The 110,257-nt window shown below is 32.2% G+C and overlaps 1 protein-coding gene across 7 annotated transcripts; it reads right to left on the reverse strand.

Moving 5' to 3' along the window:
- Nucleotides 1-7,847: 7,847 nt before the first annotated feature.
- DZIP1 (DAZ interacting zinc finger protein 1) lies at nucleotides 7,848-95,887 on the reverse strand. 7 transcript variants are annotated; one of them, XM_076448293.1, is made up of 21 exons: nucleotides 95,790-95,887; nucleotides 90,008-90,181; nucleotides 88,685-88,782; nucleotides 86,147-86,218; nucleotides 79,966-80,172; nucleotides 73,285-73,485; nucleotides 58,882-58,965; nucleotides 50,596-50,823; nucleotides 46,095-46,202; nucleotides 41,805-41,978; nucleotides 39,699-39,756; nucleotides 37,891-37,930; nucleotides 36,264-36,399; nucleotides 33,610-33,687; nucleotides 28,679-28,769; nucleotides 27,632-27,782; nucleotides 24,209-24,355; nucleotides 18,896-19,106; nucleotides 16,133-16,206; nucleotides 12,378-12,463; nucleotides 7,848-8,204 (listed from the first exon to the last, which is right to left on the reverse strand). In XM_076448293.1, exons 2-21 carry the CDS (start codon nucleotides 90,117-90,119, stop codon nucleotides 8,083-8,085), a joined length of 2,478 nt encoding a protein of 825 aa, XP_076304408.1. In that variant the 5' UTR covers nucleotides 90,120-90,181; nucleotides 95,790-95,887; the 3' UTR covers nucleotides 7,848-8,082. The 7 variants fall into 7 exon arrangements, 6 of the variants coding, with proteins under 6 accessions (XP_076304408.1, XP_076304407.1, XP_076304403.1 ...); XM_076448292.1 differs by having other exon boundaries at nucleotides 18,896-19,103; nucleotides 73,285-73,503; XM_076448288.1 differs by having other exon boundaries at nucleotides 73,285-73,503.
- Between the last annotated feature and the right edge of the window lie 14,370 nt (nucleotides 95,888-110,257).

A 110,257-nucleotide genomic window follows, 5' to 3' on the forward strand; every position in this document is an offset into this window, starting at 1 on the left:
GTGGCTTGTTCTGGAAAGTTAGGTTTGAAGATGCTTTAACTCAGTTCAGATAGTAAACAAGACTAACTTGGTTAATCTTTTGTTCAACACTTCATTTACTAAGATTACATTCCAGAATGAATGGATATTTCATTATTTATCTAACTTGTTAATATTACACACAAACAGAGAGACTAGTGCTACAAATGACTCTTAAACGTCATTGAAAAATAAAAAAGGTCATAACCTCAATTCACTTGACTGCCAGTGGAAAATATATACATCTAGCTTAACATACTACAAGTGACCTTGTAGGCTATTTTCGTATGAAAAGAAAAGTACTACTTTAGGTTGGTTCGTTGGTTGATTTGATGTTTTATAGCACAAAGAAGCTAGGCTATCTGCGCCAAACATCCGGTAAAAAGTTAAAAGTAAATTTAGTAAAATTCATAAAAGGAAATTAAGGTAAAACAAAACAAAGTTTAAAAACATACACACAAATTGCATAAAACCAATGTTAACATCTTAGTCTACAACGTTAAGAGAAAACCTACAGTAATTCAAGTTGTAAAGGACTTTCTGTAGTGTAACTGTAATTATCATAACTCGCCAGGAAGACCAACAGATAAGTACAAAAACAACCGTCAGTTACCTGAAATTGGCCTTTCCAGTCCTGGTTCCGAGTTATTTGACGTTATGGCTATTTTCAAAAAGGAAAGTAATAAGTTTTAAAAGACTTGTAGCAAAATTATAATAATAACATCCCAGGATGACTAACGGGTAGTTCAAACGGCAGCATTAGTCACCTGAAATTGGTCTTTCCAATCCTGGTTTTGAGTTATTTAATGTCACGGCCAGTTTCTAATTTCAAATTGAACTAGATCAGCTGTGATTATTTAAAAGGGAGCCACATTAAAAAAGGTGTAATGTATAAATTAAAAAACTTAAATAGTGTTAAAAAGAGTAATGCCCTTTAAAAAACTAAAAACATTACCAAGGTGGACAGTATCACCATCACCAATAACACTGTCTAACGTTATGGACAAACCTTGGGACAGAACATGTTTAAAATGGTACCATCGTTGAGAGTCGTAACGATGACAAGAAAGTAGAATGTGGCTTATTGTGATCTGAGTGTTACACAAACTACACATTGGTGCATTAGTTCCAAATAAAAGAAAACGATGGTTTAAAAAACTGTGACCAATGCATAGTCTAGTTAGAACTACTTCCTCTTTCAGACCCTTACCGAAGCAAGACGGCCAAAGTCCAATATAAGGTTTTATTCGGAAAAGCTTGTTTTCGCGTTGCTCACTCCAAGTCGACTGCCAGCTGGCAGTTTGTATGGGATAGGCACAGCGGTGATAGTGCCAGAGCAGAGAGACTTAGCTGCGGTTGTGGCGAGCTCGTTCCCGCGAATACCAACGTGGCCCAGTATCCAGAAAAAACTGGATAAAAGTAGATGTTAAAGAGAAATGGGCCAGTCGGTTTTGAATATCGGCGAGAGCAGGGTGTGAAACAACGTGAAGCGATTCGAGGCGTAGTAACGAACTAAGCGAGTCAGTATAAATAGTGCAGTTTGAGTACTGCTTAGCTTCTATGTGATCCAGGGTAAGAGAAATAGCGTACAGTTCAGCAACGAAAACAGAAGCTGTAGAGGGGATTAGCAATGCAACCACCAAACCATGGCAGAGCCCACACAGTCATCTGATTTTGAACAATCTTTATAAATAAGAATGGAAAGATGGTTCGAAAAAATGTTCAGCAAATAGCAAACAGTATTTCCAATCATGTGTCTACTTTTTTCAGATGACTTAAAGATAGGTCACATTTGGGGACTGTAAGAAGCCATGGTGGGATGGGCTGACCAGTGGATGCAGCAATGTTATCCAAAGACAGACCCAATTCATCCAACTGCGCCTAAATACGAAGGCCAAAAGGAGCAATGGCAGACCATTTGTTCTGAAAAAGTATAGCCCACTGAGGAAAAAAAACACAACCCCAGGTGGGATGCTTTGGTAAGGAATGAAGTTTCGAAGCATATAGTAAAGATAGTTGCAAATGGCAGAGATGCAAAGAAGGTTCATAAGACTGTATAAGCTCTGAACTGGGGAAGTATGGAAAGCCCCAGTGCAGAGCCAAAGTTCTTGATAATAAATACGGTCTAGCATCTTCAAGGTCAATGGTCTGGCAGAACCAAAGACAAGTGATTCGGGTTTTGATCAAATAAGATCACGATATATATTCAGCATAGAACGTGGTACAAAAGTGGACACGGAGGATGTTCAGTGCTCTTGTACATTTGACCTGTAGCTGCTTGATGTGTAGTATAAAGGTCAGCTTATGGTCAAAGATAAGCCCCAAGAACTTTGTCTCAGGGACCACAGGCAGTACAACTTTACCAATACGGAGTTCAGGATCAGAGCGAATACCCCATTGGCAGCAAAAGTGCATGCAAACAGTTTTAGAGAGAGAGAAGTTAAAGCTGTTCACTGTGGTCCACTGCAGTAAACAATTGAGGGTAGTCTGTAGCTGCCGCTCAATATACCTCATGTTTGACGGCTGACATGAGATGTGTAAGTCGTCGACATACAGCCTGTTTGCAACAGTTAGAGGGAGTTGTTCAGTTATGGCATTAAATTTTATACTGAAAAGTGTGAGACTCAGAATACAGCCCTAAGGGACTCCAAGTTCCTGTAGAAAAGAACGGGAAAGTGTCAAATCCACACGAAATTGGAATCTCCTGGCCATTAAAAAAAGTTTTAATAAAAATGGGCAAATGACCATGTAATCCATATATATGGAGGTCTCAAAAAATGCCATACCTCCATGTTGTACTAAAAGTCTTCTCAGTGTCAAAGAATATTGATACAAGATATTGTTGTTTCAAAAAGGCTTCTCTGATTGACGTTTTAAGTCGAATCAGGTGGTCCATGTTGAAGCGTTGTTGTCGGAACCCACACTGGGTGGGCAAGAGGTTGTTTGATTCGAGAAACCAAACAAGACGAGCATTAACCATCTCTAAAGTCTTACAGAGACAGCTCGTCAGAGCAATTGGACGGTAGTTTGAAGGAATCTTGTGATCCTTCCCAGGCTCAGAGAAAGGTATAACAATAGCCTGATGCCAGGCATCAGAGCTGTGGTTAAAAACAATCAGAAGAATAGCAAGAGGAGCAGGAAATAGATGGCACAGCATATCATAAAGTATATCATCAGGTCCAACCAATGTATTGCCAGACCGATGAAGGGCCAGTTTGAGTTCCACCAGTGTAAAGGGACAATTATAGTCATAGAGGCAATCAGCTCAAAAGGAAAAAGGTGACTGCTCTGCCCAAATCTTGATAGCTAAGAAGGTGGAAGAAGAAGAAGTAGAAGTGCTAGATACCCAGCAAAAGCTTTCACCTAGAGTATTGGCAAAGCTCCAGGTATCAGCTACTTCCTGGTCATCAGAGAGCAAAAGCAAGAGGGGGACAGGATTATATTGCCCACTGGCCTTTCAAATCTTTACTCGTATGACTTTGGAACTGGTAGTAGAAGATATGCCAGTTGTGAACTTAATCCAAGATTCCTTCTGGCTTTGACGTCTTACCCACCAAGCATGTGCACGGGCCCACTGGAAAGCGATGCGGTTTGAGTGTGGGATAGATACGAAAAAATACTCCAGGCCCGTTTTTGAGCCTTCTGTGCCATGTGGCAGGCAGGATTTTACCAGGGATGAGAATATAGTGGAAAACGTGTTGAGGTTTTAGGAATACATTGAGATGCTTGTATAATACAGTCACTTACTGCTACCACACAGTCGTCTATTACAATTCTGCAAGAGCAGTGAAAGAGGGCCAGTTTGCCTGATCCAGCTTCCACCGGGGCATGCAGGTCAGGTAGCATCAACCACGGCCAGTCTCTCTCAAGATTATAGGAAAATGATAACTGCTTCGTGGATTATTGTCAACCCTCCATGAAAAATGGGAGAATAATGAAGGAGAGCAAATTGAGAGATCAATAGCAATAGAGGACTGACTAGGTGCATGAAAATAAGTAGAAGAACCAGAATTGAAAAGAGGAAGGTTTTGATTAGAGAGCATACACTCAACAGAACAGCCCCTCCTGTAAATATCAGCACTTCCCCAGAGGAGAGCTAGTTCATTTGAATGACATAGAATATGTACTAGTGGAAAAGGAACTTCAAGAACTTTCTTAAATAAGGTGTTAGAAGTAAGATTTGGTTTTAAATTTCATGGAAAGCTATATGAGGGCTATCTGCATTAGCCATCCCTAATTTAGCAGTGTAAGAAAAGAGGGAAGGCAGCTAGTCATCACTACCCAATGCCAACTCTTGGGCTACTCTCTTACCAACAAATAGTGGGATTGACTGTCACATTATAACACCTCCACAGTTGAAAGGACAAGCATGTTTGGTGTGTTTAAAGAATGTTAGTGTAAATAAATTCAGAAATACTACAAGAGGGTAGAAAATAGTGTGTGTATACGTATACCACAATTAATTAAGTATATAATGCAATACATTAAGGGTCAAGATGAAGAGGTGTTTGTGTAGAGGTGAAGGGCAAGATTAAAATTTTTGGCATTAAAATGATGAAAGTGAAAATTTCACTGATGTATTCATGTCAGGGTTGAGGTTTTACAATTTCTATACTGACCCACCTCAGCAAATGCCTAAACATGAGTTCAATCTATGCAGAGTTTACCAATCTGATCAGTTCAAAAAAACGTTCATTTAAAGTAACTTATAATCTCTGTTACATTTGGTTAAAGAAAAAATAAAAGGACAACACTTAGAAACTCAAAGAAGTTTCATTTCACATGGTCTAACCAAAAAATTACAGCATACTGATAATTAGTTTCTAATTATTGTGTTGATGAGGGTTGACATGTACCATGAATGTTTCTAGAAAAAAGTAGTCACTAAAATATCAGGTGGAATTAATTAGTGTAGAAAAAAATATCCATTTCATAAACAAAATCAGTCAATAAAGTATTGGGAAACTTAAGTTAACAAAAATGATACTATAAAAGCAATCATTTAAAAGTTAAATCATAACAATATTATGAAACTATCAAAATCTCTTTGACAAAGATTTTTTCATCAACACTTGAAACTGTATTTGTGCTAAAAGATGACACTTGTACATTATGAAAAATGCAAGAATTGTTGACCAAGTAGGATAGGTTTTTAGAAATATTAAAAGGTTATCCATGAAGAATTTATTCAGTTGTAGTCTAGTACAAATCAAATAAATAGATATTTCTATATTTTTCATTTTATTAACATTACAGATACTTAAAAAAAATATTTTTCTGACTACTCTTTAACAGCCAGTTACATTTTTGTGGATGACATCCAAAGATTATTACACTTTTTTGAATGCAAGTAAATTTTTGAAAACTCTCTTTTGGTGGATTTAAATATGATATACAGGATAAGAGGTACCCATTTCTGTAAAAGAAATTACAAACTATGGACAATTTCTGCTATTACATTAATTGCATTAAAAATAAAAGGAGAAAAAGAACAGATTGAGCTGAATGACATTTTATAAAGAAGTTAAAAGTCACATGAGCATTTTTAAATACTATAATACTATTCTGGTTGGTAATAGCTACCCATGTGTTACTCTGTACTTCTTTTTTAGTTATGTTCCTATCAAATGGTTTTGTTTGTTTTTCAATTTTGCACAAAGCTACACAAGGGTTCTAGCTGTCCCTAATTTAGCAATGTAAGACTAGAGGGAATGCAGCTAGTAATCACCACCCACTGCCAATTCTTGGGATACTCTTTTTCCAATGAATAATGGGACTGACCATCACATTATAATACCCCACTACTGAAAGGGTGAGCATGTTTGAAATGATGGGAATTTGAACCCATGAGCCTCAGACTGGGAGTTGAGCACCCTAACAATCTGGCCATCCTGGGCTCCTATTAAATAGATATTTAATGTCAAAGATTCATAATATGCAAATGTATCAAATGGAAACACAAACACACATCAGAAATATATATATATATATATATATAATACAGAATTCAGTATATGTTACTAACTTCAAAAAATATCAGTTAAGTGTCAATTTCATTTATAAGCATAAATAATCTATTCTTTTATAAATAATACATTTCCCATAGAAGAAACAAGTATGACAGCTTGGATTAATAATATTTGCTACCTTATTATTTTGTTACTTGTAAATTTTACCATGAAACCAATGAAACATAAATTAAATTTTGTACAAACTTTTGACTTTATTTACAAAAGAAATCCTATCTAAGATTGATAAAAAAAATGAATGTGATAATTACATAAAAGTTGAGCCATTTGTGTTTGAGCACCATAACAATGCAAATAAGATAGTATGGATGGTGGCATTTCCATCATCTCTACATAATAATTGCAAAGGTACACAGTGTAGTTGAATGTTAACAGACAAAAATAGAATAAACTCAGTTATAAAAGTTGAGCTATTTGTGTTTGAGCTTATACGAGGTCTGTTAAAAAATTACGCGGACTGTTTGAATTGTGCGACTCCAGTTAATTCCAGGGGAATCAGCTTGGTGTCGCTGGGTTTGCACAGATCAGCTGATTACGACGCCATTTCCTGGTTTCAGATATCTTCATTTGTGTATTAGCTACGCGGTTTTAAGTGAAGTGTGATTTTCTCGTTTGGCGGATTTCAGAATGAATGACCTGAAGGAGCAACGACTTGCTGTGAAATTTGTGTTAAACTTGGAAAATCTGCGACTGAAACTTTTGCTATGCTTAACACGGCTTACGGTGATGTTGCTAGGAAGCGTACGGCATGTTTCAAGTGGCATGAACGTTTTAAGGATGGTCGACAGTCCATTGAAGATGATGAGTGTCCTGGACGTCCTTCCACGTCAACTGACGACCCACACGTCGACAAAATCAACACCCTGGTGCAGGCAACTCGACACCTGACTGTCAGGGAGCTTGCTGAAGAGTGTGGGATATCAGTTGGATCTTGTTACGAGATTTTGACCGAAAAATTGAAGATGCATCGCATTGCTGCGAAATTCAGCCCTCAGAACTCGTGAGTTTTTGGCCAAACACTCAATCACTGTTCTTCCCAACCCCCCTACTCACCTGACCTTGCTCCTTGCGATTTTTTCTTGTTCCCCAAACTCAAAAGACCCTTGAAAGGAAGAAGATTTGAGACGATTCCCAAGATTAAGGCAAATGTGACGAAGGAGCTGGAGGACATTACAAAAGAAGCGTACCAGGATTGTTTCAACAAGTGGAAACACCGTTGGGATAAGTGTGTGCGTTGGGGAGGAGAGTACTTGAAGGGATCCCAGACCTGTAACTTCTAAATGAAGTACATTTTGTTTTATGACGTCAGTCCGCTTATTTTTTGAACAGCCCTCGTATACTGATACCTAATATGTTTTGAAACAAAATTTTGACATTTGATAATGTATAAAAAACTAACAAAAGTATTATACATTTTAAAAAAATATTTAGATTTGATATTTTCTCAAAACAGAGCTTATGATTGTGTAGTTAAAATTTCACTTGTGCTGTCTTTTGCTATGCTTGTTTAAAAACTGTTTATTATTATGAACAGTAAATTTGAAGATAAAACTTAAAGCAAAGTACCTGTTATTTTCAGTACTTGATAAAGATTTTGGCAAGTAGTTTTCAATGGAAAAAAAATTACAATTAGTTTGTTCTCATAAATTTAACAATTTTGGAAAGCTAACAATTTATTTACAATTGAAAACATTTAAGTGGATAAGCTACATTTATATTAAATTTTCTTCTCTTAGCTGCAAAATCTAATGACTTTTGCATCTGATTTGACCTAAAGAATAAAAATGATCACTGGAAATGTTTGTACAAGTTGTAAGCACAATTTTTAATAAATCTTATTTAAATACAAATGTTTGAACACAGATGATGATTAATTTTAATTTTCATCCTATAAAGTCATCCCAAATATTTTGATAATGATGAAACTTGTAAAGCAAATATCAATGTATATTACATTTAAACAGTCTTTAATGTTAAAAACAGGTAAAAAAAACAAAAGAAAAAACAGAAAATTATATCACAGTTTTGTATTAAGTTATTCAATCTCTTCTACAGAAAGATCATCATCACTTTCCCATGAAGTCACAGTAACAAGGGAACCTTTCCCTGTGGAAGAACTTGCTCCTGGGTTCTGTTCTTTTTTTCCAAGCAACAAATCTACAGAAAGTGTGCGTAATGAAATATAAAGCCTCAGAGAGATGCAATATTAGACTTAGCTATTTGAGTTGGGTAAAAATATTTTCCTAGTGAAAAACATACTGAATAACAACAATGTTTCAGGCCTAGGCTTTTCTAAAGGTAATGTTTAAATGATTACACACTATAAGACACCACTTAATGAATGACCTAGGCCCAAAAACGTTGTGAAAATTAATTTATTATTAAGTGAATTTCATCCATCTCTTCTATTAGTTTTCTCAATAAGATAATTTAAAAACACTTTTTAGTATATTTGGTGGAAAAGACATTTTGTTTGGAGAACTAGTCTACATTTTGATACATGTGTATTTCTTTCCAACTACATTCACTGAAGTAGAACTTAAATATCTTCTTTAAGCTAGTTTTAAGTTGTCTCAAGTTGAACTACAACATGTTTCAGCTAGTTTCTATTACATTAAATGATATAAAAAATTACTTGAAACAGATAATTATCATTTTACCATTGAAAATATTTTAAAAAATTTAGATTTGTATACCATATAATAAGTGCTACAATCTACCAACTGTAATATACACATAAAAGTATAACACAAATGTCTGAGAAAAATAAAAACAACACATAATAACTTTATACTTAATTCCTAAGATTATCTGTTTTTCTTAAAATTCTTCTTATTAAACTTATAGTAGTGATACATCAATATTTAAACTACTGAAACAAGCCCTTCTGATCTAAGGCAATACAATTTTTTTAAAAATTTGCATGTAATATAATTGTTTTTTTATCTTAGATTGACATAATTCAAAACTATAGAAAGAAAAAAGTTTAGAAATTATTAAAATGGCTAAATAACACCAAGTAAAACAAATGTTTTGCCATAAATACACCACCATCATTAACAGAATAATCACACACACAAATTTATTTTTAGAAACATATCCTAAATTTATGAATATTAATTCTATACTTTTATCTTTTCTACCACTAAATATGAATACAATTTTAAAATGATTTAGTTCTCATATGCACCACATAATATATTAGTGACAGTTTGTGGATATATTGGTTATAGTAGTTAAAAAGAGCTTTTCTCAGTATATATTAAGTAGGACAGTCCAAAATTGGGACAAGGAAGAAGACAACAACAACAGACAAAAATAAAGATTATTCTCTTTCTTATCCATTCAATATACAAATACTATTAACAAATGTTCTTTGCCACTTTTTGAGATAACCAGTAAGCTCATTTTCACTTGTATTATTTGAATAGTATTTAGTTAGCTTTATAGTCAAATTTCCACATATAAAAGGTATCTCACAAACACTGCCTACTGTCTGGAGACCAGGATAAGACTACGTTCAGTAAATAGAATATTATCTGAGCATGTCAAACTTTCAATTACAGAAGTAAAGAAAAAAAACTTTTCAAAAAGGAAGTAAATGTAGTGATGGCTAATATAAATGCTAAAAAAAACAATGCAAATAAGATAGTGGGGATGGTGGCATTTCCATCATCTCTACATAATAATAGCAAAGGTACACAGTGTAGTAGAATGTTAACAGACAAAAATAAGATACACTCAGTTCTAATTTAATAGTTATATATATTGCTATGTGGTAATTTTTGTCCATGCTATTATGTAATAATGACGATGCATATGTCATCCCTACTATCTTGTTTGCATTGTTTTAAGAGGATTGATATTAGCCATGATTACATTTACTTCTTTTAAAGTTTTTTTTTTTACTTGTTTTCTTTAATGCAGTGTTTTACAGACATAAGAAGGTTGTATTTAGAACCAAGATGTGAATACAATAAGGCTCCAACTGTAGTAATCAGTAGATGGTAATTCCTGTTTCACCCTGTACTTGCATTTTTTAAAGGAACACCAAATTTATTTAAGAAAACTAAATTCAATGAGTAGTAATAACATCGTTTAAGCTAGAATTATGATTTTTAAAAATTACTGCTAGTTATTAATAATGCTTATAAAAAAGGATACTCCATTTGAAACTATGTCACCTCACAATCTTTTTAGTTTTTTGAATTACCATGCAACAAAAAAGAAACAGAAAAATAAATTCTAACTTGTTATGATATTTACAGATATTCCCAAAACTTGTGATTCAGTCATTACACAAATATTACACATTTTATATTAATGAAAAGTTCTAATAACTTATTGAGGAGATATTTAAAATATCAGTTTGATGAACAATCCCAGCCATCCCTGTAATGCCTCCTGAACTTTATTATAAAATAAACTCATCAGCCCATTCACAATTTCTGTCACACAAAATTTATGTGACTCAAATAAACTAACACTTAACAGTCCCCATGGAAAAACATCTGAATATGTGCCACTGAATAAACTATTCTAATCAAAATTAACACTAGATATCAATAACTTGATAAAGTATGTATGTTTATTGTAATTATAAAATTTTGAAGAAATTAATTACAATACAATACAAAAAAATTTGTATCAGTATTCCTGTTTCAAAGTGACTTTCTTAATGTTCAGCTTTAGCCATCATAAAACAATTTCCTCTAATAATGATCTTTATTGTTGTCTATTAATCTATCATTATGGGATAACAAAAGAGATCATTGTAACTTTCCTAAATTTTGGCAAATTTCTTATTATTAATTAAACACTGCTATCTTATGTATGACACTGTGATTTCTACTGCAAACAGTACTTATAGCACAAATAGTAGCTCACTAACCCTTTAAACTCCTATAGTGTGTTATAATCAACAAAAACTTCAGGAGCACATTATGGCAGTTGATTTGATCAGTGCTTACAATAAAGTAGTGAGTATGCTTGAATGCAATATATTACCACTAAAACTGATTTAGTCCTAGAAGTGCTTCAGCTACAAAACTACTTGAGGCCAAGACATGTGTATATAAATTATGCTTCAGGAAATAGATGAGAAAGTTTAGAGGAACAGTTGCTTTAGATTACTTTTAGAAATGCAAGTAACAATATCCAGTATGATTAAATATATTTAAGATGACACAATACAGTGTCCTAAATACTACTTGTGATACAAAGAACTTGATAATAGTTTATACTGTAGAATTCCTTAAGTTACATTAAGGATAACTGATCTCACAGCATCACATCTGAAGAAAGGTCCACTTTTCAAAAGTGCTCAGGTTATTCTAGTTTTATCAAGACTTTTTTGGACCTACAAGTTTCTAGCACATCATGAATATATTAATAATGAAAACTGTTTAGTTCACTTTATATATGGAAGCACTAGCAATCTAGCTGATTTAACTGATTTTTTTCAAAGCTTCATTTCTGGCACTGCACTCATGTTGGAATACAGAATTAGAAATTACTCAATGTATTTACCTTTACAGTAATTTGATTTTGATAGCTCATAGTTGGAGTAACTTCTGCACTTTTTATTGAACATTTTCTTTCTACAGTGTTCATATCACAAGTGCAGTGTTTGACTTATTGATGAGAATCATCACAATGCATTCTGATCAAGACTTTGAAAACTCAATTTTTCTTCTGTTCTAAAAATCACTTTATAAATTGTGGGGAAACACCCATCCATCTGTTATTTTGTGCTTTACTTTCTGTAGCACCACATTAATTAACTTTAATTACAACTCTGAGTATCTAAATAAATACAATAGCACTATCTGTTCTGTTGTTTATAAATGTAAGTACTTTGCAGGATCATCATCAAAATGGCATGAAGGTTTAGATCTATACAAAATTTAGTTTTGAACTTTATGTATTGTAGTATTCATACATGTTTTTTACCACCACTTTGCCCCCTGTTGATGAGGGCAAATATGACATGAAGACTTGCTGGGTCCCTGTTTAAATACATGCAAATGTATGGTTTTGCATTTTATGTACTGCAGTGTTTTGGCTGTTTTTTAATTTTTTTACAATTACATACAAGAGAAGCAGCTTTTAGTGTCTTAAGACTCCAAATAGTTAATAATTACCTTCAAGACATCATCAAGGGATGTTGCAGTGGTATAGAGATATATCTTGCTGAAAGATAAGAAACTCAAAAGCTACACCTTTCATAATGCTTGTACTTTTTGCTGTTACTCCTATATGCATTAGGGTTCAATGTTAAAGTAATACATATACCATAATAAGATTATTACTATGTTTAAAGTTTTTCACCTTTCTTTGATGAGCTTGAATCCCAGCAACTACTGCTACCTGTGTTATTCAGACTTCCCATTTTTCTACTAACTAGTTCTTTATTCCTGTATGTATAAAAAACGTTTTTAATAATTGAGCTAAGCAATGACATAACAAGTCCCAAGTTCTAGAACTATAAGAAATCAAACATAACAATAAGCAATCAGGGATGCATTGTTAAAAAAATAAAATTAAGTACAGTGCAACCCCTCTAAAGCAGCCACCTTTGAGGCTGAGACAAACTGGCCTGATTAGTTGGGTTCCACTGCACATAATTATGAATTATGTAAACAAAAAAGGGACTGTGATTGAATGACCGCTTTCAAGGGGTGACTGAATCTGAGTGGTTCCACTGTATTATTAAAAATATTTTAATTAATATTTATATAAATTTAAAGAACAATTTTTAGATAGTTGCTTTTTACTGCACTAAGTGCAGTTAATGTTTATGTGTAAACCTATTAAAATATATCACCTAACAACAGATATGTGTACTAAAACCTTTGCTATTATTATACTGTTTATATGAGGGAGAAATATAGTGTAATACTGGGATCTGTGATTAATTACAGCAATGGAAAGATATAAAGGCATGTGAAACAATTAAGAAATGAGAGTTAAGGTACTGGTTGATCATATCAACATGTATAACATTAAAAACAAGTGCATATTTCATTAAACAGAAATTATTATGATATTATTTAAACACTATTGAGGTGAAACATCTAAGAAGAGATAATAATCTACTCAGTGTAATGTAATTTGTTCTCATATAACTATGCTACTATTAAGATGTAATGTGGAATAAAAAGAAATGCCACCATAGGAATATAGAGAATGAATTTGAGAGATATGTAACTGATATACCAAATTTACAAATACATCATCAAACAAATTACACAGTTAATACAGCTATGATCTATGTTTAATAAATATGATTAAATATTTTAAGTGTGAGAAAACATTAAATGAAAATCATGCTTACAAATGAAGCAACAATTAACCTAAAGTAATAATCACACCCAGTATTTTCTTACAAACTTTCAATAAAAGATTAGAATTATGCAGTAAATTAGTTACACCTATTTCAATGAAATATTTATACCAATTTATGTGTAAAAAAGATTGACCTATAAGGCTACGGCTTGAAACAGGTACTGTAACTAAATCACAAAATTCAATTTTTTGGAAAAATGCAATAAAAACATTTTCTTTCCTAGATACTATATTAAATGATATAGATTTGTAAGAATGTGAACACTTTATAGTAAAATACTCTCACTACTAATATGTACTTGCTATTGTATTGTGACACAATGAATGACTGAAAATGTCTGAATAACTTAACTTTTACACATTAAACCTTCAGCTTAATAACATGTTTTTCTGAACAGTTATGAAACGATTTTTTTGACACAATGAAAATATGAGTATGGTAATAATCATCCACAGAAAGTATAGAGCTGAGAGTTGGTGTTACCAATTACAACCACATTTTGTTATGGGAAATAAGAACAAATAACAGAAATTGACATTCTGCACACAAAACACAAATAACACATATAAAATTGATCCTATACTTTTAAAATTACTTGTGGAGTAAAAGTCTCTGTAAAGAATAAACTAAACTAGAACCCTTTAAACATACCAGAACAAAAACAATGTACAGAAGACAATAGCAGAGTAGTGTGTACATGACATGGCTCTGATAACATAACTGAAGTCACCAAAGGTTAACATTATATACTTCTAAACTGTTATTAATATGTGTCATGCATCAAAACTGTTAACTACAAAGTTTAGTAAACAATGACAAATAAAATACTTCAAACCAAAAATGATCTAAGTCACTTCACAACAACAGCAGTTAAGAGGCACATATGCAAAATATCTTAAAGAATATTATGAAATGGTGGTAAACAATCAATAGCTGCATTTAAAGATCTGTCCAAATTCACCAAACATGTTGGTTTCATTGCTAGTATTTGTTGCTGTTATTTGTCTAACCACATGACAACTATAAGCCTGTAGTATGCTGCCACAGACACATTCCCATCTTCTGATGTGAGGGATAAACTTTCTCTAAAAACCATTTGGCATGTTAAACTGTCAATCAACTTAGTACTGTGTCATTGTTTGGATGACTTAGAATCAACTGCAGCAAAATGCTTGTGTGTTACCAACGTAGGGGACCTTTGTTTTAATGCTTTTTAAACTCTTGAAGACTTCAAAGGTGCAATAACCTGTTAATGAAAAAATTATAATCTTACAATTCAAAACTGAGTTTGTGTAACAGCCTTTGGTGTAGTCAGATTACAATCTTCTGTAGCACAACTCCATACGTATGTCAATTGTAAATTACTGTCCATAAGTGTTGTTACTAAGGAGCAATTTCAGTAAGATTTTATGTAAAATGTTTCTTTTGTCAACATCTATACCTTTCCCTTGAAATTTTGGATGTTTATATTTTTTTAATGAAATTTCTGAAGGACATGTCTTTGAATGACTTTAATAATATAGTAAAAGGGGTAGGCCTACAGCATCTAATTCCACTAATTCCATACTACTAAATTCTATTCCATATAACTTCCATTTTTTAAATTACTTGCATGCCAATGGACTTTTGAGTTAATCAGTAAAAAGCTGGTAGTACAAGGGCACAGTGGATGACAGTATAAGAGGTAAAAAATGGTACTTTAAATGATGTAGCAGTGTAAATATTACACCAGTAAAGGAGGATAGTAGTGTAAAAGTTTAACAGCCATCTGGAAATTGATGGTTATTCTTACATCAGAAATGGCCAATCACAAGCAATAAGAACATTAAATATTCCAAACAAACATACAAAATAAGAAAAGTTTATAATTTCAGTACACCATATGTAAAGATGTATAATAGGTAAAATGTATCACAATACTACAAAGTTAAGCCAATAATTCAAAAACTACAGCTTTTCTTGACTATACTATGAATAATTATCTTACTTAAAAATTCCACATTCTTATTAATAAGACTATCTTATTTCCTCTTTCCTTGTTAACCTATCTAAAACTAACCAGAAGTATTAAAGAAAACAAGAGTGGATATAAATATTTCATCTATTTGAAATTATTTTAAAAAATATTAGCTTCAATTTATATATACATGCATATGTCAAACTACCTCTTCATGTTAATATCGCTGGAAATCTAATAATGGAGAAAAATAATTTAATGCTCAGAGCTAAGTGAGTATGTGTAACATCTTCAGGTTAACAAAGAGAAAATTACCTAAGAAGGTCAAAATGTTGTTCTTTGCTTTATTAATAAAAACGTTAATACCCATACCAGCCATCTTGAGATACATTTTTACTTCAAGTGGGTTTCTGATCATTACAAATGATTTGTAAGTTTGTTTTGTTTCAATGTTCATGCAAAACTACACAAAGGCTATATGTTCTAGCCATCTTAATTTAATAGTGAAAGACTTAAGGTAAAACAGCTACTCTACCACCAGTATATATTGGGATTCACTGTAACATTGTAATGTCTCAATGGCTGAAAGGGCAAACACATCTGGAGGAACAGGAATTTGAACCTGTGACCTGCAGATTGCAAATCAAGTACACTAACCACCTAATCATGGTTTTTGTTACATATGACTTACAAACGTCTCAATGTTTAATTTATTTTCCGGAGTTATGTACAAAGCTAGTAAATAAATACTTCAGTTTATACACAATTTTTTGAACTTACTGTTTTTTGCTGTTTGTTTCAACACTTTCTTCTGACAAATCAGATGGATCATCATGATCACTTGTTTGGTTTCTCTGGATATGCAAAAAAAACAAACAAGATCAATAAAAGGATGACAAAAATCTTTAGTTTATTTTTAATGTTTTATGAACACAATTACTCACTGTGATGACTAAATGCATGCAACCGGTTTCAAATAGTCTGGAAAGTGTGTGATCTACAAATCTTTCCTCATAAAGTGAGGAACATATGAATGACAAAATATAGTTAATCTTTCAGTTAATAATTTTTGCTTGATTTTTGTTAGGGTTTGCAAAACATATTTAAAAAAACAAACATGAAACAGTGTGTACAGTGCAAATTATTTAAAACTAACGTTCCAAAATTCTAACTACAGTAGTCCATATACCTCTATATATTATTTAAGTTTCATTGCTTAAGACACAAGGCACATTCAAAGTTTTTAGCTACCTTTTAAAGACAACTAGAAGAGTACATATTGTCTATCAGAACATGTGGCTTACTCTATAAATTACCTGAATTTTATTAAATATTTTAAACTCTATTTCATTGGTTTTCAGACATGTACAAATAAAGATATAGTTTCTAGTTGATTTCTGTCTATTATTCATAAGATAAAACAGTTCAAAACTGACTGATACAAATCTCATGTTTTTGATCCTATAAACGAATAAAATATAAATCTGTTGTCATTTCAGATTGCTAAACTTAGTTTTGACTTTCAATTTTTGAAAAATAAAGAACAGGATTCAACAACCTATTTTTTACTTTTTGCCTCATTAATATTTAGCTCTTTTTAAACACTTACTTGACTTAAAAAATACTACAAACAACTTAAACTAGACATACCATAGCAGCTACACTGATGGTTGCCTAGACCATGTTTCTATATTTAGATGCTTCATTTATCTATGCCTGTAACATATATTGTTTTAAAGGTACATGCAGCAAAAATATGGTATTATCATTATAATAACTGAGGCTCTTTGAATCATACTTAGAGCAATTGAATTTGATATATTCACAAAAGTGACGCAAATTCTTACTAACGTAACTGTGCCCTATTCTTTTCAATAGGCATATTTTTTTGGTTACTGCTCTATTTTTGCATTTGTCTTAAATTTGTGCTAATAGCAATGAATGGTGTAAAAGTTTGGAACTTTAGAAGCCATTAACTCCAAAATTAAGGATGAAATTGGTAACTTTGTGAGAGTCAAAATGTTGTACAAAACTCTTTAAAATAACATTTCTATTATTTTTTAAAACCCTACCTAAAAGCTATGGAATGTTAGAACTGAAGGATTTGTTTATTTATTACAATATTAACCAAATAAACTATAAACAAATGAATAAATATTAAAGACTCAATTGAATGATTAATTTTCTGAAATCATTCTTCAATTTTCACTCTAGATCAGGTATAAACAACTCAAAAGTTTTTGAAAACACCAATATTTAAAGGATTTAAACATCACAAAAAATGAAAATACAGCAAGCAAATTTTTTACAATAAAAGTGTTTTGAAACATTTCAAAAAAGTGGATTTAGAAACTTAAAATTAGACTTGATTATATATGGTTGACTTCCTCATGACAACATTTTTTCCTACATTAAAATGTCTAATGATGTCATCAAGGCTTGCATTTGGAATTACTTTGTGTAAACAAGTATCACATTTTAATGATGCTGACACTTCTATTCATCTTTATTTTCGAAAAGTGTGACTCAACATGAATATTGCATAAATCGCTCTGTTGACCTCTTGATACCTGTTATGTTTCAGGTGCATATCCCTACTGTGAAAGTACTGTTGTAAACTAGTACACACAAGATAATATAATTGTTTACTACCTTCTTTCTTATATGGATAGACTCCTATTTGACTCTCGTGGAGCCATGTATAGATTACTAAATTATGTATCCATAGAAAATGCATGTATGCTATAAAAATAGTTTTTTAATTTTCAATCTGTATATATGGATTACAGATTAAATTTCCCATTGTGAAAATCTGTCAATACGATAAAATAATTTGGATTGTCATTGTTTAGACTAACAAGTGTTCATTGTGCAAGATTTTTTTTTTAGCAGCACTACTGTATATTACAACAGAAATATATTTTAATAAGATTTTTTATATAAGTTCTCTTAAATGTAACATATGATAACGAAAACACTACAACATAATTACCTTTACTATTTAACGACAAACTCTGCAAAATACTTCAAGGCATTAGTTTTAGGGCTGTTAAAATTTTAACACCACATTCTTTATTCAGTCCTTCAGGATGTTTAAAAAAAACTGTATAAAAATACTTCACCTACACTATATGTCTGCTACATTCATTGCCAACAATGCATTTCACTCAATAAATGGCTCATTTGGTTGGCTGGAACACAACACGGTAGCTGTTCGAACACTATATATATACATATCTCTGATGTTTGTTACAACCATTCTTATATCATTAACGTCTTTTTTTAAGTTGACAAAGCATAATCATAATTAATTATTGTCATAAGACATTAGTATTAGGCCGATAATATTTTTAAACACTACTATCTTGTGTCACAGCCAGCTTAATGAGGTCTGTATTAGGCAAAATGAATCATTGACAATGAATATAGGTGACACACTGTGTTAAATACTTTTATAAGTTCTTTTCCCTCTTGAAAATCCCAAGCAACACAGATTACTCTAAATGGAGAAAAAACTACAAAAATGCTTGAAATAATTCTTACTTGCATAAAAAGATGTTGATTCTTAGACTGTGGTTTTAATACGTCTACAGTACCACTAGGAGGTTGTTTCATTGAAAGACTTGAAATCATCTGCTCCATAACTTGAGTTATTTCTGCAACTTTTTGACCCCTACCTTCATGAACTGTGACAACATTTCGTTCAACTTTTCCCACAACAGGCTTTAGAGTGTCAGACAGGTCTTCTTCACTACTAGTAAAAGAAAAAGATTAATAACTGTTTACATATGAGTATTCATAAAACAGCATTATCAATGTAACCTGTTCTTATAAAACTGGCATTGCACAGCCTACAGTATAGTAAATACAGGACTAAACAATCGAGTAAAAACTCTGTAAGTACACTAAATACTTTGATTATATAAAATAAATAAAATTAACTTGAAATATCTAATTGGGAACTTATCATTTTTGCTGACCACTAACCAGCATCACAGGAATTTTGTGTCCAAATGAAATCAAGCTGCATAAGACTGTAAACAAACCACTTACAACAAAAACTTAATGACTCATATTTATCATGTTGAAAGATGTTTACATACAAGTTAGAAGCCCTTTACTCTGTTCTGTTAAGTACCTAAAAGTGATTTTATTATAGTTATTGTAAAAAAGCTTTTAAAATTAAATTTTTCTTCATTTAACAGATACTTAGTAAGCTTTTTTTTAACTACATTTATTTAACTTGAACTTAAGTCATAATAACAGATTGTAAGCTCTTAAGATTCAATTTAAAAGGGAGTTAAAACAATAAAAAAGACAGTATGGTTTGCAGTTGTTTCCTTAACTTGTATCTAACTGCTTGTTTGAAAATAATGGCCAATTAGTTGAAATCAGCTCATCAATTCAACCAATTGCAGCAACTTCAATCCTTGACCAAATTCAGTGAGAGTATATGCTGATTACAGCGATGATACCAATTGTCAACACCCAACAACAACACTTTATATTATAAAATAAATATGTATTTGTATTAAGATATTTTTCTTACAAAAGTTCTTTAAGCTGTGACATATGATACTTAAGTTTACAATGGCACTACAACATGATTACTAATATACTTTTTACAAAATCAATTATACTTGTCACAAGACATTAGTACAAGCCTATTACATTTTTAACACTTCATTCTTTATCATTTCATGTTTAGAAATACGTTGTACATGAAACCTAGTGTTACCTCATGGTTCAGATCATAATTTAATATACAAAATGTTGCATGTATGATCCTACTCTGGAATGTATTATTTTACATATTTTTTATTTTCAATTTTTGCAAGTGTATGCTTCTTTTTAAAACACAAATAATGTGCTGAACAAAAATAACAAATTCCAAAGTAAGCATTTTTGCATTTCATCTAAGATTTTTTCAAACTACATACAAGGTCTGTTAAAAAAATACGCGAACTGACGTCATAAAACAAAATGTACTTTATTTAGAAGTTACAGGTCTGGGACCCCTTTAAAGTACTCTCCTCCCCAACGCACAAACTTATCCCAACGGTGTTTCCACTTGTTGAAACAGTCCTGGTACGCTTCTTTTGTAATGTCCTCCAGCTCCTTCATCGCATTTGCCTTAATCTTGGAAATCGTCTCAAATCTTCTTCCTTTCAAGGGTCTTTTGAGTTTGGAAAACAAGAAAAAATCGCAAGGAGCAAGGTCAGGTGAGTAGGGGGGTGGGGAAGAACAGTGATCGAGTGTTTGGCCAAAAACTCACGAGTTCTGAGGGCTGAATTCCGCAGCAACGCGATGCATCTTCAATTTTTCAGTCAAAATCTCGTAACAAGATCCAACTGATATCCCACACTCTTCAGCAAGCTCCCTGACAGTCAGACGTCGATTTGCCCGCACCAGGGTGTTGATTTTGTCGACGTGTGGGTCGTCAGTTGACGTGGAAGGACATCCAGGACGCTCATCATCTTCAATGGACTGTTGACCATCCTTAAAACATTCATGCCACTTGAAACATGCCGTACGCTTCATAGCAACATCACCGTAAGTCGTGTTAAGCATAGCAAAAGTTTCAGTCGCAGATTTTCCAAGTTTAACACAAATTTCACAGCAAGTCGTTGCTCCTTCAGGTCATTCATTCTGAAATCCGCCAAACGAGAAAATCGCACTTCACTTAAAACCGCGTAGCTAATACACAAATGAAGATATCTGCAATCGGGAAATGGCGTCGTAATCAGCTGATGTGTGCGAACCTAGCAACACCAAGCGGATTCCCCTAGAACCAACTGGAGCCGCGCAATTCAAACAGTCCGCGTATTTTTTGAACAGCCCTCGTATTAAAAGTGGAACAGTGAATCTATTAGACATAGCTCAGATATGCTAATACCTCAGAAACAGCAAAATTATCTGTTCTAACTTTTTATATGACTTGGCCATTGGAGCTCCCATTCCTTTCAATATGGCATACATGAAGAGAAATAATTTATATTAAGATTTATTTGTAAAAAGTAGAATGAATCAACTATGATAACTGAAATCAAAAGTATACAAACATTTAAACTTATTAACCAATTTAAAGAGAGTAATTAAGAATTTCATTAAAGATTATAAAAACTTTATTCTAAACTATTTTCTATATGCTATTCCTAAATTCTACAAATATCTGATTACATTTAAATTTATTTCTAGTTTAATAAAAATAATTATTAAACAACCAGCCATTTTATTAAATAAGTTACTTAACATTTTATTTAATAAATTTAAAAATATAAATATTAAAAACAAAAAACACATTTTGGTTAATAAAAAATAATCAACCTATTTTTGAATACCTAAATAACTGTAAACAAGTGAAAAATATTCAAAAATTTGATTTTACCAAATTGTGTACCATGATTCTATTGAAATATTTAATTCATGTTATGAATTTATTAATAGAAGTTTTTGTAACCCTTTCATTGTACTGGGAGAAAGAAAATTCAGCTCCATACATACAAAAGATATATTAAGTTCCCACATTGATAATAATTATATATTTTTTCAATAACTAGGTATTTAAACAAGTAATAGGTTTTCCAATGGGAGTTAACTATAATACTTGTATTGCAAATTTATATCTTTATTTCTATGAGAATAAGTTTATTGAAAACTGTATAAACTCAGATATTTTTGCCTTAACTTACAGGTATGTAGATGATTTAATCAGTATAAATAATATAGAGATAAATAACTTTATTAACGCTATTTATCTACTTGAATTATAAATTGAAAATGTTTCAATTTCTAATGTAGGGGGCACATTACTTAGATCTTGAAATAAAAATAATGAAAACTAAATATTTTTATAAAACATTTCACTTTTCTAATATACGGTTTACCCTCTTTTAATTGTAATGTGCCATACTCTTCTAAGTATTACAATATCAAAACTATTCAGAATTTTGTAATATTTGTAATAAATTAAAATATTTCATTATTAATGTTGATACAATAATTTAGAAATTAATAATCAATGGATTTAATAAAGAAATACTAAATAAAATTATTAAAATATTTTGTAATAAATATAAGAATGTATTTAATAAACTTAAAGAAGTAAAAATTAAGAAGTTTTTTGCTGATAGGTCAGAGAAGCTTATTGCTAAGTACAAAGCACTGATACGAGCATTCAAAGAAAAAGACCATAATAACTTAATTCCATAAGAGATAGTGACAAGATTTAACTGTGGGATGAAATTATAAGTAGGTCACTAGGCATGAGTACTAAGCTCAGGTTAATATGCAAGAAAGAACAGGTTGGCTGGTTGGACTTATGAGAAGAGGGAATTTTATGGAATGGATGGTTTACATTTGAAATCTAAATTGTTTGCAAGAGCTATTAACTTAAATGTAAGAACAACTTTAAACTAAGATTATATAATGGAGAAAACAAAACCACAAAAGTAAAGAAAAAATAAAATGAGAGTGGTACAGTTTGAGAAGAAGGTAAAAAAAGTAGTTTTAATAGTAGGCTTGACAAAATAAAATTTATGACTTTAAAGCACTAATCAAAACAAAGAATTCTGATACAATGGTAATAAGTGAACACTAGCTAAATAGACAATTTTGATGACAGAAATTTTTTTGAAACACAAGGTTATAAAATGTAAATTTAAAGGGATAGAGTACTGAAAAAGAAAAGGAAGAGAAATGGCTTTATATACAAAATATGAGTAACATCCTGATCAAGTTGATAACATAAAAACAAATTGCAATGAGGCTGGTTTTTAGTGTTTTAGTTGGAGTTTATTACAGACTATTAGGTGAAACAGATGACATTAATGAGATACTATATAGGAAGATAAAGAATTCAAGTGTTAATAAGGAGATTTTAATTTTAGAAAATGAGTGAGTAAAATCATGGTGAAATACTGAATTTTAAAAACTGTTCAAGATGGTTTTCTTCATCAACTTGTTGTGGAACTACTATTGTTAACTTCTAATAAAGAAATGGTTGATAAGGCAGAGACTAAGAAAGATCTGGGTGCAAGTAATCATTGTTCAACTAGGTTTGATATTTTGTTGCATATGGAGATAACAAATAATAAGATTTTGGTTCCAAATATCAAAACAGCAAATATGAAAAGATGAGACAAAAATTATGTAGTGTAAATTAAGCAACTGAATTACTTGGAAAATAGTTTTAAAATAAATTCTTAAATAATTAAAGCCAGACAAGGTATCTGCTAGTAGAAAGACTAGATTGGGTAAAAAAGAATAATATAAAAACGAAAACATTATAAATGTAAAAAGTTTAAACTGACTGCAATGATGGAAGATTTTAATCATTATTGAAAATCAAGCAAGTCAACCAAATGAGAAAACAGGAGATCAAAAACATATATGAAAAAGGTTGACTGAAAATGTAAAAACTAATAGTAAGGTTTCTTCAGATACACAAAGGGTGAGCAAAATGTTGGAATGGGAATAGGGTCTTTGGATCATGATATAGAAAGGCTAACATCTATTGACTATTAGGCAGCTGAGGAATTTTTTACTTTTTAAATTTTTAAAAATAAAGATGTAAGCAATATTACTCTCCTCTATTATTAGATGGAAACAAGATCCAAAATGATCACTTTAATTCTGAGCTTGTTTAAAAAGCATTGGAAAGTTTATAGAATAATAAAGCTCTTCAAGCCAGATAATTTTTACCCAAGGGTTTTGAGAGAGGTTAAGGATTAGATATGTGAACCATTTGTTACATATATCTCATATACAGCCTCCAAATTAACAAGTTCATAGATCAGTAAGAATGCTTAGCTTTAAGTTTTACTGACAGTTAGTTAACATTTAGTACATCTACACCTCTCACTGTACATCCTCTCAGCCAATTTTGGAGAAGTTTTAGTCATATTCCATTTCTCAGAACTTTGATGGTGTGCTGATACTTTCATCCTAGTATCATAACTCTTGTCTAGTTCCTCTTCAGTTTCCTCACTTGTCTCCAATGAACTACAAGGAAAAATGGTACACAAAACTGGAAGTATCCATATTATTTACACACTGCCTGCTCTGGAAAACAGATAATTTATACTTAAGAAAATGTTGGTACCCAAATAAGCATAATCAACTAAAGTTATCTCAAATTCTTAAATCTTCTTTAAAAATGTTGCTCATAAAAACTCAAAAACTTTAATTTTACTGTAAATAACTGATTTGTATATTTATAATGAATTACTTTGCCAAATAATTGGTGACACTAACACCAATATGGAAAGTCAGTTCAATTAGTGTTTCAACTATTTTTCCTACTTACTGACTAGCTAAGTTTGTAAAGCACGCAGCAAAAACCATAAGTATCAAACTGAGAAATCATAATTAAAACTAGCTACATATACTCCAAAATGAAATGGCATATCTGTAATATAGTATGGTAACCTTAACCTTAAGTAACTCATTGTGAACACTTTTTATAGGTAAAATATGAACTACAGGAAAGTAAAGTATTAGTATTTGCATGTTACAATCCTCCTTTCCTTTATATTAGACTTGTTCACATAGAACTAATTTAAACTTTAATGTCAATTTTAAAATTTACAACTCAACCAACTGAAACCACAAGAAAATTACAACCTTCTGTCAAATTAGGCAGCAAGGAACACACATGATGATAACACATTAAACAAATAACCCATACACAAAATTTACAAATGTGAGAAACATCCACAACTACCACAAAATCTTCTAACCATACATGTACCAACAAACAATCTATAAAAATAAAAATCTTTTAGAATCATATCACAAAAATTATTTAATATGCACAAACTGACACTAAAAGCATGAGAAATATCAGCTTTTAGATATTTCTAAAATATCTAATGAATATATTATGTACAAACATAAAAACAGTTTATGTGAGTTTTTGGTATAACTAGAAGTACCAGCACGCTACCAGCCATGAAAATTCAAGAATCTCTGGCATCCTTGTTTTTATAACTAAAATTGAGTAAATAACATATTGTGAAAACTATGTTGCTGTGAAATTTCATAAATGGTTTGGAAAGTAAGAGTCACAAACATTTTAGTTTTCATATTCTTGACATTCATCTCCACTTGTGAGAACTATTAATGTTCTAGACATTATACCTTCTAGCATCAGCTGTTATAAATGTGAATTTCAATATATGATTGTGTACACAAATATACATACACTCTGCATCTTTTTCTCTAGATAGTGCAGAAAGCAAGGACTACAATAGCCTTTTGGCCTTTTATACCTCATTCAATCAGCCATTCAACCTAATGTGAGAACACCTCTCACTCCTAATCATAGTGTCAGATATCCACATGATTATTTAGTTGGCATTTCCTCTTCCTCAGAATTTTTGTGAACAGAAAGAAAGGCTTCAATGTTGTTTCCCTCTTTTGTTTTTGCTTTATTCACTCTTCACTTTCTAATGAAACCAATACTGCAGAAATATGTTAATAAAATACAGCTTTGACTGATAACTGTTTTCTACTTCCTTTTACATGTCACTCAAATGCCAAATCTCATTGTTCAACAGATTAAGTTACGTGTGTTTGTGTTTTTCTTATAGCAAAGCCACCTCGGGCTATCTGCTGTGCCCACCGAGGGGAATTAAGTTACAAAAGAATGAGATTAGATTCAGTCCAGCTAGATCTGAGTGTCCAATGACTCACTAAAGTATGCCCAAGCTAGACCTAGTCTTCTTGTTTAAACAGACTCTTACCATTTTATCACTTATTCAATTCTTTTTCTTGGTTCCTTTTTCCATATGTTGGTACAAGAGCACATGTACGTGTTGATGTGATTGAACACCACTCCTACTGTTTGACATGGCTGCTGTACTAAAGTATCCCTGGCCCCTTACATACTGTACTTCAATCCCTCTGTTATTCAGTAATTTTAAAATGGTAAGTGCAATCACTTCTCCTGTAGTTCTTGTAAATAGAAAAAAATCTGGTAAATCTTTCCCACACAGAATTACTACTACCAACAAACCTCAGACAGATTGACATTTGTTCTTTATTGTGGATCATCACTTCATGTTTACCTAAACATTTGAAATGAGTTGTTTCTGGATGAATTGTGACTAGTATGTATTATTTTTCTGTTGTTTATTCAAGTGTGACATTCATTGTGCCAATTCATTAACTTTAGCATTACTATAAAGTTCCTTTGGGTCTCCTTCTTTCTTCATCACCTCTTAAGTACCATAAATTGCTTTCCAAAGAATACAGCTGCCTCAATAATGTAAGCCAATACATTCTTATTTCATTTGGTGAGCTCCTCCTATTTTTCCTGTATGTGAATACTGGTACAACTACCTGTTTCTCATTAGTAACATTTATAAATGTTTCTGAATCAACAACAGCCTCAGAATGAAACTTTGATGATATGTGAGTGTCAAAAGCATCCAAACACTTGGTAAACAGCCAATTCACTAAAAATTATCAATTTTGTTTTTGTTTTCTCTTGGAAAATGGCATGATAAGAGTTGTTTATACTTGATAAAATCCTACAGTAAATTAAATATAAACACAAGCTTATATGGCTCTTGCAGGTTGGTGTGAGCCAGCCTATCTACCACAATTATCCTACCAATATAATAATACAAACAGAGCATGATGATGTCATATACATTATTTCATTACTATTATCACTTGTTTGTTGAATGTGATAAAATAAACAGATAAGTATAAACAGAAAAATGTATTCAATAATATTTCAAAAACAAAAATGATCTAAGTTGCATCACGTATAACACAGTACTGACTGTGACTGTTATCTTTTAGATCTAATGTTCATAACTGTAAAACACAAGTAACCACACAATGATCTTGTTTACTGTTGAAACAAACAATGTCTATATTGCTGATTCACCGTCAATAAGAACTGCAAAAGCACATTCTATTTGGGGAAATTAACAATAACTGACAATTTTAAAAAGACCATTTACTTAAAAAGGAGGAGTTTGTTTGAACACACAAACTCCCCCTGTATATGGACATACAATTCAAGTATTTTATCTGCCTTAGATTAATTGGTAGCATTATCAGTCAAAATATTAAAAAAATTAAATATATTTTTAAAAGAAACAATTTCTTAAATGTTTAAATGACTGAAAAATATCATGTTGGTTAAAAAAAATTGGTACATATGGCACAGTAAGAAAAGAATGAAAAGAAGTGTAAAATTTAAAACCCTCAAATAAACATATATACTAAAACACAGTTCCTTATTCATACTATGTTTAAGTTTACCTTTCAGAATTGGTCTTATGTTGAACATCTCCACAAGCACTTTTTGGTAGTGATTTAAGGGATGGTTCAGGTTTGTTGCTGCTTCCAACCTTGGATGCCACAGTGTCAAACATTTTCTTAAATGGGTTTTTAGAAGTTTTATTTGGAGTGACTATAGCAAATAATATACTGAATAGTTAATACTTTCATATGCATTGATAAGCATATCATAATATTTGGGAGAAAAGTTCTGTTCACTTCATAAAATTACTCTTCATATTTTATACGTTACAAGATTTAATAATACAAACATTGATAATGCTACTCAAAGAAAAAGTTCATAGAATTTGAAAAATATATTGTATAATAAAGTCACTACCAGAAAAGTATAAATACAGATCCACAGAACCAGAAATAAACAGAATCAATATTAACCACAATTCAAATGACATGATTTCTGAGAAAAACCACTGTTTTATCCTTTAGATACTATTTATGCTTAATGTTAATTCCATGGAAATGGGAAGAAGGTGGTGTAAATTTTATGTAAGTAAAAAGTAGGCCTTCTTCGAATTGTAAATCACTATGTGAAAAAAACAAAACTTTGGTATGTTGACTTCATACACAGTTCCACAAGTGAGTTATTACAACTTACATTATCAGTTTTTCCAGTAAATCATCATATAATTTTTATTATGTTGTAGTGAGATATCTTGTAATATTAAAATCCTTCTCATGAAGGACATATCAAATAAAAGAGTAAAGTTCAGGTTCTTTAGTTACACTTACACACATCTCAAACTAGCACTATACAGGAACAGAAAAATAAATGTAGATACACATCCACACCTACTCAATTTATTCTACTTATCAAACAGTAGAAATTAGTTTTCAAAGGTAAAATACATATTTATAAAATATTTCATTTTTAAATGTCCACATAAATATTAACCAATACCATTTTACATGTTTTAGATCACATAGGCTAATTATTTTTGAAATATAGGTAGTTTTTAAATGGTAAACACTAAGGTTAACTTCAGTTCACAATTAACCTATAAATATCACCATTTTTGGATGCTTCTTTGACTCGAGTCCTTGCTGCTTCATCCACAGTACTCTCATAGTGGTTTCGTACAGTATAAAAGTCATGATATGTCTATAAATAAATATATATAAAATTGAATTATTTTTTTATTACCAAAACAAGACATTATTTTTAACAAAATAGCAAAGAGCAGTATTGAATACCAGATTTTGCATTTTATTATTACTGTGAAAGTTACTGAATCAAAATGAATCAAACATGGAGGGGTCTACATTCTGTAGTAACAATGTAAAAATGAGAGTCTTGGAGATACATCTTTCTCTTTCAACACTGATAGTATGATAGCTGTGATTATGGACTAGTGTTTCACAACATCATTTCAACTACAGAAGACTTTTCTTTTCCTTGTTTTTGTTATTACTGAAGTCAATATTACAACATTCTTCTTTAGAATCTCACCAAAGTTCATCTAACATATTTGCATTCTTAACTTTTGGAGGCCCATTTGAGCACACCATAGTACAGAAGAGCCCATGTGAAGTACCTACAAACTGCATGCATGAATACCCACTTACACTTGCATCTTGCATATAAAACACCTCACTGGCTTGGATATGTGTGTGTGTGACTGGATGCTTTGTCTTGATTGAATAGACATCTAAGCTGTACAAATATGGTATTTTCTAACAGTATAGTGATGCCATAGCAGTAACTTTATAGTTTGTCTTGGCATTTTCTTTGACTCTTTTAATGATTCAGTTATCATTAATGCTGTAACCTTGGAAAAAAAACACTTTTGTCATATGCCAGCTACTGCTTAAACTTTTAACAAGTGGTCCTAGGTAGGTAGGTATTTCATGTTTATTGGCACAAAACTACTAGGCTATCTGTGCTGAACAAGATGTAGTATACTATAATGGTATATGGAAATGAAGGTAAAAATACATAAAATATGTAAAATTAAGACCTGCCAGGAAGACTGAAGCATTAAGTTCACACTTGCTATCAGTCACCTGAAGTTGGCCTTTCCAGTCCTGGGTTCACATTTCAACTAAAACGCAACAAGATAGTCCAAGCTATAAACCTAAATAGTCATAGGCTGTGAGGATGACCAGAGGCTATGTAACTGGATATACAAATGTTTACCACAGGTTATGTGTAACATTCTGAAAAATATTGTAATATTTTTAGACTTTATAGGGAAGTAGTTTTTTTATATAAATTGTATAGATTAAATAGTCAAGAAAAGGTATTTTCAATTTCCCCAATCAAAATTGTTTATCTTATAAATAACAGTACACCAATAAATATTAATTAATCTTTACACAGAAGTTTCAAATGTCTATAAAAAAAACTACGTACTTAAATATTTACATGTATAACAACTTATTACTGGTTTCTAATTATAATATTTTACCTATAATCTGAACATTTTCTGTAAAAATATTTAAAAAGAATTAACACAACATTCAAGTACTAGCATAAAAAGTCAAACAGTGGGACTATCTTCAAAGTATGAATGTATAACAAAAGCTCAAAATATCAAATTAACTTAGTTGAATAAGTTAAAAATAAAATAGATAGTCCATCTTTCTATGTATGGTTCCTTTCTCTCATGAAGAAAAATGAAGTGTAAACAAAAGAACAAACATGTAGTGCATGCATATATTATAAAATAAAATAAAAAAAGACTTTTCAGCAATATACAAGAATTATGTAAAACTTTGCCCTGTATTTATCTTTGTTGCATAACACTGCACATAGACTAGAAGCTATCATTATTATAAAAGACAAACTAAAAAGTTAAAAATTATATACCTCCAAAAATGTTTTGAAAGTTCAACTAAAGAAATTACACTCCTATGTTTAACATTCTGAAGTATATAAGATGAGAGATAACTCCTGCACACATTGACAAAATAGTAGTATAAAAAAGAAGGATTTTATTCTTTTTTGGATGTAGTTTGTACACAAAACTTAAAGGAACTATACATCAATTTCTAACTAGGCTTTGGATAGTTGACTGAGCAAAGTTGTCTATAACTAACATACTAAAATTACACATTAGAAAAAATTACAGTGAAAACATTATTCATATACTTGTATATTTATAAAACATATTGAATGAGTCTTTTATTGCAATTTTTATTTATAGGTATTCAATAGCTTTTTGTTTTATTGCTCAAATAAACTTATCTTATGTACCAAGTAACTGCTTTAACCCTAAAAATATACAGATGCATTCATTTCGTGGTGGTTTGTCTACAAGAGAATGGTTAAAAGCAAAGACTTCATTTTTCAGAGTAGAATAATAGGAGATATCCATCAAACAAAGAGAATAAAAAAGTTCTTACACAGGCTACTCAAAGAGTTCTGTTATTAGTCTACCAACTAAGGTAATTGATATGGTGTATGTTGGCCACAAGAAAAACTGATCTAGTAAGTGAAGATACAAGACAAAGTGACAAATTTGTTAAGTGCAACAGATATAAAAATGTATCCCAAAACATTAGTTCTTTCATTACTGGTAATAATTTAACTATTTATAATTATACCAGGCAAAAGAATTAGACAAATTTTTACATGTATATCAATTTTAATTTGCTTGTTTTAATGCAAAGCTACATAATGTTTTACCCACATTTTGTCCAACATGAGTAACTAAGCCTTGAATATTAATATTTTGAGTATTTAAACTTAGCATTGATCCATGGGGACCACAAGGTGGTCAAGAAACAGCCCCCCAAAAAATCATAAGCTATAAACAAGAGAAAAACATATTTGGTGCTGCTTAAAATGAGATATAATTGATGAAGTATGTAAATGCAGTCTGATGAGTCTTATTCACCCTGATCTGTACTGAGAGTAGCACACACATATGGAGAACACTATACAGAACAGTTCACTCTGCTTATGTATTTTTACTGCATGAGCTCATAGAGATGATGTATTAAATAGTTTGTTTGTTTTTGAATTTCATGCAAAGCTACATGAGGGCTATCTGCTCTGGCCATCCCTAACTTTGCAATGTAAGACTAGAGGAAAGGCAGCTATTCATCACCACCAACTGCCAACCCTTGGACTATTCTTTTACAATGAATAGTGGAATTCACCATTACATTATAATGCCCCCATGACTGATAGAGCAAGCATGTTTGGTGTGATTGGGATTCAAACCTGCAATCCTCATACTGGGAGTTGAGTACTATAACAATCTGGCCATCCTGGGCTCCTACTGAATAGTTATTTACTGTCAAAGATTCACACAATGCAAATGTATCAAAGGGAAACACAAATACACACCAGAGACAAATATACAGAATATAAATAAAGAATTTAGTACACGCTACTAACTTAAAAAAATATTAGTTAATAGTATATTACGAAGTTAAGTGTCAATTTCATTTGTAAACATGCATAATTTATTTTTTTACAAATAATACATTTCTCATAGAAGAAACATATGAGTCAAGCATCTTAACCATTTGGCCATGTTGGGCCTCGTAGGTATTAAATGGTATTGAGAAAATTTTCATTGTTGGTTTTGGGTCTTTTCATTCCTTTATAAAGGTAAATAACATATTATGTGTTCCTGAACACTGTTTTCAATCATGTCTACTTTATAATACTGTATTCCAATCTTGACTGACAAGGACTCTTCCAAAATGGTAGTGCAACTATCCCTTCAATTTGTGTGGAATAAAATTAAATGCCATAAGTGGTTAAGTACATTATATTAAAACAATTTCCAAAACACAAATCAGCACATCACATGAAAACCACAGCTAACATACAGTTACTGTGGAATGGAATGCATCAGAACTATATTTTGACATTTCTAAGATATTATTGCTTTGTTAGTTTTTGGAAAGATGTGTGATAGCCTCTTTCTGACTCACAAATATTCATACATTTAGATCATAAAGATCTAGATTGGGGATTTAGAATTGCTAAGATGGGGATATTCCTTGTACTTAATGGCATTTGTAAACAAACAAATGTGGATCAGAAAGAGGCCTCTAACTTAAAGTTATACCTCAACCATAGTAAAAAAATGTGGAATCTTGTAACAGGTGAGCAAAAGTAAGCTCAGTACTCCAAGCAACATATTCAAGAAGGATCTCTATCTGGAAACAAAATTACTGATAAATTGTCATCCTTTTACACTAAAGGAACTTGGAATGCATACAGAGATGTATGATGCACTTTGGCATGACATCACTTTTTGCAATGTAAACTATGCTGCAGAGTTATTGTCAAGATGAATACTTGTAAGACAATGACCGCACTTGTCAGCATAATTGTGAGAATAATGTAATAAAACTCCAAAATTGTTTTAATATAGCATACTCAACCTTCTATTTTCAGCAAAAAGTAACTATAAATCAGTTCTGATACACTACACTCCTCACTAAATGAGATACAGTTAAACAAAACACTTTTCAATATATTGTGATGTCTACGTAACACCAAATCCTTGCCAATTTCATGATGAATAGCAGTCCAAAATGATATTACATACAGGTTCCAAGTAAATGATCAGTTGGTACAGATGGATATGTTGGAACTAAACAGATATATCTAAGTTACAGAAAATAAAATCTTTAAAGTAATAAATTTATGATTGAAAACAATACTTGCTTTAGAATGTTGAACATAAAATGTAAATACATAAATACTGTTGTTAAAGATCACTTTGTTTTCATCATAATGATAAATTTAAGTAGAAGCTATCAGTCTCAAATGTTTAATTTATTTATAATATGCAGTATAAGTTGTATGGATAAAGTGGACTGAAAAATATTTATACACTTATTTTGTTTTTCTGTTTGCATTTCCAACTAATAAAATCAATGAACCTGTTAATTTTTATTTTACATCTTTGTATTACACATCTAAAACTTAGAATAACCTAATACAAAAGCAAGTTTTATCTTGATTAACATCTTACCTCTCTTAAAACTTTCCTGTTCTTCTTTAGTAAAGCTAACTTCTTTTTCAACATAGATGCTGACATGGAAGTAATATTCTGTGAACCAAATGATTTTTCTGTATGAATAACCTAAAATCAAATCTTAAACACAAGAAAACTATCAATGTTTTCAGTGAGGAAGCAAAATCTGTATCATCAAACAAATGACTTTTAAATTAATAAAAATTCTATACTTAATCTTTCAAAATCTCCTATAAAACTTAGAAACAAAATGACAATGTGATTTATTTAAAATGGTTTATGTATACATATATATTTATGTCTTATTACCTCACCATTGTGAATATGTCAGATTTAAAAGATTAGATTATTATTAACACATTAAAACTGCTACAAATGATAATGACTTGAACAAAATATAAAGTCGTAAGGAATAGGTAATAAGTTGCCTTCAAGCTTTTTAGCTTGATCTTTGGTCAACAAAGAGTTTATGCTACTAAATTGGAGACCTTATTAATTCCTAGGGAGAGGTGCTTATTACATTACTTAAAAATAAATCAAAACTTAAACTCTTTGTATAAACACAACATACTTTCAACTTATAATACTCATTTTACAAATACACTGATGGTTTAACAATAGGCTTCCTCTGCTTTTCTGATACTCATTGAAATATTCACAAAGAAATTTAAAAATATTGACCTGTGCATAACTGATAAGTCTATAAAACATTTGAAAATAGCAGATTTTTTTTATTATCTGGTCTAAACGTCAATTAAGCCATAACTCTCTCTTCACATAACTAAGAAGTAAACCTCTTTCCATGAACCACAATGTCTGTGAATGGAAAGAAAATGAAATATTTATTCCCAGACCAATCAGCCATCAAGTAAAATGCAGGCTCAAAAGCAACTGGGGAAAGAACAAAAACATCACATCTCAATGAACCAAATGAAGAAAACAAATTAAAGTCCACTTATCCTAAAGTAGCATCCTTTTGGTTTTTTTATTTTATTTAAAGACTGTGTTAATTACCAATGATTGGAACAGCATTTAATCAGGTAAGTTTGGTTTATTAAAGCAAGGCAACATTAGGCCATCTACTGCATTTACCATAGGGAATTTAACCCCAGATTCCAGCATTGCAGATCTGCAAACTATTCCCAAAAAGGGAATTGAAAAGCCAACAGACTAAAAGAATGTACAAGAAAAGCCAATATAAATTCTCTCCAGAACATCCAGGATCCCCCTCATTTGCAGCCTCAGAGCCTTCCAGAAGAACAACATTGAACTAAATATATGTCTTCATCTTACTACAAATAAAATCTTTGACAGTCTCAACCATGAGTGATTCTTTCCTTGTTTTTTGTGTAACACTAGATATCAGAGGTAGGATAGGAGAGACCTGTATGTTTTCATGCCAGAAATAATAACCTTGTTATTTATACAGTGCATTGGCTTTCCAAATGGATTTCTTTTAATAAAAAGCAACTATGTAACACAGAGAATGCTCAAAGTATCTCTGAATGATCTTAACGCTAGGAAACTGTAACGCTTTGTCTAGACAACTTGAAAACATTATCTGGATGAGGTACTTATGTTCAGTACCAGGATGGAGGGTGCACTGATGTGAGTGAAGATGTTACTAGACAAATATCTCAAAGCTAGTTAAGTGGGATATAAAAGACTAAAGCAGGAAAGAAGAAATCAGACCAGTACTTACGTAGCAAAAGGACGAAACCCTGGCAGTTGAGTAATAGTTGTAAGTGTGAGTTGACATACGTATATTTTGGAAAAAAAACTTTTGGTACCCAGTTAGGAAGTTTTAGAGGTTATGCTAAAGAAAAACAAAAATTTTTAAATAAAGGTATCTTTATTCCTGTTATGAAATTCCACTTTCACAAACAGACCTAGTAACTTTTCAGATAATCTTTAATAGAAATACTGTATTAAAAGATTTGGAAATTTCATGAAGATACACACAATTACGTAGAAGTTAGAGTAATCATTAATCCTTCTGTAACGGCTCAGTCCAGATGACTAGCTCCACATACCTAACAGTTAATAGTTGCAAAAATTGTCTGAAGCTTCCAGAAAACTTACAGGAAAACTGGTTTTCCAGGTATTTACAGATGTACCAGTTAGTGAAATAAAAATTTACCTCCTGTGTTTACATCACTGAGGACTACAAACTTTTAATATTATTTATGGAAAGTATTAAAATATGATTTCATATGAAAAGTGAAAACATGTAACTTAAGATAACATGGAGAGAAACAATAAATCTAAAGTAACATTAAACAGTAAAATGGAAACATATGATATACAGAGAAATAAAACCTGGAGTAATGCTAATGAAATAACATATAATATTTTCATCAACAAGCATCTTTGTCCTTTTATATATATATATATATCTTTCAAATACATATACCACATGATAGTGATTACATAGCACATCAGTTTTTGACTTACCTTTCTGGTATAACTCCAAAAGAAAGAGGAATCGATGTATGTATAAAAACAGCACATAAGTCAGGAAGCAGTTGAATATAAAGTATTTCTAATTATAACAATACACTTGAAAACATATGATCAAATGGACATAAAAAATTATTGTATGAATAAGATATTGTAGAAAATGTACTTTAAGTCAAACACCTAAAATATACCTTTTTAACACCTCGTTTGTGCAGCATTTCTTCTACATCCTCCTCTAAATCACATTTCAATTGTTCTAAAAGACTGGGATTCTTTTGAAGAGCACAAAAAAGTCTTTCACTTCTGATAAAACCATACTGATTTTCCCTGCTCATAACCACATATAAAGTTAATCAACAGATGTAGCCAGAATTAAATTTAGAAAAAAAGACATTAATACAAGAGTAAATTGATAACCTTATGTCTGTACAGGGTTATGTTACAATTTAAATAATACAATCTAACATATAAACAAAATACTGAGCATTCACTTAGAAGTTTAACTGAAAGATCTTTCATAAGTCAAGTGAGATATTTCTTACTTTCAGAAACTAAACTAAAAGAAAAGAGATAACTCTACAGTTAAATAATCTTTCATAATAGTTATTTTTCGGTATACATATTTTATACTAATTTGTAAATGTTACTGCATCCAATGCAATGTTTTGATACTGCCTGATTTTAAACAGATTATAATGTGTAGAAAAAAACTTCGTCTTATTATGTTAAAACAAAACTGAACAATACTTATAACTATAATACTATGTATCATATTTCTGACTAGATTCATTAAGGATTTACAGAAATTCGCAGATGTACTGAGAAAAAAATTGTATTATACAGAAGTACACATAATGTAGTTGTACAGCTTCTCCACTTTGTGCTTCATAACTCAAGATAATTATGTGCTAATATTACCCAAGAGTAGTAGAAAATTCACTTATGGTTGAATTCACAATCATACAATCTATATCAATTTATCTATCTCATTAACTCTAAGTATATCCTCAAATTACATTTTACATGTGTATTTATAGCTCGACGAAAGTATAGAACTTTTGACACACTGGGATATTGTAACACAATATTATTCAATCAAAGGAAGAAAAACTTAGAAGAACTGAATTACACATCATACAATTCATACACAGTAGCATTAATAAAGCTATGCTAAATTATAACATCTAAAAATAACTAAATTTCACATAATTTCTATTTTTAAATGGAAAGTTGTGTGTATCTAACAGAGAGAATAATCAAACACTTATATTAGATGAACATAATTATCTTCAATATTATGCCATAATACTAGTCATTAACAAGTAGCAAAGACTGAACTGCTCTTTACATAAAACAATACCTGTACAACCCTAGTGTGGCTTCAAGATCAGACTAAGAAATCAGAATAAATATACTATAAGCAATATTCTTACTCTTAACAAAATTTGAAATAATGTTTAATAATAAAAAAGCTTCATTCTAACTATCTTCATGTTTCTAAAGAGGTACTTAAATGTTTTACATTTAAGAATGTTAGTAATGGTGTATCAGATGGGCATATTTCTTCAAGTTTTATTTTTTACCTATTATTATTATTATTATTATTACTCTTACTGTGTATTACAAATAGATGTACACTATTGGTACATTAAGTCTTTTCACTTATCCCATTCATCCTTCAACTGAGTTTATATTTATTCTAATATGGCAATAACTTGAAAATTAAAAACATGACCAACTCACAAGACATTCAACTTTTATCAATAAGTTATCTACACAACTTTATGTTAAAAGAAGTATTTATTTATTATGACTTACCTTTCTTTTTCAGATATTTGGGGAGTTTTAGGTAGTGATACTACAAAATGGATAGAGAAACATCAGTCAAAGAAAAGATCGTAAATTCTTCTAGTCAGTAAGATACTACAAACTGCTACTAGAAATTAAATTTCAAAAAGTTCATAATTATGCACTTTTAAGATTTCTATAGTGACAGTTAACTGTTGTTCAGATGATACAAGATGCTAAGAATAATGACATCTAATATACTTTAAGAATTTACATTTAATTATTAGAGACAATGTTAAGGAGGCAAAGTACTTTTAAAGATACAGATTTGAAATTTTGAGTTGTATGTCCAGAGAAGGTTTTGCTTCTTTATCAATGCACTGTTAGTTTTAAATCTTTCTAATCACTCTGTTTAAGTTTATTAAAAGTTACTTCAAATTGGTCTGTTTTTCACTACCCTAAATAACAACTGGATGAAATTTTCAGTTTTTTTCCTTTAAATACTATGTCAAATAAAATTAAATAAAAAATTATTAGAGAAGCATTAATTTCAACAGTTTGTTGATATTTTTACACTTCTATAACACATTTAACCTATAACACAAACAATCAAATATGCAGATTAAACTGTCTTACTTTACATATTTTGTTCTGATTAAGAAAATTTCCTTCTATTCTGTTTGCAAACTTAATTTTTGGCTTCAATAGTTTAATATCCTTAATAAGCATTGTGACATTGAAAATTCAAACTAAGCAACTTTTTTACTGAATTTGTTTTCACTGTGAACCTTTAAACAACTAGAGAGACACCCAATTTGAGTTTCTTCTGTTTCTAAGTTAAATGAATGTTTATAGCTGGCTACATTATTTTCTTGCATTCAGTGCTGGGGTGGTATGTATAAAATACTGTGAAACACAGCTTGTTTAAGTCAATACAAAGAAACTAGCTTTATGGTTAATTACCAATGATTCAAAAAATGCTTCAAAGTTAATGATTCTTTCATCTGTTTTGCTGACTTTAGCTTTTGCCACAGGTTTGTAGGAACCAATTACATTACTTACCATTTCCTAGCAAAAGTGCCAAAAAACAGAAAAGGAGAGAAAACCACAGTTTAAACCTTATTTTCATGTTAAACAAATCAGGAGTCAAGTTCTATAGTCTCTTAAAAAGTCAATAATCATTGTGTTTTGTTACAGACATTGAATAAACAGGATACATGTTGTTAACCTACAGCTTCTTCACAAGAATCTCCAAGCTTTCTAAGTTGACTGTGATTGTCACCTGGTGATGCTATGGTAAACCCAGTGAGAAAATGTAGTTCACAATAAACATTTCACCTTTGTTACTTGACTGCAATTGTTATTTGATGATATCATCATAAACCCAGAGATATAATGAAGTTCACAATAAACATTTATATTCTCAAGATGGCTGATACAGGTATTAAAACTTTAATTAAAATAAAGTACAGAACAGTAAATAAATATTTACTGCTTAAAAAATAAATAAATATTTAAATATTTAAAATAAATATTTCTTCTTTGTTATTTGTCTGTGAATGTTATCTGATGATGACATGGTAAAACCCAGTGATAAAATGTACATCTTTAAAACTTCCAGTTTAATATATAAAGGTCCTTACACTTTTTAATTTCAATTTTTATTATAGATAGAAAAAGTCTTGAAATTTAAGCATATAACAATTTCAATAGCTATTCATGTACTATTTAGTACTTTTTATCCACATAATTATGCAGTTTAGAAATGTCTTGTTACTTATTTAACCTACAATGTACAAGTTTTTATCTATACAATTATATAATTTGAATTGTTTTACCTTTTCTAGGAGGAGGAGTTGGAGGACTTTTTACAGGTGAAACAAACTGTGATAAGGCCTATAAATACAGAAAATAAAAAGATTACCAAATTATACAGAGATGGTGTAGACTTAAAAAAAAATGTTAATAACAATGGCCATCTTAATCAGACTACACTACTTGAATTTGATGTAATTTACAAACTTTTACAGTTAAGTACATGATTTGTTTTGGTATATCATAAAACCTTTTTACAGTTCTCCTAGTAAGATAAGTGTGTATTGAGTAAGTTCTGTAGACTTTTTTAATGTATCCTGAAATAAATATTAGTTATTTTATACAAATTAGATTTCTTCTTTACTGGGAAAGAAAAGAATCGTACTTAACCAAATATCAAAAGAAGATAAGCAATTTAAGAACTCCAAATTAGACACATACTAAAAAACATACAAGTGGGAAACTAAAAAAAGACTCATCAGCCAGACTAAAGTTTCACTTTTTTGCACATTGAAAAGTTTTTATATTTACTTAAGTTAAATAGCTGTAAAGAATCTAATTCTAATACTTTGGAGAGTTTTGTAACATTAAGCTATAATACAAAATAATAATGTGACTAAATGTAAGATTTTCTTTTATAAGTACATTCTGCAAAATGTTTTTAACACAAGTCTCACCCTACTAAACTTTTATTACTTCTTATGTCTCTGTTTCAGTCTGAGTAGTATTTATCCTATCCCATAATGTCAAACCTAAAGTAATTGATGAAAAGTAAATCTGGTTAGATTACATTTTGTTAGTGGCACACCTGTGGTCCTCAAATACAGTTTTAAGTAAATTTCAAGATTTCAAAATCCGAAAGTTAAGATTGAAAAAAATCAAATATTGGCTGCAACTTCACACATTGACAGATTACATGTAACTCACCATCTAACTTGTCAGACAAATCTTGACGTGTACACTGAACCACTGACACTCAAAGTGCAAGTGCAAATCTAGCAAATCTACAGTTTTAATAATTGAATCACTGGAAAACTTTATATAAGGCTCTTGTGGTAACTAAGATTTTACCTGAGAACACTAGCCTGATTTTAAAAAAACACAAGAAGTTTGTGAATTATGTGATTATGAGAAAAGGCATGATGTTGAATTCAAAATTTAAAAAAAGTTAGAACATTTTTTTCTGAAGCATCATGAAAGCCAAATTATACACACACAAACAAAAAATAATAATTGCAAAGTGGAAGGACCATGAAGAATTCTAAAATGACTATGCAAATTATTTAGTTGGAAAGTGAGATATCTTTGAGAGAAATTGATGAGCATAATAAAACTGAACACACACAGCCACAGCAGGTTAAAGAAGGTAACAAGAGCAATGCATATTCTCTCTGCAGATGACCAACTGGAAGAAGGGCACAAAAATATGAAAGTATTTTTGCTTGATGCAACAGTTCTCTACACACTCTCAACCAAATTTAGTACATTCCAAGATAATAACTTCAAATATTTTAAGAATTCTGTAGATCATATATAATATACATACTATAGGTAAGTAAAATATGAAGTATTTGAAAAATACAATCCTCTTTGGTGGAGGAACCCACAAGGCATTTTTTAAATGAATATAAAACAAAATGCTAGGTTCTTTAAGATGTACAAAATTCAAATGGCAGTCTAGCTGTCATATTATCCTCATGAAGTTAATTTCAAAGTACACGTGATCAACACACTATTACCTACATAACCCATCAGAAAGTTTTATAAGTATAACTATATAATATTTATACTTATTTTATAATGTAAAAAATGTGCATACTTTCTAGATACTACAATGTCTTTTGTATACAATGATATACAATGAGGTATTTTAACACTATTTACAATAGATTTTGAAACCTAAAATTTAGAATTATAAACCCTGGAATGTAATGATAAGCAACTGAAGGGGGTGATAATAGTGCAATAACAAGTATAATTTGAAATATTTTAATCTATAAAAGAACATACTTTTGTGTCTATGAATAGCTCAAGTAAGGATACTTAATCATTCTATATGAACATTCATACAACTATTCAATAATTTATTCATTTTTTCAAACAAAGTTAAAACTGGTTAAGTTGCTCACAGGTTTAGTAGCTAATTCATGTATTTGCTTTTCTTGATTTTTCAAACGCATTTCCTGTTTGCGGGATCTTTCCAACAACTTCCGAATCTGGTGTTCATTGTGTTCTTCTTGGTTACCTGTCTGTTGTCTTTCTTTTTGCAAGTGCTTTACACTTTGTTCTAAAGCATTGTTGAGCTAACAAGAAAAGATTCATCTTGACTAAATCAAAATATAAAACAATTAACAATGAAAATTCATTTTACTTTTCTAATGTTTGTATTTCTGTAAGGTAGAGACCTGTTACAGATACAGAAGAAATTGTACGGTGTTAAACATGTATGACAGGAGTAACAATTCATAACACTTAACACTCAAGGTCATCAATATTTATGTCAGGAACAACAAATTTCTGCAATTATACATTTTTTTACTTTATTTATTCTAGTACAACTTTGAATTTACTGTATCATATGTGTTATGACTTAAAGTGTTGCATTACATACATTTAATGAGTCATTATAGTGCTTCATAATGCCAATTACACAGAAATTTACCCAAAACTAACAAAACATTCAGACAAAAACCACCTTACAAAACAAACTTATTCTCAAAAAAACATTTAAAACCTTCCTTTTCAATAGTTAAAAACATTCAAACATTGATAATAAATAAAGTGATTTTACAATTGTAGACAAAGTCATAATTTGCTCGTTTGTTTATATTATTATTACTGTTTCACTAGCTTACAGCAAAATCAAGTGGATATTTTGCACCACAACCAAGAGATATACTACATGAAACACTATGAATGCCCATGACCTATTTAAAAGTTGATTATTTCTTATTGAAAACTGATTTACATGGTTATAAATATATAAGAGATGCAATGTTGTTCTGAACTGCTCTTTTCATACTTGACACATTAAACGTGTTGACATGAAACCTCAGGTACAAAGCTACCTGACTCAGTAAATAATTATTTTAAGGCATAAAGCTTCACTTAAAGTGATGTTTTAAAAGTATTTATTTTACTTGAAAAGGGTGTTATCCTACTGATAAAATGTCATATTCAGTGAGAGTTTGTGTCTTACTCTAGGCATACATTTGCCCACTGTTGCTCATTAAAAATAGCCAACATACAAGCTAATTAAAGACTGAGAATTTAAAATCTACAAATAGGGTTCTTAAAAAACAAGCAACCAAAGTTTGAAATCTATTACTGACAGCGTGCTCAAGATACAAATCCATATTATGATTCCACAATAAATTTATTGCACATGATACCTACCACAATGTGGTATTGCGTAAAAACTAAGAAAATAGTTTTAAAACAAATCCAACCTCTTAATTTTGTTGTGTTGTGAAGTTTTCAAAGTACTTCACTTTACACCATCAAAAAATCTGGTGTTTTCCTAGCATGTGCATTAGTTGAAAACTAAAACTTGTGCATTTTCTAGTGCATTAAGTGGAAACTGACACATGAAAAATTCCACATTTTGCTGTTATATATCATTACTTAAGTTGCTATTGTTCATCATTAATAAGATTTGCTGCCTCTGTGTAGATTTCTTCAACTGTATTTCAGCAAGTTATAACAGTCAACATTACTATAGTATATGTTCCTACTCAGATGACTAATTATTCTATCTACTGTTTATTATACCAAGCTGAAATCATGAGTGCTCACATTCAGTATTTATTACCACTGCATACAGCACTATTTGATAAAGCTATTGCTACTTTTAAATAGTTGGTGTTAAGGTACCAGTTACAAATGTAGTAAATAACTGGCAAGTTACACTAACTGTGTTGCTATTCTCTATTTTGCAATCATTATTTGTGTCACCTTATTCTAGTAAGCACTTGTTCACATTGGGTTGTTGAAAGACATGCATGTGTTATGTACACTTAACAAGGTAAGTATATTACTGTATCTCTTTACATTAATTTGCATTCTATTATCTTAGCAAAACCATTATTCCAATCTGATGAGATTGCTTTATTGTTATTTGTCTTTTGTTATATTATACCATGACAATGATGGAGGCTGGTCATTAAATCTGTGATGGTGCAATCTTCGCCTTCAGGACAGAACTTTAAGAACATTACATTTTGTTTGTTGTGTCTGCATACCAGTACGTGTGTTTATTCTTTGTTGTCAATTTTGTATTTATTTGAAATTAGTTCAGTGTCGTGTGGAAAAAAGGAAATGCAGCAGAAAACTTTCAAAACATGTGTAACATTAAACTAAATGTGCATGTATGTATGTGTGCAATTTGAAATTTATTCTCCATAAACAGCCATTACAAAAAAAACACTTTAAGAAACAAAGTTAGTAAAAACTATTAATGTAAAAAAAAGAGTATAGATTGTCAAAAATTAATAGAAACAAGTTGAATCCAACTGTAAATTATATGTGCTGTAGACATGAAGATAAAATAGGGATTTCAAACTTAATAAAATAATGTAAAAACTATTTCTGGCCTTGTTTCTTTACTTTTTATTAAAGCCCCTAGTTACAAGCATGAAAATATAATCTTTGCATTCTGATTGAACTTGTTTCTGTAATTTTTAACAATATTTATTCTCCTTTTCAAATTCACAATTTCAACAAAACTTGTGCAAGTATATGTACACAAAATCATTAAAAAATTAATCTATCTGGTAAATCAATAGATGTAAACATATCAGATTACATAAGTCAATAAATTTGTATTTTTTAAACAAATAGTTCCAAAGGCCACAGGAGTCTAATAACAGATCAGAAATGATCTTTTTAATACAATATATAAAATGTTATGCATTATGATTGAAGCATTTTTAGTGTTCAATAAATGAATACATACTTGGCCTACACAAGTATGCATTTATCTTTGTTTGTTATGTTATTTTTTTAAGCTTACAACTTCTTATTACAGACTAAATGAATACAGCAATTTTGATTGTCATTCACTGCTTAATAAAAGCAAAATGTTGTTCAGTTTACATGAGTATCTTGTGGGATAGTGAGAGGGGGGGGAAGTAGATTTTTAAAAAAAACTTCACACTCGTGTAATACCGTATTTTCCGCCTAATAAGCCGAATTTCTGGCCTTAAATTTTGTACCTGATTTTTGGGGGTCAGCTTATTGGCCGATCACTCCTTTCGGAAATTTCTTCTTCTTAGGAAGTGTTTTTCTTTTGAAAATTACCATAGGCAGTAATTTTGTCCCATCAGCAAAGCACGTTAAGACTACAGTGAAACGTTGTTTCTGGAATTTCACTGGTTACCTAATTACAGTGAGTGGAGCCAATAACGAATGACATATTGATTCCATCTCTAACTCAATACGACACGTTCTGCTTTACTACAGAACGCCAATGATCACACACAACATGCATGCTGACGCTGAAACGAGACTAAGAAATCATTTTGAAGAAACTTGTCACTTCTTAAAAATGGCTTCAGCTTATTGGTCGGTAATAAGCAAAAACCCTCATTTTCAGAGCTGAAAATTGGCCTCGGCTTATTCGGCTTATTAATCGGAAAATATGGTAATTAAAGAACAGTAAATTGTAAACAAAAACACATGTAAAGTGGAATAAATACAACTTGTACACTGTGTATCTATACACAGAAGTGATGAACATTTTATTCATATTAAACCTTTACTCTACTGCTTGCCATGATAATAAAATATGCATCAATAAGACAAATACTAAGCATCAAAAAATTAGAGTAACGTTTTAAGATTATAAAACTACAAGAAGCTGTAAAAATTAGTTAAAAATAAGTATAAAAAAACTCATGTATGCAATAAGTTCTACAATTTACTTTCTTGTTATAAAAGTTCTCTTCCAGGAGAGTAACAGCTATCAAGATGTCACAAAGGATTAAACTGCATGTTATGGTGAAAGGATTTTATTCAACAGAAAAAATGAATAATAATTAAATCACAGCTTTTGCCCCATTATTTTTTGCAAAACATTCCAATTCAGTTGTCATTTTTATTACTACTATTTTAACTTCTCTTACAATTAATGAACAGAAGGTTGTATTTATTAAAATCAGGTTAAGTCAGAAGAGTTGGCAGAAACACAAAATTGATAAAACCTACAGAACAGAAAGGTATTTAGTAGCTTGTAAGAGAATTAGTTTGTATTTAAATGAAATTGCTTAATATTCTGATGTTATGATTAATGTTAATAAGCATGCAATAAGAAAGTTGAACCTGTTTACATTCAACAAAATACACAAATATTTATAACCTCAAATAACAATAAACTAAACTTATCAAAAAATAAATCTTTTTTCACCATATTATAACTTACTTTTTTCAAGTTCCAGTGCATGTTGTTGCGTAACTTGTCTTAACTTTGCTCGCCATTGTTTTTCCTGATTTTTTATGGTTTCTTCAAGCTGTTTTTGAACTTGAATTAACTAAAAATGGGAATTTAAAGAACCAGTTATTCTCTACTAAGCCTATTCTATGTCTTTATTTAGAATTTTTATCATTACATTAACTCACTGCAGAAACATTGAAAACTTTGAATAATATGGCTAATGTCACAATATTAAATAATATTGTATTATTAACAATACTAGAAATTTTTGGTAGTGTTTTCTATAGTTAATTGTATTCTAAAGGCGTACATATAAACTCAGTAAATTTCATTTTGTTTAAAAAAAGCAAAGGTTAATTTTTCAATTTAAATGTTATTATATCTTGCTTAATAAAACTTCTATCTACATTTCTTTTTTCATATGCTTTTATATATACAAACACATCTCTTAAATGCTTGGATTGTTACAGATATTTGGTAGTTGGCTTATTAAGGCATTCTGCCACACATTAGTACCTATGCAACGACCAGATAATTGAAATTTCCAAATACCAAGAAAATCATAAACTAAACCCCAGTATATTCTACAGGTAGTAGAAAGAAGTTATAAACAAGCTACACCAAGAAAAGTTTGTTAACTAAGAACCTTATTAATGCAGAAAGTGAAGTAATTGTAGAATGATATACAAGTTCTACATTTCTTTAAGCAATCATCTTAAGCTTTATCAAACTAACTGAACGTATTTAATCCCTCTTTTGTTGTAGAATTATTCATCATTAACACTAATTTTTAAAAGAAACTCTACATCACATTTTTTAAACATATTGTTTTCTTACTAGTACGTGTTTATCAATCAGTTGTAAGGAATACTATTTCATAAACACAGGTATTTTGTTTTGAATTCTTGAAATACTATGCTCAAACAAGTATATCACATTTATCATTTACAAGAATTTGAAATTAACTTTCTTTTCTCACTGACAAATACGTGCTACGTACTTCAAAAAAAGCTTTCAAAAGTGCCAGCTACACTAGAAAAAAACAAACTATACTAAATACAAAAATACTACCATTTATTTACAAGAAAATTTGCAGACTATGTGCAGCCCTATTTTGGAAATTTATTAGTATAATTTTCATGTGTATCATCTCTAAAAACATTTATTTCAGCAAGATCACAAAGTTTGTCTGTGAAACTGTTAACCAAATCACCATCATTTATTGCCTATTTTTTCTGTTTGTCACTTTCTTTGTCCTTCAGAACTATTGATAACAATCCTCATAAGCTGGTTGAAACGTTCTTAAGCTATCCTCCATCAAAATCATCCAGGCTTATATGTTGGTACATAGGCAATGGATGAATGGCAACAAAAAGACTGCTAGTAAAAGAAATCAGTACTTGTGTTCTGAGAATGTAGCAATGCCCCTTGGATCAACATGTTCTCCATCATAAATGGGTAATTCAATTTAGTTTAATGGTTTCCAGCATCCCCACTACAGAAACTGTTTCAACATCAATGCTACCAGTTTGCTTGTCACTCACCTAAGACAGTCTCAATGGCACAGCCAAAATAATGTAGAATTGGACTGAAATGAACAGCAACATGTTTAATTTCTTCTATGTCATGAAGATGAAGATTCTGATCAGAACAATACATTTGTTAAAACACATTTATTGTTATAAAATTTACCTCAGTTTGGTCATAATTAGAGCATTTCTCAAAGATATCACTGATGGTTAACAGTAATTTGTTTTTGACACAAGGCCATAGAAGATAAGTATTTTATTTCAGTTTTATTAAATTTCCACAGATATATGCTAAAAACATAAATAAATCCAAGGATTGAATTTCTTGAGCTTCAAAAATTGTTTGAAATTTCAAGGAGAAATTATTATTACAAAGGTTTCCAATGAATATGAAAATGCAGATATTGAAATATATAGAAACTGATAACAATATCTTCAATAATTTACAACAAGCACAGACTGGTTTTATTAGGTTAAACAACTGTGGAAAATGTTCATGTGTATTGAAGTAGACCTAATACTGTGGGGTTTCATTATTTTCTATAGAATATCTTTATTGTTTAATAAAAGTAATTTAAAAATTATTGATGTACTAGTTAAATACCGATAACAAAGAATATCATCAAAAATACTGTGTGCATATCTATATATGTATATATAAATAAATAAATGTGTGTGTATGCCACTTCTAGTAAAGCTTACAACTGTAATGTAAAGCACCACATTAACAACATAAATAATTATTTTTCTATGTTCTATAATTTTTCTTAAGCAGGTCATTAAAATTAAGGTGATGATAAAATTTCACAAATTCTTTGATTTTTGAAGAATTGATTTATGTTTTATATCACCTTTTATATTAAAAAATGAAGCATTCTCATAACAGGGCACATACAGCTCATTTTATGTTAATGAATTACATTACACACAAGCTAGTAAGAGCTGCTCACCTGTGCCTTTTGAAACATTCTTATTATTATTAATTATTCTACTTAATCTTAATTAACCTAAAAAGATCCCCATTTTTACATTTTAGTTAATTTTATAATTATGCATAAAGAACATACATAAAGAGCAAGAAATAAAATACTTAACCAACCTTCTTTTTTCTTGCTGTTGATTGTTAAAGATTGTTTATAGTATTGCACTTAAGTTTTATTTAATTAAATAATGCATCAAACAATATAGATTAATATCATCCAAAAAGTAGACAAATTTCTTTACATCTTAAAAATTTTCTGGCTTTCTAATTATGAGATATTATGAGCCATTACAAACTCACCCAAGCTAGCCATTAACTTTCTCATGGGAACGATGTCAGTACTCTGAGTGAAATTAATATTTAACCATTCAGAACATAAAATTGTACGGTATTTCACAGATGAAAACCTCGACTTTCTATTGGTTATAGGTAATATGTAATTAAGCATAAGAGAAAACTATTAACACATTATGAAATAGAGGATGTGACTGGTTGGTGTGACAGGAGGGGTTTGATTTTTTGAGTAGCTCTGTAACCAAACAATATTAAGATTATAAAAGAATATGGTTTATCTGACCAATGACAATATATGGAGAGCAGTTTATGCTTAATTTCATATATTTCCAAGGGGTGGTAGAAAAAATAAGGAAGATGACATTCTAAAGAGAAAATGTCATGTATGTCACACTAAGGGAAATTAAGGACTGTTTTTTATATTGCCTTGTAGAATTAAGAATTTAAAATTTATATACTATGAAAATTTGGTTTATTAGCTAAGATTTTATGTTACTCTTATTGGTATAACAAACAAAAAGTTTATTCAAATTTTGAATGTAAGTCACTAAAACCTAATATCATGCACAACAAAAAATGCCTGTGACAATAGGGTTAAAGGTTAAAATAAGTACTATCAATCTTGAAATTTAATTTCCAATAAAGAACAAATAAATAAACAACTGCAGCTTTCATATAGTTCAAAAAAGATAAAGTAACAGCTAGAATAACCAGTATGAAAGATTAGATATCAGTTAAAAATTCAATTATCAAGTACCGACTACCAGCCAGTTTCACTGGTAAGGTCTTTATATTAATGATCCAAAAGCATATGAGACCTAGCCTGGCAGTGGATGATATTCTCGGGTACTTGAAATTGATAAACTAGTCACTTTTTCAATGCATAACTATTGCCAGGTCTGTATCCAACCTTCTGGAAATAGTAACTGGTGATTGATACTTTTTCCATTATTTTATTTTTATTTGTTCTTGCAAAAGAAGCAATAGAATAAAATGTATAAAACAATTATAATGAATCAAAATGAAATACAGCAAAATAGGAAAAACCCAGAAATTCAAATAAAGTAGTAGTGAATACTATGAGAAAAAATCACATTACACAATTATCAAACACACACACTGATTAATCTATTTGAATCAAACACGTCAAATCTGAACAGTATTTGAAAAAGGATGCAAAAGTAACTATGTATTTTGTTTCAACTTAACTCTTACAAATTATGTTTATTTATCAAAAACTAATAAATTTTCTGTGTTAATTCCTCAATTTAATTTTAGATAATAAAGTTACAAAATGCCAATGTTTGAAACATTGTTTCACATTTTTTTCCATTATTTGTTTGTAGCTGCCACAATTTTTATCTTGCTGTATTTATTTTTCCTATGTATTTTCCAGTTTTATTACACTGAAATAAAATTTAAGGATCTTTCCAGGTCTGGGAGAGCTAAAAGTGTACATTTCCACCTTTTTGAACCTAGGAGAACCATGAATTTTGAAAAATTATTTAGATTTCAAAAAATTAAGAAAACACGTTTGGATGATCTTACTAAAACTATATTTGAAATATAAATACATAAGTGACCAAAAATAAAACATTTAGCACAGTTCATAAAAATTACCAACTGGACTTATTTTATTATTTCCAAATAATAAAGTTCTTCTGTTTCTTACCCCCACCCCTTACCTGTAATTGAAGTTGCTCTTTCAAGAGACTTGTCTCTTCTCTTTGTTTGTTCAATTCTTCATTTACTTTCATATTTTCTGCATCAACCAACATACCCAAATTAGAAGGAGGAGTAAGAGTATTGTACTTGGCACGCAGCTCCATCAAAGCTTGTTCTGATATCAGATGTTTTTCATTTAGGTCTTGCATTTCTTTTAAAAACATCTCTTTCACACTTTCCAACTCTTTCTAGAAAACACAAATTTTATCCTATCAGTGAAAAGGAAATCTCAGATAAGTTACAATGACAGCTATCACCAAAACTTCTTGTTTAATGTATAACTGATCACTAAACAATGCAGGCTTTTTGTATTGTTCTAAACATCACTGCATAATCTCTCATGATCAACTGTAATTACCATAATAAAACAAGTTATAAACATGTGACAAATGTCAAAACCTCTCCCAAATCAAATATGAGCTACACAGGTTAGTCTACAATACTGTTAAAATTACATAGTTGCATTAAACTTCAAAACAGCCACTGTTCCTAATTCACATAAAATTGATTTAGTATCATATTAAGTGAATACAGTAGATCACTATAACTTGATAATAGGTAAATATTTATGTTTCTACAGATCCAAAGATAACAGTGTGATGATATTAATATAATTTTTATTTTTATTGAACTAGTGTTGGATCTCTTTATTCAGATTCATTTACTTTGTCTAAACTTTCATGCAGATGCTCTGCATGTAATTAGTTTTCTCAGCAAACATACACTACTCCTCTTATTAAGGTAAAAGCTACATACCAAAAATGTTTATTGTATAGAAACTAGGCTACTCTATAGGGCTAATGCAAGCATACTTCAAGGAGTGATACAGATACTGTTGAAATATGTTTTAGGAAGATCTTTCCATTAAATATATTTATTAGAATAGTCACTAATGTCGATAGCCTAAAGGGTTTGTGAGATACTGTACTAAAATAGTGGTTTGGCATAAAATTGAGACGTGCACTAAAACTTTGCTCTCACATAAAAATGAGTTATCTCCTTTATTCCTTCTTTTTTTTTTTTACTTCAAGTCCTATTTTTGATCCAGTATTTGTTTGATATAGAAACTATTCTAGCAGCTAGTAGAAGTCACAAATGAAATTAGAGGTCTGTCAGTCAAATGAAAAGCTTTCATTTATATGAATCTTTGTACTTCCTCTGAAGTCTGTGTATAAATTAAATTCTAAGTGTAGCATTTTGTGATCCAAATTTTCACACATACACAAAATATTTCCAAAAAGGAATCTAGAAGCAATAAATCAGCAGGGTACTGGTGAAAGTCTGCTAACTAAGGCAATTACAAATTTCTAAAGTCTGATAAAACTACAGGGTAGCCCGTAAGTCCCTACCCAACCATATGTTATTATGTTATATTCAATTACGCATGTAGGCAGCTGTTACCATGGCATTTGGAACAATAACCCCTGCTATGTTGAGGAAAATGTCTCACAGAACATGGCGTCGCATAATATTATGCAGAGAGAATGAGGGACAGCACACTGGATACATAAGATATATGTTCTTGAACTTCAGTTTTCCTTGACTAAAGGTGAGAAAGTCCACATTTGATATATTCCCAATAAAATATGATATTTGTTTACACCTTAGTAAATCACTGTTTATTTGTCTATTATTTTCTCTGCTCTAACTTTACCCAACATTAGTCAATTTGCTCATGAGTATACCTAGTGAATATTTTTTATTATTATTTTTCACCACCTTACCTGTTTTAATCTAATAAGTTTCTAATGTTTACATTTTAGTTACTTTTATAATAATAAACAAACAATGAATAATATTCACCTGGTTATATTTTTTGCTGTTGATTATCAATTAAACTCTACATTTTAAACTAATGGTACTACTACACTAAAATTTTACTTAATACTGCACCAAAGAGCACAAAATAATAACATGGAAAAAAGCAGACAGTGGCTTTCTAATTATCAGAAAAAGAGATGTTAAAAATTCAGCTATACTCATTGATATGTTTAAAATGGGAATAACATTTGAACTGGAAAAAAATAATTCTCTATACAGCAAACAACATATCATAATCCTTTGACAGATCAAAATCTTGGCTTTCTGTTGGTTATAAATAATGTAGTATTAAATGTCAGAAAAGTATTGACAACTTGTGAAAGAAAGGGTGTGATGGCAGGTGTGTGGCAAAATGGGGCTGATTTTCTAGTTTAGGGCTCCATAATCAAAGAATATTATGCGTTGCCTGAGTAGTAACTATGTCATAATGAATAACTTAGCATTATATTATGCACTTCTTATAGGAATGGCAAATAAATGTGACCAAGAAAGCAAGCGTTATGACTGAGGATGTTTCAGAAAAATATTTCATTATATAATTAAGACCTAAAGAATATTAAAATATGGTTCAATGCCAACTTTATTTGTACACTGTGGAAATAGATTAGTTTAATAAAGCTTTGAAAGCAACACAATAAACAGAAATGGAGATTTTAAAATGTTCAACAGTTTCACTGAGCCAATAGTGTTACTACTGTTTATAGTTAATATGTAAGTTTTGTTTTTTGTTGCTACATGTTAAAGTACTATAAAAACCATTATCTAATGTTTTTGTGTTATGTTTAAGAATAAACATTTAGAAAGAAATTCCAAACAAATGAAGAGATAAATGAATGAAGCCTACTCATATGTAAAAGCTAGTATGAATGTATCACATACATTACTCTCCTATAGTAGATATTTCTAATCTGAAACAGCAAGTTTCTCCAAGTTCTAATTGTGGAACATACTACTGTATTTGTTTGAATGTAATGTACCCTTGAATACAATGCAAACCCAAATTTGAAAGGTAAAATTGATTTTTTTTTTTTTTTTTTTTTTTACATATCTGTTGTACAAAATGTATTGAATTGTTTCTAAATAAAGTATCAATGTATTAAATATTTTTTGGGAATATTTAACTAAAACTTTTTAACATGTAAATATTAAGAAATGTATTGAAAATTTTATATGTGGTAATACACTAATCTAACCATTCATCTTCACATAAATCTTCATCATTGCCACAATTGTCACTACCATCTAATTCACCACATTAATTGGATTTATTTCCTTGTACTGTTGCTTCAACCACTTCCGATTCCTACATCATGTCATCATCTATCCCACCCTTGGTATTAGATATGCAATATTTTTGGAAACCTTTAATCTTGCTTTAATGACCTTTGGATGTAAAAGCTAGTAAAATACCTAACAAAATTAAACTTGCACAAATATAATATGCAATCAATCTTTTTAAGTTATTTGGAGGTAAAAATGTGCATAATATTCAGGCACATACAGTAAATTTATTAAGATTCTGTGCAAAATTCAGCCTTACATGTAACTTTTTTTATATATTTTGACCTGTCACTGTCCCCAGGATAATTGTTGTAAAGTTGGTATGACCATGTGTACTTGTAACTTTAACACAAAACAGAGATGCATCAGTGTTTTATGGCCTATTTTCTGATTGATAAGCTACAGAGTGAAAGTAGCATATGAATGTTGTTTTGTCACTTTTAAAAACATTTAATTTAAAGGTTGAGAAGAGCAGTCATTTTTTTCCTGAAGTAGTCAAGAACGTCTTCTGCAGGGTTGTACAAGATTCACCATGTTTCAAGCCCTGCTCAGCCACCTCCCATCCAGCTCCAGGCTTTGCAATGGGCAGTCAGACTCTTAATTATAGAAATGGTTCCATCTTTTTGGGTTTGTAGGCTTCCTTTGAATCTCAGAAGTTTTGGGATGATGACACATGCTATTCCTTCAGTAGTCCCAGTGTAACTAATAGATCTACGACTTCAATCCAATAGATCTCCAAATTGCTTTCGTTAGGAACAACATTTTAGTTTTTGAATGGTGATTGGTTTTCTTTAACTCTAAACAAACAATCATGTGTGTTTGTATGTGTGTGCACAAATGTGTTTATCTCTTCACAAGTATCTCTTCAGGGATGACGTGTGCATATTAAAGGTCAGGTTACCTAGGGTACATAAACAGAGTATCAATTTTCATTCTGCATCAATAATTTAGATTTTCTTGCTGTCCAACAAGCAATAGTGCAAGGTCTAGATCTCTTGCAGCAGAATATCCTCATGAGACATTTCATCAATTTACTCTCATGGAAATTGTTTTTTTTTGTTTGTTTTTTTTTGAATTTCGCACAAAGCTACTCGAGGGCTATCTGTGCTCATGGAAATATGTATTATCAGGGCTTTTTGCAAAGTGTGGTTCTCGCTCTACAAGACTTATTCCAGGGTTAATGAATTTCTTAGATTGTCAATATCAGACCTTACTTTCTCCTGACCAAATGGATTCTCTATTGAGGTTTTCCAGTATATTTGCTCTCAGTTTAGGCCTCCTTTTGTGGTGATAGTCTTGGCTCTGTTTTTTTTTGGAATCCTTTGGTTTCTCAAGATTCCCCAAATAGAAGTGGATTTACAAATATCCATGTTGCATATTCTGGTCCTTACAGATAAAAAAAAAAATCTGAGTTACCTTTCATCAGATTTAGCATTTTTATGCCTTTTGCTGTCCATTTAATTTATCCAATGGGGTACACTTTATAGACTAGTATTTGAACTTTTCCTAGTGCTTCTCTCTTATATTCTTTATATGATGTGGCAACTTTCTTCTGGGGGTTTTCCACTACCCACCATGGCTGTTTTAATAATATCTGCTAGGTTATAAGAAGGGGTTACTTTTGTCATAATCTTGTCTCTTTATTTTCCAGGGTTTCTTATATTCTACTTTCACCAGATCCCACTGTTTGGCAAGATGCCCAGACAAGTGTGCTTTTATCAATCTAATTCTGTACTAATAACCAACTGACTATTCTTATTACCAGTTGCATCAGGCTCTGTAAAAATATGGTGTTCCATAAGATCAGCTATAAAGGTCAGTTTGTTTTTAAAAACTTAGGAAACTTGGTTCACCTACTGCACTGTTGCTCAGGACTCGTGCACAACCCTCCAAATTCTACTAGTGGAGGTAGTGTGTGCTTACTACATCCAGTTTCCAGTTGTTGGAGTAGTGGACAGAGGATTTTCCTCTGGTGTGAGTGTGTTTTTCCACTCTTGGAGAAGAGGGTGAAGTTGGAGACCCTCCTACCTGGGTCCCTGGATGTTTTTCCTCGATGTCAGTAAGAGTGGCAACAGCCTATTTGTAATACTGAATGTGAAGTGGTCCCATTCCAGTTCCTTTGCTGGGCATAACATTCCATGTCCTCTCCATAATTGTGTGGGCAAGAGGAATGCTCCTTGCCCATTCATTCGGGGAATGAGGACGAATGTTCATAATTCCAGGCCAGATGACTTCTGTTCCTTTGTTTGAGTAAGGCATACACAATCCTGTCATTCCAAGCCTGAAGTATTGCCTTTCAGCCTTCTTCAGGTGGAGAAGGAAGTTTGTCCACTTCAGTGTTGCTTACTTTCACGTAGTGATACCAGTCTTTCAGAATGCATCAATTTATGGCAACAAGTTGGGATCTAATCAAAATTACATATTTATATAATATTATATATATCCAACTGCCTCAGCCTGTAATATGGGATATAGGGACCAAGACCTCTTAATTCCAATCCCAAGTTGTAGAGCTCTGGCTATCTGGTAGGGTCTGGCTTATAATGATAATCAGTCATGTTCCATGAACTGTATTCTGGGTAAATAGCACACCCATTCTGGATGTAGTACAGTTTCCCCACTTGTGTACCACTCTTATTTTGATACATCCCTGTTCTATACAAATGCTTTCTCTATAACTAATGCCTGCATTGGCTCCTCCACCATCTCAGTTTGGAATTCTAACTGTAATGTCAGAGGATTGTAAGTATGTTTTGGAAGTTAACACTTTCCTAAAATGTATTTCCAATAATACTTACCTCAGCTGATGCTCCCCTGCTTCTCCTCCCCACTAAAAGTTAGTAACTGTGAAATTATGTTGTGTAAAAATTTGCAGTAACACCTAGAAATATTCCATCCATCAAAGTCCCAACAACTGAAGCCTGCAAGATAGCTTTAGAACTTTATATCCAAGACCCCAACCCATTGATTGATATCCCCAGCAACCAATTAGCAACTCTTATAAAATTCACTACTGCCAAAACTTATTTTATGTCCAATAACCAAAAGTACCGACAAATAAATGGCCTAAGCATGGAAAATCCCATGTTACCAGTTTTAGCCAACATTTTTATGACAGATTTAATTTCAAGCTATCAATTCAGCCTTACACCCACCATTATACTGGTACAGGTATGTTGATGATACAATTGTTGGATTCACATCTACAGAACACATGCTTAGTTTTTTTCAACTACGTTAACTCTATTCACCCCAACATTAAGTTCACCTGTGAACAGGAAAAAACTAACCAAATAGCATTTCTTAACCTCAAAATCACGAGAACTGATAAAAACTTCAAAACAGAAATCCACAGAAAAATCACCCATACTGAATTATACATTCCCTGGGATTTAGCACATGAAACAAAACAAAAACTCAACATATTAAGAAATCAAATAAACACAGCCACAAAACTATGCTCACCCAAAAAAATTAACAACCAAATAATCAAAATAAAACAACATTTCACCAACATCAGCAAATTTCCTCAAAAAACTGTGGAAAAAATTATACGTACACACCTAGACCAACAATGAACAAAACAATAAATCAAGATACAACAAAGTACAAAACCTTATACTGCTGCATACCATATGTTCCCAACATCAGCAAAAAAATAACCGACATTTGGAAAAAACTAATAACAAAACACAACATTCTAGTACACACCAAATTTATTCAAAAAACCAGGTTCAAAACTAAAGTCCATACTATGTAAAAATTATACTGATAAACACAACCCCATTATAAATGAGTGAGGGCTATAAATTCAATACCAGGATAGAAAACACATTGACATGGGTGAAGAGATTTTCAAATTAGATATTGCAATCTAATTGCAAACATCAAGCAATAGCTATAGCATTGCCATAAATAAATGGGATTAGAAATACATTTTCCATTCAGTAAAATGTTAACTTTCACCTTACAATTTATTTTACTTTCTAATTTAACATATCACAATGCAATCATCCTTTCCATTTGTACTATTGCTCATTTTCTCATTTTCTACAGCAAATACAGTTTATAATTTTTTTGCTTTAAACTTCAACTCTATATCTTGTCCTTTTTTAATCCAACTGCAACAGTTCACTGCATTCTTTTCCTTCCATACATTAATTTCACAATCACCTCGTTTTTGCAAAAAAATCAGGTGACTATGCAGGTTCATCCTTGTTGGACCTTAGGAACTCTATGGTATAATACAAAAATATGTTACTAATTTAAAAAAAATTAGAATTATGTAACAATTTTCACATGGAGATGGTCCTTTGATAAATCGGAATGATTTATACCTGTTTTTCAAGAAAAGAAACATATTACCCCATGGCATAAATAAAGTCAAAATTATTTGCTCTGATGGTGAAAAAGATCTACTACTAATCAGTTGTACCAAATGGGATTCATATATTGTTGTTTTCAGCAGCCCCAGAAAGAATTCTAAAATTCATTGCTGAAATAACTGAGTTTCAAATTGTTTAAAGTCAAAATGTTGTCTATTTCATGCATTTAAAGAAATGAGCTAGATTTCTAGTGCACCAATCATTTTAAGAATTTTGTATTCCATAGAAAAGTTACTAAGGTTATCTTCTAATATTTTTAGTTACTGAACAGAGGGAGAGCAACCAGTCAGTATCATCCTGCCACTCACTATCCATGCTGAAGGACTGACATACCCTCTCTTACAGTGTTACCATAGTTTAAAGAGTGGGGAATATTTAGAAGTATCATAAAGATTCTCACATGGGTTACCAGCTCTAAAGTCCAAAGTTCTACTATAGAACAAATCTTAAGAAGTTCAGGTTTGGTCTTTGAGAAATAATAAAATGTATGTTATATAAATTACTTAATAAAAGTTGGAAGTGTATAAATACAGAAAAAAATCTTGCCATATTTACATTTCTTTTAAAAAAGAAATTACTTTCAAAATCAAAATGTAATGTCATTAATAAAAAATTACAATACAAAAAATGAAAAATCATATTTTATATAGATTGTTTTAAATTAACTCACAGAACAAAATGTTGCTGGTTATATGATAGGATTTAAGTAAGATCTAGTTAATGACTCCCAGTAAAGTCACACAAACAAAACAGAAATACCTTCTGAATTTCCTGTTGTTGTTCCTTCCAAAATTCAATTTCTTTTTTAACTTCTTCCTTTCTAGCAATAGTTTCTTGTTCTGCCTGTTACATTACACAAAAACTTTTGATTTTCACATGCAGTGGTTCAAAAGACACTTTTATCTATATACCCTCATACTGCCTTTTATACCATTTATGTTACCATACAAATACACAATACACTAAAAGAACAAGGGTTAAAGCCATAGAATTCATACTTAAGTTTCATTTTTTCTAAATAAATCAAAACAAAAATAAATTTTTTTTTTCTGCAGAAAATATTATTTATAGGCTGATGAAACTATTTCAATATAGCACTAACTTAGAATTCTTGCATATGACACTTAGTTTTACTGTGTAATAAGAAAAATGTTTCAAAAGTCTATCTGAAGACTTATCCTTAGAGAACAATTCATAATAGTGATAGTCTATATATTATTGTATCACTTCCTATGGGAAGTTCTCCAAACACAGAAGTAAATGCCTTGTTTTTGCAACCCATACTGGGTGGGTGAAAGGAAACTGTTTGATTCAAAGAACCAAACAAGTTGAGCATTAACCATCCCCTCTCCAAGATCTTACAGAAACAACTCGTCAATGGTTGATTGGTTGGTTTGATGTTTTATGGTAAAAAGCAGCTTGGCTATCTGCACCAAACATCTTGTAAAAAGTTAAGATTAAAGTAAATTTAGTAAATTTCATTAAAGGAAATTAATGTAAAATAAAAGAAAGTTTAAAAAACCATAAATAGCATTAAAACCAATGTTTACATCTAGTCTACAGCAGTAAGAGAAAAACTACAGTAATACAAGTTGTAAAGGACTTTCTGTAGCATAATTGTAATTATTATAAGTCATCAAGAAGAATAACAGGTAAGTTAAAAAACCACTGTTAGTCACCTGAAGTTTGCCTTTCCAGTACTGGTTCCAAGTTATTTGATGTTATGGCCTTTTTCAGAAAGTAATAAAAGTTTTAAAAGACTTGCAGAAAAATGTTAACTCGCCAGGATGACTAACAGGTAGTTCAAACAGCAGCATTAATCACCTGAAGTTGGCCCTTCCAGTCCTGGTTTCAAGTTATTTAACATTACGACCATTTTTAATTTCAAATCGAACTAGATGTACTTTGATTCTTAAAAGGGAATCATATTAAAAATGTCTAATCTATAAATTAAAAATTTAAATAGCATTAAAAAAGATTAAAGGCCTTTAAAAACCAAAAAAAATCATTTCCAAGGTGGACAATGTCACCATCACCAATAACACTGTCTAATGTTATGAATAAAACTTGTGTCAGAACATGTTTAAAATGGTGCCATCATTTACAGTCATAATGATGGCCAGACATTAAAATGTGGCTTAGTGTGACCTGAGTGTTACACAGACAACACATTGGTACATCAGTCCCAGATAAAAGAAAACAATGAGTGATCTAGTTAGAACAACTTCCTCTTTCCATTCCTTATGGAAGCAAGATGGCCAAAATTCAATACAGGGTTTTATTTGGAAAAGCTTGTTTTCATATTGCTCACTCCAAGTCAACTGCAACTAGCACAGAGCCAAACACTGAAAACAGGATGTCTACGTATGGAACAGGCACAGCAGTGATAGTGCCACGGTAGATTGATTTAGCTGCAGTGTCGATGAACTCATTCCCGAGAATACCAATGTGGCCTGGTATCCACAAAAACTGGATAGAAGTTGTTGTTAAAGAGAAATAGACCAGTCGGTTTTCAATTTTGGTAAAAACAGGGTGTGAACTGTGGTGAAGCAATTCCAGGGCTAGTAGAGAATTAAGCAAGTCAGTATAAATAGTGCAGTTTAAGTACTGCTTAGCTTCTATGTGATCCAGGACAAGAGATATGGCATACAACAGCGAACACAGAAGCTGTAGATTGGATTCTGCAAGCAACCAACGAGCCACAAAGAACCATGGCAAAGCCAATACAGTTATGTGATTTCGAACCATCTGTACAGATAGCAATGGAGGGATGATTTGAAAGATGTTCAGTGAATAACAGACAGTATTTGCAATTGGGAGTGTCTGCTTTTCCCAGATGACTTAAAGATAGGTCACATTTGGGGACTATAAGAAGGCATGGTGGGATGGGCTGACCAGTGGATACAGCAATACTATTCAAGAACAGACTCAATTCATCCGACTGCACCTGAATACAAAGGCCAAAAGGAGCAATGACATATCTTCTGTTTTGAAAAAGTATGGCCCACTAAGGAAGGAAAACACAGCTCTAGGTTGGATACTTTGGTGAGGAACAAAGTTTCAAAGCATATAGTAAAGACTGTTGCAAATGGTGGAGGTGCAAAGGTTAATGAGACTATGTATAAGCTCTGAACTGGAAAAGTGCAAAAAGCCACAGTGCAGAGCCTAAATCCTTGATGATGAATGAGGTCCAGCATCTTTAAGACCTAGGTCCTGGCAAAGCCATAGACCAGTGATCCATAGTCGAGTTTTGATATATCTCTAGCATAGACCACCGATCTACTCCACAAGTGGCAGAAGAAAGGACACAGAGGAAGTTCAGTGCTCTTGTACATCTGACCCATAGCTGCTCGATGCATGGTATAAAGGTCAGCTTATGGTCAAAGATAAACCCAAAGAACTTTGTCTGAAGGATCATAGGCAGCACAACTTCACTAATACAGAGTTCAGTATCAGGGTGAATACACTGTTGGCAGTAAACGTGCATGCAAATGGTTTTACAGAGAGAGAAGTTAACGCCATTTACTGTGGCCCATTTCAGTAAATGAACGAGAGCAGTCTGTAGCTGCCGCTCAATATAGCTCATGTTCGACAACTGACATGAGATGTGAAAGTTGTTGACATAGAGCCCGTTTGCAACAGTAGGAGGGAGTTCTTCAGTGATGGCATTAATCTTTATACTGAAAAGTGTGACACTCAAAACACAGTCCTGAGGGACTCCAAGTTTCTGTAGAAAAGAACGGGAAATTAATCAAACCCACACAAACTTGGAATCTCCTGTTCATTAAAAAATTTTAGAAAAACGGGCAAATGGCCACATAACCCATATATATGGAGGTCTCATAAAATGCCATACCTCCCTGTTGCAGCATAAGCCTTCTCAATTTCAAAGAATATTGATACAAGATGTTGTCATTTGAGAAAGGCTTCTCTAAGTGATGTTTCAAGTTGAATCAGATGGTCCACAGTGGAACACTGTCATCACAACCCACACTGGGTGGGCGAGAGAAGGTTGTTTGATTCGAGGAACCGAACAAGATGAGCACTAACCATACTCTCTGAGGTCTTACAGAGATAGCTCATAAAAGCAACTGAACTGTAGTTTGAAGGAATCTTGGGATTCTTCCCAGGCTAAGGAAAAGGTAGGACAATAGCCTGGCATCATGCATCAGGAAAAACATTCTCCTGCCAGATCCAGTTGAAAACAATCAGAAGAATAGCAAGAAAAGCAGAAGGTAAAAATGCCAGACCAATAAAGGGCAAGTTTGAGTTCCACCAGTGTAAAGGGAAGATTATAGTCATAGAGACAATCAGCATGAGAGGAAAGAGGTGATCACTCTACCCAAGTCTTGATGGCTAAGAAGGTGGAGGAAGAACCAGAAGTACCAGATACCCAGGAAAAGCTTTCACCTAGAGTATTGGCGATGCTCCAGGTATGAGCTACTTCCTGGCCATTAGAGAGCAAGACTGAGAGAAGAGAGGGACAGAATTATATTGCCCACTGACTTCTCAAATCTTGTCCCATGTGACTTTGGAACTGGTGGTAGAAGATATGCTGGCTATGAAATTAATCCAAGATTCCTTCTGGCTTTGACGTTACCCACCAAGCATGTGCACGAGCCTACTCAAAAGCGATGCAGTTCAAGAGTGTGGGATATCTATGGAAAGTATCCCAGGCCCATTTTTGAGCCTTCCATGCCATGTGGCAGGCAAGATTCCACCATGGACAAGGATATAGTGGAAAGCGTGTCAGGGTTTTATGAATACACTGAGCAGCTGCTTGTATAATACAGTCAGTTACTGCTCCCACAGTCATCTATTGATGGCTTATAGACAATGGCAGGATCAAGTTCTGTGAGAGCATTGAAGGAGGGCCAGTTTTCCTGATCCAGCTTCCACCGAGTCACGCTGGTCAGGTGGTATCGACCCTGGCCAGTCCCTCTCAAAATTATAGAAAAATTATAACTGCCTCATGGATTACTGTCAACCATCCATGAAAAATGGGAGAATAATGAAGGGGAGCAAATTGAGAAATTAATAGCAGTAAAGGACTGACTAGGTGCATAAAAATAAGTTGAAGAATCTATACTGAAAAGAGAAAGGTTGTGATCAGTGAGCATAATCTCTAAGAAGCAACCCTTCCTATCAATATCAGCACTTCCTCAGAGGGGATGATGTTTATTAAAGCCCTTCAGGATTAAAAACGGAGATGGCAATTGTTCAATGAGAGCATCAAGGCCTGATTGATCATAGGTCTCTCTTGGCAACAGGTAGAAAGAACAAACAGTGATGGTATAACCCAAAAAAACACAATGGCTAGGACCTCCAAGAGTGTATCAAGTGGCAAAGACAGGGTAGGCACATGCTGATCAACTAACAGTGCCACCACTCCATGCACTCGTCCATCACACAGTCTGTCATTTCTGTACAAAGAAAACCACTGAAAGGTGACTGTATCAGCAGGTTTCAGAAATGTTTCCTGTAAGGAAACACATACAGAATGGTAGGAAGCAATCAGTGTTTTGATGTCATCCAGATTAGAATGTAAACTTCGAGAGCTCCATTGTATCAAGGAAGCCATTTTTATTTATGTGTAGGCAAATTGGGTGGAGAATATTTCTGTTTACGACCATGACTTTTTTCTTTACTGTTAGAGGAGGATTACAGTGACTGAGGATGATAATTTTGCATTTTAATGTGGGAGAAGATGTACCCAAGGAAATGCCTGTACCTGGAACCAAAGGAAGTGGATCTTGGAATTTGCTAGAATGTATGTTAGGGACAGAGATGGGTGTTGAAATTGATTCAAGATTTTTAACCATGGAGGTCAAATGACTTTTCATTTGGTTTGAGAATGATTCTTTCGGAGGCACAGAAAGATCTGTCTGCACTCCCATTATAGTAGTGGAATGAAATACGGCAGCATACATCCAAGATGAAGTGGTTGACAGCAACTTTCAAGCCTCAGTGTAAGTAATGTTACAAATCATTTTCAAATGCTACACCTATTTTTCTTACAATCACTCAGAGCAAGAACAAAAGTAGGATGGGTGAGAGACATTGCAATTGATGCAATGAGGGACTGTTTCACACTCACAGGCATCATGGTTCTTGTCACAACAAGGAGAACATGTCAAGGAACCATGACATAATGTCTTCAAGTGACCGAACCGCCAACACTGGAAATATCTGAGAGGATTCAGAATGTATGGCCATACCTTGCAATTAAGATAACCTGCCTTGATGATGGCAGGTGGGTGTGGTGATGTAAATGTCAGAATGAGGACACTGGTAGGCATCGTAATTCCATCTTTGCAAGTGGAGATACACCTCACTGCAGAAATTCCTTGAGTGGAGAAGCCAGTAAGAATCTCTGAGTTGAGGATTTTCTTCAAATTCTCTCAACAATAACTCCTTGTGATGAATTAAAAGTAGCAAGAGGAGTTCACAGTGTTGAGATGTGAATGTTTCCACCAATATGTCACCAAATCAAAGCTTCTTTACTGACTTTGGAGAGCCAGCAAGTCCCTCTAGTTCCTTCTGAATGAAAAAGGGAGACATTTGCACTAAAGGTTTGTCTGAAAGAGAATGCAGTATAAGAAGGTGGGATGCAACAGGTGTTACAGATGTTGAAGACTGCTGCTCAGAATCTTCAAGATGTATTCGTTTACCTATGGAGTGTTTTTCATTATTTTATTTAAGTTTTATTTTAAAGAATCCATAATAAACAAGGAATATTTCAGTTCCCACTGACCCCACCCACCATGGAGCCCTACAAGGAAATGCACTACAATGCCAAATAAGGACACTGCAGTAACCCCAGGTTTTCGTGAGCACCATACCTAAATACCAGCATCAGATACAATGTCCACAACACCTCTTGAGAACATCCAACACTGGTACTTGGTTGACCCTAGCACAAGTGGACCAGCCGATTGACCCAAGAGGGCCCACCCCAAGACTGCTCGTTAACAAAGCGGTGTGCTGAAGTTGGTCCCCTCAATCAACCACCAGGATCATCTCCTCTCCTTCACAAGTCACCATGCACAATAAACACATGGATGGATGTTTAGATACCAGAGGAGGTATACTGAAAGAACAGAACCTTACCTGGAAGGTCCCCTTCACCACGTACAGGAATCCACATCAAGGGGACAACTCGTCAAAGCAACTGAAGGTAGTTAGGAAAAGTGAGAGCAATAGCATAGCATCAAGCATCAGGAAAACATTCTTCTGCCATGTGGTTAAAAACAACCAAAAAAATAGTAAGAGAGGCAGAAGAAATATGGCATAGTATCTTGTAATGAATATCTTCAGGTTTAACTGATGTATTGGCAGAGTGATGAAGAGTAATTTTGAGTTCCATCAGCATAAATGGGTGCTTATAGTCAGAGAAATGATCAGCCTTAAAGGAAAGAGGCAATCTCTCCACCTGCATTTTGATGACTAAGAAAGTGGGGGATGAAGCACAAGTGCTAGATGCACAGGAAAAGCTTTTGCCAAGAGTATTGGCAATGATCTAGACATCAGCAACTTCCTGGTGGTAGAAGAGATGCTACAGATGTATTTAATCCAAGATTCCTTCTGGCTTTGGCATCTGATCTGCTGAGCATGTGCATGGGCCTGCTGAAAAGTAATGCAGTTTACAAGTGTGGGAATACCTACAGAAGGTATCCCAAGCCCATTTTTGAGCCTTCCATGTTATGTAACAGGCAGGATCCCACCACAAATGAGGATACTGTGGTAAACATGTCGATGTTTCAGGAATACACTGAGCAGCTGCCTGGACAATACAGTCAGTAACTAGTGCCATGCAATAGTCTATTGATGGTTTACAAAAGATGGCAGGATCAGGTTCCAAGAAAGCAGTAAAAGACAGCCAATTGGCCTTGCCCAACTTTCATCAAGGCAAACTAGTCAGGTGGCATCAATCACAGCCAGTCTCTCTCAAAATCACTGTTCCATGGGTTATTGTCAACACTCCAAGATAAGTAAGAGAGAGATGAAGAGGAGCAGTTAGTGAGATCAACAGCAGTAAAAACATGACTAGGTGCATGAAAATAAGTATAAGAACCAGTACTGAAGAAATGTTGTGATCCAAGAGCATAAGCTCTATGGAATGACCTGTACCATCAATATCAGCATTACCCTAGAAGGAATTATGTCCATTAAAATCCACCAGGATTAAAAAGAGAGACAGTAACTGCTGAAAGAGGTCATTAAGGTATTTTCAGGAGCCAGGTAGATAAAAGAAATAGTGATAGTACAACCTGAGGAAACATGGATGGCTACAGCCTCCAAGGGTGTGTCATGTGGCAAAGATAGAGTGGACATGTGCTGAACAACCAGCAGGGCCACACCTCCAAACACTTATCTATCACACAACCTGTCATTTCTGTACAGGTTTCAGAAATGAATTCCTGTTATGTAAGAATCAATCAAATCCTCAAAGTCACCTATGTTTAAAGAAAAACCCTGACAGTTCCACTGGACCAAAGTGGCCGTTTTCATTTATGTGAGGAGAATGGGGCAGGGATCCTTCTGTTTACAACCACATTTTTTTTCTTTATTCGATGAAGATCTATCAAACTCCATGGACAATAATTTCCAAACCTCTGGGTAGGAGATATTATTTAAAGTCTTCACACCTTGCACATTTTTCTCCTCCCCTCCTTTAGGACAAGAAATAAAACAAAAGAGGTGTGGAGCACTACAGTTAACACAGTGTGGTTCCAGTTTGCACTCATAAGCATTGTGGTCTTTGCTACCACAACATGTACATTTTAAAGAACCATGACATGATGTTTTTGAGTGACCAAACCAAACCACTGGCACTTGAAACATCTGAAAGGGTTGAAAATACAGTAAAATGTGTCATAGGCAGAATTGCACAGGACAGAGTAAAATTGCTGGCTTTGATATAGTGAACATGCATTTTGTTAATTATATATAATTTTTGAGTGGAAAATTATACTTGCTTGACAAAGAGAAGTAAGACATTTGTAAATAAAGTTATTTATTGTTTATGCTCTATTTAACAGAATAAGAACAAAAATAGGCATTCAAAATATACACAAGTACACAAAATCTAAAACTTATTTGAAGAAAGTGTCCAATTTCCACTTTTTTTCATTTTTTTAATGGGCTTTCTCATGTTGTTAAAAGAGAATGTTAATTTTACAGCCTTTTCATAGCGTTCATTTTCCCCCTCCATTTTTGCATACAAGTTGACAGCATTAATATAACTTAACACTCGTGATGATATATGAATTTCTATTTCCTCGCTATCTTTTGCATTTTGTTCATCTTCTGAATCTCTCACACTGTTACCATTTTGCAATTCTATTATAAATTTTAATCAATTTCATCAGTTTCTGTTAAAACATTCTTGTCAGCGTTCACAAAACTTTCCACATTCACAGAATCATCTGCATCAATTTTCTCAATCAGAGTTTGGATTTCACCAAAATCATCGTAACAACTTCTCCACAATCTCTGCCATTATCATGAATAAATCCACAGTTTTGAAAGCACTTTATTATGCATTTGATTGAATGACTTTAAAATGCAATTGCATCTAATACATCAATTTTCATGGTAATTTCAGATGCTCTCTTATAGTCGTCTATGTTTGCAATAATATGCTGAAGCATCAATTTTATGTATTTAAATTTTATACACTGTATAATTCCATAATATAGTGGCTGTAGAACTGATGCTGTACATGGAGGTAGAAAGACTAAACAAACATTTGAAAGTTGAACTTCTGGATCACAAATTGCATTGTCTTGTAAAAGCAGAATATTTGCATTTTCTTGTTTCGTTCTTTTGTTTAACTTAACTGCAAAATTAATGAGGGCATAAAAAACAACAGAATATATTTAATCAATACTACAAAATATCTAAGAATTTATTAATATTTAAATAAATTACTTATTAAATAAGAAATTAATATTTAATCAAAAACACTTTTTCCACCTTACTCAAGTTCTAATCCTACTTGTTGATAGATAAGGTAGGTGAAAGATAGTTTTGCATCCAGGTTACACAGGTTCCACCATATAGAAGGCCTTTTATAAGATAAATCCTAAAATAATGCAGCAAAATTTGATATTTCCATCTTGTATAAGTTTCTGCCCTATGCAGTTTCCAGCTTAGACAGGTATTACTGTACATGTCTGTACCTTACAGTTCAGATAACCTGCTTTGAATGTGGCAGGAGGATGTGGTGATGTAAACATCAATATTAGAACATTAGTAAGTACCATAATTCCATCTTTCCAAGTGAAAATTTGGCACACTACAGAAATGCCTTGGCTGGATAAATCAGGAGGGATCTCCAACTCTGGAATGTTCTTTAAATCTGTCTCAACTGTAACTCCTCTGGGAGAATTGACATTGCATAGGGAGTAGCCTCGATGGATATATCTCTGATGGGCTTCAATTTCAACAGGAGTTTGATATGTTATGGTGAAGATATTTGCACCAAAATGTCTCCAGAGTGCAACTTCTTTATTGACTTAGTGTAGCCAGCAAGTGCCTCTAATCCCTTTTGAATAAAGGAATCCTTAAGGAATCCTCAGATATAGAATGCATAATAAGAAACTGAGGTACAGAATCTGACTGTGATGGTCACTGTCTTCCATGCATGGTCATTTTCTGATGATCTGTTTTATTCAATTTTTCATTTTTAGTTATTTTTTCATAAATGGAGGTATCTATAATAAAGGCAATACATTTCAGTACCCACTCACCATGGAGCCCAACAAGGGGATGCACTACAATGCCAAACAAGGACACTGCAGCAATGCCAGGGTTTCGAGAGCACTATACCCAAACACAATGTTCACAACACCCACTGAGAACAATCAACTCTGGTACTTGGTTGACCCTAGCCTAAGTGAACCAGCCAAAGGACCCTGGGGGGGTCCACATCAAGGCTACCCATCTACAGGAATTTAAGGCCAAAGTGGTGTGTTGAAGTTGAGCCCCTCAACCACCAGGATCCTCTCCTCCCCTTTACAGGTCACCATGCACGGCAAACACGTGGGTGGACATTTAGATCCCAGAGAAAATAAACAGAGATTACAAAACTTTCTCTGATAGGTCCTCTCACCACATACAGGAAGCCACCTTGAGGAGGCCTTTAGCAAACTCCCACCTAATTTCACATGATTTCTTATGAATTGTACAACTGCATAATGATGTCATTATGAAGTAAAAACCCTCTAGCAACAGAGAGGCAGAAACACACCTCCATACACAAAGGTTCCCCCTATGCATTTGTACTCAAACATCATTCTTTAATTGGTGGAAATGTGTGTGAAGAGGTTAGTATATACCTAAAATACATCTTCAGGTATGGAAAATGTTAACTACTGATATGATACCACACCTCTTCACACAGTTTAGCTAGAAGTTTACAATGAAGTAGTGGAGGGACCAGTGCAAAGATTTATTTAGATGAGCTATTTTCAGAAAGCACCAAGAGAAAAACTATGCAGTATAACACCTAATGATAAAGGCTCCATAAGGACACAATGGTGGGATACTGCATTTCACTTTATTCAGAGCATTCTCTTCACTTGAGACAGAAAGGAGAAAGAAGCAAGTAATCCCCATATGTTGCAGATAAGGTAAAATAAAAACATGGTCATCCAAGTACTTGCATACAAGACACTGCAGAGCCAATATGTGTAGCATGGTTGTGGTGCTTAGGTTGTATGTTGTGTGTTCACCTTAACTCTACTGTCAGACATTACTGTACAGAAACTAGCTGTAGAAACAAGGCACAACAGTTATGCCACAGAGATTGGTATTTTATGTGCACACCTCAACTTGACCGAATAGATATGAGCAACAACATGTGGAAACAGTATCTGCACGTTTATCCCATTTCAACTGAACAGACAACACCTCCAGGTGGAAGGTAGAGTATCACAATGCATGCTCACTTCCACTCTATTGAACACTTGCAGGTTGTAGAAGGAGAACAATGGATTGAGATGTGTGCTTGTCTGAACTCTACTGAACTAGATCTGCCTGGAAGATGAAGGCATGTCATAGTGAGTGTTTACCTCAACTTAACAGGCACAGACTGCAGGAGGTGGGCACAAATGGCATGTATTGTATGTATAGCTCTATGAGGGGTGACCTGTACTACACTGACAGTATTACCATCACCCTCTTCCCTACCTATTGCATTGGTATTCAACTGTATGTCAATAAAACATATGAACCCAATGGGCAAGTATCCTCTATGTCCTTCCACCCCAGCATCTCAGAACTAGTAAGTAAGAAGGGTCTCCTGTACTTTACTCCACAAGAAAAGAGGAGAGAATTTGTGGTGGGAAACCCAAATAAAATTCTTGGAACCTCCCAGTCCTTCAGTCTAGAAATATCTTTTTACTGAAAGTAGTGTAATAGGTGGCTTAAAACCCTATTTTGAAAAGCCAGCAAATGCAAAACACTCAATTGTACTGTAATAAGATCACTACACCCAATAGACTCACATCTGTGGTGAATTAGGTCCAAAATGCAAGAAATTAAGTAGACAGAAAATAACTAAAAATGCACTATAGCAATAGTAATAAAATATAGGCACATCTAATGAAAGCATCAATAGATTCTGAGGAAGGAGAAGGAATATAAAGTACATCAGTAAATCACAATAACTGAACAAGAAGACATACATCAGACCTAGCTCATGATCAGTGAAGACATTTTGCAATCTGGTCAAGTGGAGCGCAAGGTCATTTTAACATAATTCCAGACATAAAATAACAATACACAATATAACATAGAGGAATAAACTAGGAATACAACTAGGAATGAAGCAAAACTTTCCAGTGGCATGTCTGCTAAGAATATAGTCTTTAACAAGACGTTAAAAATACAGATGGAATCCCAGCTACCCATAAAATAACAAGATACAAGAGAAAACAAAATTTTATCTAAGGAAGACTGCTTATATACAAATTTAAGTAGCAGATTAATTCTTAATTTGCTCTAACTATTGAAACCAAAAACTCTTTCATTTAAAAGAAACTATAAAATTCTCTTACACAAGTGTTAGGCTTTCTTTAATATTCAGAACAAATACACTTCCTTTTTCTATTCTATTTTTACAAACCAAAAGTTATTTTCTTCTACTAGTAGGAATGCTTAATTAAGTTTTATAAAACTTACAACATACTTGTATTATTTAGTTCTGTTTCAAAAAATATCTAAAATTTTATACATATATCATTCTACACATTAAGAAATCTAAAATTTCATAGAGACACTGTTTCAAAAAACAATAAAAATAATTCCTCAGGTTTCAGAATTAATTTTTTTTTTAATTTTGATTGCAAATTTCCATTTCAAAAATACAATCAGTTTCGTATTTCTTTTTTGCTTTCATTTACCAACTGCAGTGGTCACCAATTCCAGCTGTAAAACATCAAAAAGAACATCAAAAACTGACAAAGATTTATTCATGGCCTATGATATGGCCTGTCACAGAGGCATAAAATCAAACCAGGTAACAAACAATATTCTTAGTTGAAATTAATTCATATCTAATAAATACAGATTTTTAAAATAAACAACTTTTTTTTATTTATCCAAGTTGTCTTAATGTGATAAACTTAACAATAACATAAAATTAATGAGAATCTGAGTCAACATTTCAAGTCACTATAATATTCTGCCATCATATACTGTACTCCCTAAACCTAATTAGGTTAACAAAAACACACATTAGGGAGTAAATATAAATATTAAGAAATAAAAACTTATAAATAAAATATTACCAGATATGATTTATTCTGAAGTCCTTTAAACTTCCCATTACATTACACTGTTCTACCCTATACAAGCTCAGTCTTGTCACTCTTTCATGAAACCATAACTTACTTCTCACACCACTTTATTCTGTATATAATTACATAAATAGCTTATAAAATGCTTATAATAGTTGGCTATTTTCAAAGCATGGTATCATTAGTAATTGTTTACTCCCTTGCCATGAAGCCATAAAAGGATACATACCACAAAAAGATAAACAAATTACATGCATAACAATGCATTGATAATCACTATCTCAAAGAAAGATAGTTTCATTGCAAATATAAATATATTTTAAAAATTCTAAAATCAATCAATAATAGAGTTGTTTTTGGTAATACTTCTTGGAGCTATACAAAAATGTAAGTTTCAATATTTTTTTCATTTCTTGTTGCAAATTATACTTTAAAATGTTAATAAATTAACATTCTGTCAAATATTTTAAATAGTTTGAATTATTATTATATTTACTCAAATTTGGAAATTCTCCACATGACCCAGAGGGTTAAAATTAAATTGCATGGACATTAACTGAGAAACTGCAACTGTACTTGTTAAACTGTAAAAACAAATATATATATATATATATATATATATACAATTTGAAGAAATATCTAGTAAAGAATTTCACAGTGATAAAAGTTTTCATGAAGAAAAATTATTTTATTTGCAGTTTTCAATACTAATAAAACTTATGTTGTGAAATCTAGATCACATAGACAAATAAGATTTTTGTAGCTTTCTGTTTTATCAGTTGTTGAATAAGAGTTATTGCAATGACTGGACATGACTGTATCCCAATATTCAATATGTGTAACTACCATGATGTCATGACTTGTTTGCCACTGACTGTAAATCTAATTCACCTGAAAGGCTACACAATTGATCATTAAAATAGATGCATGAACACTTTCTGCCCCTCGTATGTTTGGTTATTTGTTTATAAACAGTTTATTTGTCATTCAATTTACATAAAAATTTATGTAGATGTGTATTAGTATAATATTTGTAATATACTATACTTTCATTATCCTAATCATGATACTTTTTAAGTCATGAGGAAAAAACCTACACACAATGCAAGGGTACAAACACTTTGTCATAACTGTATATGGACATACAACAGACAGTACTATTATATTGGAATTTCTTATAAATTTAATGTTTAGAGAAACCAAGTACATCTTGAATTAATTAAAAGCCTAACTGCTTACATTTTTATTTTTTAAATTTCAAAATGCTTTTTTTTGGAGAAGAAATTTTACTTCACGAAAAAAATTCTAGTTTACTGTTAATCTTAGAATGAAGACCACAGTTTGAGGTAATTAATACCTTAGCACAAAGACTGGCAAAAGAAGCTCTCTCCTTCTCTAACTCCTCTTGTGTTTCCTTAAGTCTATTGTGAATCTGATTTAGCTCCTTTTCAAGTTCTTCTATTTTGGGATCATTTACAATAACAGTTTGCGCAGTCTGCAGCTTATTCCCATGTCGTCTTCCATAATGACTTTGTAAGTATGCAGCAGAAACAAAGACCTTTGGGCAGAACTCACACTAATAAGAAAATAACATTAAAAACCTTGAAAATGTAAAAAAAAGTAACATATAGCTAAACCCACGAAAAATACAAATCTTTTGAAAGAGAAACACAAGTCATTATTCTATTACAGGAATTTTAAATACTTTGTCACAAAATAGAAAATAATTAACATTCTTATTATAAAAAATTAACACTTAATGTAAACATTTTTTGATAAGACATTATAAGTCACAATTAATGACAGAATTTATCTGATTTGTACACTGCACAGATTCAGTACCCAAAAAAAAAACATTTATAGTTAATAAAAGTAATTCTGCAAAAATGTTGTGTAATGGGTTGGTCATGTAAAAAAAATTAAAATGTGCATAAAACTATACTTCTATTATACACAAATTATATATGTACATACATATGCATTATTTGGTGTGTATAGCTACTTATCACACAATATTTTATACAGTTGACTTGTGTTCTTATCTTTTAATACTAAAATAATAATTTAGCTTTACTTATGCCACTCTCAGATAGGGCTACTGTATTTTTTGAAAGCTATATGTATTGGTGATAACCGTCACATGTATTAATGTCAATGATAATATTATAATTAAGTCTACCAGTTACACATATACTTTATGTTAATGTTAATTATGATATATACACATTAAAAGTATTCAATGATAAATATATCACGCATTTCAACTGGGCTTACACCACAATAAACTAGGTAAAATGACAAATCTGGAAGTTAATTTGTTTGGTGCATCATAAAACAATACCACACCTAATGAGTAACCTCCTATTAAATGATATTTCCTTTAACAATTAGTTCTTTAAAAGACAAGTGGTTAAGCTATTTGATTTTACATTAATTGACCCCCTACATGGAAATTGTAATGTTATGCTTATTTGTAATAACATAATCTAATCTGTAATAAATTCAAAGTAGCATGAGGTGTAACCTCAATAGGTATATCCTCAATTGCCTTTGAATGCAAGAGGAGTTCACTGTGTTGAGATGTGGATGTTTCCACCAATATGTCACCAGATCGAAGCTTCTTTACTGACTTTGGAGAGCCAACAAGTCCCATCTGAGTGAAAAAGGGAGACATTTGCCTTAAAGATTTGTCTGAAAGAGAATGTAAGATAAGAAAATGAGGTACAACAGGTGTTACAGATGTTGAAGATTGCTGCTCAGAATCTTCAAGACATGGTTGTTTACCTATGGACTCTTTTTTCATTATTTTATTTAAGTTTTTATTTGGAGGATCCATAATAAAAGAAAAGGAATATTTCAGTGCTCACTGATCCCACCCACCATGGAGCTCTACAAGGAAACACACTACAATGCCAAACAAGGACACTGTAGCAACGCTAGGGTTTCATGAGCACTATACCCAAACACCGGCATCAGATACAATGTCCACAACACCTGTTGAGAATATCCAACACTGGTACTTTGTTGACCCTAGCCGACTGACCCAGGAGTGGCTACCCTGAGGCTGCCCATCTACAGGAATTGAAGGCCAAAGTGGTGTGTTAGGGTTGGACCCCTCAACCACCAGGATCCTCTCCTCTCTTTCATGGGTTACCATGCACGGCAAACATGTGGGTGAGTGCTTAGATCCCAGAGGAGGTAAAATGAAAGAACACGTACATAACTATTGTTAATAACTATTGCCATTTCCTGCAATGATATTAACTTAATGATAGCTTGAAAAATCTAAAGCATGAATGGCCACTTTATTTGCTTGTATCATGAACAAGTGTGAGTAGGCATACTGGAAGTCTTCAGCTCCAGGACTCACGGACCGGTAATCCTGTCCTGGATGAACTAGGTTACTCTGTCTCTCAATACTTCTTTTGAAAAACCTACTCTGTAGAACACTTCCAGGAGAGCTTCTTCTGTTTCTATGTTGGCAATGATATTGCTTTTGGGTAATGTGTTGCATAGTCAATTACTGTCAGCATTTACTGGATGCCCTTGTCAGACACAGGTGCTAGTGGTCCAGGCATGCTTACAGTTACTCTGCTGAATGATTCTTCTATGAGAATCATCTCACCCAATGGCACCTTGGTTACCTGCACTCTAAGTACTGTCTTTTGGCAGATGTTACATAACCTGCAGGATCTTGTCACATCTCTGATGACCCCCAACCAAAACAAACTGCTGGAAAGTCTGTTTTCTATCTTCTTTGCTCCAAGATATATTTCCACAAATGATTTCATCACTTGAGTCGAGTCAAGTATTCTGTTGATACTATTATGTATTCAACCTCCCAAGTACAACAGCCTTGACAGCTACAGTACTGCACTTTCTCCTGGGCACTGTTCCAAAGCTTCTGCACTGAAGGGTCTCCACTCTGTGTTTCCTTCAAATTCCCATACAGTTACACTGGGATGTCACCTTTCAAGGCTTGAAGGGGCTCGATGCCTTGCTTGCATTTTCCTTTATTGAGCCCTTCTGATGACTGCCAATGCCTCATCAGACTCCTTTCTGTCTGATCCCTGCAAACTTCTACTGCTAAGTACATTATCAACCATCAAGTCACACATGGATGCCTTTATACACATTGCCTTAAGATCTCCCATATAGCATAGTATCCCCCCTCATTTATTCTTGCTGTGAGAAACTTTCTCAATGTTCCATAAATCAGCACACATGAATGTACCTTGCTCATCCTCTGGTCATCAGATACTAGAATGGTTCACACTGCTGCACCCATTTTTCTCATAGGACTTTCACTTTCTTGTCCATAATGTAGCCTTCACCTACTGATATGCTGTGCTTTGTTAGCACCTCTTGATATTTGTCACATGTTCTAATTACCACTGGCACTGTTGATGCATTTGCTGACTTGAGTAGGCTATCAATTTGCACTTTATAATCATGGTGATAGCACTTCCTTCTTGTGGTGAATCTGACAAGTTATCTCTACTCTGTTTCTTCTGGCAGCAGCATACATGGTGAAAGTTTCTCTTTTTTGTTTCTTGCCAGCTCCAGCTGGTTTATATTGAAATTTCTGCAGTTAATTGCTGGTGACAAACTTGCACTCACTTACAATGTGCCTCATTTTATAACATATCTTATTCCATTTGTTTGTTTATTTCTCACCATATTTTAAAAACAGTGATATGTTATAGATGCAAGTTATCATGAACTTTTCGTGTATTGAGAAATATGTCAATCCTCCAAAACTATCTTTGCACTTTGCCGTGTCAGTCCTCCTTGCAAATTACTGCTGTAGACATGTCACAAACTTACAGTTTCTCCAGTGTCAAGTTTGACTTCCCTGAACTTTTTGCAAAACCCTTCCACTGCCAGTTCATAACATTTCAACAAGGAAACTTTTAACTTATCACAGTCCTATGGAAATATGCCTGAGACAGAATGCCCAGTCCCTTTGTCTTAGTTCTGACTTTTGGCAACTTTTTCATACCTCTCCAAGAAAGTATTTGTGTAAACTTTAAATTCATCAAACCTGGGTAGCTTGGATTAGCTGGCCTTGACACTATTGGCATTCTTGGGTCTTTTGTCTTGCTGTAAGGTGAGACTGTAGATCTCAATTTTTGCTCTTATGCTGTTTTCAGTTTCTACTCTTTATTCTGATAATGACATAGTAAACATTGAAACATACAGTGTCCATATTTCAGAAATGGTTTTAATTGTGTATCAATTTTAATGTTTTGTGTTGTTAATTTACTGTTTTAAAATATTCAAAATAACAAAAGTTTTATATTGCAAAGTATTTTATACATGTCATACTTTGTGATGTAAGATTGGCTATTTTTACCTGTCAACTTCTGCCAAAACAAACAGCACCATTAGAGCAATTGAATGATATAAACACTCTTTGAATGGAAAAGTTTCAAACAAAATAAAAAGAAACTCAACTTTTTAGCTTTTCAACAGTACTGCAATAGGTTTTGTTTTGAAATTTCACAAAAAAAACTACATAATGGATTCTGTGCCATACTTCCTTAATTTTGAAATGATAGTCTAGAGGGAAGACAGCTAGTCAATAGTACCCAAAATTAGCTTAAGCTACACAACTCATATACTGCATCTGTAGTCCCAAATTATAAACCAAGTTTTTAGAACAACAGGATACAAACCATGGACCCTCAGATTAACAGATGAGCATGCTAAACATTAGGCTTGGCCAATAGTGCAATTGATTTTCTTATCTTAATTTAATACTTATCAGTATTTAAGACTATTTCAAAGACTATCTAGTTTATTACATAAACTTAAACTGTTTGGCTTACAAGGTGGTTTTCACACTTATTAGGGCACACAAGTTATCACTTAAAATTTATCAATGTATTTAAGGACATCATCCCCATTCTCAACCTGCAGTAAAAAATCCTTGCCTCGCAATACTTTAAGTACTTCATGGTTTTGGTCCTTCCACAGTAGCATAATTATCATTCTCATGCCTATAACATTATTCTTCATCTCTGCCTCACTGTCATTTCTCATCTGTATGGATTCATTCTTCACTACTTTCATCAAAAACAGCACTAGTTTCACCTAGTAGATGCCAAAATAGCTTTCATTTTGATATGAAGGGTGAACAGCATATGTATCAGGAAATTCAAGAGGAGCAGTTGACAGCAATTGATATAATAAATATGTACTTTAACTAAATCATGGGCTTTCTAATAAGTACTGCATCAATCCCAAACCATATTCAGCAATGAAAGTGTTGCAACATTTATACATGCACTGTGCTAATAACCCACACATAACAGTTATATCTGACAAACCTGTTTAGTGGCTAAACTACAATTTTTCTTAAATGTTTTCTTGCACTTTCTTTTAGCTTCTCCCAAATAATTTTGCAATGCTAAGTAGTAAAAGAACTTTCTACATTTTCAAATCTGCAAACAAGATATTGATTTTTCAAATTGACAACTTTCCCAACCTGTTTAAAGTGCATTTCCATCAAATTTCACCTAGTTGCATTATTTTTTCACATGTAAAATATTATGACATTCTTCAATACTTTTCCAGTTACCATTTACAAATTTTTATGTTCATGACAGCAATAAACACGAGATCAAAAAATTGGGTAAATACCTTTAAAATATATATATATATATAAGAATTCTAACACTTTTAACAGGCTGACATGCATCCTTCTTGTAAAGGACAGTGTAAAATTGTGTGTGATTGAATATTATGATAAGGTCAGGAGATACAGTTCCAAACTACTTACAAGTGTTTCTTCAGCTGTTTAATTTAAAAAACTACTATTTCCACAACAAAGTTGAATAAACAGCATATCATCATAAGTTCTTAATGTTTATAACTGAAACTACAAGTTGGAATGATTTATTGGAAAAAGAAATTTGTGTCATAAAGTTAGAAAACATGTATGAAACAAACTAAGAACTTATTTTCTCCTGCATGTAAGCTTAAATGAAGCTTTACAGGAACATCATGGCAAATACAATCAAATCATAATTAATATATACTGCACAGCACTATGAAGCAGCATACATATTATATGCAGACAATATGGTTCATCCTCAGATTTCCAGATAAAATCTTTCTGTAATACACATTTCCAAACCTGCACATTAACAATATATATCACTACTACTAATTGGATAGGTATATACTATTTTATTTATCCATTTTTACCTACTTGTTTAGGACAAATTTTAACTCTAGTTTACTCTTTGAAGCTACACTGGGATGTCACATTTCAAGGCTTGAAGGGGCTCGATGCCTTGCTTGCATTTTCCTTTATTGAGCCCTTCTCTGATGACTGCCAATACCTCATCAGACTCCTTTCTGTCTGATCCCTGCAAATTTCTACTGCTAAGTACATTATCAACCATCAAGTCACACATGGATGCCTTCATACACATGGCCTTAAGATCTCCCATATAGCATGGTATCCCCTCCTCATTTATTCTTGCTGTGAGAAACTTTCTCAATGTTCATAAATTAGCACACATGAATGTACCTTGCTCATCCTCTGGTCATCAGATACTAGAATGGTTCACACTGCTGCACCCATTTTCTGATAGGACTTTCACTTTCTTGACCTACTGATATGCTGTGCTTTGTTAGCACTTCTTGATATTTGTCACATGTTCTAATTACCACTGGCACTGTTGATGCATTTGCTGACTTGAGTAGGCTATCAATTTGCACTTTATAATCTTGGTGATAGCACTTCCTTCTTGTGGTGAATCTAACAAGTTATCTCTACTCTGTTTTTTCTGGCAGCAGCATACATGGTGAAAGTTTCTCTTTTTTGTTTCTTGCCAGCTCCAGCTGGTTTATACCGAAATTTAGTCAAGATAGCAACAGACATTTGCATGTTACAACCTAACAGTAATGTTTTATTATGATTAAATGTGTTAAAAAATATATCCCTTCCCCCCTTCTAATTCTGTGTGTGAGTGTGTGCGTTTGTACACATACTCAGAATGGAAAACATGTAAAAATAGTTTTTTACTTTGAAATACCCTGGTACAATTTCAGCTTGGAGATTCTGTTGATTCTGGAGAAGCATCTTCCTTCGTTTCTTGTTTTCTTTTCGAAGCTCCAGCAACTGCTTCTGATCATTAGCTCTAAGTGCTTGAAGCTCAGATAATTCTTTAGTTGTCTGTTCATGTTTTTCTTCAAGAACATGAAGTACTTCAGTTAAATATTCCTGAGAATGCTGCAAGCAAATTAAAACATTAGCACTATTTTTACACAAATGAAAACAAAGTATATCAAATTCAGCTTTCAGTGACCAAAGTTGGTTGTGTAATGAAGAAATTTAATTCAATACCTTTCAACAGAAAGAATAATTTTAAACTAAAGCTGTTAACTGTTTTGTAACACTTAAATAATTCTAATTTAATTTCTAAATTCTATTATGCATCATAGTTTGTCTTTCTGTAAAGAAAACTAAGGAAAAGTTTAAACAAATACCATATGTGCCTTATATTTCAATATGCATATCTTTCAATGTGTTAACACAGTACCAGGTAAAAGAAATAAAACTGTTAAGTATACAAATATAATAATCTTCAAAATTATAATTCTGAGACTACAGAAACTGTTCTCTACTAAAGAAGCTTCAACAATATTCAAAAATGATCAAACTCTTCTACACAGAAGTATTTTTCTCTACTAGATAAGGACCAACCATCAATGCAATTTACTGTTCTCTATAATTTAAATAAAGATTCAACTGACAATGACAGAAAAACGAGAAAGTAAAAAAAGCATGCTACTTCCATTTGCTAAGACAATTTCACAAAATACATTTTGTTTTACATTTCCCATAACTGTTTCCCATTTTCCAAGTGAATGGTTTTAAAACAATGTTTCATGAAATTTAATTATTTCTATACAAAAAACTTTTCTACAAAGAAAAAGATAATTATCTACAAAAAATAAAATAATTTGTATTATTTTTATACAATATACAAATAATAACAATTTATCCCTGAACTAAAACTAACCTTTACTGTAACCTAAGTTACAGTACATTTTAATAGAATAATGTACTAAAATGCAAGAAAAATATAATTAACACACACAAAACTTAAAACAAAAAGACATTTTCATTAATATAATACAAAACATAGTGTACTCACCAAGTAGTCACTATGGCAGTAACTGGTGAATTTTGTCTAAGCACTACTGAGCTTAAATTACTTAGTAGTGAAAAAAACAGCTTAGTAGCAAAAGGTACTTCAATATTATAACTCAGAAAAATAATGTATTAGCTATTTGAATTTCATATTAGTGAAAAATTGCTTCGTAACAAGCAAAAGTTTATTATGACTTTTACATAAATTTTCACTTCAGAGAAGTGTAAATGCAAATAAAAAAATGCCCATGAAGTTAATTACATTACAGTGAAAAAACATAATGAATGTTTTGTAACTCAAGAGACACCTATATCAAACAGGTTTTAAAACAGCATGTTGATTATATTGAATTAATATCTATATTGACTAGTTGCTCTACCAATGAACATTGTAATAACAAAAGTACTATTCTTCATTTCTAATGTTAGTCAATACAGAACTTTTAAGAGTCAAATTCAAAATACCATGTAAATATAACAACATACTTCTTCAGTAAAATTCTCTTACCTGTTTACATGTAAATGAACGATAAGCAACAAAAAATTCACGTCATCATTTTTACACTTACTTCTTTCTGCTTCTCATTCTATAGTCATGAGGGTAATTTGACACTGAATCAGTAATCAAATTGTTAGTTCTTTAATCTTGCATTCAATTTTTAAAACTGTGAAATGTATAATTCAAATGCTTAGCTCCATTCAATTTTTTAAAATGTGCAATATTCACCTTATGTGTAACTGAACACTTTCTTCAATCATGATTAGTATTAATCCCATGCATATACAGGATTGGTCCATTAGAAAATTAATACTTACTAAAATTCTAAATATCCTTAGTTTATCTTCACAAAATTTTGAGTAACTATTATAAGTATGCTGTACAAAAAAAATTCAGAATTTGTAATAAAGTGTTTCTACTTAAGAGTTTTTTATAAAATTACTTTAATCAACTTCCTCAGACTAGTCTGAATGCAAGGTGATTCTAAAGTAAAGAATCAATTTTTTTCATTTTCAGATTTTCAAATTTCATTTGCATAACTTCTAAATGAATCTGAAAAGTTTTTTCTTCAACAAAACTTCATATTTGATCTATTGTTTTCTCTCCTCTAAGATTATAAAAACTTGGCCCTTTTCACCAAAGCTGTAACCACCAAAAATAAATAGAAAATATATTTTTTCTAGATTGATTGCAGATTGCAAAATATTATGGTATTTATTTTAAACAGCCTAAGACTCATAACAATTTACTTGTCTAATCAAAGACACCTTACATGTGAAAAAAGGGCTGATTGCACAATTTAAAGAAATAAAATCAAAATTTGTTGTTAAACTGGTTGCTACACTTTTAACATTGATAACAATTTTACAGCAAATGTTCATTTGTTAGCCAGGCCACATCTTCTGTTCATCTTAAGGCATGATGGTGGGCAATATAAAATGTGCAGATTAACTGACTAATGAATGAATATTCGATGTTAAAAGTCTTATCAGTGTTATAAGTGTAGATACCAGTCAGATTAACATACTTAAATTTATTCCTTTAAGATACAAGCTCAATCGTTTTTGGCTACAACTTTTTTCATAACTAAGGTGTTTTTGATTACATATCATGACTTTTTTATTGACAGACACCAACAAGCCACAGAAAGTAAGAAAGTAACACTCAATAGTAACCACCATCAACATTATGACTGCAACTCTACTATTTGGAACAAACCTACACTTTATAGATCCATCCACATTATTTAAAAATATATGGTGGTAGTTTTTCTTTTTGAAACAATGTTAATAACTTGCTTCATAGTAATGAAGTGGAAATGAGATAAACAGTTTATTGTCACCACCCACATGTACTTGTCATAGTTGTATTAAGCATCATTACTTATATTAAGTGTTTAGATTAATATCATGTGATGCTAAATGCTCTTTAATTGGGAGAAGTTCAAAATTTTAGCAAATATGTGCTTAAAAGTTGACAATGAATAATAACTGTCCACTTATATGATTCTTTTGAAATCTTGAGCTAAAAACTGCTAATCTAGTTTACTTGACCTAACTAATACTTGTATACCTGCATGTGCTTTCATCACAGTTTTGTCATTTTAAGTTAGAAGTCTTTAATTTAAATGACAAAAAAAACTAAAAAACAGTCCATTTTTATTCTTAGGTGAAGCTGTAATAGAAATTTCAGATCAACAGCTCACGACTTTTTGTATAGGTATGCAACCTATGCCAAAATTTTGGTCCAAATTGAGCAGTGTTTCTTGAATAACATTTTAAGTGAGTTATAATTAAACTAGATTTGACACCCAAGTTTTGCAAATACACCAAATATGAAAAAGTCCATGAAAGTATTTTTTTTCTATCAGATCATGTTTCTGTTTTGTGGTGCAAAGAAAGAAAAAAAAAGGAACAAATTCAATCAAACTTGGAGATTTTATATATAATGTATTTCTTAATGGATTGCCTTGAAATTTGGTCTATGAAGTAAAAGTTCAGTAGAGCACTCCCACTAAAAATATGTGCAGTTTGGATTACCACAGTCCCAGATAAAGAAAGTGGATATTTTCTAAACTATCATTCCTACAGGTTTTTCTGACTACACAACACAATACCCTGTGTATTTAACTTCATTGAATTTTGTTTTATTGCAATTTGAGCCATACATAATTACCACAAATAACAATAAGTTATCCAGCTTAAGTGTGGAGAGTTTACCCTACACAAAATTTCAGGTTATGTCACATGGCATCTAAGTGTGTTCCTTATATATTACTTATGATGAAACAAAATTTTTTTTCATTTAATTTTTTTTAACCTAACAAGTTCTTAATTTTTACATTTTAGTTATTTTTATTGAAAAATACATATCAATAAATAAATATATGTAGACAAATAAGACATTTAATGATTACTTCAAAACTGAAGTCTTTTGTTCTTGGAAGCCAGTCCCTATTAATTCTTAACTTTTTCACTGAGTAGGTTTTCCAAAAAATAATTTATATAGCTTTCAAATATCATATTAAAACACAAAAAATGATTCAAAACAAAAATAAAAAACTCCAAAATGACTATATTTTATCTGGCTTTCTAGCTAACCCATAAAAATGATTTAAAAATTTCATTACTTACTAGAGAAAAAAAAAGAAGATAGAAGGTTCATATCTCACATTCTGACCTGTGAATATTTCTAACTGGTGTGTGTAACTGGTGCCTTTTACCAAAATAAAATAAAGACCTCATAATCAAGTATCTCACAAAATGGAGTTTCTTTTAGTTAACAAAAAAGTACCACTGGTAAATAAGCATGAAAAAACAAGTAATTTCCAAAATATGAAGAGTTGGGAGGAAACTTCTATGGAGATGGGGAAAGTGACAGATTTACTGATACCTGAGAAAAAAAAACAAAAAAGATAGGAGGTTCATGCCTCACATTCTGACCTGTGAATATTTCTAACTGGTGTATGTAATTGGTTATTGTTGTTGTTTGTAGTTATACACAAAGCTATACAATGGGCTAACTGTGTTCTGCCCACCACAAGTACTGAAACCCAATATTTTGCATTGTAAGTCTACAGACATACCATTATACCACTGGGAAGCAATTATTTAATTGGTAGACATTCTGAAACCCATGTAAGGAAAGACAGAATATTTAAAACAGAATTTAGAGTGAAAAGGCATCACATAACATAGAAAACTGAAGATTAAAAACATTTTTTTTTGAATTAAGAAATTAAAATTTAAATAATACTACACCTTGAATTATGCACTGTGTATTGGTGCAAAATCTACTGACATACATCAGAAATAAAGTTGTTTCATTAAATTTTGAATGTAACTCTGCAAATGGTTGCGATGTGTATTTTAACCACAACCCATGCAGGTAGGATAAACCCTTTCTGGAACAGAGAAGTGTGACCTATATCTCTAGACTGTTTCCTTTACGTAGGGGAAATACTTAATTATACTGTACAAAACTTACTAAACAGGCTTTAAAAAATGTATAATTACTACAAATAACAATAAACTATTCAGCTTGAGCATGGAGAGTTCACACTAAACAAAATTTCAGGCTACATCAAATGGCATCTAAGTATGTTCCTTAACCGTTACTCAAGGGGAATAAATACTTTTTTTCCATTCATTTTGACAATAAATCAATTTGCTTTATTATTCAAACCACATGCTGTGACATCAGGGGAAGGAAGCCTGTAATAATAAAGTTACTAAAATGAAAAGGAAACTCATATGAAAAGCAAGGAATGGATAATTATATTTTAAAACAAATATAAACCTATACTTCTGGGTGGGTAGACAAATTCTAAAAAAACTGAGTTCATTGTTTACAGGCAAGATTTAAGAAATTAAAATTGAATTTTTCTTTTTTGCAGATTACGTAAAATAATGTTGTAAAATGCCAATTCTAAAATACCTTAGTTAACTAAATTTATCATTGTTTCTCAAAATTTGAAATTTTTTGTGCACGTGTGCACTCAATATTAGAATGTTATGACAGGGTGAAAATTTTATCACTAAAATATGATTAAGTACATACAAAAATTCATTTTTATGAAACATTGCCTTAAAAATGAGAAACTGGACACTTAGTTTCTATACTATATTGTAAATTAATATTTTGCCTTTCCTTTTAAATCATGAAGCATAACGCTTTTATTTGATCAACCACATTAATAATTGTTTTTAAGCTAAATACAAGCTTAGGTTATAAGTTTATTTCTTATATTTAGTTTTTGTTTTTTTAGTTCTAAACCTATGTTATCAGAATAACTGTTCTGATTTATTTAGAATGATATTAGAGAAAATATAATTCCAGTCATTCACATAATTACAAAATACACTTTGTAATAAAAAGTAAATAAATAATGATCATTTGTACCATGTTTTTCTCACATTATAACCAAAAAAAATATGTATTTAAAATATTTTCTCACCTTACACACATTTATCAATTGTGAACTTCTATACCCTTTGTGAAAAATAGAAACAACATCCTCATTTTAAATGAAAAAATATTTGGTATGCTTACCAAAAGGTATTCAATCATGAGTTGGGCCAGCTTAAATAATTTCAAAAAATTGGGATCAACAGAACCAGGAATCTGCAAAGCATGTTTAATGTTATAAACCTGGTATATTAAAACATTGTTTTTAAACTGACAAACAATACTTCAAAGAAATGAACAACTATTCCCATTGAAGCTTTGACTGAGTTAAATATACATGTAAAAAGCATGAACTCAACATGACATAATAACATTGATTCCAGGAATACACCAAATATGTTAAACTAGCCAAAAGAACATATATACAGCTATGACTTGATTTGTATAAACTCCCAATAAGAAATTTCCTCAGGCTTTATGGGCTTGTGTAAAAACTAAGAAATTAAAAAGATAACCAAACAATTTGGTATAAGTGTATAGAGTAAAACACAAAGTATAGGAAATTTCACAATCACACATTTACAAACTATACTTTGAAAAAAAAAGTATAGTAATATTTATAAAGCAAATGGCTCACATAAAAAATACCAGTGCACCGTACCACTCATTTACTTTTGTAATTTCTAAAATGATATTTTGTAACACTATTTATTCACCATTCAAGAAAATTTACAAAGTGTCTAAACTTAATAAACTGAGATGCAATAATGTTTTTTAACTTAAAATATTATCCAATTTAAAAAATGAGCAAGTTTAATTCCTCTGTGAAATTATTTTTTGAGCATTCAGGTTATAGGTTTTTTTGGTCATAAAAATCTTAAAGCATATTTAATGTACATAGAAATCATTGGTGCAAAGGTTCAAATAAAGTTAACATCTTCCTTCCAATAGATACTCACCTTTCACATAGTTTTGCTATCTTGTTCAGGTCTTACACATATTCTGCCAAAAAAAGTTGAATGCCACTAGCCTTGTGAAAACTCCCACCTAATTTCTCATGAATATGAGCCATTGCATTATAATGTAATCATGCAGCAAAAACTCTCTACCAATGGAAAGGCAACATACCTCCATATATAATATCCTCTCCTTTGCTTGTGCACTTGTGAATCTTCATTCTTTAATGAGAAAAGTAAGAAATGTCTTCCAGAAATGGGTAGGTTTGTTTGTTTGTTTGTTTAAAATTAAGCACAAAGCTACACAATGGGCTATCTGTGCTCTGCCCACCACGGGTATCGAAACCCGGTTTTTAGTGTGTAAGTCCACAGACATACCACTGTGCCACTGGGGGGCGAAATGGGTAGGACAGGTGTAAATGTGTAAGGAGGCAAATATATATTGGAAATAAAATTTTAGATAAGGAAAATTTTAGCTTCAGAAATAAATACTCACAATTTAGCTAGAATCCCATGCTAAGATAGTTAAAAGACTGGTGTAAATATTATCAAAATGGGCTTCCTTCAGAAAGCATCTGAAGAAGTGGCACCCAAAGCCAGAAACTTCACGAGGGCACACCCATCCAAGATTGCATCTTGTCTCATCTTTGCTCATACAGGAAAGAGAGGCAGAGTCAGTATATAGCTGTTCAAGTGCCTACATGTGAGATGTTGGACAGCCAACAAGTGTAGTTAGGTTTTTATGAGACTCACTAAGACCATACCTCATATGCTTGATGGGTCAAAACCAACTGTGAGTGAAAGGCACTTGTGATGAATATCTGTGCTCACTCCCTCAGTCTTTATTGGCCCTATTACAACTGTGGAAGAATAGCACTGGATGAATTTGTTTCAGTATGAAACTTGCATATACCTCTACCTAACCATCAGTCTTTATGGACCTCTCAACAGCTGCAGGAAAAGGGCACCATATTGTTATTAGAGCACAGACACATTTATACAGAGCTCAGGAAAGAGGAATAGAAGACTGTAAGAGAGAAAGCTCAGAGTAGAGAAGGGAAACAAAGTGTCCAACCAAGAGTACACATCATGAAAGAGTTAGAAATGCAGAGGTTATTCTGCAGATAAAATATGAAGTAGCCAGAAAGGCAACTCATCAACAAGAATGAACCTCCAAGTGAAGGATATAATTGAGTACAGAAGTGTATAATTAGAAAACAAATAAAAAAAGCCTTAGGACAGAAGCCACAACAGTGATTGAAGCAAGGAAAGGTCATGAAAAGAATTTAGTAGAGCATTACCAAATTAACTAGCAGTAGAAACATAACTGGGAATGTGCCTGACAAATAGAGAGAAGGTTGAGTACACTGATCCCTATATCTCATGCTAATACTTCCAAACATTCACTTAAAAGATTTTAATAATAAATTTCACTTTTATCTACCTTATATTATGATGCACATTTCCTATATCTGCTGAAATGCATGAACTTTACAATGTACATTATTTTAAACAAAATATAAAATATTTCTTTCATACAAAAACTTAAAACAGAACTGTTACTTAAATGTTTTAAAAATTAATTTTAGTGTTACTAAGGTATATTCTTTCTCTTTTTAAGCAACTACATCATAAATTTACAAACACAAACAATCATGAACACACTAATCTTTCATGTAATTTTCATTCAGAAAAATGCAAATACATTTATGAAAGTTTAACTTACCACTTCGCTTTCTATGTTACAAAAAGTCACATTGGAAATATTTTCCTGCAGAGCTCTGAAATCTAAATTACGGACAACTTCATCTACATCAACTGATGCTGAAAAAAAAAAGTGTTATAACACAAGTACAAGTATTGAAGTAGAGATTGAGACAGCATTTGAGATCTAACAGTTCATTTAGTTACAAAGTAATACAAATAGGTACATGGTTTTGTTTTCAGTATGGTTTCAATATCAAATTTTTGAAGGAATTTACAACAGTATAGATAGAAACTGAATAAAACCAACTTTGTCCAGAATTATGTTTGGCATTTCAAATATGAGATGTGTATGTGTAAATATTCATAACACCTGTAGTTTATTATTTTGCACTTGATAGTGTACTATTTGTTAAAGTCACTGTACTACATAATTAAAATCTAAAATTTATTTTCCATTTTCCATTTGTAAAGTGATAGTATAAAACTAAAAATTTTCAGTACTATACAAATTTAACCAAATGATGGAGTACATGTAGAAATCAACATTTTAAGTTGTGTACACCTCAAATAAAGTGAACTTACTGCAGAAGTTTCACACACTGTAATAAACAAAATTAAAAGTAATTAAAAATATATACATATCATATAATATCTCTGAGAGTGCAGGGCTTGGAATTTTTTATTGCTAGGTATTTGAAAAAACAACAATAAAGATGTTGAACATACAGTGTCAATGTTAAATCCAGGGAAAGTTGATCACATATATTATTTTAGTCAGAGTATATCCATACACAGCTCTTTACTACAATACTTTTTTTGCAAGACTAGGTTAAGATTTTTAGACATCAATGAAAGTTTGAACATCTTGTGAAGAGAAAAAAATCATGGTTTGTAAAAATATTTAATTCTGTTTTTTTTTCTATGCTTATTTCTATCAATAATTCTTTGATTCCAAGTTTGGCATAAGACAAGCACTCCAAAGTTTATATGCAGTATTGTAGTCCTTTCTAAACACAGATTGAAATATAAAAAAAAAAAAAAATAGTCAATTACATTACAATAGTGTTAGTACAAAAGATTGTAAGCTGTGTGTTCTAAACAATATAGCCATTACAAGAGCATAATATATTCCATACATTAAGTATATTCTGAGGTAAAATAACATTTCTTTAAGGCCCCTTTCTACTGCAATGCTACATTTTATGTTAATTCTTAAATCCATATAATATAATCATTCAGAAACAGAAATTAAGTAAAGCTTAGGTCAGGTAAATACACATGCACCTACAAAAGTAAAACATTTTTATATGATATCATAAAGTATAAGGTTTTCTTTCTTTACCCAATTTTTTCCAATCAACATGTCCACATCTTTTCTGGAAAGATAATTGTGGTGTTGTAGATACTGAAACTCCAAAATATTTTAATGAAAGGTCATCTCTGCTGAAATCCATTTGTCGTGTTTACACTCTTTCATCAAACATTAACTTACTGTATTAATTTCATCCATCCGAACCTATTAAAAAATCAAAATATCTTCAAATAAAAAGTTACCTTTTTCTTGATATGTTGTAAAGAAAATACACACAAGTAACCTAAGAGATGCAGCTCATTATAACACCCTTTGCACCATAGCAACATTTCTTATGTTAAATAAGATTCAGTAAAATCTTTAACTCTTTCCTGCCAGAATGACATTTGTTTTCATTACAAATCCTTCTACTCATATAATATCCAATGCAAATTTGTTATACTAAAATATAAACTATAAGAGCACATAAAATCAACCTAATTTGGTGTGTTTTTGGGGAATCCCCATAAGTGTTTTTGTGAAATACCTGATTCCTCTAACAGGCTGAGTGAAAAGTTTTATGCTTATGCAAACCTCAGGGTGGGGATTATTCATTTGGCCTCATTTAAATGTTAATGACTCCAGCAGTTTAGAAAAAATAGTTTTCAGGAAATCTCCAAGATGGGGAGATAAATATTACTTTTGTGGAAACATCAAGACAAAGCTGATTCATGTCGTGTCATTTAAAGTCAGTGTGACAAACAATTTAGAAGTTACAAGACGCAGTATTAAATCTTACTATACATATATACAGGGTGTTCGGAAAGTCACTGTGTAGTTTCGTCTGTTAATAAATATATAAGTGCACAGTGTCTTTCCGAACACCCTGTATATTATGCACATCTCACATGCATGGTGCAATATTTCACTATTAGAACAATATCACACATTGAAAACTCAAATACCAACCAAATCAAAAGTAACCTTCCAAATCAGTATGTTGTAAAGATTACAAACTATCATTTGGTTAACTTTTCAACAATTAATAGCTTTAACTAAGGAATAATTCTGCTTACAATTATAACAAATGATAATCTTGTACATTTCATTTTTCAAAGCTTATACACATTACTTTTGACAATTAAATAACCATTACATAATAATAAAGAAACAAACTTCTGAAAAGTAGCCTATCTAAACTTCTAACAATTTCTAAAAAATAAATCATATAGCTTTCAGCCAAGTTTTTAAGAGAGGTATTGGTAGAAGTCCTTTCACACCTTTTCCACATAATTTATATTCTTGTACAAGACAATAACTAAACCTAGAAAGTACATTGTACAGCCCAAAATGTAATATGACCAGTTACGCAGTATAACAATAATCTTTGTATTCTATTCTCTAAAATTTTGCATACAAGTCCCAACAGCTGATTATAAATAACTCTATCATCCCTTTTTTCAGGGTTTGCCTGTTTCATGAAAAACTGATATTAAATATTGTCACAACACGCCGATAAGTCTATTTAATTTGGTAATTCAAATTATGGTTTGGGATTTTTGTTTTTCTTTGACTGTTGGTTTATCAAAACATCATATTCTTCAGTTTAGTAAACCTTGAGTCTGATGAGGTTTATATGAAGTCTTTGAAGAACTTGTATACAATTAGTGTAAGGCTTTGTAATATTTTCTTTCAAAGACAAGAACACTGTTTGTTTGTTTTTAAATTTTGCACAAAGCTACTCGAGGGCTGTCTGTGCTAGCCATCCCTAATCTAGCAGTGTAAGACTAGAGGGAAGGCAACTAGTCATCACTACCCACCGCCAACTCTTGGGCTACTCTTTTACCAACGAATAGTGGGACTGACCATCACATTATAATGCCCCCATAGCTGAAAGAGCAAGCATGTTTGGCGTGACCAGGATGCGAACCCGCAACCCTCAGATTACGAGTCGCATGCCTTAACACACTTAGCCATGCCAGGCCCAAGAAAACTGAACAGGTGTACATGTACACATTTTGGTACCTTTATTATTATCAAGGATATGGGTATCTACTTCAAAAGTAAAAGATCAATATTATATTACAATACTAAGTGACTATATTAAAAGTGATACTTTTATGAATATTTGTATAATTTATATAGATCTGAACATTATTAGTGAGTATGAAAGTCCGAAAACAATGTGTTTCGCTGTTAAACATGATCATTCCAAAAGTCATTCAAGTTACTTGCATCAGTTATGAACAACAAATTCCCAAAACACACAAGGGATTCCCCTAATCACATTTCCTAGAAGCTAAAATTTGCATTTATCCATACTCTGTTCTCTGATGCAAAATGAATATTCTGTCTTCTTTTTAACCTTTTTTGCAAATTACATATACATCTAATTTGTTAACAATTTACCACATAAGTCTTAAATTTTATAAGGATGTGCAATGTTACATTTAGCTTGATTTTATAATCTCTGTGTTTGTTTAAATTATGAAAATCTGAATGGCTTTCTGTAATATAGTTTGTTATTATGACTATTTACTACAACAGTAATTATTTCTAGAGTATAAAAATTAAATGAGAGACTGCAGACATGATAAATACAAGAAAAGCAGCCCTAATTAGTATTATCACAATCAAATTTTGAAGATCTTGTCAGTTTGTATCAACTAAAGATGGCATATTCATATTACAATGGTGTATATAAGCATACTGTATTTAAAACTGTTGTATTACTAACAGTTTCAACTGCTAGGCATGTTCTTTAAGATTGATTAGTTAAAAAATAATAATGAAAAGATCAGTCCATTTAATTATAATGCTTTCATTATAATTTTTTGACTATTAAATTTCATAAGTTCACTTAACATTTTGGCTCCCACACAACCTACTGGTGGGTTGTGATGATCTTCCAGTAAGACCCACACAACCCATCAATGAGTCATGCTCTATTTTCTTTTTAGAGGGTCACTTGGTGGCTGTGACACAATGGTTACATATGCACTCTTCCTAAAAAAAAGCAACTGTAAAATGACTAGTGGGACACTGGAAAGTATTAACAGAATAGGCTTGGGAGATAGCGTGATAACTAATATCCATTCAGTGGCTTTAAAATGGACCCAGTTTTTTTACCAATCTATTATCAATGCAGGTACAGATACAAATGAAGATTTAAGAAAAAATAAAAGCATCTAAAAAATTCTTTCTTCAAATTTTATTGTAAAAACTTGTAACTCATCAGAATCAAAAGTGAATGGCCAAAAGTCATTTCAGCATGTTCAATAACAAACTCATTTAAACACTTATCAATTCTACAGACTATGCTTTAGTATTTTGTTGATGGCTACAAATACAGTAAAAAGAAAAGGCACAATTAAAATCTTCCAGTCTTCCAAGACATAAGTACTAATGAATATAAACCATACTGATTACATTTCAAATATTTTCATTATTAACCATTACTAATCAAGTTTTCTGATAAATTCACAGTTAGACTTACTATGGTTTTGACTGTTCAAAAATATACTTTCAGAATAGAACTTATCTATAAATGACACATTTTAATGACATTTGATTTAACCTATATTCACACATAATTATACAGTTTGCAGAAAAAAATCATGAATATTCGATTGATTTACATAGACTTATGCATAGTTCTGTTATAAAAACTATTATCAAATATTAACTTGATAAACTGAATGTCCTCCTTAAAGATAAAATGATGTTAAAAAAGCAACAAAAACGTTATAGAGTAATTACTGAAAATTTCTTTGGTTATTCCTTGTGTTGCCAATTGAATTATTACTTGTAAAACCTTAAAGGAAAAAGAAATACAAGAAATAATTATATTCTCACAGAACTCAAGAACATTGTGGGGGCTTTAATCAGTGATGACGAGAAACCCACTTGTTGAGAAATTTATATGCAAAAACGGCTCGTTTGGGCTGAGAAAACACTTTACATAGAAGAACGAACAACGTTTGACCTTCTTCGGTCATCGTCAACCTTCACGATGACCGAAGAAGGTCGAAACGTTGTTCGCTCTTCTATGTAAAGTGTTTTCTCAGCCCAAACGAGCCGTTTTTGCATATAAATTGTGGGGGCTTTGTCATTCATCAAGATAATGGCCTAAAACTATTGGGGGCCTGAGAGACCTCCTTCATTAAGTTTTTCCTAAAATTAAAATGGTACTTGCTAATCTTAAATTTAATGAGAGCCCTGCTCACTGATAAGCTTAAATTCACAATAGATGCTGGCATAACAATTCCATCCATTTGCTAACTTCCTAATACACATAGTACTCATTTTATCTCTAGTCCTTTATTTGAATCCAACCTCATAAAAACATTTGTAATATCAAAATTAATAACACAATGTAACACAAATTTTGTTCCTGGATAGTATGTGTTATTTCTTAATTGTTTATGTTGCAAAAGTACAGAAAATGGCCATTATTCCCTTCAAACTTTGCTTTTGTGACCTGGATAATGAAATTTAGAAATTAACCTATTTTCTATGTGAAAACGAGCAAAAAAATTGCACATTTTCATTTACATAAGGTCTGAATAAAACAACATATGAATCAAGATTTACATGTATTTATACTAAAGTTATACAGAAATGAACAAAAAACATTTAGAAGTGAGTAGTTTTTGAGATTTGTGACTGTGATGTAAATTATTTTCACGTTATCAGCCCCTAAATATAGTCTCCCATCATGTTTTCATTATACGTCCCCCGATCACAAAAGCAAAGTTTGAAGAGGAAAATAGGTCTTTTTCATTTACTGTAGGCATAAACAACAGCAACTGGGAAATAACACTTTCTGCCCAAGAACAAGTAAAAATTTTGTTACATAGTGTAATTAAGTATAAAATATAAAACAGAATATAATTACTTGTATAAGTATGAAATCAAACATTTTCTGTTATTTGTAACTGCCATGCTGTTTGTACTTTACCAACCCTTAAATATTTTAATATAAGCTACAAGTGATCTTTTAAACATTTGTAAAGCTCGGTCCAGACATAAAAGCATAAAGTATGGCACACAATATTTAGTTTAGCAAACATTTCTTTTTTGTAGTTTTTACCTGCTATCATAAGTTTCCTTACCTTGTTTATTAAACACATATTGGTACACCACAAATTACAATATCAAGTTCTGGTGTGATAATGTCTTAATATACAAGTATTAAACCAGTCTATGACTGAATAAAAAAATAACATTTAAAGTTACATCTTATTAGCAAAAAGCTAAACAACATAATTATGTCTGTAGTGTCACTCATTGAATTTGGCACAGAGTATTATCAATACCATACAGAGTTGTAGCATTAGTTCCACAAGACAGATAAGAAAATACAAGTGACAATGACGACATCACAGTCACACTCAGTCATAACATTGAGTTGGGTACTTGTTTCTCAGCATTATCATTATTTTATTATATCACAAATTCAAGCTAATAGTTACGAATAGTATAACTACGTTACAATTAATGAACTGATGTTTGTGCAATACTAAAATTGTTATACTTTGTAACGTTATGAATGATAAAATTATGCTGCACCTATTATTCATTAATTTATAATACTTATATACGATACTGACACGTTGATGAAATAAAATCAATATTTAGAACTAAAATTTTAATTTTCAAAGAAGAAGTAAAATAATATTAACAAATGAACTATGTTTTCACGTTATAATTTCAAAATCAGTCATTCTTTAGAGCTTCAAACATTTTTTTAAACACCGCTATACACTTAAAATTTGCAATTTTTTATTTCAAACGCAAGAAATTGTAACATCATAACTTTAAATCAACACACCTTAAATCAGTTATACCCGAAGGTTAAATTTGATTGCAAATGCTCTTTCTCAAATTAATTCAGACCTCTAGCGACCTCTAACAATTATGGGCGCCTGTGTGTAAATATATAAATAAACACACACATCTATCAATCAAAAAAATGTTAGTTTTGTTGTTTGTTGTTAAAAGCATGTAACTATACAATGGGCTATTTGTGCTGTGCCAATCATGAATATCAAGACCAACCCTTTAGCGTTGTAAGTCTTCAGACTTCAAGTAATTGTTAGTCTAACCCTCTTAGTAACAAAACTACGATCACTCCGAACAGTTCAATATATTGAAAGTCCAATTTATAAGTTACAAGTTCTTTAAATCAAACAATTATTTATGTTTCAAATTTACTTACAACCCACTAAGACTTTGATATTCATTTAACCAGTATTTTTTCATGTCTAAGATTTATGATTTAAAAGGGTTATTTTTCATTACTTTTTACCAGTTCCAACCTCGATATTTCAATTTTGAGCAAGGCTAACCTTTACGACAGGCACTAAATTTGATGAATTGACAGCTTAATATAAAAGGCACTTAGCTAATGAATCGATACAACTTATTAATGTAAATATAAAATAATACATAAGCTTCTAAGCTTAAAGTTTTAAATGTGAAATAAGATTGGTAATTAGGGCATTTGACTCACAATCTACGATGCGTGCTGCCGGTTGCTAACCGTCGTCAAGGCAAAGCTCCAAATTACGGAGACTTTGTATTAGGATTATTGTATTAATACTTTGTATTAGGAGACTTAATATCTTTGCCTTAAATCAGTAAACAAGAGAAATAACTTTTGAATTGCCAGTTAATAATTAAGATTGACATTTGTAGCATGATATGATTTCTTATTCTAAATAATGTAATTTTGAAAGGGATAAGTAAAGAAAATGAGATTAATTAACAATTCTTAGCATGTCTCACAATGTAAAAATAAAAGATAAAAACTTGTTTAATATTTTAAGATGGATTGTTTGTAGTTAAATACAAAGCTACACAATGAACTATCCATACTGTGTAAAGAATTTTTTAATGAACTTGTTTTCATTCAAAACTCTAATGACCAAATTTAATACTGTTATGTGTGAAGGAGGTTGAATGTTAGTAAAGCCTGCATAGAAAATACATAAATTTAAATTAGAAGGCTGCATAAATATTCCTCCGACTAAGTCAGTACTTAATGAAAGCACCTTTGGCAGTAATTACTGTTCTCAGTTTTTTGCACAATAAATTTTTTACCCATTCCTCCAGGAAAAATTGTTCTAATTCTGAGAAGTTTGATGAACTGCAAGCTTTAGGTCTCGCTATGAAGTTTCTATTGGACTCAAGTCAAGACTTTAACTGGGCCACTCCAGGACATTCACTTTCTTTTTTTGAAACCACTCCAGTGTGACTTTGGTCATTATCCTGCTGAAATATAATTTTTCTACCAACTTTTAGATTCTTGGTTATCTCAAGCAAGCTTTCCTCTAACATTTGCCTATACTTTCTATAGTTCATCTCTTCCTCAGTCCTGACAAGCTTGCCACTCTCTGCTGATGAGAAGAATCCCCATAACATGAGACTGCCACCACCAGGCTTGACAGCTTAGATGTTTTCGACTGGGTGATGTGCTGTGTTAGGCAGATGTGCTTTGTCAGACGTATCACATTGAATTTAGACCAAAAGTTCACATTTTGTCTCATCTGACCACAAAACCTTCTGCTACATATCTGCTGCATCATTTAAATGCTTTGTCGCAAACTCTATGCGAGATTTAAGATGATTATTTTTCAGTAATGGCTTCTTTCTTTCCACTCGCCAATACAGGCAAGCTTTGTGTAGGGACTAGGATATATATTGTCGATATATAAACAACTTCCATCTCAAACATGGAATTTTGCACATCTTTCAAAGTCGATATTGGTTTCACAGTAGCATTCCTATCCAGTTTTCTGCTTAGTTTGAAGGGTGGTCTGGCCTGGGTAGTGACTAAGTAGTATGAAGCATATCATACTTTTTAATAATGGACTTCACCATATTCAAATCGATAATCAGAGGTTCTGACATTTCCTTGTAACCTTCTTCTGATATGTGGTTTTCTACCACTTTGTCCCCAACTTGTTTGGAGAGCTTCTTGGTCTTCATGGTTCGTTGGACGTATTGTGAGTTGTGGCTTGATCAGATGCGCTTACTATAAAGTCAATTTAAAACCACTCTGATTATACACAGACAGGGACAACTGTACTAATTTTGTGGCCTTTGAAACTAATATATTGCACCTTGATTGATTTAGGGTTACCATAGCAAAGGTGTTACATATTTATGTAATTAAGAATATTCTACTTTTCCTTCAAAATTTAACTTACATAATATCAGCGTTCTTTTAGCTTTCTCGGATTGGAGTAGATTGTGAAGAATCTAAATATAAAGTCCCATTTGAATGTTTTATAATTTTAAGTTGAGACAGCAACAAAATGTAGAAATTTTATAGGGAGGAAGCGTGTGAATACTTTTACAAGACATGTAACGCTTCATATCTAGCTCTGATGACCCGTAGAAAATAAAATCCAGATGATTTTTGTATTACTTTAATAGAGGCGTTCGTGCCATTCCTATATAGAGAATGTTAGTGTACTCTCCGATTAGCAGATGTGACTGACAAATCACATTATAAACATTAGAACACAGATGTATGTATATATCCATAAAGGGCAAGATTTAGTGGACGACTTGTTCTTTATTAATTGTTTAGTTTGAATTTCGTGCAAATCTACACGAGGGCTATCTATCCCTAATTTAGCAGTCTAAGACTAGAGGGAAGGCAGCTAGTCATCACCACCCACCGCCAACTCTTAAGCTATTCTTTTACCAACAAATAGTGGGATTGACTCTAACATAATAACGCCCCAACGGCTGAAAGAGCGAGCATGTTTGGTGTGACGGGGATTCGAACCTACGACCTTCGGATTACGGGTCGAATGCCTTAACCACCTGGCCATGCCGGGCAATTATTTAGTAAAGTATTCTTTATTTTTTTTCATTATACTTTTAGTAAACCGTGAGTGGATAACTAAACGTTTCATATACATATTATATAGAATTTATGAAAAACGACACATACACATGTGTATATATATATATATATACATATATACAACAAACAGAACTATAATTAACATTATGAAATGCGTCCATTAGTTAATCTTAGATAAAGATCCAAATTCGATGTAATGTATCATCACAAGCTGCAGATAGTGAAATGTTTGTTTGCTTTTTAAATTTCGTGCAAAGCTATTTGATGGCTATCTGCACTAGCTGTCTCTAATTTAGCAGTGTAAGATTAGAGGGAAGGCAGCTAGACATCACCACCCACCGCCAACTCTTGGGTTACTCTTTTACCAACGAATAGTGGGATTGACCGTCACATTATAACGTCCCCACGACTAAAAGGGCGAGTATGTTTGGTGCGACCTGAATTCAAACCCGCGACCTTCAGATTACTAGTCGAACGCCTTAACCCACCTGGACATGCCGTAGACTTGTCGCTGTACCAGCGGGGAACAAACCAAGTAGAATAACCATTTCCTAAACCTTACAATGAACCTGTGTTTAATTACAATTCATTCACCTGAAAAGTAAGAGTGAAGCCTCCTTAACACTCGATTCTGTACTTTCCCTACTAACTGGACTTGATGTTAATTGTATGATAACAGAGCCTACTATAGTTACAAGTACTCTTAATATGCACATTGGATGTTACTCGCTCTACGTTTTTCTTAGATATTGTAGAATATAGTATTGTTGGTGATGTGTATGCATCGCTGGTTTGAATGAAACATTCACAAATCCTCATTACAGACTCATTTCTGGAAACATTTTTCACGTACTTGATATCAATATAAAGGACGATATGTTCGACGTATTTCATTTTAATGTTTCTGTGAGAACATAAGAATTCCATAGTATCATGAATAATCCATTTATGATACCTATTATGGTTACCAAGTGGAAGGTGGTTTACTTTATAACGCTGGTAGTTAATGGCAACAGAGCTGAAGACGTAATGAGTAACCTGAATCATTCAGTTATATCATTTCTCAAAAGTGACCTTAGCCTTAAGTAAATCAGGTTTTAATCAGGCATAAGTTTAACGTCACATGTTAAACAACTTAAATTTTTTGGTTAAGTTGGAAAAGTTCAGAACCTGACTTGAGATGTAAAACAGCTTGCGCTACCCAATAAATGGAATGAAATGAGAAAAAAATTTTAAGATCATGCAATTGATATAAAATGTGACAGATATTCAAGAGTGTATACACTTTCTGTCTTTGATCTCAAACCTGATTCTGCTAGAAATTCTCACTTTAGTTCATTGAAACAGGAAAGTGTACGAATAAAAATACGTTTTGATAATATCTTACCCAACATTATAAATGTTCTTGCTTATGCAGAATTCCAATTAGTTTTAGATATTGATCAAATTAGAAACTTTATAACTGATAATTAAGAATCTATGAACATTATAGAGATTTATTTGATACTCACACAAGATTTGTATATGTGAAAGAAGCTTGGAGGTATCCTTGTCAGTAACCATGCAAGAAAACAAACTGGATCTGAGTCATGAACCTGGTGGCCACTGAGTCTGTATTTACTTTGGTCGAAATGAGAAAGGATATTTTAAACCATTAGGACTGCCAGCACAAACCCTCAACATAAGAAAATCATTAAAAAGAACTGTCAACCGTAGTATTACAACAGAAATTACTGCAAGGATTGTGTTCATCTGTGTATCAACGATCTTGTATATATTATGATTAATATCGTTACTGTGTTCATCTGTGTATGAACGATCTTGTATATATTATGATTAATATCGTTACTGTGTTCATCTTTGTATGAACGATCTTGTATATATTATGATTAATATCGTTACTGTGTTCATCTGTGTATGAACGATCTTGTATATATTATGATTAATATCGTTACTGTGTTCATCTTTGTATGAACGATCCTGTATATATTATGATTAATATCGTTACTGTGTTCATCTGTGTATCAACGATCTTGTATATATTATGATTAATACCGTTATTAACATGTCAAAACGAAAACTGTTATCTAAATTTCGATCCTACCAATATGTTAATGATATGTTTTTTCATGATTTTGTTCCAAAACTTTTCATGCAAATATGTCCTTAACAGATATATCTTTTTACGTAGATTAGATTGCAAAATCTTTATTGAGAGAAAATAAGGGTCAAACTGTGCCTACAAGTATTCTGCCCAGACATTTTTTTATTATTTTGCTAAACCACATGTTGAGACACCACACGACGAGCGCATCATCTTATTGAATTATCTGCCTATGATAACACTATAAGCTATATACACTATATTTCAGCCTATAGAAACACCATCGACCTTTGTAACACTAAATGCACAATTAAATATTTAAATGAAAAACTTTTAAGTTGATAAGAACCAGGAATTAAACTGACGGATTTAATGTTTATCTTAAAAGTAAAGCTGTAATCGTAATAAAATATTTTCAATACTGATAATTATAAACATAATGATACGCAAATCATATTAAATTATAAGTTTTAAGATATTAATTGCCATTATAATTTTGAGGATATGTTGATCTACATAGCCCTCTGGTGGTTCGCCTGCGATCTATCTGCGCACTTATCATATCAACACAACCTATAGTGCCACATCTTAGACCTATAACGTCATCGTTTTTATTCCCGAGACCCTTGCATTGATTAGCTACCTTAGCTGCAGTTACGTCTAGCACAGTGACTATGAAACATCTTCCAGTTTCTATGACAGTGTCAAAGACTCAAAGGAAATATTAACCGACAGTCCCTATACAGCAAATGCTGTGAAATGTATTACAAACCTACCATAGTTTCTGCTCCCCGCTAGTACAGCGGTAAGTCTACGGATTTACAACGCTAAAATCAGGGGTTTGTTTCCCTCGGATGGCTCAACAGATAGCTCGATGTGGCTTTGCTATAAGGAAACACACACACACACAAACAACAGTTTCTTATGGGACAACAAAGGTTCTCTGCCCAAAATGCTTTGGCCTCATTACTAATCAAACCCGAATTGGACTTCCAAATGTGCCTAGAAATATGAAACAAACGGAGGGTTTACGCTCCACGAAAAGCCACCACTTTGCTCAATTACCACAAACTTTGTTCATGTTAATGCCAACAAGAAATATCACATTTATTCATGCAGCAGTAATTTTTTTTCAAAGACATAGTGCAAATGAAGTGCCACCTATCCTGTAAATATTGCGGCATTCAAGGACTTGTCTCAGCTGCTTAAGATTTCAACTTCTATAACAGATGGTTATTGACCAGTATTTTCAATATAGCTGCACCATTCTCTACAGTAAGGTTGATGAAAGCTTTCTATGGATTTGGGAACCTGAAGATAAGTTCCAGTCCTTGAAGCATACCTTGGGTAAATCACTTGACTCATCTTATTCAAGATTGCCTATTAATCCTGAATACAGATAATAGTGAACAAGTTGACATGGTTCTGTCACCAGTATAGGAAATTTTGAAGTGTGTGATCACATATCCAAGTTCTATGATTGAGAGCCCTGCATCTGAGTGGTTTGATTTGGCTTGTTTTGAATTTCGCGCAAAGCTACACGAGGGCTATCTGTGCTAGCCGTCTCTAATTTGACAGTGTAAGACTAGAGGGAAGGCAACTAGTCATCACCACCCACCGCCAACTCTTGTGCTACTCTTTTACCAACTAATAGTGGGATTGACCGTCAAATTACAATGCTCCCACAGCTGAAAGAGCAAGCATGCTTGGTGTGACGGGCATTCAAACCCGCGACCCTCAGATTATGAGTCGAGTGCCTTAACCACTTGGCCATACCGGGTCCCCATCTTATTGGACCATTTGAGCTTGGTAGAACGTGTCCCTACGATTAATTAGAGTTAGAGAGACACCTGAGAGGAATCAAGTTGCTATTGAGACTTACATAAAAGTTTTTAGTTTAATAAATAAATTAATTGACCTAATAGAAATAGAAAGGTCAGGTGTTTATATTTCTGCATGTGTTAAAAAAAAAGGTTGAGCAAGACTAGGTACCTACAAAGGTTTTAAATGTAAATAAGCAGAGAACAACGTTTCGACCTTGGTTGTTTTCAGGTTAACAAAGATATACATTTTTATTTCAAGTGGGTTTTTTGTCATCAAGAATTACTAAAAACATATTGATAAATTATTTGATGTTTTAATGGAATTAAGCGAACCTAAATACAGTGTTTTTATTTTCGATAGAAGTAAGCAAAAGAAAGGCTTGATTAATGCTCGAAGAAATATTTCAAAATTCGTATTGAGTACCATGACCACAGAAGTTTTGAAATGTATAAAATATATTAAATAAAACGTCAAATATCAAAGAAGATGATACACTTGTTGGGAGAACAAGCAATCATAATGAATTTGTTAAATTAAATAATAGAAGTTCATGATCAGGAAATCAAACAAGTGTAAGATGTATCATTGAATATCACTAGTAAGTTAATACCCGACAGAACAGAGAAAAAGTCGATTTATAAGGCAGAAACCAAAATGTTAATTGTTAATGTGATAATTAAGAATAACCTGCAACAATTAGAATTTACTGTAGAAAATAGAAAAAGAGTTCAATGTAACAGCTGATAGGAAAGTCGTTTAATATTTGATTATTTATAAACTCTTTATTTACGTGTGAAGTAAGTCGTAATTTTACTTATTTATTCTGTAAGTTGATATTCATGTTGAAGCTGAGATTATTTATGAGATTTGGAAACAAAATGTTTAACAATCGTGAATATAAAAATTGTTCTTTTTTCCGAAGTATACCAGTGGCAATATAAAGATTGAAGTTACATAAGAATAAAATTATTCATGCCTTCTGTAATATACCACTTAATACAAGTCTGTCATTTTGAAATAATGTATAAATAATGTGTGAAAAAGCAATCTTTCAAATAATTGATGGGATTTTAAAACAAAATTCAACTCTAGAATTAATTACTCTTCAAAACAAGAAACGCAAAAGGGATATTTTTGTTATTTTAAAGAGAAATATATGTAATAACGTTACAAGCTCAAAGTATGTGATGTTACACGTGTTAAGGCACTGATTGTCAGACCAAAATGACAATAAAAGTTGTGCACTTTGAAAACGGAGGAAAACATCGGATTTTTCGCCAAAACGCATGCGTGTCCAATAAATTTGTTTGAGAGATCTGCATGTTCTGCAAGTGCAACATGTGCAAAATCCCTATAAAAGTGACGGGTTCTCGGTTTCCATAGCTCAGTGTTAAGCCACCGACACGCAGTACAGTTACGCCAAGACTGACTGAAGCACAACGCAACAACGCCATTCGTCATTTGGAAGCAGGTGAATCTCGATCAGATGTTGCCAGAGCTGTGAATGTCCACCCAAGCACCATCACAAGGCTATGGAATCGTCATCAACAACATGGATCAACTCGTGACCGTCCACGATCTGGCAGACCTCGTGTGACCACGCCCGCACAAGATCGCAACATTCGGTTACGTCACCTTCGGGATAGGACCACCACTGCGACGTCTACTGCCTCAACCATACCAGGGCTGCGTAGGATTTCCGATCAGACCGTACGCAACCGTCGACGAGATTCTTAGGCCCCATGTGCAACCCATCATGGTGAACGGCAACGACGTTTTTCAACATGACAACGCCCGTCCTCACACACCCCGACTCACCACTGTCTTCTTGAGACACCACAAGATCAACGTTCTTCCCTGGCCCTCCAGATCACCAGATTTAAACCCCATCGAACATCTTTGGGACGAGTTGGACCGACGTCTGCGACGGCGACAACCTCAACCGCAGACTCTACCTCAGCTTGCAGCAGCTTTGCAGGCTGAGTGGACAGCCATTCCACAGAATGTGATTCGTCATCTCATCGCTTCCATGGGCAGGAGATGCCAAGCAGTTATTGATGTTCACGGGGGGCATATTCAAGTATTCCATACTCGTGTGGAATGTTTTTTCTTGAGTGACGTTAAACTTCACCTTGTGAGCGTGGACTTCGCCTTTGCAGACTTTGGATGTTCAGCAGTGAATGTGCAAAGTTTCACACATGTCATACAGAACTACCCGGAATAAATTTGTTAACAATTTGTCTCATATTTTGCCTTTTGCGTTTCTTTTTTTTTTGAAGAGTATATTTTATCACAAAGAAATACATTGACACATCTCGAATCGTCGTTCCTAGATCCAAATGTAAAAAAAAAAGAACAACACTAAAAGGAGTTAAAAACAAACAAAAAGCACGAACAAACTGCACTCAAGTTATACTAGGATGACATTTTAGTATTATAACGTTAATAAGTTTGCAGTGGGCATCTGAGTTGGCATATTAGAGCTAAGATAAAAGAAACTATAAACTTCTTAATGTATCTTCAATGTTTTTAAAGTAATCCGCTTAATATCAGTTACCAGCCTAGAAAGAATTTATACAATTATAACCCATTTACACATCGGATAAGGGTTCTATCTTTTTGACAACCAGACAGTGGTGGAAAAACTCAATTGTATGTGAGATGGCTGAATTTGTTAATGAATACGGTTTCAATGGGCTGGTATGGCACATACTTTGCTCCATACGAAACTGATGCATGAGACAAAACGTTTTCTGACAGGATAGTGGCGAATCAATTCATCGTGTACGATATAAGATATGACATGTATGTTGCACCTGTATCCATATGGACTTTTGGTTGTGATTTGTATCTCACATTTCTGGCTGAACTTCATACCTCTCATAAAATAAGTTGACTTGAAGTTTTGTTCTGACTTGTTGAAGAAGCTATGAATATTATGAATAACATGATAGTATATTGCTTATAAAAGGATTGTGATAAACCATCTAGTCCTAGTGAGACGCTAGCTTAACGCACCATAATGTGTGGTTCCAATGCACATCACACAAACAATGTAGCTTGGTCAATAATGCATCATTCAAGTGTTTGTCTTACCAAATGCTGATGGTACAATGCACTTGCCGTTGTAAACATCTGCAATGGTGATTTTGGGTCTGAATCTACGAAAAATATATTGAAAGTGATGTCATTTTATTGTTCAGAGATGGAATCAGCCAACTAACACTGCAATCTCACCAAAGTGAGTGTTGTGAATATTTTCAATTCTATGAAAAATGTTTTTTCTTTTATTTTGATTGTTTTCATGTTTCAAACATATTTGTATTTAATTAAGTACTGCAACTAGATCGTGCTTCGATTTATTTTATTCTACATTTTAAATGTTTAATTTGTAATGTTTAAGCTGTATATCCATTTTTGTTCTCTTAATCTTTTTCTAGTGTTTAATTAACTAACATTTTCGTTTCATAATGTAGTTACATTTTTCCTTTCTTTTAACCTAACATTTGCCCTCTCATACCACAGTATGCGAACTTACAACGCTAAAAGCCAGATTTCGATACTGTAGTGGGCAAAGTACAGAGAGCTTATTAAGCAAATTTGTGCTTAACTACAAACAAAAAAGCCTAACCTTTTACTAAATATTTTGTAGTTATGGGTAAATTTGCAATTACTTTACATAGTTTTTTTTTTACGTGCTGGTAATATTATCTGATTATAAGTTTATAAGTTTTTATTTGCTACTTGCTATCGATCCAAAGCAACTGACTAATACCTTAGTATGTTTTTAAAAAGAAAGAATTGGAAAAAATGTTACCATGCCAAAATAAATAAAATAAATTAAAACAAAGTACAGTAATCACGTGTTTATATAATTTAAGAATCCTGGAAGGGATTTGTTTCATTAGTGTGTGAATACATTTGTAAATAGAATATTGTTTCATGTACAAAGATATAACAATATTCACAGTGTATTTCATGAATGTATTCACTATTCAATACTGCATTTAGTTTGTGCTAATCTAAATTTGTATTAATGTATGAGCTAGTGGTAAGCAAGAATATTAAATTGACTCGAGGAAGTTCTAGTTGAAATACTTTAATTCAACTGTATTCTGCTTCTTATTATTTGTATGCTGTGAGTCAAATTTAATGGCTCACAGATGGCAGCATGGTAGTCTGTTGTATACTTGTTTGTTTTTATAGAGAAAAGCCACATTAGGCTATTTGCTGCGTCTAGCGTGAGGAATCGAACCCCATATTTTAGCGTTGTAAGTGAGTAGACGTACCGCTGTCTCACCTGGAGGTGTGTAATGTAACAAGGCTTTGAGAAACTGTTTGCACAGGCAATACGTACTGGTAATCAGTTTGTAGTTACGCATAAAGCTAGACAGAGGGCTATTTGTGCTCTGCCTACAACAGTTATCGAAACTCGGTTTCTAGCTTTGTAAGCCCGCAGACATGCCGCTGTGCCACTGGGAACAGGTCAGCATTAATGGTTTGCGTAAAGTATTCATAGTCTATTTCACGCTATGAAAATATACAATGATATACAACGATGTTTATAACAACTTGTGTGTATGAATGAATATATGTGTGTGGTATTGCAAACGTATGAAGACATTAGATAAAGGTATTTCTAAATGTTATACTGCACAAATGAATCAATTACTTTACTGAGTGTTTTGATAATGTTAACGAACAGATGTAATTATCTTTAGAAATTTTTCTAAAGTGGCTTATATGCTATTCCAAATATTTTTGTTAGGTGTTCAGTCATTCATATCTAACTATTTAATAAACATGTAGCTTTAATGAGTATTTTCTGAGCATTTGTTTCAGTAAAATTTGCAGTTAAAACACATTCTAATACAAAACACTTGCAAAGATGGGAAATTTGAAGGATTATAGTTTGTCGAACGGAAAACTAGGAAATCAAAAAGTAAACGAGAAAGGTTGGCTGAAAATGTGCAAATAAATATCAAGGATTCCTTCAAATACGTAAAGGATAAGAAAATGTTAGAATGGGACTAGGGCCTTTGAGGGATTATATCTGAATATCTGACGTTTATGGGATGGCTAGATTATTAAATTTCATTTTATTTTAGTTTTTACCAATGAAGATTTAAAAAATATATTTCTCAACTTAAACAGTTACTGGATGAAAAAAAAATTATCTAAATAATTGAATTAATTCCGAGCTTGTTAAGAAAAAGAGAAAATTTAAAGACAGAAATTGTTAAAGCATGACTACAAGACCCATATTTTAAATATGGGTTAAGAAAACTTACTAAATCGGGTTATATTGATTACAAAGTGATGATCGAGATTTATGTTTAAAGTATCGAAGCTTTGTAGGCACATCCAAAATAGTTAAGCATGTGCAAAAAATGAGTGGCATTTTATCTCATGGGGACAGAGCCGTGATAAGTATTTCCATATCAAACTTTAGAGGCAAACAAAGATATTAGAAGATAAGCACATCCACTTCCTAACTCAAAATTATTTACCCTTGAAAATTACCAACAAGATGGTTAATTATTTAGAAACTCTCAGCAAAGAATGTTATACCAAACATGAAACTTCCGAGCACTGAAAGTTTGTTTGTTTTTGAATTTCGCGCAAAGCTACTCGAGGGCTATCTGCGCTAGCCGTCCCTAATTTAGTAGTGTAAGACTAGAGGGAAGGCAGTTAGTCATCACCACCCACCGCCAGTTGGGCTACTCTTTTACCAACGAATAGTGGAATTGATCGTCACATTATAACGCCCCCACGGCTGAAAGGGCGAGCATGTTTGGTGCGACGGGGATGCGAACCCGCGACCCACCGATTACGAGTGGCACGCCTTAACCGACCTGGCCATGCCGGGCCAGCAGTGAAAGAACAAATATCATTAGACAAGGAATTAACCACGTTTTGACGACTTACAAACTAAGGTTTTTTTCATTTTTGTTGGTAAGGTAGTTGATAAAACTGCAGAAATATAGCTTGGAATAGGTATCACGTTTTGTGATGATTAACTGTGAATAAAAATACTCTTGATCAGATTAAATACTCAGATGGCTGAGAAAAACTTTATATTTGTTTTCTTTGTTTATTGCTAAACACAAAGCTACTCAATTAACTATTTGTGATGTGAAGAACTAGGTTTTTAGCGTTAAAAGTCTTCGGACTTACCACTAAACCAATGAAAAAGAAGAGGGTTTATGATAGGCTGATTCATCACTTTTATATGTATAAAGTGTCAATGTAAACTTGAAAATTGTGCTGTTATTAGAAATGTAGAATGCAATAGGAAAGCATAAAATTATTACTTCGCATATTAAAAATATTAATCTTAACTGGTATTAGTAAATAAATCGTCCTTTGAGTCATTTAGTAGACTCTTGTACATATGCAAAGCTATCAAAATTACTGGAATTTCTTTGTCAAACAACATTTTTACTCGTCATTTCTAATGTAAAAACAAACAATAAACTGTAAAATATTTCCAGTAGTTTGTTGTTGTTTTTTTACAAAGAAAATGTTATGACCATTTCAGACTTTCAAAGTTTGTTGAAATATAGAATGAACGTCAGTTATACTATAACAGCATTGTTTTGGAAGATTTTATCCACACAAATAAAGTTAAGAATTTGGATTGCTATGCTATATCAGTTCTCACGTATGCATTAGAATGTTTGATAATATCACCAAGTACGTAAAAGAGAATTTAAGCAATTGAGTTGTGGTTCTTAAAGCGCATCTTGAAAATATCTTACACAAGTTACACCTAAAATGGAGCCATTTTGTTAAGAGAAGATTGCAGAGGAAGCTCCTGACTATCATCAGAAGGAGACAGTTGGGGGTTTTAAGACACGTTAGGTGGTGACTAACATCAGAAGACGACAGTTGGAGTTTCTCAGACATGTTAGGGGAAAGAAGACACTGAAAGTATAGTAGTAACTATAAAGATTGAAGGGAGGAGAGCCTGAGGAATACAAAGGCTTCATTATGTTAAGAGTTTATCTAAATGGATGAATATCGACATTGGAGATTCTTTATGCCTTTAGAAGAAGAGGTATCTGGAAAACTCTGGTCACAAACGTTCTATTTCGACATAGTACACAGATAGGAAAATACCCATGTAAATGACCTAATTTTTAAAATGTTTCAAAATCCATGTTTGAAAGCGTTAATGAAATTATTAAAGTATATATTATCAATATTTAAAGACTTCAATTGCTGTTGCAATAAGATACACTATTGTTTTATAGATTAGAAGCTAAATATTCTATACTTATGAAAACATTGTGCATGAACTTCAAGAGTAAAGACCATGTTCATAAAAACAAGCGAATTTCTTATTTAAAGCAAGAAAAAATGTAAAAGTCTTCCAGTAAGAGCAAGCATGTTTAAAAGTTACTGCCGCCTCTTTCATGTGTGATCTCAATAGTGTCCTTAATTTTTAAAAAAAAGGTAGCAAGAGGGTTAATGAGTCAGACCAAGGTGT

This window comes from Tachypleus tridentatus, chromosome 8 (assembly GCF_004210375.1).
Source record: "Tachypleus tridentatus isolate NWPU-2018 chromosome 8, ASM421037v1, whole genome shotgun sequence".
In the NCBI taxonomy this organism is placed as follows: Eukaryota; Metazoa; Arthropoda; class Merostomata; order Xiphosura; family Limulidae; genus Tachypleus; species Tachypleus tridentatus.

Excerpts from the sequence above, each read along its gene's own strand:
- DZIP1 (XM_076448288.1), bottom strand. The coding sequence starts at position 90,119 with ATGGATTTCAGCAGAGATGACCTTTCATTAAAATATTTTGGAGTTTCA. Across the intron at positions 27,783-28,678 it reads CAAAGAAGCATCCAAAAATG|TCACTCCAAATAAAACTTCT; the intron begins GTGATATTTATA and ends TATTTGCTATAG. Across the intron at positions 12,464-16,132 it reads GAAACAAACAGCAAAAAACA|GAATAAAGAACTAGTTAGTA; the intron begins GTAAGTTCAAAA and ends TTATACATACAG.